Source organism: Cricetulus griseus, chromosome 4, assembly GCF_003668045.3.
Source record: "Cricetulus griseus strain 17A/GY chromosome 4, alternate assembly CriGri-PICRH-1.0, whole genome shotgun sequence".
In the NCBI taxonomy this organism is placed as follows: domain Eukaryota; kingdom Metazoa; phylum Chordata; class Mammalia; order Rodentia; family Cricetidae; genus Cricetulus; species Cricetulus griseus.
In genome coordinates this window covers 230,444,288-230,552,998 of record NC_048597.1, presented here as the reverse complement: position 1 = coordinate 230,552,998, position 108,711 = coordinate 230,444,288, and the positions used below count along the sequence as shown (strand labels likewise).

Sequence of the window (108,711 nt, the reverse complement as noted above, 5' to 3'; positions counted from 1 at the left end):
CTTGATCATGGTGGATAATTTCTCTGATGTGTTTTTGGATTTGATTTGCCAGTATTTTGTTGAATATTTTTGCATCAATGTTCATGAGGGATATTGATCTGTAATTCTCTTTTTTGTTGTTGTTGTGTCTTTGTGTGGCTTGGGTACCAAGGTAATTGTAGCCTCATAGAAAGAGTTTGACAATGTCCCTTCTGCTGCTATTGTGGAACAATTTGAGGAGTACTGGTATTAGCTCTTGTTTGAATTTCTGGTAGAATTCTGCAGTGAAACCATCTGGCCCTGGGCTTTTTTTGATTGGTAGACTTTTGATGACTGCTTCTATTTCATTAGGGATTATAGGTCTGCTTAAATTGCTTATCTGTTCTTGATTTAACAGAACTTGATAAGTGATATCTATCCAGAAAATTGTTCATTTCCTTTAGATTTTCGAATTTTGTGCAATATAGGTTTTGTCATGGGTGTCAGGTCCCCTGAAACTGGAATTACAGACAGCTCTGAGCTAACATGTAGGTGCTGGGACTTGAACTCAAGTACTCTGGAAGAGCAGTCAGTGCTCTTACCCACTGAACCATCTCTCAGCCCCAGCAGTCAGAATTCTTACAGGTTCTTGGATCTGACACTCTTCCACCCACATTGTGATTACATCCTGCTGAACCGACTGTAAACTGAAGAGCACCCTAAATTGAAAATGCATTTGTTACACCTACCTTCCTGACCATCACACTCAGAGCAGTAGTTCACTGTCAAATGACCATCCCAGAGGCCATGTGATCAATGGGGTTCCCCACAGCTCCAAAGAATGTCCTCCTTCAGATTGCTTTCACACCGTTGTAGTCAGAAGACCCTAAGCTGAGCAGGTCAGCCAGGGAGCTCTCCACATACAGTCAAATGCCACTTTCTTCATGGTGGCATAGCTTAACTTGATTTCTTTGGATCTCATGTGGAACCAGATGTTTCTCAATGATTCTCTTGAGCTGGTTCTTAGTCATATCTCAGACAAACCTTTCTGCTATTTCTAGGCACAACAATGGTTGGTGATTATGGAATTTGTCCACTTTCACACCAGTAGGCTGGAGAGAAAAGGGACATTCCATCTTTGTACATTTGATGTAAAATATAGCCACCTTTGACTCAGATGAAGAAACATGTGGTTTTTACCAGTTGTCACTGTGGATAAACTCAAAGCACTGTCTATGGTTGTGCTTTTCCCTCATTTCCTGGTTGCAGTTGCAGGCCTCTCTCTACATAAGACTTCTCCTCATATGTGAACAGACTAATTTAGAAAATGAAAAGATAATATCAAACAGACTTCACATCAAAAACAGAAGAACCACCTGTGGTGACAGTGTGTGCTCGAATTCCCGCTATTGGGGAGGATAAGGCAATAGACGATAGCTCTATAATTCCAGGACTAGGCTACATAGTAGGAACCTGTTTCAAAAAATAAACAACAAAACCCTGTAAAATGAGAAAGGAAGATAATGATAGAAGATCAATTATAATTTTCAAAAGATTATTCATACAAAAGCTGTAGAATATACATTCTCATCAGCACACTGAACTTACCCCAAATAAACCATATCTTAGGACACAAAACAAATCTCAAATAATATAATAATTGTAATCGGAATTCAATAAGAATCAGGTGAGTGAGATGCACCTGTAACCCACCTACTTGAGAGGCTGAAGCAGGAAGATTGAAGACCCAACCTAAACAAGCAACTTGGCTATACCCCATCTCAAAAGGGGAGGTTAGAGCAATGACTCAACAGCTAAAAGCTCTGGCTGTTCTTGCAGAGAACCTGGGCCCAGTTTCCATCACCTAGATGCTGGTTCACAGTCATCCATAGCCCTGGTTCCAGATAGATAGATAGATAGATAGATAGATATGATAAAGATGATATGGATACACACCTGTATGAAGGCAAAATACACAGATAAAATAAAAAATAATAAATCTTTCTTTTTTTAAAAGGGAAGAACTGCAACACCAAAAAAAAAAAAAAAAAAAAAAAAAAAAAAAAAAAAAAAAAAACCCTCAAGGTCTTAGCAAACAGAGCTAAGGAGTTTGGACTTTCTCATACAGGGAAACTAGGAACTCTGATGATTAATTAACAGTGGACTGGCCAGGATGAGCAAATGATTGAAAATTGTATAACCTTCTTAGTTTGTAGGGTAAAACTATAGAACTCTGGCTAGAGCTGTGCCCCCTTTCTCTCCTTCCTCCAGAATTCTGGTGACACAGCTTGATAGTCTTTTGTATCCTGTTTCTGATAGGCACAGTGATGTTCCCACCCATAGGCATTAGCCAGAGTGGCTTCCTGGGCACACTCAGGTGGGGTCAAGCCAGACCGAATCACCTGTGCTGGTAATCTGGACATCCCAGAGAACTGAGATTCATCCCCTTTGTTGAGATGATTTTTAAATAGAGTTATGACTGAGGTCTGAGTGATGTGTAAATTATAAATCAGACACAATACTCAAAACTCACCATTCCTGGTCACTTGCTATCCCTTGCTATCAGTTATGCTCTTGAAGCTACATGTGTCATTGTTTGTGCAGGGGGGGACCCAAATGACAGTGCCCCGTTGCACTTACTGAGCTGTATTGGTAGCTCAGGATGTGCCATGGTGGGAGTGTTTATATTACAGAAATTGACAAGCACATAGATCAGAATTTTTCTGCAGTTGGTAGCTAAACACTGTCCAGTTCACCATCAGCCTCCAGCAGATGCAATCATATCTTTGTGAAATATTTTGCAGTAACCCTTAATAGTAGTCTGAGGATCCCAGAAATCCTGGAGTTTGAGAGACATGACACAGAGAAAAGAATGTGGCCAAAGGTCAGTGGGAGGGTGTGAACCGGCCACCTGTGAGGTTGAGGTAGAGAGGGAGGCACCAGCCAAGCAGGGAAGACCCACACCAGGGCCTGACAGGGCAGAAAGCTGATCCCAGAGTCCTAGAGACAGAACAGCAGAAAACAGGGGCCTGGAATCCAGAAGAGACGGCAGGAGTCGCCCATTCTACCCTGGGAGTTGCCTCAGAAGATGGAATCAAGTTCAGCACATGTGGTCTCCCTGCCAGAGGATGAGGAGCTGCAGTCCCGAGGAAGGCCTGAATGCCCTGGTCAGCACCCAGGAAGACTGGGACAAACAGAATATGCCCAGCCTGGGGTTGTGGAGAAGGCGCGGCCTCAGTGGGGCAACCCCCTGCAGTTCTTGCTGGCTTGCGTCTCCTATGCCGTGGGCCTGGGCAACGTGTGGCGCTTCCCCTACCTGTGCCAGATGTACGGCGGAGGTGAGTGCGGGAGCAGCGTGTCTGAGCAACTGGATGCTTCATGTCCCAAACTTCCACCTGCCTGGAATCTGGGTGAATTATAGGACTGCTGGATGTCACCTCCAAAGAGCTGGCCCACAATCCAGCAAAGAAGGGGGGTTGGGCTTTGCTTCCACGGATAGTGCTTTTGTGCTATCCAAAAATCTTTCCTAACATGAAGTCATAAAGGTTTTCTCTGTTCTTTCTCTAAGTTCTAACCTCTGGGTTGTGCATATGGAGCTATAATCTATTTCCTTTTTGTGTATAGAATGTGATATCAACTAAGGTTTGTTATATTCAGTTGTTGTATTGTTGTTTTCTTGACAAAAAGATTGCAGAGCTCTTTTGCTTGGATTACATTGTTGGGGTATGAGGATGTGATAAAAATGGTTGCTAGGCAGAGCTAAAAGGTGCCCACACTCCTACCTTGATACAAGCTTTGAGTTTTCTTCTGGTCCTAGGCCAGAAGACAAGCAAGCAAGCTGTCACGGAGACAAGTTGACATGGGCCATACCAGATCTGTAGTTGCTGCTTGATACTTTGGGTTAAAATTAGACTACCTTATGACCTTTGAGTGTTAGAGTGTAATTCCAAACAGCTGCGGGAATATGGCTTCTGCTGCCAGGTGTCTCTAAGAATAAATCGTACAGACCCCAGCCTCCTTCAACATCAAGCTAAAGATAAAAACCCAGCGTTTTCAGAGCAGGGTGCCCCTCTGCAAAGCTGGCTCTGAGATGTCTGTTTCCTGTTCCTGGAAGACATTGAAAGGAAAAATGGCAGGAAGGTAGGGAGAGGGGAACACGGGTGGACATCTAAACAGTAACAGTAAGGGAAAAGGGAAGATCCCAGGAACCCTATCAAATACCCAAGGGAGCAAAGGCTGACAGCCTTAGTCCCACTCCCATCCCAAAAGGATAAAGCTGTTGTTTTCCCTTTCCCTGCAGCTTGGTTTTCTGTCCCTGGGAACCGAGTTCCATGATCCCCTAGATGACTGCCAGCACCTATTACATTTCTTGGTGTCTCTCATCCTTAATTTGAGAAAACCTCTACATAGGGTCATATACCTGACATTGTGGAGAAGGACTTGGAAGTATCTATTGACTGTCCCAGCACTCTGAGGGCTCCTCAAGTGAAGGAACCCTCTCCAACCACAACTAGCACGGTGAGAAGCCCAGATAGCTCCCACCTCTACCAGGAGTAAGGAAAGTAGGGTTTCTGACAGTGTGAGATGATTGATCTCATTTGGCTATCCATATGATAATTAGGGTAGAGGATTAAGCCACAGCTCCTAAACCAAGAGACATTGGATTCCAAGGAACCAAATACCTTCCAGAGAAGGAAGGGTGGGAGGGGGTAGATTTCCCCACTCCTAGATTGCTTCATTAGTCTATGCTGGGCTCTTGAGCTATGAATAGCTAGGTGTAAACACCTGGAGGTAGGCTGACTTGGGTAGGGAAATTTTGCTCAGCTTTTTCTCTTTCTTGAGCTGTTCTAGCGCATAGGCAAAACCTGAACTAGTCCTGAAGCTTTCCAATGTAGAGGAAAGAAAGTGATACCAAGCTTGCTTTTGAGTTCAAAATGGGAAGTACCTGAAATTCCAATGGAGCCAGTGAGTGAGCTAGCAGGGCAAGTTCTGTTTCTGTGCAGGAAATCTTTGTTGGGTGCTGGCACCCCCAAGGGTCTTTAGCCTTTTGCCCAGAACTCACATAGCTACTGCTGGGGTGGTGGAACAAATGGCCCCTCCATACACACGCCCCTTCCTTAGGCTCACCCTCCCATGCATGTCCCTGGTATATGAGTAAAGCTCTCTGCTGGCCCTACAAGAGACACTGGGCTGTGGACACCTCCAAGCTGTTGGGTGGGTGAGTGGGGAAGAAAGTGGGAAGAACACTTAGCTGGGGGCTGTGGATAGGGCTGCTGAAATCTTAAACATTCACGAGGCCCAGGCTTCCATTCCCAGCACAGTAACTATCAATCCTTGGAGCTAAAGGAGACTTCAAGTTGTTCCAGTTCTGACCCTCTAGCACTAAGGTTACCAGACCTGGGAAGCTCGTGTGAATTTTCAGCAGGGCAGGGCCAGGTGCTAAGCAAGCTGCTACCATTGGCAGATACAGGCAAAGAAGGATCAGCCTATCTGAGTTGGGAGGCTGGAGATGAGGGCTTCTCTGGGATAATGATGCTCTTTCTGTCTGGCATTTCCAATCCTGGTTTTCCTCAATTTGATATAGAATATCTTTTCCCTCCTTGTTGCCAGCTCTTGTTGCTGTCCCATTGTGCTATGGGCACCCATACTTTTCTTTTTCACTCTCTAGTTGTGTGACAAACAAGGGAAAGTAGTTCATAGTCTCTTATGGGTACATGCGGTAAATTATTTGCTCTGAGTACTTAGGGTATTTACTTATAGATTATTAATGTGAAGGAGGAAAATAGGCCAAAGGGAATGTTTACTTCAGGTTGTTTTGAGGGGAGGCCCTTATGAGATTAGGAATTCATTAAGATCACAAGATATTAAAGAGCCAATTATAAGAGCAAATAATATGCCAGGCACGGTAGTGCACACCTTTAGTCCCAGCACTCAGGATGATCCCAATATTTGGGAAGCAGAGGCAGATAGATCTCTGAGCTTGAGGCCAGCCTGGCCCACAGAAAGAGTTCCAGAACAGCCAGGACTACACAAAGAAAACTGTCTCAACCAAAAGTGAGGGGGGAGGGAAGAGAGGGGGGTGAAGGAGAGAGAGAGAGACCAGAGAGAGAGAGAGACAGTGGAGTGAGAGAGAGAGAGACAGGGGAGTGTGAGAGAGAGATGGGGGAGTGAGAGATGGAGGGTAGAGAGAGACGGGGGGAGAGAGAGACGGGGGAGAGAGAGAGAGAGAGAGAGAGAGAGAGAGAGGGAGAGACGGGGGAGAGAGAGAGACGGGGAGAGAGAGAGACGGGGAGAGAGAGAGAGAGAACGGGGGAGAGAGAGAGAGAGAGAGACGGGGGAGAGAGAGACGGGGGAGAGAGAGAGACAGGGGAGAGAGAGAGAGATGGGGGAGAGAGAGAGATGGGGGAGAGAGAGAGATGGGGGAGAGAGAGAGACGGGGGAGAGAGAGATGCCCATCAAGGTGGAATGTGGATAGAAACCGGGCAATCCTGATCCAAGACTTCGCTTTTTCCATCTCATTGTAAATGAGACAAACGATTTCCTAGATTCTTCTAAAGTCACTATTCAGCTGCCTCTTCAAACAGTGAGCTGAATCAGTCATTAAAACAAACAAAAACTATTTTGTTGGTTTTGGTCAGGAGGTATATTAACAAGATGGGATGTTTCCCTTGCAGGAGGTTGTGGGAGAACTCTGTTGACCACCTATGTTCACAGAGCCTTCCCCTTGGCAGAGGCTAAAGAAAAACAGAAGCTCTTGGGTTTTCCAGGTCGTCTGCCTCCATTTGCAGGCACCTGCAAAGTGACTGTGGGTGGAGTCTTTCAAGTAGTTGATCACCCCAATTCTAGATAGGGAGGGTCTCAGGTAGGTCATTAGAAAGGCAGATAACTTCCTCCTTTATTATGGGGGCTCACTGCCACTCACCCACAACTTTATAAAATTTTAAAACTCTATAAGGATAACCTCTTCAATTTCTGTTCCCAGTGCATGTCCCAGTAAGTGAGACTCACCTGGATAGTTCTCTACTGGTTATAAGGAAGACAGGTACTGTGGGTTCAGCCAGTTGTCACTGGATCCAACAGCAACTTTCGTGTCCAGTGTAAGACACTGGGTTCAGTTTTACAGATGAGCAAATGCCTTTTGTGTAAGTTGTCATGTGCTATTTGAACACAGTAAGAAACTGGTTCTGGAGGGTGGAATTCAGCCCTTCTACTTCAAACCCAACCATGTTTGCCTCAAAATATCCTCCAAAGCTCCATTTCCCTAGTCAGGATAACCATATGACACTGTGACAAGGAGAAAGAACAATAATCAAAGATTAAATGCATTATTTCATGATATTTGAGCTACTTATGCTCATTCAAAAACAAAAGTGTGGTCATGGTAAATCACTATGTACTGTATGAAGCCTGTCTTGTGCTTTTTGTAAGATTTACCTGGGAACTTACCAACCCCCATTATTTAAAAGAATTATATACAGGTAATAGTATAGATGCAGGTTGGATTCAATATTCTTTATCAAGGTGGTGTTATACCATAACTATCTTCCAAGTCAAAACCCTGCCCCCTTCATGACATCAGCTGGGCCTGCTTGTAAGATTGTCACACCGAGGCTTGGTGACTGTTGATCTGATGATATCTATGTCTCCTAAGATGGCTGTATACTCTAGAATGGAAAAGAATTCAAGAAGGCTTAATCATGTTACAAAGGTCTGACAAATTATATAAGGTATACAAAAGGCCACAGTTCAATACACCGATGTCGAAGCTATGCTTAAAGAAATGGAGTTACTGGTCTACTCTCCATGGCAGTTACAAGGACTGGCATAAGAAAATGTATATATAATCAGAGCTTTTGGGTTTTGCCTGTTATTCTGTTGTGCATCTGCAGGGATACTCCCTCGGGGATCTGATTCCCACCTCAACTTCCTAGCTATAAGGCTTTATTAGTCAGTTCCCCAGAGAGTCAGAAATGATAGTATTATTATAGTAGCTTGTAGGTTGTGATCAGATAGCCTAGCAATAGCTATCTCCCAGCCAAAAAAAAAAAAAAAATCCTGTAGTTGTTCTGTCCACAAGTCTAGGTGTTTCAGTCTGTTAAAACCCAAAGAAGTAGGTTCTAATGCCAGCCAAGGAATGCCTCATCATCAGAATATCCTTCCTTAAACTTTTATGTAAACCTCCAAAACCACAAGGTATGGCCTTGACTTAGGGTGAATCTTCCCACCTCAAATGAGCCAATCAGGAAAATTCCCCACAGCTGTGTCCAGTTCTTTGGGCTTTAGTTGATTCCATATGTAATCAATTCCTCAATAAAGTTTAGCCATGCCAAAGGGAATAATATGAGGTCTCTTGAAAGGTGCAACTGGAGCTCCGAATGGACCCAGTGGAGGACCTTGGGCTATGCTTGGGCAGCAGCCCACTGGAGAGGTCCCAAGAGCCTGTCTTGTAAAAGTTTCCCTCTCTCAGACTAGCACCAGCCCAGACTCTGCCCATCTCAACAAGAAGCAGCCAGAGCTGTCATAGCCCTTCCCCTGACAGCAGGTGGGATGAGTGGAGTACTGAAGGAGAGTAAGAGGAACATAGGTACACAAAGGGGAGTGAAAGCTGGCTTCCTAAATTGGCAGCCTCTTGTTCCCAGAAAACATTCAGGGAGGAATCCCAGGAAGGTATGAGGGCAGGTATCAAAATAGAAAAAAGGCAAGGATCCAGGGGCCCTATAAAATACACAAGTCAAGAAGACTACTGGTCATAGGGCCCCACCCAATCTGAAGCTATTACTTTCCCTTTCTTTGCAATTGGGTCTTCCTCACGGAAGTTCAGTTCTTGGTCTATGGTTCCATAGATGACCATCAATACCCCTGCTACACAGGCAGCTCCTGTGTACCATGGAGGTATTTTATGACTATTAGGGTTTGTGTATGCCTATGCTTCTGTTTTCCTTAATGCCAAGGAGCCAGTTTCCTCTACAAGCCACCCTCAATCCCTGCTACTGTTTGTCAGGCTTTTTGCTTTTGTATGCCCTTTTCTGTTGAAGTTTCCCAGGTCCCAGACAAGGAGCCATGAAATGGAATGGATAAGAGAAAATTCCAAAGTAGTCTTGGGTCATGCCTCCATGCAGCAGACTTGGTGGGCAGCCTTGTATGCCTGCCTGACTCTCTACATTTGTCTAGCAGTGGCAAGGTGTTTACAGTTCCATTCACAGACTGATTCTTAGGCATTTATGGATTTGAAGGTTTTTCTTTTTAAAGTCACTGTTACCAAAATGAAATTTTAGACTGAAGATGCTCGTTCAAAACAGACATGCACAGAGAGATCCCTTTAAAAGGACAATGTGGTATGAAGCTTTGTGTACTGGGAAACCCAACTAGTTTACCCACCCCTGTATTAGCTAAGCTACTAGGAACTCTGAAAACATCAGGCCTGAAGGAACATTCTATAATCCAGGCAATTGTAAAGCATCCAAAATCCCTCTAGCTAGGTGAACTCTTTAGGGCAGGAAGCAGGTTAGCTGATTTTTCCACTCACAGACCAGGTGTGGCCAGAGCTTAGAAAAGGTCTGTTTCAGACACCACATCACATAGACTCCACCAGAGTTGTAAGAAGACAGACAGAAGCACTCAGGAGTGAAGTTTAAATTACTTAGCAACTTGGTGGACTAGCCTTTCACCAGCCCTTAAGTTCTGCAAGAGAAGACAGAGGTTAGTGAGATGACCCAGTGGATAAAGGTACTTACCACAAGCCTGGTGACCTGAGTTCGATCTCCAGAACCCACATAAAGGTAGAAGGAGAAAACCAACTTCCCAAAGTTGTCCCTCTGACCTCCTCAACACAATTTTTTTTAAAAAGAGGGTAGAAGCTTCACTGGCAGAAGCTGGGCCAGCAGAGTCATGGAGAATGATACTCAAGGAGCTGAGGCCAGTGGCAGTTTGCCTCTCAGGACAGAAGTATTCAAAGATTTAAACAACAGAGATGGCTGCATGCCATCTATGGATAGGTGAACAGATGAATGGATGGATGGATGGAGAGACATGGATGGGTGAATTGATGAAAGTTTGGACTGGTAGCATGAATTGAAGATAGATAGTGAGAGGTGTGATGTCCCAACCCGCAGGTCATCAACCTGGGGCAAGAGAGTCAGGGATAGGGAATGGAGACAAGAGACGCAGAAAGAACAACCATAAGACAGGATTCTGATCAAGTGGCAAACTTTACTTTCCTCAGGCTAGCTTATATAGTCAGTGGAGCAGGATATGGGGAGGGGTAGAATGGGTTGTTTGTGCACCCGGTGTTAGTGTAGGCAGGATATTAGGAAGCCACAAAGAGGATGTTTGGCAGGGTAAAGAGTTCATGAGTAAGAGGTCCAGGAAGGGTTGCCTAGGTGACTGGGCCTGTGGGTGGAGAACTGTGTCAAGTTGTTTCTTTTCTTGAGCTGAGGTTCTAAGGAGCTGCTATGTGAAGGTTAACTATGTGGCCGGCCAAGCATGGCCTAGGATCTCATGCCAAGCCCTGAGATCTTTGGCTCCAAACAGGGTGACAGAGGGATGGACATGAAAGGTAGAAGAAACTAAGGCAAAAAATAGATTTTTGAAAGGTCTGAGGGTAGAAGGATGGAGTGGAAGGAGGGACTGGTTGGGGAAAGGCAGGGGAAAGAAGCACAGTCGCATAGAGGCAAGGCAGGGTAAACCCATCTCTCCACACTGACCTGATGCTCAGCTCTGGCCTCCCACAGGGAGCTTCCTGGTCCCCTATGTCATCATGCTCATTGTAGAGGGGATGCCACTCTTGTACCTGGAGCTGGCCGTGGGGCAACGCATGCGTCAGGGCAGCATCGGTGCCTGGAGGACCATCAGCCCCTACCTCAGTGGTGTCGGTATGTGAGATCCTTTTCAGTGCCTCTGACAGAGACTTGTGTGTTCCTGGGCATTACAGGTGTGCAGGTGGCTGTCCATGAGCAGGACCTGGGTGAACTGGGTGAACTGACAGTCCAGGGAGGGCTACCATGGAACTTGGGCAGAGAGGGCCCTGGATTCGTCACCTCATGTGTAGCCCCACCCCCCAGGGAAACTCCCACCTCAGGGCATCACCACTCTGGACCTCAGCTTGACATTCTGTGAATGGCTGGTCATAGCCTCCTGGCACAGAAGCATTCATTCAGTCCCAGCCACCTACCCTCTGGGGATGTACACAACTGCCCCCTGCTTAACGTGTGCCTGATGCTGACCATGGCATGCAAGTGTGTGAGGTCGTCTCATCTTCACCACACCACTTAGGGGCTTTCGCACATCATAAATGTTGCCAGAGTTTGAAAGCCAAGATATCTATGCATACTAGGTGGCTTTGTTTCCCACCATAGCTTTTCAAAGTGACCTCCACTTGCTACCCTCTGATATCTCCAAGACATGGTTCACCTCCTCTGTAAACGCCCAGCATCCAGGGCCATGAATGACCACAGTAATTCTGGGTAACTTCCCAACCCACAAGGGGAGCGATTGTTCAGGAGCAAGGAAGGGTCAGCTCTGATAATGAGAAAGGAAGCCGCAGAGTCCCTAAGGAGGACTGACACTGCTCTTAACTCCCAGATCTCCCTGTGGTGGTGGAGACTCCACTATAATCCCACCAAGACCCAGGTCAGCAGCTTAAAAACAGACCTGAGCACTGCTGTGGGGACTAGTTTTCAGCAGCACAGGGACTGAAGAGGAGCTACACAGTTGGCGGACTAATCACTCAATTTGACTTTTCCATCTCAGGGAGTAAAACTTAATTCTCTAGAGTTGATAAGCAGGGCAAAACTTAACTCTTTGGAGCCAGCAGAAAAGGGAAACAGACACACACACATACAGAGAGAGAGAGAGAGAGACAGAGAGAGACAGAGAGAGACAGAGAGAGACAGAGAGAGACAGAGAGAGACAGAGAGAGACAGAGAGAGACAGAGAGAGACAGAGAGAGACAGAGAGAGAGACACAGAGAGAGAGACACAGAGAGAGAGACACAGAGAGAGAGACACAGAGAGAGAGACACAGAGAGAGAGACACACACACAGAGAGACACACACACAGAGAGAGACACACACAGAGAGAGACACACAGAGAGAGACACACAGAGAGAGAGACACAAGAGAGAGACACACACAGAGAGACATAGAGAGAGACTCTCTGTCTCTCTCTCTGCCTCTCTCTGTCTCTCTCTCTCACACACACACAGAGAGACACATACACACAGAGAGAGACAGAGACAGAGAGAGACAGAGAGAGACAGAGAGAGACAGAGAGAGACAGAGAGAGAGACAGAGAGAGAGACAGAGAGAGAGACAGAGAGAGAGACAGAGAGAGAGAGACAGAGAGAGAGACAGAGAGAGAGACAGAGAGAGAGACAGAGAGAGAGAGACAGAGAGAGAGACAGAGAGAGAGACAGAGAGAGAGACAGAGAGAGAGACAGAGAGAGAGACAGAGAGAGAGACAGAGAGAGAGACAGAGAGAGAGACAGAGAGAGAGACAGAGAGAGAGACAGAGAGAGAGACAGAGAGAGACAGAGAGAGACACAGAGAAAGAGAGACACAGAGAAAGAGAGAGACAGAGAAAGAGAGAGACAGAGAAAGAGAGAGACAGAGAAAGAGAGAGACAGAGAAAGAGAGAGACAGAGAAAGAGAGAGACAGAGAAAGAGAGAGACAGAGAGAGAGAGAGACAGAGAGAGAGAGAGACAGAGAGAGAGAGAGACAGAGAGAGAGAGAGACAGAGAGAGAGAGACAGAGAGAGAGACAGAGAGAGAGAGAGACAGAGAGAGAGAGACAGAGAGAGAGGGGGGTCTCATTTCTTTTCTTACCTCTATCCAGAAGCATTTCTTCTGTGGCTTTATTTTTTTTCTCTTACAGTTTATATACACCAGCAGAATCTCTCAAGCAATATAAAAATTACAATGTGGTTACATTCTATTCTTTAAGTGAATGATGACAATGAATACAAGTAAAAATTATATGTTTTCCATAACCCTTACATGATTAATATTTTACATATTACAGGTGAAAAACAATTATTCCTAAGAATCTACACACACTCATGTCCAAGCAACTTGTTAACAGAGTCTAAGCAAGCAACATATTTTTCTCAGTTGTTTTACTGGCAGGCTGTATTTTGCAGTTACAAAGAAAGGATCAATCACTCTATTATTTATCTCAAAAGATAATCTTATTAAAAAATTTAAAAGAATCACAAATCTAAACTTTTGTATTTGAAAAAGAATCAGTCAGCTCTACTTTAAGTCTGTAGGGTGCATACCCACTCATCACAGTTTTTTATATCAGGAAGCTGAGGGCAGAAATGGGTACAAGGAATTAATTATCACCTTTGATCACCAACCCATCCTAACAAGAAAGGTATGAAAAACCAGTATTAGCCAGGCTGCCATTGCTTTTCTTCCCTAACCTCAGTGAGTCCCTCAACTTAACTATCAAAAGTGTGTCTTTCTAAACTTTAACAAAAGCACCTTAACCTAACCTTAAGTCATTATTTAAAGCTTTGTTTTAGCTATGATGCACACTGAAACCCATGAATACATCTCCCAACAGCAAGATTGAAAGAACTTGAGTTAGCCTAGCTTCTGGGACTCAATTGTTTTCTTTAATCATTAACCTAAGTCACAGTCTATGTGGCTCCTCAAGAGAAACTCCTAAGTTCTAGCTGTGTGACCCTTCCTTGTTCTTATTTTTCTATCCTCTACAACCTCTGCTGTATCAGGGGCGGGACAACACATATCCTACCTTTACCTATATTAATTTTCCCACTAAACCAATCTCTATCATAATCCCTTACTATGTTTGTTTAAAAAATCCTTAATCATCAAAATTCTATTTAAACTAACACTGTATAAAATCATTACTCCAGTTAAACAGTACACCATAGGAAGAAATCCTCTTCATAATAACCCACAGGTAAAAATGCCCAGTAGAATGGAATATTTCCATGAGATAATTACACTACATTAAAGACAGTATGGATCCCCCCACACCCAACCACACCATGCCACATACCAGAAAAAAATGGCAGCCCCAAACATATAAAGACACAGCAGTAGCAAGAGACATTCTGGAACCAAAGCCCTCGAGGCCTTGCATTCTGGTGGGCGGACCTCCTGAATTCAAGTGCCACCTGCTGCTCCTCTGACATGGCCACCAGCACCTGAGTACATGTGGGATGGCAAGAGCTAGGGACAGTGTTCCTAAAGGCCACTGTCAGACCACTCCAGGGCAACTTGGTGTCACCCCCCATCCACAGTTCTGTCTTAGGCCCTTCACAAGTCGAAGGTAGTGGGACTGGTCCCCACACTTCATACCTCTGCCGTTCTCCAGCCCTCCTGATAACAGAGTGATGAGTTTGGCCCCAGTGGCCTGGTCTAAAGGGAATAATTATCATATCAGGCACATGGGTGACACTTTTCTGATGAGATTTATATCCTGGTTCTTCTGGGTGGTCTTCACCTTAGTTTTCTGTTCTGTGAAATGGGAGTATCAAAGACATGTGGTGGTTTGAATGAAAAAGGCCCCCCTAGGTTCATAGGGGACACTATTGGAAAGAATCAGGAGGTATGGCCTTGTGGGAGGAAGTGTGTCACTGGGGGTAGGCTTTAGAGTTTTGAAAGCCTAAGCCAGTCACAGCGTCTCTCTCTTCCTGTTGCCTCCGGATCCAGAGTAAAATTCTCAGCTACCATGTCTGCCTGTGTGCCACCCTGCTTCCATGACAATAATGGACTAAAACTCTGAAACTGTATGCAGGCCACAGTTAAATGCTTTCTTTTATAAGAGTTGCCATGGTCAGGATCTCTTTTTTACAGCAATAGAACACTGGCTAACACACACATCAAGCATGGAGCCCAGGACCTAGCTTAGATATTAAAAAAAATGTATGAGAAGGTGGGGGAAGAAGAAACAGGTCACAAATGTGAAGCCATCGTTAGAAAAACCATGGAGGGGAAGTGTTCCTGTCCTGGGTGGTCCCATCATGTCTGTCCTAGGGTTGCTTATAGGTTGGGCTACCACACCTGATTTTCAGCATGACCTTCTTATTCCTCTCAGGCATTGCTAGCTTGGTGGTCTCCTTCTTGGTCTCTGTGTATTATAATGTCATCAACACCTGGTCTCTCTGGTACCTCTTCCACTCCTTCCAGGTAAGCAGAGGCCTAGTCATACCAGCAACAATAAGGGGAGAGGATGCAGGCCTCCCCTCCAGGAGGAATGGGGAAGTTTGTGGGTTATAACCTAAAGAGAGCCTGAAGGAGAGTCATACTTTAATTCATTGGACTTCTGATTCTGATGTTCCACACTCAGGGGAGAGAAACTGCTCTGAAACAAAGGAGGTGGGGCATTTGGTAGCTGTCTGTGGGAACATCCAGGTCAGAGCTGCAAAACAGCTCTCACATCCACTAGCAAGGCCTGCTTGGAGCCAGTGTCTTGTGGGATGAGTTCCCTGGTTCCTGATGTTATGTAGAGTAGCCTTGGCCCACTAGATAATGCCACTGGGTCCTGAGCTGTGTCCTGTGAAATGTGGCCATGAAGACAAGAGGTTGCTCAGACTGTTTCTATCAGTGAAATATTTTTGTCCTATAAATCTGACTTCCTAGAACCCAGACCTGGGCAACAAGGCACTTATCTTAGAGCAGGCTTACTCCCACAACACCCACAGCTCTGACCAGATTTATGTCTTTCCCTCAGTCACCTTTAGTACCTCTGGGAGCAGTTGGCCTTGGGTTATGATCATTGACAGACATCATTTAAGTTAATTTGTTTCTAAGTGTCAAAGAACCCAGCTAAAACCACCAAAAGCAGAAGAGGGTTTCACCTCTCCCCTTTACAGGGTCAAGGAGTCTTAACTGCCAAGCTCGAGTACTGCTGATTACTGCTTAAAGGAAGTCACTAGTGCCAAGGTCTCTGGCTTGAGGGCCTCAGAAGCTTCAAGGCACTAGACTCACCTCCTCCTTGTTCCATATCCATGGGATGAAAGACTGTCTTAAGTGTGTCCTAATGATGAGTTGGCTTGGTGCAGTTGGAAGTGAGCTGATCAACTGTTGCTTTCTTTGACTTGTTCTAAGTTGAAGGGAGGGAGGAGAATCCATGAGTCACTGACAAGTCTTTTTTTTTTTTTTTTTAGTTAAATTTTTTTTTGGTCTGGCTGAGCAGTGGTGCTACATACCTTTAATTCCAACACTCAGGAGGCAGAGGCATTTGGATTTCTGAGGCTACCCTGATCTACAGAGCAAGTTCCAGGAAAGGCTCTAAAGCTATACAGAGAAACCCTGTCTTGAAAAACCGAAAACAATTTTTTTGCCTATGGGTGTTTTTCTTCTGCATGTATATATGTGTACTACCATAGTAAAGTGCCTGTGGAGGTCAGAAAATGGCATCAGGTCTCCTGGAACTGGAGTTACAAATCATTATTAGTGCCATGTGAGTGCTGGGAATTGAACCTAGGTCCTCTAGAAGACAGCCAGTGTTCTTAACAGTAGTGCAAAAGCTTGGAGTTTAAGCTCCTGGTTTGGCTGCTGTAGTGAGGCTAGGTCAGTATTCTCTTGTTGTAGCTGGTCTGGTCATTGTCCAGACACTAGTAACAGAGTCTTCTAGACCCATAAAAGAATGCAGTAGTCCTCAAAAACCACATTCAGGATTATAATAAGAAGCAAATATTATTAGTCAGCTTTACTGGATCAAAATATCCTAGACACTAAAGAGGAAAAAATTATTAATTCACAGCTTGGCCTCTAGTAAAGATGAAGTTTATCAGAACAACATGTCCTAAATAAATATAGGAGGAAACAGCCACAATGACACCAGAATAGAAAGTAAATGACAGGGTTCCCCTTAGCTTCTTAGAAAGCACACCCCAATGACTTTTTACTTGGCCCACCTCCTAAAGAGCTACAGCACCTTCTCATCCAAGGGAACACAACCTCTAGGTGTGGATCTTTGGGGAGTCCTCAACATCCAAACCAATCCAGTCATCCTCCATGCCCTGAAGACCCAAGTCCTTGTCAGCCTCAAGGCTGCAGCCGTTTGCCCTAGGGTGACCAGCTCTCTTCTCTTCCAAGATCTCTCTGCCAAGGCTTTATCCCATCATCCCACCAAGCCATTGACCTTCCCCTTATCTCTCTGTTGATTCTTACTTCATTCCAAAGGATCCCCTGCCATGGTCTGTCTGCCCACTGAATGGTAATCACACAGGCTACAATGAAGAGTGTGAAAAGGCTTCATCAACACAGTACTTCTGGTACAGGAAAACACTCAACATTTCACCATCCATCCAGGGGGATGGAGGAGTGCAGTGGGAGCCAGCCCTGTGCCTCACCCTGGCCTGGCTTATTGTCTACCTGTGCATACTCCGGGGCACTGAATCGACTGGCAAGGTAGGCTGGGGAACATGATACCACTGTGTCTGGGTGGATTTGGACATGGTCAGATGGGTGTCTGATGGGGGAGGTCTTTCTGTGTATATGTTTGTCTTATTGGTTGATATATAAAGTACTGTTGGCCAATAGGAAAGCAAGATAGGTGGGACTAGCATCAAGGAGGATTCTGGGAAATGTAGTAGAGATCTAGGCAGGAAGTGACATAGCAGGCTGACTCAGAATATAAGCAGGAAATCACGCTCTTGCTCTTCCTCTTCCTCCTGTTCTCTGCTCTGGAGCCACCATGAGATCCCCAGAAGAGGACGCCAGTGGAAGGTGTCCTCGATAAGTCTTATAAAATATATAGATTTATGATAATTAAGACTGAGCTGGCATATAAGAAATCCTAGTCAATTGGCCAGCAGCATTGTAAACTACTATAAGATTCTGTGTATTATTTTGGCTGCCCATGTGCAGGCGGTTGGCAGAAAGATTTATCGTTACAGGTGTCCTAGTGAGCTTTGCAAGTTTTCACAGAGAGCCATGGAGAGAGAAGTGCTTGCTATAGTTAACTTTAACTGTCAACTTGACATGGCCCAGAGACACCTAAGAAGGGAGTCATAGTTGAGAGGTGGACAAGATCAGATTGGCCTATGGGCATGTCTGTAGGGGATTTCCTTGATTATTATTATGTTTGTTTTGAATCAAGTTTATTCACTTGAATATTTTATCATTACTTTATAAACATGCTAGTGTCCAAACTCTCTAATTTATATAACATAATGTAAATAAGCTGATGATTGACTTATTAATTGATGAAAGGGGGCCCAGCCCTCTGCAGGTGGTCCTACACTATATAAGAAAGATAGCTAAGTATGATCCTGTGAACAAACCAGCAAAAGTATTTCTTATTGACTTCTGCTTCAAATTCCTTCTTGTGTTTCTGTCCTGACTGCAGAGGACCATGGGAATGTACAGCAGTGATTACTAATTTTCAACAAGTCAACCCATTTGTGGAGCCCCACTTGGCAAAGCTATGGTTTTTTGTTTGTTTGTTTTTTGTTTTTCAAGACAGGGTTTCTCTGTGTAGCTTGGGAGCCTATCCTGGCACCACCAACACCCAGCTAAAGCTATGGGGTTATTGACTGGGCAACTGGTTGTTCCTGTCTGTAGTGTTCTCAAGTACCACTGCTTTCGTCCCTAATAAGAACAGCTATGGGGTTCTTTCCTTAGCCCTTTGGTGGTGTGTTTTACACTTATGGGGCATGCATATAACTGTGGATAATCAGGAAGATGATGCTTAAGCTGTATAATTCTGATGCCTAAAAATAAAACTAGGATGTTTTACATTACTCAGACTGACATAGGACTCTCATTCACAAAGACAGCCTTTTACACAAGACAGTTGACTTTAGACTTCAGAGCAGATTCAAAGCAGGCTAGTTGCCCCTGGAGACAAATATATGAGGTCATTTTCCTAGGTGTTGTCTTACTTATTCAAGGACAGAGCTTGAAGCAACTTTAGTCTACATGTACTCCCCAATCTCAAGGTCCAGCCAATTGTTTACTGTCTGGGAACCCTCACCAACTTAGTGTGCAAGGTCATGGTTGCTCCCTGGCTGGCCATTGTGACAGCCTTAGTCTAAGAGAAACTGCTTGACTTATGTTTTGAGAATGGGTAGAACCCTGAAAATGTAACATAATTGTCCAGAGTTTGGCTGTGAAAAGAGCAGCATCAGTGATGCAAAGAGAGAAAGATAGGGACAGTGGCAGTGTAGAGGAGGAAGCAGTGTGAGGATATTTGGGAGAAGGCTGCTGTGGGGGAGAGAGGTGTGAGGGAATGAATGAGAGTGGGTGAGTAAAGAATGAATGAATGGGCCCGGGCGGTGGTGGCGCACACCTTTAATCCCAGCACTCGGGAGGCAGAGGCAGGCCGATCTCTGTGAGTTCAAAGCCAGCCTGGTCTCCAGAGCGAGTGCCAGGATAGGCTCCAAAGCTACACAGAGAAACCCTATCTTGAAAAACCAAAAAAAAAAAAGAATGAATGAATGATGTAGAAGTATGTGTGAGAGTGTTTGAGAGAGAGCTGTGTAAAGAGCAGCTGCATAGCTATGACTGCGTGGAGATTTGTAACTGTGTGGAGGTAGCAAAAAAAAGCTGCACAGAAGAGAGATGTAGAAGAGAAATGTGTGTGAAAGAAAGCTGTGTAGCCATGTGAAGAGATGTAACTGTGTAGCCATGTGAAGAGATGTAACTGTGTAGCCATGTGAAAAGAGATGTAACTGAATATAGAAACATGTAACTGAGCAGGGGAGAGATGTATATACGCAAAGAGAGATTGTCAAGAGAAAGAGATTATTTAAGTTGAAGTAAAGAGAAGGTTACCAGCAGGAAAGTGTGTGCTTGTTCCTTTTTCCTTAGGTTACCAGCAGAAAGCATGTCTTCCCCCAAGATAGAAAAATCTGGCAACCCTCAGATAAGAATCTATCCTAAGTCCCTCCCCACCCTGCCACTCTGAGGCTTTCTCTTGGTTGCCCTGGAGCAGATCTGGGAGCTGTCCTCCCGCGGGTCTGCACCACCTGACTTTCTTCAGTGATGCGCCATGACCAAGAAGTGTCAGCAATATAACTGCCTCCTCCACTGACCCCCTCTTAATTGCTTTTGTTTAAAATGATTTATTACAGCACAGAAAGGAAAGTAGCCCAGTGCCATAATAAACCTTGGTATTTACAGAGAGCCATGGAGGAATGGGTGCCATAGGAGACTGAGGATGTATTCACAGAGGCCAAGGGGAAATTTTTAAAGGCAAATACGGGGAGGATTGTGCAAGACGTTTTGAGATGTCTTTGAGTACAGGACTGACAGCAAGGGGCGCCTCAATCCCAGATGGAACACAGTTCTAGGCAGACCTTCTTGGCAGGTTTCAGGGGCCTTTTATGTTTCTGTATCTTTTGTGACAGTGGCAATCAAGCAGTCATATCTAAGAACCCCTCTTCATAGCCTCCTGGCTTTATTTACTTTTATATTAGAGTTGATAAAAGTGACCACATTTTTATCCTGAAAACCTTCAGACCCTGTAAAAGAAGTGCTTTTTTCCAGATGTTATCAGCTGTGGGCAAACTCCTAAGACATTTGACTCAAAGACTATGCCATCTTCCTGGTGACAGAGCAAATTCTGTGTTCTATCTCCAAGTTAGCTGTGCTCTTCTCTGGTAGGGCAGTGTTAGACTCCATAAAAAAAAAAAATCTTCCCTTGAATGAGGTTTTCTTTTATCTCTCATTTTTTAAGATTTCACAGCATTTGTATTATTGAGTTAATTTCACGTATTTTAAATTAAACATTTTGTACAAACATTATCTTCAATGAAGATATATACTGGTAATTTTGAGTGAACTTTTTGCATACTGTTGCATAGCTATTTCCTACAAACTGAGGCTGACACTGCTCCTGGGTTCCCACAGGTGGTCTATTTCACTGCATCAATGCCCTACTTTGTGCTCATCATCTACCTGATTCGGGGCCTTACACTCCACGGAGCCACCAATGGCCTGGTATACATGTTCACGCCCAAGGTATAGGAAGACGTCCTGAGGGTGCTGCTACCTATTTTGGTTCCTTTTGGTATGGCTAGGGGAAAAAAATCATAGTACAAGGAAGAAAACACTGTAAGTAACCAACGAGGATTGTGTGAGCCCAAGGCTGGACCAAGGCCTGTGGATGCCTTATGGACATGGACCCATCGACAGGTCATTCTCAACTCTGTGCACTTGAGAACATTAAATCCCCTGTCCATTCCCTCCTACACGCTCACTACCCCTAATGACTGACGCCGGTTCCTCCCTTCTGTCCTTGCTGCTCCAGGTCTCACCCAAAGTCCTGTCTAGATGCTCCACTGAGCTGATGACCACAGATGCCACTCCAGTCATTTCCCTTATCTGTCCCCATGCTTCCTTAGACCCTTACCCTCCAGGTTGCAATGGTCCCTTCCTTGACCTTCTCTCTCCAGGCCAATGCTCTTCAATGGAAAATAGAACACATTATTCACTTAGCAAATTGTGTGCCTGGAGACAGATGTCTATAGAGCCCTTCCATGGACACCCTTAGTGTGACAGCTGTCAGACCTGAGGCATCTTAAACCCTTTGCCCCTAGCTTTGTGGGTTTTTTGTTTGTTTGTTGGAATTTACCCAGCAACAGAGGCAGTTTGTAGCCTTCAACTCTTCACAGCCTCAGCTGTCTTTAAGACCTCTGCTCCTACTCCTACTCTCTTTGGAACTCTTCAGCTGTCCTGTCACTGTGGCTGCTTTAATGATAGTGATGGTCGTGGTGGTGGTGGTGGTGGTGGTGGTGGTGGTGGTGGATGATGTCACCTTTCCTTCTGATTCTCCTGTCGCTTCCACAATCTCTGCTTCCTGTTTCCCCTCCGACCCACTCTAATAATGATGAAGCAGATGTTGCCTCTGCTTTTCAGGAAAGACTGAACCAACAACACACCAAAGAAACAAGTCTGTCCAAGCCTAGCTTAGTGAACCAATGAGTTTATTAGGGTTAATAACAGGGGCATGGATGCTTCCAAGGCAGCTGTATCACAGAAAAGCCCACCCCAGCATAGGCAATGATGCATAAAAGCTACATTCCCAGAGCATTCTGCACTGCTTGTCTCTTTCTGCCACAGTTGTTCTCACTTAAACAATCTTAGGGAGTGGCCTTAGGAATCTGATAAATTTCAGGAGCCTCATGAGAACTATCAGTTTCTTTAACTTCTTGAATCTTTTTGCTTATTTTGAGACAGAGTTTCTCTGTTTAGCCATGGATGTCCTAGAACTCACTCTGTAGACCAGGCTGGCCTTGAACTCATAGAGATCCACCTGCCTCTGCCTCCCGAGTGCTGAGATTAAAGGAGTGCTCCACGGCACTGTCCAGCTAACTGAATCTTTAACAAGCCACCCTTCACGAGGAAATGTTTCATTGGGAGGAAATAGCTACACAACAATAGGCAAGAAAACTTCATACAAGAGGCTTTTATGAGGTCAAATGCTGCATAACCAAAGAGCAACACAGATAACTCAAAAGCTGAGCCACGCACCAGTTTATACAGGCAGAGAAAGAACATATGTTTGCATCAATCATGACAGTTACTGTGCAATAGAAGTACTGTGTTTGCACCAATAACAGGCTGCCTCCCCGAAACAAAGGAGTAGAAAATGTTAAATCTTTATTTTGTGTGCACCGGTGTTTTGCCTGCCTGTGTGTCTGTGTGAGGGTGTTGGGTCCTCTGGAAGGGAATTACAACTGTGAACTTCCATGTGGGTGTTAAGAATTGAACCCAGATCCTCTGGAAAAGCAGCCAATGCTCTTAACTGCTGAGCCATCTCTCCAGTCCCAACGGGCCTTCTTGGCCAACAGGGAAAATATTTTCCCTCTGACATAGATGAAAATAGATTAGTGATATGCTTTGGATGCAAGTAGTTTTGAAACAGTGTATCTTCCTCAAGGCTTCCCTAGAGTGTACACAGCATGAGGGCATTCTGGATGGTTTGTTGAAGAGAGTGGGGAATCTGGGAATGGCCTAGTATTTTTTAAATCAGGGATTAGATCACTCCTAGTCTTAACATATTAGTTTATTTAAGCAAATAGTGAACATTAAGGGGCGCCTATGATAAAAGCGTCTCAAAAACATTAACAGTGACTTAAACATACATTAATAGTGCTTTGACAATGTTTAACAGTGCTTTCTTTAACTCTTAAATTCCCTTGGGAGAGGTGGGTAACTTTAATGAGGTTTAGTGATGTGGTCCACCTGCCAAGAAATACACTGTACATAGCCCAGAGCTGGAGAACTTGGGAGTAACTTTCCCCCTCTTTGGGCCTACTTCTCCTGGGAGAGGGATTCTTAAATTAGAACCCAAGATTCTTCAGTCCTATCCTTATTGGCCTTCTAGATTGAGCAACTAGCCAACCCCAAGGCCTGGATCAATGCAGCCACGCAGATCTTCTTCTCACTGGGCTTAGGGTGTGGTGGCCTGATTGCCTTTGCCAGCTACAATGAACCCTCCAACAACTGCCAGAAGCATGCCATCATTGTGTCTATCATCAATAGTACCACTGCCATATTTTCCAGCATTGTGACCTTCTCCATCTATGGCTTCAAGGCCACCTTCAACTATGAAAACTGCTTAAACAAGTGAGTCTGAGTTGTCCCTCAGAATCTTGGGCCTTGAGAAGGAAGGCAAAGCTCCAAATTGCTGAGCTGGAAGGGTGACTGGGAAGGACTTGGGATCTCAGGAGTCAAGGGTATACACAAGTATTGAGATCTACAATGTGTGGTTCAGTTCTCTTTTCTCAACTACCTAATTGTTGCTTTCTACCAGCATTAGACTCTGAGGGCCCAAAAAGTAGGGAATAGGCAGTTTAGTAGTCATTGCACTTAGCAGAAAGGGGCATTCAGAAAAAAAAGCCAGTGTTTTTGGTCCCATTCCTAATCTCAAGTGTAAGCAAGACCTCTCTAGTCAAGTCTCAGAGACTACAGTTTACTGTCTTTGGCGTCCCTCAAAACAGAAGACAATCTCTCAGATGCTAAGATGTCCAGTAGGGAGGTCACTTACATAAGTAGCCATCTCTAAACCAGAACTGAAATTAATGGAAGTCAGTATACATGCAAATCATTTAGTTTGCACTGTGATATAAAATTAAGTTTAATAATTCTAAGCCAAATGTAGTGGTGCATGCCTTTAATCTCACCATTCTGGAGGCAGAGGGAAGTGAATCTCTAAGTTTGAGGCTAGCCTGGTCTACATAACAAATTCCAAGACAGCCAAGGTTGCATAGTTGAGACCTTGTGTCAAAATAAGTAAGTATATTTAAGTGATTCTAACTTTCTTTCTAAGCAGTTCCTCAATAGCATTAGCTACATTCAAGTGCTGTCACCAACAATGGGTACTAATCTGGTTATAAAATATTGAATACTTCCAGCATCCCACCCAGTCTCATCAGAGGCCACTTATCCAGATGTCAAGTAGCCTGTTGGGAGGGAGTTTTTGTCCTCATCTCTTCTGCACAGACATCCAGAGTTGCCCTTCCTGTCAACTTCCCTCCCTGGGCAGAGGGCGGAGGGAAGAGGCTGCCCACATTTCCTCCCAGGTTTTAGAGCCAATGGCCTTTTAGTCATGAATGTCAAGATGATGGTCTGCTCTGCAGGGTGATTCTGCTGCTGACCAATTCTTTCGACCTTGAAGATGGCTTTCTGACAGCCAACAACCTGGAGGAAGTGAAGGACTACCTGGCATCTACCTACCCAAGCAAGTACAGTGACGTGTTCCCGCACATTAGAAACTGCAGCTTGGAGTCAGAGCTGAACACGGTAAGAGGCCTGGAAAGGGTGGGGACTGCCTCTCTCCTCCAGTCCATGAAGACAGGAAACTGGATTGTTTCCCCTGCAACAGTGATCAGAGAGACTGGACTCCTGCTCTCCCAGCTGCTACTGGGAATCCTTTTCATCTGAAAGTTCTCCTAAAGTCTGAGTTTTCCCTCCTTTTCCTCATCTCTTTTTGAAATTTCAAAAACTTGGGAAAGGAAAAGGATAAGGTCACAGACACACACACACACACACACACACACACACACACACACAATCGTATCACAAATAAATACTACAAACTTGTCATTGGGAGGTTCTTGTGTGTGTGTGTGTGTGTGTGTGTGTGTGTGTGTGTGTGTGTGTGTGTGTGTGTGTGCACGTGTGTGTGTCTGTCCATGGCCCTCATTGAATTGTATTCCTATGATTACTGTAGTTGGTTGAGGCAGGAGTTTATTATGAGGTTACCCTGGGAGATATGGCAAGATTTTAAAGAAAAAGTTCAAGATGAAAGTCTAAGTCTCCTAAGTTAGCTTCCCAACATTTCCCTACTCAAACATAGGCAAGAACCTTGATTGTTATTACCTACCATACATATGCTTAGTGGCATCTATTTTATGTAGCAGTGGTTCTAGAAGATAGTTTTCTCAGTCAACAGCTTAATTTTGAGAAAATTCCTAAATACTCTCACTCATTCTGTATAATATCTTGTATTTTCACATAACTATACTCATCCCTCTTGCTAAAGACTTTTAAAAAGATTTGTCATTCAAATCTCTCTTATTTTCATAGAATTATTTCTGTTACATTAGGGGATTTTATTTATTTTTACTTTATTTTCATAGAATTATTTCTGTTACATTAGGGGATTTTATTTATTTTTACTTTAAATTTAGCATCACTTTCACAAGTTTTATTGGGGGTGAAATTCCTTAAGAGATTTTCAAGAGATTTTTATTAGAACTATGTTAATTCTTTAATTTAACTGGGGGCCTTAATATCACTTGATTTGCGGCTTTTGATTGAAATTTGCTCTCCTTAGGTGTCAGGAGCAAGAAAGTAGGTTCATGTAGTTGGTCTAACAAATGGTATATTTTATTATGCTGAAGATCATCACATGAGGTTCACATTCTGTGTTCCTAACTATACTCCTAAGCTTATCTTCCCAAGGCTGCTCACCTATGCAACACATCTTAGCCAAGATATGGGTCTAGTCTCATAGTAGTCTCTGGTTCGAGGGTCAGGATCCTGGGGGAGACTCTCCAGACCAATGTAGCATCTCTCCAGTGTTTCCAGCAGTCCTGAAAATGCACAGAGCACTGCATTGCTCTAGGTCTCTGCTTATATGCTGTCAGGTGGGCGTTGTGGAGTTGTAGTTGTGTGTCTGGTTATCTTAAGTGATGTCACTAGGTTCTGGTTATCAGGTGCAACCTTGGGTGTAGTGGAGTTCTTGACTAAGCTATTTTTACAGGTCTAAAAAGCTTTTTTACTATGCTCATCACATTAGGCATTTCATATCATCCAACTAAATTCTTTCCATGGATATGTCAGACTATTTTTATTAGTCTTAGATTGCCTAATTATGTCCTACCTTTTTAAAATAGTGTCTCAATGAATTCTTATGAATTTCCATATTTGTTATGTGTCTTAGTTGATTTTGCAGTGAAGAGACACCATGACCAAGGCAATTTATAAATGAATTCATTGAGATTCAGCACCAGAAAGTTAAGAGTCTGTGATTATAACAGAAGGGAGCATAGTAGCAGGCAGGCATGGCACAGGAGCAATAGCCAAAAGCTTCCATCTTGATCCACAGGCACAAGGCAGAGAGAGAGACAGAGACAGCACTATCTGGAAATGGCATGGGATTTTGAACCTCAAAGTCTAGCCCAGTGACACACCTCCTCTCATGAGGCCACATCTCCCAATTCTTCACAAACAATTCCATCAACTGGATGCCACACATTCAAATATATGAGACTCTGGGGGCCATTCTCATTCATTCTGTATTCCTTTTCCTCTTATTTTATGTCAAGAAACAGAGGAAATATTCCAAAGGCACGTTCTACCCAAGAGCATGGGGCCCAAGCAACCATGGACTGTGAACCCTTCCAATCTGTGAGGCAAAGTATATCTTCCTTCCCTTCAGTTGTTTTGGTGGTGATTTTTTTCACACTGATAAGAAAAGTAACATAGTAGTTTTCATAAATAATAAAGCAAACAAAACATTCATAATATGGTATTTAGAATGAGACTGGCCCCATAGGCTCACATATTTGAATGCTTGGCTCCAGCTGGTAAAACTGCTTGAGAAAGAGGTGTGTCACTGGAAGCAGGCTTTGAGGTTTCAAAACTGTATGCCATTCACCATTTGCTGTCTGCGAAATGCTTCTGGATCAAGATGTTAACTACTGCCCCAGCACTATGCCTGCCTCCCTACTGCCATGATACTCATAGACTCTTCATTTATTTATACATATATATGGTGCTTAAAACTGCTAATCTTTTTTTATATATTTGAATTACAAACAAGATTGAATTACATGACAATCCCAGTTCCCTTCTCCCTCCCTTCCTCCCCTACCACGCCCCCCAAACTAAAATCCTATATGTCCTTTCTTCTAATCTACACCTGACTCAACCTTTCTGCTTCCTCATGATGTCTGCCACCTTCCTTTACTTCCCTTCTCACTCTCGTAGCTTCCTCCCCCTCTTCCCATGCTCTCAATTTGCTCAGGGGATGGTGACCCTTTCCCCTTCTCCAGGGGACAAAGTTTGTCTCTTTTAGGGTCCTCCTTGTTTACTAGTTTCTCTGGCAGTGTGGATTGTAGGATGGTAATCCCTTACTCTATGTCTAAAATATGTCTAAAATCTATATGAGTGAGTACATATCATGTTTGTCTTTGTGTGATTGGGTTACCTCATTCAGAATGGTTTCTTCGAGTTCCATCCATTTTCCTGCAAATTTCAAGATTCCATTGTTTTTTTTTTCTGCTGAGTAGTACTCCGTTGTGTAAATGTACCACATTTTCTCCATCCATTCTTTGGTTGAGGAGCATCTAGGCTGCTTCCAGTTTCTGGCTAATACAAATAGTGCTGTTACGAACATCGTTGAACAGATGTCCTTGTTGTGTGAATGTGCTTCTTTTGGGTATATGCCTAGGAGTGGAATTGCTGGATCTTGTGGTAGACTCATTCCTATTTTCTTGAGGAGTCGCCATACTGATTTCCAAAGTGGCTGTACAAGTTGGCACTCCCACCAGCAGTGGAGGAGTGTTCCCCTTTCTCCACATCCTCTCCAGCATAAACTGTCATTGGTGTTTTTGATTTTAGCCATTCTGACAGGAGTAAGATGGTATCTCAGCGTTGTTTTGATTTGCATTTCCCCGATGGCTAAGGATGTTGAACACTTTGTGTCTTTCAGCCATTTTAGATTCCTTTATTGAGAATTGTCTATTTAGTTCTGTACCCCATTTTTTAATTGGATTGTTTGGTGTTTTGAAGAATAGCTTCTTGAGTTCTTTGTATATTTTGGAGATCAGCCCTCTGTCAGATGTGGAGTTGGTGAATATCTTTTCACATTCTGTGGGCTGTTGTTTTGTCTTACTGACTGTGTCCTTTGCCTCACAGAAGCTTCTCAGTTTCACTCTCTGAAACTATAAGCTCAAAATTAAACACTTTCTTTTATAGGTTGCCTTCATCATGGTGTTTTGTCACAATACAAAAGTAACTAAGACTTGGTACTATGGAGTAGGCTATTGTGACAGGCTGGCCATGATGGTTGTGTGTGTGTGTGTGTGCGCGCCTGCGCAAGTATGTGTGCGCACATGTGTGCGTGGTGTTTTGAGGAACTTGGAAGACTGTGGGACTTTATACTAAGCAAATAATTGAACTTTGTTAGATGGGGCTCAATGGACCATCCCAGTAGGTGCTTGGAGGACAAATAGTGCTGAGATCAATGTGGACCATGGAGTCTCAGCTCAAGAGGTTTCAGAGGGGAACAATATTAACAACCAGGCTAGAGACCATTCTAATGATATTTGGCCAAGAACGTGGCTGCTTTTTACCCTAGTCCTAAGAACCTGTCTGAGGCTAAACTGAAGAGTGTTCCACTCATTTTGTTGGTGATCTCAAGACAGTCTTATATTGACTCTGTTGCATGGTTAGTGATCAGTCTTATGCAGGTCTTGAAAAAAAAAAAGAGCAAGTGAGGCAAAAAAGAAATGCAAAATTTATAGTTTACACAGAAGGTGTGGCTTTGTTAAAGGTGTGTCACTGGGGGAAGGCTTTGAGGTTTCAAAAGCCCAGGCCATTCCCAGTGAGCTATCTGTGTCTTATGCTGTGGATCAATGTGTAAACTCTTAGCTACTGCTCCAGAGCCATGACTGCCTGCCTCCATGTTTCCCTCATGATGGTCATGGACTCTAACCCATTGCAGTTGTGACATCCAAACTAAACACTTTCTTTTATAGGTTGCCTTGGTCATGATGTCTTTTCATGACAATAGAAAAGTAATTAAGATTATGTTTTCAAAATTTCCGAGTTTTGTCATTAAGTCATTTATTTGTGCTATAATTTTGGCACTTAGAGCTCTAACTTTTCCCCATGATTTAATTTTTTAATTTTTTGATTTGTCTTGGACCTATTCATTATTCAGTCATGAGTTGTTAAATCTCCATGAGTTTGTGCACTTACTAGTGATTTGTCTGCTGTCAATTTTGTTTTATTACATAATGATCAGATGGGATATGCAGTTAGTTCAATCTTCCTGAATTTGGTTAAGTTTTGTTTTGTGTTCCAGGTTGTGTTCTATTTTAGAGTAGCTTATATGTGCCGCTGAGTAGAATGTATATTCTTTGGAGTTTGGATGGAATATTCTGTAGGAATCTTAAGACCATTTGATGTATGATAGTATTTAATTATGATGTTTCTTTGCTTACTCTTTGTCCAGATGACTTTATTGTAGAAAGTGCGTATTGAGATCATGATGGGGGGAGTATATGTTTATCTTACTGGTTGATAAATAAAGCACTGTTGGCCAATAGGGAAGCAAGTTAGGTGGGACTAGGAGAGGAGGAGGATTCTGGGAAATATAGTAAAGAGGAGAGTCACCATGTGATCCCAGGAAGAGAGGATGAATAAGGCTGGCGTCCTTGGTAAGTTAAGTCCTTATAAAAATATATAAATTAGTAGATATGGTTGATAATTAAGACTGAAGTAGCGGGCTGGAGAGATGGCTCAGAGGTTAAGAGCACTGACTGCTCTTCAAGAGGTCCTGAGTTCAATTCCCAGCAACCACATGGTGGCTCACAACCATCCGTTATGAGATCTGGTGCCCTCTTCTGGTGTGCAGATATACATGGAAGCAGAATGTTGTATACATAATAAATAAAATCTTAAAAAAAAAGATTGAGCTAGCAAATAAGAAATCCTAGCCATTGGCCAGCAGCATTATAACTAATATAAGACTCTGTGTGTTATTTAGGGGCCCTAAAGCGGCAACGGAACCCAGGCAGCTGGCGGAAAGTTATAGTTATCAGATCACCTACTATTTATGGTTTGATGTTAATCTGTGTCTTTAATTGTAGTACAGTTTATGAAATTGGACTCACCAGAGTTTGGCACATATATATTTGGGATAATGTCTTCTTGGTTAATTGTTCCCTTAATTGGAATGGAGTGTCATTCTTTCTCTTCTGACTAGCGCTAATTAGAAGTCTATTTTCTCAGATATTAGGATAGCAATGTCTGCTTGTTTCCTTATCCCATTTGATTGGAATACCACTCTCTCTTCCTGTTCCTTTTTGGAAAGGATCTCATAGTTCAGGCTGGTCTTGAACTCATCATACTCCTGCCTCCATCTTTCAAGTGTTGAGAATACAGACATTCACTATCCTAGCCAGCTATATTTTTCTTTTAAATGTTTATACCTTATTTCCTTTTCTTTACTACACTAAGACTCCAACAACAATGGAAATGGAATTGAGAGTGGGCCTATTTGTGTCATTTCTGTATTTAAATACATTCTTAAGAGATTACTTTTAGAGAATACTCTTTAAGAATATGGACTATAGACAACCTTTAGCTCTGGTTGCCACAAACAACAATTTGAAAATTGGTTAAATTTTTTGTTTGATTAGACAGGATTTTAGAGACTTTGTTAAATCTGTGGAGACATTCCAGGTTACCTCATAGGGAAGGAAACACTTTCCTGTGGTTGTTCAGGTCCAGGTTCCACTGCATCAGCCCAGGGCATGGTACACATCACATCACAGGCCTTAATGCCTCAATCTTCTATGCTTGCTCACTGTTCTCGCCAACATTCCATTTTTGCTTTTAAACCCGGGAGACTTCCCTTCCTTCTCTTTACACTCTCCTCGTTTCTCATTTTGAAACACTTACGGGGGAGGGGTGTGCACATGTTCCCAAAGTCAAAGGACAAGTTGAAGACTTGAACTTCTCCCTCCCAGGACCCCAGGAATCAAACTCAGGTTGTCAGGCTTTGGTAGCAGAAGCCTTTACCCACTTAGCCTGCCCTGATATCTTTTTGAGAAATTTCCATGTAAACTCAAACTCAAAAGTTAGACAACATTTGACTTACCAATGAGGATGAGGATAATCCATATCCAATTTATAGGCCTTAGGTTGGACTTTTTTTAACCTTATGAAATTTATATTTACCTACATGTTTGCCATTTTACTTACCATTCCTTTTTGCATTGCAGCCTTTAGGGTTTGTGGATCCTCCTTTAAAATATCTTCCTTCAGAGACATTTTCTCAACAGTAAATATGTCCATGTTTAGTTATATGTAAATATCTGTATATGGCCCCCAAGTAAAAAATTCAGGTTAACAATGATTTTCAATGCTGTATTTGCCTTCTGCCTTCCATTGTTGTTGAAATTCTTTGTTAGCAAGCAGTTCTGTCTGAATCCTGTCATGATCTCCCCTTTGTCTTTGGCTGTCCCAATGATATGCATGTAGCTTTACTTATCCAATCTAGACCTAAGTGATGTTAGGTTTTCTGATCTATGGACCATGTTTCTTAAAAATTTGGAAAACTCAAAAATCTTTTCTCAAACACTGCCTTTCCCTTGCACTGCCCCAATTGGAACTTTCTATCTTAAAATTTGTATACTATAAATCTCTTTGATTCACCTTTTCAGGTTAGTTGATTTCTATTTGTGCTGTTATATATTTCCCTGTCTCTTAGATACAACTGGGTATGTATCTCCCAGTTCACTTATTTCTCTCTTCAGTAGCATCAAATCTAGTATTTAACTCTCAATTGACTGTTTCATCGATTTCTCATTGTCATTTATTACACTTTTTCTCCTTCAATGATGTCCATTCCTATTTCTATTTATTACTAATTTTTTTAACACTTTAGACATAGCTATTATAATAGTGACCATAGGCAGGAGAATAAGGGACTACTCTAGAAAACTCTTACCCCTGACCCTGTTAGAAAGACTGGCTCACATGACAAAGGAGCTAGCTCTCTGAAGGCAGCAAGTTTGCCACATATGTTTAGTGAGAACAGAGGCTAGTGTTAAAATGAAGATTAAGGGTTAATACAGAAAAGCCTGGACACTAAGATGAAGAGAACTTTATGGGTGGATATGAGATAACCAAGCTAAATAGATAAAAGAAGGGACAGGGATCTAAGTCAGTGACAGTCAGTGACAGCAGGTAGGCTGCCACTTCCAAAGTCCTTGAGGAATACTATTGTTCTTTCACGTATTCTTGCTTCTAATGAAGCTAAATTACAAGTGTAGATAGATGGCTTCTCCTAACAAAATTCCACCTAGGTGGTTGTGATACTTATCTGCCGTGGTACAGCTACAAGTTGTTCATGTCAGCAGTACTTGAGACACCTGCAAAGTCTTAAGGTAGCAAGACCAGCTAATGACTAATAGAATCAAGGTCAGTAACAAAACTGGAGCCATGGAGTGACATACAGGGTTTTTTTTTACCACCCTTAGCTGAGTGGGTAGCCCTGTCCTGAAATTTGCCCTGTAGACCAGGCTGACCTTGATTTGCCTGCCTCTGCTTCCTCTGAGTGCTGGGATTAAAGGCATGTATTACCATGCCCAGCCCTCTGAAATAATTAATAAAGGCTGTGCCTTTAATTTTCATTTGCAAGAGACAATGAACTCAGAGTCACTGCCTCAAGGCCAATCTTTAATGATTCTGAGTGTCTAGCCTTTTAGGATGCTGGGTAAATCCCAACTGGGTGAAAAGGTTCCCCTCACTGTGGTGATATATTAAGGCTTGTCTGAGGGTTCAGAATGCAAAGCTAGCCACAAGCCATAGAGGTTAGGCAGTGGTGATACACACCTTTAATCCCAGCAGCCAGGCAGTGGTGGCACATTCCTTTAATCCCAGGACTCAGGAGACAGGCAGATGGATCTCTGTTAGTTTAAGGTCACACTGAGCTACATGAAATTGATCCAGTCTAAAAGAGAAACAGCTCACACAAAGGTGATCTCAGCACTTGGGATCACACATCTTTAATCCCAGAACTTTCGGTATATAAGATAATCAATCTGAGACATTTTGGTCTCCAGCCACTTTGAGGGCAGGATGACCTCAGCCTGGGTACAGGTAAGAGCTACTGATTTGGGTGCTTTGCTTCTCTGATCTTTTGTCTCTGGGTTTTTATTTTTTGTATTAAACCTCACTTTCAAAAAACTCTGCAATAGTAGTAAGAATGACACACACATCAGCTTTTAATATACTTTATTATTTAAAACTTTATGTATCCTTATAATTGGTACCACTGGTTAAGCTGATCTGTATATTAGTCAATCAGGTTACTATAATAAAATGTCAGAGATCGGGTGGCTAAACCAACAGATACTTATTCTAATACTTCTGAAGATTGGTTTCTGATTAAGGTTTGCTTCCAGGATCAGTGATACCACTGTCTGTTGTCTTATTAGACTAGGATGCCACCCTTTAAGCCTTACTTTACTTTAGTGACCCCCCATAAAGACTTTATTTGCATGCAGTCACTTTGAGGGTAGAACTTTCTAGCAGTGGCACACAATTTTAATCCAGGCACTTGAGAGGGAGAGGCAGGTGGATCTCTGAGTTGGAGGCCAGCCTGGGCTGTTACACAGACACACCCTGTTTCAAAATACCAAAACCAAAAAGAAAACCATCATAGCACTTCTGAATCTGACACACATGCCATCCTTGAAGAGGGATGTTCTAGATGTTTGTTATTCTTGCTCATGGTGACTTACCTTCCTGTGGCTTTGTAAACCCTTGTATGTTTGGCTTAATTTCTATCAGTCCTGTGGTTAGCTAAACTCACCCACTCAAGACCCCTTACTGGTGTCAAAAAGGATTTGACTTTAAGCAAAACTAGAAGGCTTGGGGCTGGAGAGATGGCTCAGAGGTTAAGAGCACTAGCTGCTCTTCCAGAGGACCTGAGTTCAATTCCCAGCAGCCACAACCACCATAATATAATCGGATGCCCTCTTCTGGCATGCAGGCAGAGCACTCATACATAAAATATAAATTAAACCAGTAGGCTCAGCTTCCATAGCAGGTCATCAATACAGGCAAGTTGATGACCGACCACCAAGCAACCCTGCTAAGTTATCCCCACCACATTTCTGGCAATAGAAACAAAGATCCAAATATAATGTTGCAATATTTTTTATCTAAAATGTAAGCTGGGCAGGAAGAAGAATGCAGGGTTCTGAACTGGCCGAAAAGTTCATCACATTTTATGTTCTAGTCATTCCAAGTAAACCTTGGGACCTGGGCTGAGTTAAAGGAAACATTGGCCAGCTCTACGGTCCCACATTGAACAGATTTAAGACTGGTAACTGGTATCATTTTGTCATTCACAGGCTGTCCAGGGCACAGGCCTGGCCTTCATCGTCTACACTGAGGCCATTAAAAACATGGACGTGTCCCAGCTGTGGTCAGTGCTCTACTTCTTCATGCTACTGACACTGGGTATGGGAAGCATGGTAGGAACAGGAACGGCCATCCTCACCCCTCTGACTGACAGCAAGGTCATCTCCAGCTACCTTCCCAAGGAGGCCATTTCAGGTCAGAACACCCGGCAGTGGAGGAAGGGCACGGGTGGGTGGGGAAACGCAAGGCAAGCAGTGGAAGGTTTAATTAGGAGCCCCGTGCTTCTAAGGCAACTCCAGAAGGACTATAGGAGTGAAGATGATACTCAGCCCTGGGAACTGAACTAAGAACTCACTCTACATCCCAGGGAAATGAGGCAGTCAACCAACCCTTGGGAAAGTGACAGCTGCCCAGCCTGCACTCAAAGGGTAACTGTTCATTTCCCACGGAGACACATGACCTGGTCCCATACCAGGAGGAGCTCCCTCTGCATCCTCCCCAAGCAACAAGCACCCAGCCAGAACACCGTGCTCTCATCTCTAATGCTACTAGTTTGTCTCTGAAAGTCATTGGAAAGGATAATCTGGGCTTGCTGTTGGCACTCAAACCCTGTCAGTGAGCTGCACTATGCTGCTGCTAGCAGCAGTTGTCAGTCCCTGATCCTGTCTGATATGTCACTGTAAGAGCACCTACATACTTCTTCATGCATTTCAACTGTGAGGCTGTTAGCAAGGGAACTAGCTTTGCCCATGATGGCTACTCATTCACTTCACTATATCATCCTACCCAACCAGGGGTCAGGAGGACTCTGTAGCCAGCCACCTCTACCTCTGATAATTCCATAACTCCATACCCAGGAAGGGTAAAACAAGGCTCCAACTAGTTTTCATGTTCTGACCACCCACTGGAAGGGATACCCTTTACTCAACACTTGGCCTCTGTAGACCTGAACTGACATTCCCTGAAGACCAGCTTCTACAGCTCATGTGGGCGAACCTACCCTCCAAAGCACATCTAGGGACCTGTGGCTCCTGCATGGGATGAGAGGTAGAGAGATCAATAGTAGTCTTGTGTTCTAGGTCTGGTGTGTCTCATCAGCTGTGCCATTGGCATGGTGTTCACCATGGAGACTGGGAACTACTGGTTTGACATCTTCAATGACTATGCAGCCACACTGTCCCTGCTTCTCATTGTGCTGGTGGAGATCATAGCTGTGTGCTATGTATATGGGCTAAAGAGGTAAGGAGACCCCCCTGATCCTGCCTTCTACGTGGGGCAGATAAGCTGCAGTGTAAGAAAATCACCCTTCCTCAATAGGTACATTCCTTCTAGATGCTTTGCCCTCAGATTTCAGTTACCGTTTGCTTCCTCAGTTTGCCTGGATCCAACTGCTTCTTTCCATTTCCCATTTTCCACATTTTATCAGGTTAAGGACTCAGTGTCTGAACATCCCTCAAGCATTAGGGTTTCCAAGAACCATGTCAAATCCAGCTAGAAATTTTGGCTTAATAGATGTCAGATTTTTGCTCTGGTTCCCTGTCCAACTATGAGATGTTTTCAGTCTTCCAGATGTGGTGTGGAAAAACTTTCATACTGGGGCCAACGAAATGAGGATTACAGGGCCTCCTTCATTAGGTATTTGCAAAGGTCTGAGACAAAGTATAAATTTATATTTTTAGCACTTTCCTTGGTGTTCTGAGGACTACCTGCTGAGAACCAGTAGTCTAAGAAAAGACCTTGCTTTTCTTAATACTGCAAGGAGGGAGAAGAGTCCTTCCGAGTCCCCAGGCCCCCATTTTTTTATTCATCACTTTTTAAATTTTATAGATCAACCAGTTTACCCTCCCTTTTAGACTACCCATCCACTCCTCCATTCAGAAAAGATAAAGCCTCTCCATGGGAACCAACAAAACATGGCAAGTTGAGGCAGCACCAAGGTCCATACCCCCTCATCAAGGTATCCCACCACAGGGAATAGGTCCCAAAGATCCAGCTCATGCATCAGGGACAGGGTCTGGTCCCACTGTTAGTTGTGTAAGTTGGTCTTTTGTGGGATCCCTGTCATTCAGTTGCAGAGGGCCTAGGTTGGTTCCATGCCGGCTCCCTAGCTGTCCATCCACAAGCTCAAATCAGCTGTCTGTGATTGTGTTTCCCCATTATGACCTTGACCTCCCCTTGCTCATATAATCCACCCTTCTCTTCAACTGGACTCCTAGCAGTCTAGGCCCAATTCTTGCTCCACTCTACCTGCTCTTCCATACCAAGGCCAGGCCCTTCCAAGCACAGAGTGACTGTTCTGAGACCATCTCTAAGAAGCAGTAAAGAATACTTGGAACCATCACTAGTGTACAGAGTGGGGTGGGCAGAGAGGGAATGCCACCCTAGCCCTGTGGACTGAGGGGACTGGCATTCCCCTCCCCCATGTACCCTGTTCCCACCTTCTCTGGGAAATAGCCTCTGGTCCACACCTGGGGACCTCTGAAGGCCAACACCAGGAAGATGATGTCCCATGACCCAATCTGTATTGGTCACCTTCCCTCAGGCAGCCTCGGCCCTTGTCCCTTCACCTCAACAAACCCCCACACACACACCAGGAAAGGATCAGATGGGTTGTGAGCATGTGCAAACATCATTAACGACCAGAAGAGCATCTTCCTAAGGGCAGAGGGTATGCAAACTGGAGCCCCTCCCTCCAGAACATGAATAAACCTAGGCTCTCTCCTTTGGCCCCAACAGATTTGAAAGTGACCTTCAGGCCATGACTGGCCGGAGCCTCAACTGGTACTGGAAGGCCATGTGGGCGTTTGTGAGCCCAGTGCTCATCATTAGCCTCTTTGTCTTCTACCTGAGCGACTACATCCTCACAGGAACGCTACAGTACCAAGCCTGGGACGCCACTCAGGTACCCGATGCTCCTGCAGGGCAGAGCCCACAAGGTCACTTCAGAACACAGGGAACCGTTGCTGTGGTGTGAGGTCACAGGTGATAGCATGGGAACTTCATCGAGATGTTTCCCAGATGCTCAGTCTAGTGCAGCAGAGCTGGGCTGTGAGTTTTGTTTTGGTTTTTCGAGACAGGGTTTCTCTGTGGCTTTGGAGGCTGTCTCGAACTCACAGAGATCCGCCTGCCTCTGCCTCCCAAGTGCTGGGATTAAAGGTGTGCACCACCACCGCCCTACTGGGCTGAGAGTTTTTTAACCATGATGCATAGAGAAAGCAAGCATCACCCCACAGCATCCCAGTGGGCCTTTCCCTAAATGGTGAGGACACCCCTGTAGAGGTGCTGGTTCTTCCTTCAAAGGAGCTTTACATGTTGAAAGGGTTCCCTCTAAGGTAAAAGACAAAAGGTGGAGTGGTTTCAGTGCAGGTATACAGGCCCATTCCCATTCATGCTACTTTTATTATAAAATACTGACCAATATTCTGGCAATAATTCAGGGAGGAAGAGACTTGGGAGGCATAGTTTCAGAGGGACCACTTGGGCAGAATATCACAGCAACAAGAGTGTGAGGTAGAGGTTTTTCTTCACTCCCTGATGGCCAGAAAGCAGAGTGGAAGCCAACAGCCCCCAATTACCTACTTCCCAACGTTGCTAGAACCTTTCAAAGTAGAACTACACAGCTAGAGAAGGTAGGCATCTGGGTCTGTGTGGGGAAAGTATTTCATATTCAACCTAAACACCAACTCACACCATTTTTCTTCTTTTTGGAATGGAGTCTGGAGTAAGTAGTCAAGACTACTGAAGGTTTCTCCTGTCTCTCTTGCAGGGCCATGTGGTGACCAAGGATTACCCCACATATGCACTAGCTGTCATTGGGATTCTGGTAGCATCCTCTACTATGTGCATCCCTCTGGTAGCAGTGGGGACTTTTGTCACACGCCACTTCAAGAGCAGAGCAAAGTTTCCTATGGCCTGAGAAGTGGATACTTCCTAAAATCGAAGTTCCTCAGTTGCTTTTCAAAACCAGAAATACTTTCTGCTTCCTGAATCTACAAAGAAAATTTAATTCTGTTATTTTAAGCTAGCAGAAACATAACTTTGGCCATAAATACTTGGTATTATATACTCAACTCAGTAGATAGAATTTTTCATCATTCTGACCTTTAGCTTTCATTCTAGAGATACCAAATATTTATTTTATATACCACCATTACAAACTGGGATTCTGGACTACAAATTTACCTCTTTCGTTGGGATGGAGTCTTGGTATGTATGTACCCCAGGTTGGGTCTGCACCTAAGTATCTTAGGCTAGAATCTATGACCTTCCAGACACAGCCTCCCCATGCTGTCACAAAAGGCCATGGACCATCAGGCCAAGCATAACTAATTATCCTCTGGTTTCTGTTTGAACCATTCCTTATCAACTCGTGGGTAGGGAGGGAGTAGGTACGAGTCTCAAGGAGCAGTCAATGCTAGACTGTGCTCAAACATACAATCCTCTTACTGCACCCCCTCCAGTGCCTGGATTATAGGCATGACTACCATATATGACCTTTCAGTATTTCCTCTGCTTTTTTCTTGTTGAGGGAAGTGCTTTGTTTCATCACCAAAGTGCAACTTTGTTGGATATAGTATTCTTGACTGGCAGGTTTCTTTTAGCAGTTTGAATGTACTAATAAATCCATTTATTTACAGTCTAATGGATATCCCCTTATATGTAACTTGACTCTTGCTCCCTGGTGGTAGAGAAGGGGGAAGATAATGAAATGAATTGTAGATCAAACAATACAAAACAGAAATGTAGCATGAAAATCTAGAGTACAGTAGGTAAAGCAGTAAAATCACACTGAGATTTTTTAAATTTTACTCTGAACAAAAACAGTGTGAGATGATGTAGTAATCTGTTCTAATGTACTGTACATTTGCTACATATCCCCAATACTATGTTGTAAACCTCAAATATGATAAAATTTTACTTTAAAAAAATAGGTGTGAGGAAGATGAAACACCTGGAAACATATATATCCCTCACAAGGACCATCCTCCCTGTGCCAGCCCTGAAGGTCATGTGCAGCCTTCTTTCCATCAATGGACACCAGCTTTTATGGTCAGTCTTAGAAGACTGGCACTTTGTAACCTTCAATTTACCTGTCTTTCTTAGACAAATCTGTACAATCTCCTCCTTATTGACATGACACCCACATGATACAAGGAGACTGCTTTTACCCAATCAGGTACATGTGATAAATGACAATGTTGGAAGGAATGATACCTGCATCTAGCTGGGATTCTTCGACCATACACACTCTCATTTGTGTGCACAAGTTCAGCTCTCAATTGAGAACTAAATAGATTAGAGTTTGTGATTTTCAACTCCAAGGCCAGAGTACTCACACTACCCTAGCCTTGTCCAAACTGAATTCCACAGGAAAATCATGTGATGTTCAATGAATAAGACTGCACTGGCTAAAAAACTTGATGCCGATGTACGGTATATACCCTCTCTAGGAGTCATTTTTCAAACCTCTGAAAGGCCTTCAGTTTTGACAACATTTTAACTTTATTTAAACCAATGTTTCTAACAGTTCTTGTCACAGATCCCTGGATTAAAAAACAGTGAGGTAACCCAGACACAGAAAGACAAATATAGTAAGTACATACCCTACTCCTAAGTAGATAGTAGACATATAGCCAAGGATTACCAGCCTATAATCCACAAACAAACACAGAAGAACCCAAAGGAGACACACACATGGTCCCCTAGAGAAGGGGAAAGGGACAAGATCTCCCGAGCAAATTGGGAGCACAGGGGGAGGGAGGTGGGAGCAGAGCATGAGAGATCAGGAAGGCTGAGTCAAGGAAGAATAGAGGAGGAGAGCAAGAAAGAGAGACCTTAATAGAGGCAGCCATTATAGGTTTAAAGAGAAATCCAGCACTAGAGAAATGTCCAGAGATCCACAAAGATGACCCCAACTAAGAATCTAAGCAATAGTGGAGGGGCTACCTTAAATGTCCTTCCCCTATGAGATTGATGACCACCTTAAATGCCATCCTAGAGCCTTCACCCAGTAGCTGATGGAAGCAGCAGCAGACACCCACAGCTAAACACTGAACTCTTAGAATCCAGTTGTAGAGAGTGAGGAATGATGAGCAAAGGGGTCAAGACCATGCTGGAGAAACCCCCAGAAACCGCTGACCTGAGCAAGTGGGAGCTTACGGACCCCAGTCTGACAGCTGGGGAACCAAATAGGGTAGAACCAGGCCCCCTGAACGTCAGTCAGTTGGGAGGCCTGGGCAGTCTATGGGGCCTCTGGCAGTGGAACCAGTATTTATCTCTAGTGTACAAATGGACTTAGGGAGCCCATTCCTATGGAGGGATACTCTCTCAGCCTAGATACAGACTCCCATGATCCCTGGGAGTGGAAGGGAGGAGGGAATGGGAGGACGGGAGGGAGAGGGAACTGGGATTGGTATGTAATATCTTATTTTTAAAATAAAAATGTGTAAGAAAGCATTCTGATAAGGGTTTTGATGAACAGACTGAAGAAGCTGGAAGACTCAGAACACATGAGGCCCACATGTGACTACAACAAGAAGAGTTCTCAGCAAAGACAATGTAAAGAAGCAAAGGAGAAAGCCACAAACAGGAAAACCTGGCATTCAGACCAGCAAGGGAGGGCTCCAACATTCTCAGTAGGCAGCTAAGTTTAATGTCATCCTGTACTGTCCCTCAAGGGCAGGAGAGCATCCCCTGGCCTCAGCAACTTACGATTTGATTATGTTACCACCTTTAATCAATGAAATGTGAGCAAGAGGGGCTGTCATTTCTGAGCAAAGGCTTCTCTTCCTTCTGTCAGGACAGCTGAGTATGTCTGAAGAAAAGCCAGATTTATCATTGTGACAGCCAAAGGACAGCTAACCAACTCTGCAGAGTGCACAGAAGGAGGGAAAACACACCTTTTAAATTTAAAATAAGAAAGAAAGAAATCAGGCTGGCCTCAATTGTCAGTCTATAACCCCAAATCAACGACTGTGGATAGAAAGATCTAAAAGTGACAACTGTCAAAAGTTGTCCTTGGAGGTGAACACAAAAGATGCTAGGAAAGCAATATGGTCATTCACTATATCAGAGAGGAGGACAAGCTACAACTAACAAATCATTCCCTTCAAGAACACAATTTCAATAAACCATGGGAAACAAAAAACTATAGTGGGATCCAAACAGACAATTAAAATCAAAATTATGAAAAAATGTTCAATGCCCAGAGAAATGCCAAAATGAGATGCTATTTCATACTGCCCCTACAAAAAGTGTATTTTGACAGTATCCTAGGAATACATGTACTGTAAAACAAGTAATAGTTAGGAAACATGGGTTCTAGATATGACCAATGATAATAAGACAAAGTTCAAAAGATCCATAAACATACATAAATAAAAATTTCATAAAATTCAAACAAAAAAACCACCAACGAAAAAGTGAAAGAAAACAGTCAAGCATGCTGGAACAGGTTTATAATCCCAGCACATAGGAGGCAAGATGATCATAGGTTTGGAGACAATCTGGGCTACATAGAGAGACACTATCTTAAACTGGGGGTAGAGGTGGGGGGGAGCGATGGGTCAATGAATGACAACACTTACTGAGCAAGCGTGAGGACCAGAGAGTATCACTCCAGTGAGAGACCCTGTCTCAGAGGAACAAAGTGGAAGGTGATAGCAGGCCACCTCACATCCGTCTCTGGCTCCTGTCTGCACGCACGCACGCACGCATGCACACACGCACGCGCGCGCGCGCGCACACACACACACACACACACACACACACACACACACACACACACACACACACGTCCTGGTTAAGTTCCACCTTTTCCAAGAAGCCCCCAATTACTTCCAGTTTACTAGCCCTCTACTTCCCTGGTGTTCCTTCTCTCCTGACCATCCCCAAAGATCCCCACCCCCTGGTACTGATGTTTTTGTGTAATCTCTTGCCCTTAAATGAGCTAGAGCCACTGACAGTCTAGTGCAAAGGATACAGTAAAAGTGATGGGGAACACTTCCTTCTTGATTGCAGACTCACTGCTGGCTATGATGTAAAAATTATTGTCTGAAGAGAACGGATGGCTTTCAGTCCAGAGTCAGCATGGATGGTCAACCCCACAAGCATGGGAGAAACTGAATCTTGCCAACAGTGACAGTCATCTTAAAAGTAGACTTGCTTTCAGCAGAACCTTAAATATGGCCTTGTGGAATGCCCTGAACTTGTTACAATGATAGGTTAATTAACATGGTAAGGCCATTAAGAGCCGGTCTATCTTCTCACAGTGAACAAAAAATACATTCAAATTACCTACCACATTTTATTAGTTACTTCACTAAGAACCTGGGGAAATTAAGGAAATATGGAAACAAATCTTTAAAGCATACACACATATACATATAGATATGAAAACATTGTGTGTGTGTATATACACATACATATATACATTTACACACACACACACACACACACACACACACACACACAAAGCATACCTACATATGTAGATGTATAAACATGTACATTGTACATATCTTGGATGCCATTTTCAAGGAATTTCACCTCACTTCCCACATAAGCAAGGAATTCCTGCATTAACGTGTTTACTCAGTAATTTTCTTAGGCTCAGTGACACCTTTCTATGACCTGAAAACTTTTTTTCTTAGACAGAATCTCATGGATCACATGCAAGCTTCAAACTCACTATGTAGCTGAGGATAACCTTGTGCCGATTTCCTTGCCTCCACCTTCCAAGTACTGAGATTACAGGTGTGGCCACCATTACAGGTTTATAGAGTGCTGGAAATCCGTGCCCAGGGTTTCATGCTCTATCAACAGAGCTACATCTCCAGCCCTAAAAATACTTTCCAATATGTACTATTTTCCCATGTATCAGTTGCAACCTGTATCACTTATCTATCCATACTTCTGTATCATCCTGCAATCTATACTACTTTGAAACCAATTATAATTTGTAAGTAGAGATACCCTTATGGACATTAAACCTCACTTAATGTTACATATTCTTAAACGTTGCCCTAGCTTTATCTATAGAAAATAATGATAACTGTCTTAGGTGATCATCACTGGAGAACAGTTTAGAAGGTACTGTTTTTGTTGTTTACTTATAATGATCAAACATTGCTTTAAGATAAAAAAATACCACCTCTGATAAAAATATAGAAATAACACCAACAGTAGTTAGAAAAGAATATGGCATTTTATTTTTGCATATGGATGTACAGTACGTGAATTAAACAAAATCACTGCAGGGCTCTGAAACATTGATCACTTGCAGCCTAACCCACTGACAATTAGTTCTTGCAAAGTAGCCACATCAGCAGTTCAGATTTGGTGTTAGCTGTAGCTGTTGACATGAAAAGCCCAGTAGCATTTGAATAACACATTATAGTAGACATGGGCTGGGCTTCAATATTCCATCTTTGGAACAAATTATGCTTATTTACATGTCAGAATAGGTGGCTCTATTTACTTACCCTACTGTGAGTTTTAATGACTGATTTTAAGCTACATTTTCCCAGAGTTTCTAAAAGCAGTAACTTTTATTGTTTATAAAAGATAATGTTGAAGAAAAGGTAATGTTAAAATAAAGGCGCTTTTAGAAATATTTAAGGACAACATAAGGTACTACTATTAGAAAAAACTCTACATATTTTCAAGCAAAACACTGATGTACCATAGCAGTGTTTAACTGAACTGTTGTAAGATAGTGCAATGATACTACCTTATATACTGTTCTAATATCTAAACTTCATAATTACAATTTTAATATATAACCTGTCTTACAATTACAACTATGCACAGCTTCTGAAGCGTAGTTTTCAGTCTGTTTTATGCACAAATTAAAGTTGGTCCTTGATTTGGAGAATTATGGCTACCTGGAAGCACTAAATTTCAGACACTTATTGACAGCCAACAAAAACCTTTACAAAGTGAGAAAGCCAGAGTACCATGCATGGAAAAGCAGTTGCTACTCCAAGTGTGAACCAAATCTAGCACAAGACCCTCTATGAGGCCTGCCTGCATGTCTCAATGAGTAACACACACACACACACACACACACACACACACACACACACACAAATTAAAAAAAAAAAAAAAGGTCCCACAAGATGCGGGAGGAAGCAGCCGGCCAGTAGACTGTACTTTCCACAATGGAGCAGGTCTTAAAAAGAGGCAACTTTGGACCTTTAGCATAAGAGACAGACTTTACATTCTTTGATTTCATTTACACCTTTTAAAAAAGATAAAATATATCTGAACTTTTCATGACATTTAAGCTGCTAGGGCACTAAGCAGCTCAAGCTGGCTGAAGCCAAGAGGCAGCTACTAGAAACTTGGAACAACGCTAGATTCCATTCTCCTCTTCCTTCTTGTGAAATTACAACTTAGCAAACTACTTGATACCTGTAAGAGACATTCTATAAAGATAGGATTAGCGTACTATTAAACTTTTAAGAAAAGCCCAAAGATATATGGAAAATATGCTTGCTAACAGTGGCTGCTTTATAATGACAATAATGAAACAGAGCTAGAAAAATAATTTTACTGTCTTAAATAATGAAAGAAGTTAAAATTTTAAAATATATTACTTATCTGTGAACTTCTGATTAACTTGACAGTGAATAGATTTTTTCTGATCTGTGTGAGCTGAATTTAAGCTACATTTCAATTACAGTATAGCTTCAAATTATAAATATAACCATCCCAACAGTGAAGAGATCAAGTCAGTAATATCGACAACCCTAAGACATCACCCAGCCCAGACCACAAGAGGTGCTTCTGGGTAAAGGCTTTAAGAAGACCTTGGGACTCATGTGGAAAGCAGGTCAGTAAAGACTCCAGTTCTGCATCATGGAGTCTTCCAAGCCAAGCCGCTTTCCACAAACACAAATTCAGTCTATCTTTTCTTTCTGGACCAATCTAGGAGCATCAACAAAATCTTTGCCATTGTAAAGAATAATAAAAAATGTTCCAATGCTTGCAACTCCCCAGAAGAGGACATACGCCAGGGTTTCTGTCCAAGTGTCACCTGTTGATATGAAAGAGATAATGCATCATTTGTTGATGCCACATCTTGCCAGTTGTATAAGCACAACTTCATACTAAATTTTACTAGCATGTCCATAGGAAAAAAATACAAGACCCTCCTAAGGTTTAAACCAAGGGTCTCAACTCTTCATGCCTCAATAAACCATCAGCTGTGAAACCCTAAGAACTTGTTGCCTCTGTGACAAGTTCCCAGCAATACTGAAGCTACTGACCAGAGGCCACACTGTTAGAACTGGACTACTATCTTTCAAACTACCACAAAAATCATAATTATTACTGAGATTAAGTGCTTTATTAGCATAATGAACTACTAATAGCTTAATTAATCATAGTTCTATGATCAATACGGTATTTCAAATTACCTATAAAAACACATATTACAGGATGTGTATATTTATAAAGTTACATTAAATCAACTATAAATCATAACAAATTTTAACAACATTTAACATAACTCTGCTGGCAGAATTTATGAAAGTTAGCAGCACCTATGGAAAAAAGACCTATTTTGTTTTCCTCTTTAAAGAGCTGAGCTTTGGCTCACTTCTCTCCTAGATCTGCTGGCCTCAACTGTAGAGAAACACATGCAGAGTCAAACGGCTAGAAAGGTCATTCAAGGGAAGGAAGTCACTTCTGGACTTCCTACCACATCAGAGGTTGTAATGCATTTATGTTCCCTCGAAAACCACAGCAAGGGCCAGAAATCAGCTACCCAATCCACATGCATCACCTGACAGGTTACATTCACATCATTCAATATCTTTTTACTCAAAAATATTCCTAAATTTGCAACACTATCAATTTTCTTAGCTGAGTCTTAAAAGTTTTGTGCAGTAGACAAGTTAGTTTGTTTGGGGATTTGTCCTGGTTTGATTTCTAGTGCTGTGATAAATGTAATAACCAAAAGAACCTGGGAGAGGAAAGGCTTCATTTAGCCTACACTTTACAATCCATCACTGAAGAAAGCCAGGACAGAAAGTCAAGGCAGAAACCTAGAGGCAGGAGCTGAAAGAGACCATGGAGGACTGCTCCTTAATAGATTGCTCTCCATGGCTTGCTTAGTTTGCATTCATCATTATATAACCCAGGACCACCTGTCCAGGGGTGGCACTTTCCACAGTGGGCTGGACCATCCCATATCAATCATTAATCCAGAAAATGCCCCGTAGTCCTGCCTACAGGCCAGTCTGGTGAAGGAATTTTCTCAAGTGAAGTTCTCTCTTCCCAGATGACTCTAGCTTACATCAAATTGGAAAAAAATAAACCTAGCCAGGACAGGACTGAACCAGGACCTCAAGCATGCTAGGCAAACACTGTGCTTCTTCCCAGGCCAAGAACAGTTTCCTATAAGCTACCAGACACTTCCCAGAGGAACTCTCCACTTCACTAAGGCCAAGATCTTGGGATTAACTTTTCTTATCCCTCCAGAAGTTCTTTAACCAGCAGTGGGCATGGAAAACAAAACAAAACTCATCTATAGTGGGAGAGACTCCCAGTGGCACCCACTGGGCAGTGTTTTTTAAGACACAAATCGGAGGATCCAGGGAGTGACTAAAATCAGTTGTTGGCCTCTGAGCAACCAACACAGCTGACTGGGTTTGCCTTTTTTCCTTCCTGCCATAAAACCTGACATAGACTCAAAGCATCATTACTGCAAGCAATTCCTATATCCTTATCCTGGTTTTTACTGTAGGTAAGGATGTTTTTTCTATTTTTAGAAGGTCAAAAAATATACTACATCAACAACATGAAATAGATAAAAGACAAAAGTATTTACTGTCTGGTTCTTTACAGAAGTATGTTAACTAGGATGACAAGTTACTATAATTTCTCCCCTTTACTCAACAAATTATAATACTTTATCAAATTATGTGGTAACTGTTTACAGTGCTAAACTCTGCTGAGGACAGAGATGCATGGCACTCCTCTTATGAAGTGCAGACCATGGTAGTAAAGACTAAGGCAGTGGTTGTGGGATGCCAATCCCTAATTCACCTGAGGGTTTACTACAGCTCAGACACAGCAGACAAAACAATGAACAAAGTAGTCTCTCCCTCAAAGATCTGATGACTGGGTAGTAAAGACAAGTGAGAAAATCATTGTGTGCAGAAAAATACATGGTGGTTCTACCGGGTATACCAGGAGGGCATTCCACCTCTAAACAATACATTTCTCTATATTCACGAGCTTAGTGAGGAGCATGCCAGAAGACAAAGCCAGGAACAAAAGGACATGAGAGGTTGGGGAGGAGCATCTGCAGGATGCCATCAAGACAGTTGTCTACATACAAGTTTCAGAACAGCCAGCGCTAAATATAGAGACCCTGCCTCAAGAAACAAAATGAACACCAAAATATGAATGGGGGCTAGCAAAATTGCTCAGAGGGTAAAGGCTCTGAGCTAACATGGTAATCTGAGTTTGATCTCTACAGCCCACAGTACAAGGAGAGAACCAACACCTCAAAGTTGTTCTCTGACCTCTACATATGCACCATGCACATACACTCTGCCTTACACAACACACTCTCATAATAATAATTTAAAAACTCATGAAGGGTTAGCTTATCTCTAGAAGGCAGAATAGTAACTTCTCCCCCATTTTTGCCTTTATGTTCTCTATAATTATTATGAATTAGTTTGATAACAAGAAAAATTATAAAAACCTTAAGTTAAAAAACAGGGCCAATCAAATAGCTTAGTAGGTAAAGGTACTTGTTTTGCAAGCCTGGAAACCTAAGTTTGATCCCTGGATGTAAAGGAGAACTAATTCCACAAAGTTGTCCTCTAACTTTTACATGTGCACCCCTCGTGTGATAATAAGAGTAATAAAGCAGAAGGGGTAGGAGAGATAAGGAAGGACAGTCATAAAACACTTTGTGTGAAAATGCCATAATGATATCAAATAGCTTGTATATTAATTTAAATAAAAAAGAAAAAGATTTTTAAACAAAGAATCACCACTACCAGGAACAACAACAACAGAAAACTACTAGGAATTAGAGATGTGTCCTAGTGGTAGATGCTGTCTAGCTCAAAACACATAGGCAGAGGTACACAGATCTTTTTAGTTTAAGGTCAGGTTGATCTACATAGTGAACTCCAGGCAGACAGAGCTAAACAGTAAGACCTTGTCTCAAAAGGGGGGAAGACTATGAAACAAGAGTGCACTTACCAGCCATAAGCAAGCAGATGATACACATGGAAAAGGCAACAACCATGATGATGGGCAGCTGGAAAATACAATTGAAAGACACAGCTGTTTAGAAACAATCAGTGGCTAGGAAGTCATCCGTGTCCACCTGGTTTGGAAAACAGCAAAACTTCTGCAAGCTTATACACACAGGTTTTTTCTTTTGTTTTTTTTTTTTTTTTTTTTTTTTAAATCAAGCACCACTATTCATGGGTTCAATCACAGTGACCTAAGTCTCCACACTGTTAAAGCTATGAGATCTAAGGAAGCATGCTTCTGCTTCAAACTTGGGAAACGACCATCCATCAGGCACTCTGCCAAAGTCTTGTGAACAGAGGACGAAAAGGAAGCAAAGTATCCCAGACACACTTTGCCTTTCATTCACAATTTATCTCTAGCAATTCCCTGATCACAAGAAGACTGAAGTTCTCACGAAAAAAGGGTTCCCCCACAGTTCCTTATGTGTTCTTATACCAAAAGGACAAATGGTAGAGTCACCAAAGAAAGCAAACACTCAAAGTTATTTTCTCTGTACTCTGGTTTCTCTTTTCGGGGAAACAGCAAGCAATGTTTTCAGAGGTGTTTTCTACAACCTTCAGACACAATACTTCCAATCTTAAAAAATCATAAGTTTCTTACTGCAAGAAATTTCCAGTCCCTTGGAACACTTAAAGGACTATGAGATTCTAATTCATCCACTGAATAGTTTCCAAGAAATAAGTCTATGGAATCCTAGAAAAGAAAGAAGGAAATTGTGAACTTTCCAAATTTGACTACACTGAGCAATGATGCAAAGATATAACCATTCAATGCAAAAAAAAAAGTACAAACTTACTTGTCTAAATCCATCAGAAAAGTTGTTTTTGTAATACCGTAATAATGAGTTGCAGCCATCCATTATAAGTCCCAATCGAGTTCTTTTCCCAGTTCTGGTTTAAAAAAGGTCCAATTTTAAATTATATACATGAATAGTGAATTTGAAGTTTTTAAACAGTGACTGTTGGTTGGTTACAGAAATACATGAGCAGCAAAGATGTTAAAAATTATCCCTGGGGGCTGTAGAGATGGCTCAGTGGTTAAGAACACTGACTGTTCTTCCAGAGGTCCTGAGTTCAATTCCCAGCAACCACATGGTGGCTCACAACCATCATGAATAAGATCTGGTGCCCTCTGCTGGCATGCAGGCAGAAGACTGTACACGTAATAAATAAATAAAATCTTTTTTAAAAAAAGTCTCACAAAGAGTTCTACTAGACACTTGTCTACAGATGTTCAAGTCTCATAAAAAAGGTGTAGTGTTTCCTTGTATCCTATTCATACCTAGTATTGACTGTATTTTCAGGAAATAATGATATGAAAAAAATCTGTGCATGCTCAGTATAGACACAAATGCATTTTCCTCAACCCTTTGATTAGTGGCTGGCTGAATCCACAGATAACAACTCATGGATAAGAGGGTCAATTGTATTTGTTCCCTAAAACATTACCAAGCAGACACAAGAAAGTGAAACAGTTTTAGTACAAAAACAAAACTATGAAAAGAAGTATAGCCCATGTTAAGAGGTATAAAACAACACAGTAACTAGGAACAACAATTGCTCCCAGGAAATCTTTAGTGTTACAGAAAAGATCCAAAGGCACCTAGAACAAATGAAAAAAGCAAGAGCATTGTCTGGAAGCTTTGCAGAGGTGCAGCTCACAGGCTGTGCCCCAAACCTGTGTGATCGGACTGGTGACTTAGACAGGATGCACAGTGATGCTGGAGAAGCAGCATCGAGCCCTCAACCCTCTCTGTGCATCAGACTGCCCCAAGGAGGTAAGAACCCACCCGTGCCCAAGCTCTAGTGAGGCCCAGGAGCTTGGTTTTCGAGCTATCCCCGAAAGCTGACCACAGGAACTCCAGAAGCATTAGGACTACAAGTCACTGATGTGAAACACAAGTTTAAAGTGTGGCTTACCTTGTAAAGTCAGTCTTCAAGGCACCAGTTCCTGCATACTGTTTGGCACAAGCATTAGCATTATCAGCCCAGGCTTTGGGAAAAATAAAATAACAGCTGATAGTGATTAAGATGCCAACTAAAGTTCTAATGCAAAATATTAATTTCAAAATTTGAACAACTTTGTTCCTATTAAGAAATTACCCACCATTTTTGTAAGTCTTCTCAAATTCATCTTGTTCTTCAAGCTTTTGTCCCACATGCAAAACTCCTAGTCTCTAAAAAAGAATCACACCCATATTTATGAGTGGCAAGACTTTAGCAGACCTGACTTGGGAAGAAAAGGCAACAGTTCCCAAATTCTATCATGGGGTTTCTTTTCCTGCTGATGCAAAGCACAGGTGTGCCTCAGCTCTTGGCCACCCACCACAGACTGTAGGAAGCTGCAGGACAACAGGGATAATAGCTAGATGGCACCCAGGAGGGAAAAGGGAAAGTGAAACACACTGAGAGACTTAAGTTGTTACTCCTCCTTCCCTCTGCCCTTCTGCCTTCCTCACCACTCACCATCCCAGGCTTCGCATACAAGTCACTCAAGTCTTACTTTCTACCCCAAGGACCTCTAACGATCTGATAAATGCTACATATTCATCTCCCCCAAACTGCACCACACACGAGCTTACACACATGTGCACACACACAGCCCTTTTTATAAAATTTCCAGGTAGCCGAGCCCCTGAATTCTCCTCTATGGATTACTCTCGGGGGGGGGGGGGGTCCTGTGTTGAATTTTGTTTCAGATCGTCAACTCTCTGAACCCCTCAGATAACACCTCACTACTTCTTACCAAGGAGTCAGAATGCCCTCGGTGGCTTTTAGCTTCACAAAAACTGCCCCTCCTGGAGGGATAAGGACCATGGGAGAGTTCCTACACCATCTAACAAGGCCACCTCAGACTCTCCTGCCCAAAGATGCTCTCGAGTTCACTATATTTCATCAGACTGTATTCAGCATGTGAAAGATTATAAACCCTAATTCTGCGGGCTCTGTTTAATCAGTCAAGTGACCACTGAAAAGAACAGCTGAAGTATCTTCAGTAGATGGATGGCACAGCAGACTAGAGGCTTCCTACCACTCCTTTGACACAGTTACTTTATGGCTCATGAATAATTCTTTCTAAAGCAGACACCAAAATTTCCTGAGTGTCAAAAACTGTTAAAAACAAAGAGGAATACTTACAAATTATCTAGACATTTGGAACATACTTTGTCCTTCACAACAAATGCCAATGTCATTTAGAAATCTAGGCTCTTCGTTCATATTTAAAATTGAATATACGTAAAGAAGCTATTTGCATCTATTTTTTTTATCCTTAGCACAATCTTAATAAGGCAATTATGCCAGAAATGTTTAATCAAGAAGCTAATGTCCCTTGCCAGAACAAGAGATTCAAAGAAAAAAAAAAAAACTTGTTTTTGAGACAGGGTCTCTCATAGCCTAGAGTGGCCCGGATCTCCTGCCTACATCTCGAAATGCTGTGACTAAAGCTACATGCCACCATACCCAGTTTATGTGGCATCAAATCTTGTACTTCCTCATACTAAGCAAGCACTCTACCAACTGAACCCTTCAACACAATCTTGATATACTACTAAGTTAGAAAAGAAAACTTGCATGTGATAACACAGATCTGTAATCCCAGAATTCAGGAGGCTGAGGCGGGAGAATCAGGAGTTAGAAGTCTACATGTGCGACAGTGACCCTGACTCAGAAACAAAGAGCAGAGCAGAACAAACGACAAGACAAGCCTTAAACAAAAATAGCCAACGCAACTAGAATTCAACGGGATGGATTCACTTACTCATTGCTGACATCAACGTAAACTGATATGGGCCCTCTTAGAAAGTAGTATGTTTTGTTTCAGTTTGGTTTTTCGAGACAGGGTTTCTCTATGGCTCTGGAGGCTGTCCTGGAACTAGCTCTTGTAGACCAGGCTGGTCTCGAACTCACAGAGATCCACCTGCCTCTGCCTCCCGAGTGCTGGGATTAAAGGTGTGGGCAACCAATGCCCGGCTGAAAGTAATATGTTTATTCACTTTAATTTTGTAATTCGACTTCTAGGAATTAGCCCAACTATGGTTACTTTAATTATCAACTTGACACAGTCTAGAGTCACTTGGGAAGAGCCTCAATTAAGGGTTGTCTGGATTAAGATGACCTGTGGGCTAATCTATAGGGAATTGTTTTGATTTCACTACTGATGTGGGTAACCCTGCTTGAAGGTGAGCAACATCACCCCTTTGCATTCTGTGGTAATTTGAATGTAACTGGCCCCCAAAAGCTGGGAGAATGGCATTATTGGGAGGTGTGGCTTTGTTGGAATAGGTGTGGCCTTGCTAGAGAAAGTGTGTCACTGTGAAGGTGGGCTTAGAGGTCTCATATATGCTCAAGCCATGCCCATTATCTCAGTTCACTTCCTGTTGCCCTTGGATCAAGATGTAGAATCCTCAGCCCCTCCTGTCAGTACCATGTGTGCCTTCATGCTGCCATTCTCCACACCACCATATTCTCTGCCATGATGACAATGGACCAAACCTCCAAAACTGTAAGTAAGCTTCCACCTCAATTAAATGTTTTCCTTTATAGGAGTTGCCATGGTCATGGTCTCTCTTCACAGCAACAGAAACCCTAACTAAGACACATCACGAACTGTGAAAAGAGGAGAAAGTGAGCTGGGCACCAGCAAAAATGCAACATTCACTTTCTCTGCATTTGACTGTGGATGGGACTAATTGCTTCAGGATCCTGATTCTTTTGACATCTCCATGTTGTATAACAATTTCCTCCAAGACAAAACATTTCATCTTGCAGTAAAGCTTTTTATCACTAAGGAAATAAACAACTCAGAAGCTCAGCAAGTCCCTGAAACTGACCAGATAACATTAGGTCCCTCCTTCCCCAACTTAGGAAAATACCAAAGACTGCCGAGATGCCCTCAAAACCCCCAAGCTGCCTGCAAGTCATGCAGTACCTCCAGGTTTCCAGTTTCATGTGTGCCTTCATGCTGCTATAGGCTTTAGGTAGCAGGACAGACTCCAACATGAGAGAATAAACAGTGACACCATCAGGAAAATGTGTGCTTGTTCCTTCTCCCTAAAACCTTTAGATAGAAAGGCTGACTCTGTGGACTTCTTTTAATATCCTGGATGCAGTCTAGGAGTTGACACTCCTTTAGTCCACAGTACGAAAGGAAAATGGCAAACTAGGAACCACATAAGTGCTCTGATGGTAGTTATGGAAATCGTGTATGTATCAATGATGGCAAGGTACAAAGTTAAAAAGTCAGATTAGGGTGTAGGCAATGTGAGTACTTTTGTTGCTGGCTTTCAAAGGTTCTTTATTATTTTTAACACATATATTCTTTTTCAATAAAAGATTCAAGAAAGCAATATTCACCTGCAGCTGGGCTTGAAGAGAACGGCGAGCCAATAAACTCTGGATCACATTTGTTCTATCTAGACAATCCATACAGTTGCTGCGGAAAACTCCTTCCTGGTTTGTTACCACCTTGCCAGCAGAGTCTACTAAAAAATAACTGAAACACATTTGTGTGAGCACTCCTATGCCAAAGTACACTAAACACACCAGCTACACAGCTCTTGGAACACAGGTTTCATGGAGTGACCTCAGTAAAACCATAAATTACAAGGTCAGATGGAATACACAGCAGACATATTTCATTTTTTTCTAGCCCAAATGGTAATAATAAATGGCTGAGGCAGTATAGCTCCTTTTCATTTTTTCATTTCTTTTGTTTTTGTTTTGTTTTTTTGAGACAGGGTTTCTTCTGTGTAGCCTGTCCTGGAACTCACTCTGTAGACCAGGCTGGCCTTGAACTCACAGAGATCCACCTGCCTCTGTCTCCCAAGTGCTGGGTTTAAAGGCATGCGCCACCACTGCCTGGCAACAGCTCCTTTTTCAAAACACAGCTTTCAACAGAAGTCATCACAGGCAGAGAAAAGCATCGCACACAGGGAGAACCATGAAGGAGCTTAATGCAATGGAAACAAACCATGTTTCCTAAGGCCACTTTAACATGATTACTTTAGGAGTTAATGGTTTCTCCAAAATCCCTATCAGAATCTCCTGAGTTACAAATACAAATCCTTAGCCTTGAGAATCAGTAGAATCATAATCTCTGAAGCAAAGGTTGGAAAATGCTCTTAAAATGTTTTTTTTTCTATTTTAAAATGGATGACCATGCAAATAGAACAAGATATAAAAAGTACATTTTTCCGAATCCAATTTTCCTCTCTCTTTGATCACTCAAGTATGCGTATAGTAGCCAGGCATGATGAAAAGTTTCTGCGTGTTTTTATTTTTAACAAGCTCCTCAAGATGCTATGAATGAAAAAACTGACAACATTCAATGTGGTTAAGAACATGGACTCTGACAACAATCAATCTATTGCCTGCCTGAGCTCGCTGTCAACTTCCCAGATGCATAACTTTAAATAGGGTTTGTTTGGATTTTTTTTCTTTTTTTTTAAAATACACAAAACAGAGGTACTAGTACAATTCTTAAGCTGCTCTAAGGACTGAATGAAATAGAATGTTAACACACAAACCAAAAGCAAAGTCTGCATGGCTTAGTTTGAAAACTAGAAGTGAAATTATTCCCCCAATTTCTGGCAGCGGGGAGGTTGGAAGGAATGCAATAGTTACATCAGAACTAAACTGAAATCATCATCTGAGGGAGAAGGGCCTTGAAGAAAGTTTTTAAATGAATACCACTTTATATAGTATCATTGCAGTGCAAGCGAGGCTGGCTCCAGCTAAGGAGCATACACGTGTGTGCATGGATGCGCCTGCACAAAATGGTATGTCACCAGTGCCCATACAGGCAATCTGTAAATACCACTACACAGGAAAGTCTACTGGGTAAGTATTATTCTCTACTTCACAATGGAGAACGTTTAAGAAGAACCATCAGGCCCTTAGATCATATGGCTAATTGGGGATGATCTGAGACGTGTCAGAACTGACAAGAGCCGATTATTCCCACTACCTAAAAAGTCACTGGGAAAAACACTATCTTGAGAGATCACCTAACTTTCTAGTAAACGCTCAACGTCTCTGAGGAGTACAGAGAACAATGACAAAGATTCTAGATTCAATCTTCCCCATACATTCTTTTTGTTTTGTTTTCTTTTTGAGACAAGGTCTCTCTGTGTAGCCCTGGCTGTCCTAGAATTCCTGATATAGAACAGGATGGCCTCAAACTCACAAAGATCTGCCCACCTCTGCCTCCAAGTGCTGGAATAAAGGTGTGCGCCACCACCCCTGTCCCACCCTGCAAACATTCTTGTATATGGCCGTATCCACCAACAAGCCCAGCCCAGCCAGTGTCTTCTCATAACAGCCAGCCACAGAACAACCCTATCATCCTTCACTAGCTATGCTCATGACAGAATCACAGGAAATGAAGTTAAATATAGTCAATAGCTTTGTATACTAATATATTTTTAAAAACCAAATAAATGTGTATCAGAGATACAATTGACATTTAAATGTACATTTGGTATACTGTATACAAGTAAAAAAAACTGTCAAAAATTTAAAAATTAAACAAAAAAATACATGTGGAGTGCCAGGTTAGAACTATCACAGAGGTAAAAGAACAGAAAGGTGTATAGATTATTTTGGCTTTAATATAAGTAAGACTGACAAAAGTACAAAGAACAGTAAACCTGTGAACCAGCACTCTAAAACATGTAGCAAACACAGTCAAAAATCACCATAAAGATGTTCAAATTTTTTGCTTCACTAATCCTACACTGAAGAATCTTTTTATAGGCAAAATTTTAACACACATAAAAAGATAGACACTACTCATGTAAAGAGAACCACTTGCAGCACACTCTTCCAGAGGCAAGGAAAGGACCCAGATCTTCATGTGATAGGAAGCATCTTAACACTATGTTGTGACCTAACAGGCTGCAAAGACAACACTGAAAATTGTCATTAAGAAGGCTCCTAATGGAATGCTGTAATAAAATGACAGACCACTAAAACCAAAATAGTAATAAACCAACTGCAATTATGTAAAAATTGAAAACTATTATGAATATTCCTGACATTGTCCCATTTGTAGGGATTTAGTTATTCTTCCAATACAAAAAAATTACAATAAAACAGCACATATAAGCACCCAGTGACATAACTTCACAAAATTGCTAAGTAATTATATAATTAGTAAGACTGGCATACAGAGCTACCTCTCCTCCTTACCTCTCTAAGGAAGTAATATGGCTTACCTTAATTCATCCTGCATTTCTGCTACTTGATCCAATAAAATACTCAGTCGATCCCATCTCATATTTTTACATTCCTTATGGAAGTCAAAGGCAATGTACCTACCAAAAAAACCCCACATACTCAGAAACTGATGAGACCATTCAGTTTCCTTCTATTAATAATGACTGTTAAGATTATTTTTCTCAATATGTGAACATGAGTAATAGGAATGTAGAGCCTCCTTCATTTTGGGCTTATTAAAACAACAACTACTACCATTCCTCACACACACACACACCTACTACTACTACACACAGACACACACACAGACACAGACACACACACAGACACACACAGACAGACAGACAGACACACACACACACACACACAGACACACACACACACACCTACACAAACTACTACTGCACACACCTACTACTACTACTACATACACACAGACAGACAGACAGACACACACAGACACACACACACACACACACAGACAGACACACACACACACAGACAGACAGACACACACACACACACAGACAGACACACACACACTACTACATACACATAACTACTATTCCTCACACACACTTCCCCTAATTCTTCAACTACTACTACACACAAACCTACTTAGTACTGCCACACACATAACTACTACTACTCACATACACAGACACACACACACTTACTTCCCAAGCTCATATCTATGGGGGAGGACAAATTAATTAAAATCATTGTAAGATAAATTTTATTTTCACGTTATTCTAGGGTCCTGCAGATAAAAGTTGAGAAGCACAGCAAATGCTAATAAAGCAGATCAGATTTACACTATTGACGTATACACTCCAAGAGGTGGAAGCCAACCAAATACCTAGCATATATTTATTTTCTATCCCTGTGTGCACAGAATGCAGTTTCTTCTTACCACTTTCCACATCAATATGATCAAAGTATTGAAACTCAGCTCAGTCTATGGTGGATTAGGCTGGGTATCTGTTGTGTACTAGGGGTTGTAAGAAGTGCAGGGAGGCAAGACAGTCTCTATAGTGTTAGTTAGCTACTGCCCAGCCTAACCTACAAATCACTTTCCTTTACCAGCATCTATAAATTATACGTGTGTGTGTGTGTGTGTGTGTGTGTGTGTGTGTGTGTGTGTATGCATATATATATATATGCAGAGACAACTCTGTCAATCTATAATGAACCCTTTGCAATTACCTAATATTTAAGCACAACTCTAAAATCAGATGATATCCAAATGTGAAGGTGACCTACCATTTGTCACCTTCCCCTTAAGAAGGTAGAAAAATCATTACTAAAGCTCTGACAGTCAATGGAGAAGACTGGCTACATGAAGTATGGCATAAACCCCAACTTCCTGCTGGGGAATCGCCAGTAGGACAGACTGGAAGGACAGTGTGCCCCTGTCTGCAGAGTGGAAATGCAGGTAAAGCGTCCACTGCTGCGTGACTCCCTCACTCTATAATCCAGGATGGGCACTAGCAGCTATAAGAGACTCTACCACTTCAATGGTTACCTCAAGAGAGAATGGTAAGATATTAGTACAGAAATTAGTACTAAGATACATGTGGGCCAATGACAGGAAGCAAGAAAGACATTTTAAAAGGCAACTTCAAAAAAGTAGCACTGGGTTGGAGAACTGGCTCAGAGGTTAAGAGCACTGGCTGCTCTTCCAAAGGTCCTGAGTTCAACTCTCAGCAACCACAGGGAAGCTCACAACCATCCATAATGATCTGGTGCCCTCTTCTGGCCTGCAGGCATATATGCAGGCAGAACACTATGCATAATAAATAAATATTAAAAAAAAAAGCAGCACTGTAAATTATTTTGAGTGCTCTGACCAAAATTACCAGCTGTAGCCTTGCATTAAGCAGGCCATCACACAGAGTACCTAAAACCACCATCTGCGACTAATGGGGCAGGCAATGATACTGCTCCAGACAAGGTCACTACACAAGTGTTAAACTGGTTCAGCTCGTGTAGTAACAACTCATAGCCACTAACCTGTATCCATATTGGGTTGCTTACATCTAGCATCCATGGGCACTCGACATACACACACATACACACTTTCTTAAAATACAAGTTAAAATATAATAGCATACTCTTGGTATTCTTATGCATAAGTGTACATGTGACTTGAAAGATCTACAACAGACACTTAGTGAGATACCTGATCATCCCACTCCCCAAGGATGACACCATCTTTGCAAATGCTTGCTCAAGTGGTTTCTCTGAACCCTTGTGGTTCACCTGTAAAAAAAAAAAAAAATTAAAACAGCATGACTTTCTATTTTGACAGAGAGTGATACCAGGAAATTAACAAGGAAATGCTAAGCTTTCATTCTGGCACAGAAACTCTGAAAAGGAAGTCACCTGAACCAACTTTGAAAACAATCAAAGTTTACAGCCACCAACAAAATATCCATCAAGAAAAAGCCACTCAGCTTTAATCCCAGCACTGGATCTCTGTGAGTTTGAGGCCAGCCTGGTCTACAGAGTGAGTTCCAGGACATCCAGGGCTGTTACACAGAGAAACCCTGTCTTGAGAAATGAGAAGGGGGGGGGGGATAGGGAAGGGAAGGGAAGGGAAGGGAAGGGAAGGGAAGGGAAGGGAAGGGAAGGGAAGGGAAGGGAAGGGAAGGGAAGGGAAAAAAGGGAAGGGAAAAAAGGGAAGGGAAGGGAAGGGAAGGGAAGGGAAGGGAAGGGAAGGGAAGGGAAGGGAAGGGAAGGGAAGGGAAGGGAAGGGAAGGGAAGGGAAGGGAAGGGAAGGCTGCCTTCTAAGCTGTAGGAAATCTCTGCAGCATTTTGTCCTTCCTTCCTCCTCCACTATACAAGGTGATGAATTTTGTGGTAAACAACAGGAATCTTGTTTTTAGTTCCCTTCACCAAACCAACAGAAGCAGACCAGACCTGATGGATGTACACACAACTATACACACCAGCACTAAATCATCTGTGTTGTGTAACTGAACGAAGGTCAAAAAACACTGGACTCATTGTAAAAACTACAACTGAACTATTATCAATGGGAACCTGGGGCAAGAGCTTTTTTCTGGATAGAGACATAAACCATCTAAAGCCTGAACAAACCAAGTGATGCTCTCTGGAAAATAGGGACATTCAAAAACAGCAGTATATATGAAAGATTCAGAAAGTTACTTCCACACTCAGGCAAGAAACATGTCCAGAAAAATCCTAATACTACAAACATGGGCCTGTTGCTCTTTGGCCTTCAAACATGCCTGGCTGGTTAACTGGTAAACTGTGCTGTCTCAGTACAGAGTCAGTTTCCAAAGAATAGAAGGTGGGTTGTTCTTTGTTTTATTTTGTTATTTTGTCTTTTTTCAATATTCAGAATTCAGCAAAGTTGCCAAAACATTAGCTGAACATATTAAAAGAGTATTCGGTGAGCATACAAGGTGAGGAAAACCTTTGCAAAAAGAGTCTCTGGGAAAGTATCAAAACAAATGCATCACTATAATTTTTAATGTCCAAAAAACCAAAACAACAAAACAAAGCACAACTAGCTCTGGGAAGAAAACTGACTCCAGTGTTACAACATTATAATTATCAAAGACATAATTTTTAAAGAAAATCAGTCATACAAACAAACAAGAAAAATGGCTTATCCAACATACCAGAATTTAAGAGAGAAAACATAGTGGTAAGAGGGAATTTTATTACTTCAAGTGCATATATTAAAACAAAAACTAGCTAGTTGTGGTAGCAACATGCTTTTAATTCTAGCATTGAGGATGCAGAGGAAAGAAGCTCACTAGGAGTTCAAGGAAGACCTGGGTTCAATGCCCAGCGCCCACATAGTGGCTCACAACCATCTACAACTACAGTCCCAGGGGATCTGATGATAGCTTCTGGCTCCTGTAGGTACCATGCACACACACTGTACACATAAATAAATACAGGTGACACACTTATAGACATGAGAATAAAAATAAATATTTAAAAATAAAGGAAGGAAAGAAGAAAAAGTTTCAAATAAAAAACCTAACACATTAAAGAGCTGGAAAACAAAGGAAACCCAAAGGTGGCAGAAGGAAGGGAATGACACAGACTAAAGCAGAAATGAGACAAACGGAGGAGAAAACCAAACAAAACTGCTTCCTGAAAAACACTGGCAAGTTTGGTGATAATGAACAAGAAAAAAAGAGAAGATTCAAATTACTATAAGCAATAATGACAATGAGAACACTGATAATAATTTTTAGAAAAACAATGAGTTATAAGCAAATATGATGGATACTCATACCAAAAAAAAAAAAAAAAAATCCAACTTAACAGTTCAACAAATTTCTGCCAGGCGGTGATGGCACACGTCTTTAATCCCAGCACTTAGGAGGCAAAGGCAGATGGATCTCTGTGAGTTTCAGGACAGCCTGGTTTGCAGAGTGAGTTCTAGGACAGCCAGGGTTACACAGATAAACCCTGTTCTCCAAAAAACAACAACAAAACAAAAAAAATTTGATTCGAACAAATTTCTAAAAATATATAATCTACTAAACTTGAACTGTAAGAAATAGAAAACTGGAATAGAAAGTTGGATGTGGTGACTCATACATGTAATACTAGCACTTGGGAAGTTGGGACAAGAAGAAAGCTAAGTTCAAGGGTAGCCTGAGCTAACAGTAAAACCTTGCCTCAACCTCACCACCTTCTCCCTCCACAAAATGAAAATATAAACAAATCAGTAAGTAGGAAAGAGACAAAGCCCCAGACCAGATGGTGATGGCGGATGTTCTTTTGTATGCTGTGAATATATGTTTCTCATATTGGCTGATGAATAAAGCTGTTTTGGTCAATGGACAGACAGGATTTAGCCAGATAGGAAATCCAAACAGGGATAGAGAAAGGTAGCAGGCGGAGTCAGAGAGACACTATCTAACTTTGGAGGAAGCAGGAGACCTGAGCATCACCAGTAAGCCAAGACCATGTGGAGCTACACAAATGAATAGAAATGGGTTAATAAGTCAGAGAGAGCTAGCCAATAAAAAGCCCGAGTCATCAGCCGAACAGTTTATAATTAATTTAAGCCTCTGTGTGTTTATTTGGGACAAGTAAACAGCTGTAGGACCAGCAGAACAGAAACTTTGGTCTACAAGATGGCTTCATAATCAATTTAACTAAAAGTTTAAGGATTTAATAAGAATTAATACAACTCTTCTTTAAACACCTTCAAAAACTAAGAGTGTCGGTATGCTCTTTAATTCATTCATAATAACCAAAAGATAGAAATAACCCAAATGCCTATCAATTCATAAATAAACAAATGTCTTATATTCCTACAATAAGATGTTATTCAGTCTTTAAATGCAATGCAATTCTGGCAGGTATAGATGGATCTTTAAAGCATTATACTAAGTGAAACCAGTAAAAACACAGAGGACAAATATTGTATGAGTCTACAGATATAAGGAACATAAAAACAGAGAAATTCAGAAGCATCAGATAGAAAAACAGAATCACTAGGAATGAGGGGAAGGTGGAAAAAGTTTCTGTTTGGTCTGATGAAAAGTTGTGGAAACATTAATTTTCCTGTTAATTAAAATGCTTTTGGTCAGGTATTGGTGGCACATGCCTTTAATCCCAGCACTTGTGAGGCAGAGGCAGGTGGATCTCTGTGAGTTCGAGACCAGCCTGGTCTCCAGAATAACTGCCAGGTTAGGCTCCTAAGCTACACAGAGAAACCCTGACTCGAAAAACCAAAAGAAAAAAAAAAAAGTGCTTTTGTTTTGTTGTCTCCCTGCCAAAGAAACATTCAAACCTACCAGATTAATTATGACTTGTTTTCCATAAATAATTACTTGTGAATCAAAATGCCTTTGGAAACCATCCATCTAGAAGAGAGAGAAAGGTATACAGTTTATTAAACTACATTATATATTATTTACCATATTTCTTAAAGTACCTCAACTATCCCATTTTTTTCAAGATTTATTATATGTTTGAATGTTCTATCTGCATACAAATGCATGCCAGAAGAGGGTATCAGATCCCACTAGGGATGGTTGTGAATGACCATGTGGTTGAAGGGAATTGAACTCAGGACCTCTGGAAGAGCAGCCAGTGCTCTTAACTACTGAGCCATCTCCCCAGTCCCCAACTATCCCATTTTTACACTTAACAAGATGGCAGGATGAGGGCCATGCTTTCTGCCTATTGGAAACACCATGAGGTATGTGGTTGTTACAGCCATTCTACGCTGCACTGCAGTATCACTAAGTGAATTCTACGCTGCACTGCAGTATCACTAAGTGAATTCTACGCTGCACTGCAGTATCACTAAGTGAATTCTACGCTGCACTGCAGTATCACTAAGTGAATTCTATGCTGCACTGCAGTATCACTAAGTGAATTCTATGCTGCACTGCAGTATCACTAAGTGAATTCTACGCTGCACTGCAGTATCACTAAGTGAATTCTACGCTGCACTGCAGTATCACTAAGTGAATTCTACGCTGCACTACAGTATCACTAAGTGAATTCTACGCTGCACTGCAGTATCACTAAGTGAATTCTGAACACAACTTTTGACGGGTACACTACTTTCTATAAACCTCACTGAGATTTCCCAAGTGCTCATTTCTGCCATTCCACTCAGGAAGTCTCCATTTCAGTACTTATAACATGTTATTTGAGGCAGTTTGTTCTATAGCCCAGGAGAAGGGCCTTGAAGACACTGAATTGTGACTTGTGGGAAGCAAATATATATTCTATATGCAAATCAAAAAGGAACAAAGGTTCTTTCTGTGTGAGCAGGGTCCTCCCCAGGCAAGCTGGGCTCTCATATCACCTCTACCCTTCATACAACTTAGATTTTATTTTAACCAGTGAAAATTTCAGGAAAATACATACATGATTTGCTACTTTGTTGATCTGCGGTTGTGGTTTGTACTTCAGATTTGGTCTCTGTGACCAGAAAATAGGTATTGATCCTCGAGTCTAAAACAAAAGAGAGAAATATGAAAAGAAAGATACACTAACTAGTTTTCTCAACCTAATTATTGTGGGCCATACAGATACTAACAATTTTGCAAAGAAAAACAAAACAAAACCAATCCACCAGCTACAAAATTATATGCACCCTCTTAAATTACCTGTTTTGCCAGGTGTGGTGGCACACACCTTTAATCCCAGCATGGGAAGTCAGTAGTAGGAAGATCTGAGTTCAAGGCCAGTGTGGTCTACATAATGAACCCCAGGACAGCTAGGACTACATAGAGACACTGCCTCAATAAATAAATACAGTTCTTGTTTTATGAAAATTATGCTTACAAACCACTTCCTCTTTCCAGTATTACACACATGGTACCTGTGTAATAGAAAGTTCTGTGATCTTCCTAAGTTCTAAATATATATATTTATTTTATATTTTGGCAAAATGAAAAAAATTGCTTTACTCATTTTCAAAGGAATGTATTTATGAGCATCTGAATTTATTTAGCCACTGACACTCTGGAATAGGACATACTGCACAACTCCACCAGAGACAATAGGTGAGCAGGACTGAGTAAGGCGGTTAAAACCAAGTACTCTCTATCAGCTTGTGCTATCATCAGGATCTAAAGGCTTACACTGGTGAACTGTTAAACTTCCACACACCTCACACTTCCTTCTCTCTTCTGTTTTGGGGGATTTAAATTAAAGGCAGGGCGTATTCATAAGACAGTGCCAGAATAATAATCAACCCTTTTATTAGGTGAACTTTTCCCACACTGTACACTGTAACATGATAAATAAAAGACCCAGAGGCTGATATTGGGTTCAAACTTCACGCTGAAGAACAAAAAAGCAAAGCAGATTGCCACTAGCTATTACCACTACCTCAGGCTGAATGGGCTGATCCTATTTGCCTCTCCTCAGTGGAAGGAGAATCCTCAATGTGGCTGGAGAATGAATGCTCCTATCTTCAGTGTGGCTTGGAGAATGAATGCCTGATGCAGACTCCTGAAGACCCTGCTCCTATCTTTTATACCCCTCTAGTTCTAGAATTAAGGGCATATGATTCCAGGTGCTGAGATCATCTTTGTGTGAACTGTTTCTCTTTAGAACTGGATCAATCTTGCGTAGATCTGGGTGGCCTTGAACTCACGGAGATCTATCTTTTAATCCTAAATCCTAAGATTAAAGTGTGTATCTCCACCTTCTAGCTTCTGGCTACTGGGATTGAAGGCCTGTGTGTCACCATTGTCTGGTCTCTATAGGTTGAGGCTGACTTTGCTTTTTGAATCCTCAGATAAGCTTTAATAAATCACAAATGATATATCACCACAGTTTACTAAGATAGTATTTAAAAAAACAAGGAAAGACTGCAGATGTGAAGGCAGGAGGGTCAGGAGTTCAAAGTCATATAACCAATTATATAGTAAGTTTAGGGTCAGCCAGTGCTACATGAGACCCTGTTTCAAAAATCCTGAAGAGAAGAAGGAGAAGGAAAAAATGAAGAAAAAGAAAAAGAAAGAGAAAGAGAAAAAAGGAAGGGGAAGAGGAAAACGTCAACATGATAGAAAAGGCCAACTGGATGACCACCAGACACACGCACTTGCCTGTACAAACGAAGCCCTGTTCCCATTGTAGTGCACGATCTGTTCTGTTTCTACAAAGTTAGCTGCGTGGCCTTCAGAATCAATCCCTAACATTTGGTACAAAAGACACGTATCAAAAAATCATTAACTCAAGATAACTTAAGAATTATCAACTCAGTCCACATGAATGGATAAGTACTCATAGTATTAAAGTTCAAATAAATGGACAGTACATTATTAGAAAAAGAAACTTGCTTAACTAAATAGGCTTAAAAAGTAGTTAAGATTTATTTATATAAACATAGAGCTAGTTGATATTTTTCATACTATAAACATCCTCAAAACAGTCCCCTTTGAAGAAAAGAAAGTCAAGCATGCCTACAAATCCTATTTTGAAATTAAAACTATCATTTTTTGTTTTGTTTTGTTTTGTTTGTTTTTCGAGACAGCTTTTCTCTGTGTAGCTTTGGAGCCTATCCTGGCTCTCACTCTGGAGACCAGGCTGGCCTCTGCCTCCCGAGTGCTGGGATTAAAGGTGTGTGCCACCAACGCCCGGCGAAAACTATCATTTTTTGTGATTATACTTGGTAATAACATTAAATGAAAATGTGGCTCACTGCATCAATAGTACTTAGTTGTAATGCAAAGAGTCTCTAGAAGATATTTAATTATCAAATAAAAAACTGTGCATGACCATGAACGTATCCATGAAACCTAGTCTAAACGCACAGTGGAAAGTACTTAGAGGGGCTGGAGATCTGGCTCAGAGGTTAAGAGCACCGACTGCTCTTCCAGAGGTCCTGAGTCCAATTCCCAGCATCCACATGGTGGCTTACAACCATCCCTTATGAGATCTGGTGCCTTCTTCTGGTGTGCAGATATACATGGAAGCATAATGTTTTGTACATAATAAATAAATAAAAATCTTTAAAAAAAGAAAGAAAGTACTTAGAGAAACTCTATACTGGTCAAGCCTCTCTGGGATCGGAAGCACTTCCTCAACTTGCTTGTTTACATGATCTATTGTTACTAAGAAGTCTGCCAAGCAAAAGCAATTTCCAAGGTATCCTTGAACCAAATTGCCAGAAAGATTAGCAGAAAGAAATCAAAGAATTTTTAACTCCCCAATATTTAAGATATTCTTTTCCTCTGACATATATCTCAAAGCAGTTTTGAATTATTGTTATCAGTGTATATGTAACTATACATTAGGAGATAACCAGAAGAAAGCAAATTTACTGAGCTACACTAGCAATGATATCACTTCTCAATGCTAAATTAGTTTCAGAAGCACAGGCTACATTTGTTTCCTTCTGTGGTAGTTTGAATGTGAATGCCCCCCATAGGCTCATATTAGGGAGTGACAGTATTTGAGAGGATTAGGTGTGACCTTGTTGAAGTAGGTGTGGCCTTGTTGGAGAAAGTGTGCCACTGGGAGGACGGGCTTTGGGATTTTAAAACCCCAAGTCAGTCCCAGTGTCTCTTTCCTTCCTGCTGCCTAGCAGAGGAATAAAAACCAACCAGATTAAATGGGAAATCTCGATCATTTTAAAAATAAAATTCATATTTAAAATATGTATTCAATGCTTAACAGTCAAGAAAATGTAGTTAAGGAGATACTAACTATAATTTGGTTGAGGCCATTCTTAGTGGATGCTATGGCAACTGTATTAAGATTAATCAGATACTCTCTACATAATACTCTGGGCTCAAAATTACAATTATTTGCTTAATAGGATTTATTCTGATATATTATGGTTGAAAGCAAAACAAATATTGAGAAATCTTCACATTCACAGTAACTATAATACACATCTTAATAGTTTGGTTAAAAATTAGCATTATTTTTAATGCAAAAGACTTTGCAAAAGACTTTGAGAATGCTCAAAATGTAAATAAACATTCTACAAACTGAAGTCATAAAGTAAAATGGTTACCTTCATACATGCAAAGAGACCAAGAGTGATAAGAGAACTGCTGTCTGATATGAGTGTAAATTACTGAATACCACACTGAATTTAGCATACTTTCAGACACCCACAAACATGCAGCTGCTCAGGGTACCATGTTCACATTTGCAAAGTAATTACAGTATCTGGAGAAAAGCACAAAAGACCTACTACTCATAATAATGAAGACAAAAATCAATAGAAGGGGTATCAAATAACTCAATATATACAAAGTCACAGGTAAGTCACTAAGACAAACATTAAACAATGGAGATAGGGCCTAGTAATGCCACATGAAATGACTCTTACCTCTTACATAGTATCGCACACCAGCTCTGAAACAACTCCTTCTGGAGATGAGAATCCAATCAAAGTACTTCCCATTAATAGAACATGAGTGCATGGCAACAACTTAACTATATTAAGAAAAATGTAATGTAGGAATAGTTCTAGATTCTTTACTGTAATAGGAATGAATTGTCTTTAGGGGGAAAAAAAAAGAATATGCAAGTCTTTCTGGTTCTTTGTGACTATTCCCCAATCTTTAGTATCATTTCCTTTTTGGTTTTTTGAGACAGGGTTTCTCGTGTAGCTCTGTAGACGAGGCTGGTCTTGAACTCACAGAGATCCACCTGTCTCTGCCTCCCAAGTGCTGGGATTAAAGGCGTGCGCCACCACAGCCCAGCAGTCTCTTCATTTCTAACTGTGAAGTTTATCAAGTCAGTACAGAACATTTAAGAACTCTGCTAGTGTTTCTATTTAGTTTCTCCCTTTCCCTGGTGTCTTCAACTACTTTCTAAAAGTATAGAACTAGGTGTCAATGATATCACCAAAAACTCTGTTCTAATGAAAACCAGGAATCTGAAAATTAATCTTCAAATTAAGAAACAGAAAACAGAGTGGGAGCTCAATCCTGGGTTCAATCCCTTGCACTGCAAAAAGTAACTACTTAAAAATTAAATGAAGAAAAAAAAAGGCTATTATGGTTAAAGAAAAATATGAAACATAGCCGGGTGCTAGCTAGTAGTGCACACCTTGAATCCCTGAACTCGGGAGGCACAGGCAGGCAGATCTCCATAAGGTCGAGGGCAGCCTGGTCTGCAGGGTGAGTTCCAGGACAGTCAGGGCTACACAGAGAACACCTATCGCAAAAAACCAAAAGAAAAGAAAAATATGAAACGTATCATATGTATATCTATACATGTGAATTAGTCATAATAGTATAGGATGACTTACAAATTGAAACAAACTTCAACTGCTTTTTCTCTGGAATGTAAAAAATAAACCTAAAAATGAAAAAGATTAATATAAAGAATATGTGAAATGGTAGAGTGCTTTCTAGCCCACATGAAGCCCTGGGTCTGAACTCCAGCATGACATAAGCCAGATATAATAATGCATGGGTGTGATTTCAGCACTCAGAGGCTGCAGTTCAAGATCATATTCTGAAGTACAGAATTCAAGGTCAGCCTGGGAGTTCTCCAAACCTTTCCTTCAATACTAGTCCGATTTAAAACGGATTAAAATGGTGGCTTTAATTCAAATCTGTTTGATCAAAATAAAACCTTTGTACACAAGTGTATCTCTGAAGCATGCTGAGCTCTTTCCACCTGGCTGCATTACTGCCATTGAGGAAGGGACCTGCTGTGAACAATCTTTGTACACTGTAAATATGGATTACTCTCATTGGTTAGTAAACAGCTGGGCAGTAAGAGACTTCGTGGGAAAGCCAGACTAGGAGAATTCTGGAAAGAAGAAGGGAGGAGTTAGAAAAGTCGCCAGGAGATGCAGAGGGAGTAAGACATGCTGGAGAACAGGTAAAGCCATGAGTCACATGGCAGCACACAGATGAAAAGAAATGGGTTAAGTTCTAAGACCCAGTTAGTAATAAGTTTGAGCCATCAGTTGAACCTTTCTAATTAATATTAAGCCTCCGTGTTGGTTATTCTGGGAACTGGCAGGCAAGAAAAGTCTGCCAACAGGGACCACTCACACCATTCCTTTGCTTGGTTTCTAGTTTTGCCACTAAACAATGTATTTATTCTAAACAGTTTTTACTCTTTTGCAAGAAAGGCGCTGCAATTTAAGTATTCCTGTGGCCTTGCATGCTCTGTATGTTTGAGGTGCATTCACTTATTTATCATCTGCATAAACACGCTACCAGTTGGTTTGTTTTGTTTTGTTGGGGTAGGGGGTCTCAAACTGTTAAACTTGCTGCCTCAGCTTACACAGGGCTGAGATAACAGCCATGCACCACAACAAAAGGGTACACTAACGTATTTGTATTTGTCCGTTCTACTGTTGACAGACATGCAAGTTGTTTCTATATTCTGCTGTCATAACCAGTTTCAAAAAACATTTCTGTGAGCCTGAAGACATGGATCAAATCATTATATCCACCATCTGACACTATCAGGAAATGTCAATGGACTTGAGAATTATTTTAGCTTATCTTCTTTACCAACTCTTGATACTGTTAAGTTTATCCAACTCATGGAGGAATTAAGAGGATAACAAGTTTTATTGTTTCACTGGCCATATCATTATTTTTGCTCATTTGTTTAGGTTTGTCCTGTTTGCTATATATAACTTTTTTTTTCAATTTGACTCACTTATCATAAAGCATAACCAAATAATCCATGAGCCTGCATCCAACTTCAGAATACAACCAAGTCTCAATTTACCCATTTCTTCTTTCTAGCCAGCTGAATTTATGCCTGAGTTAACAACTTTTAACAAGTTTGTGGCAACCATTCTCCCATCTTTTCTAGTTTCTATAATCATTACTTGAACTTTATGAAAATGACACTACACCGTAACTTTCTAAACCTGTCAATCCTTCCTGTAAGTTCCCAGAGTCACCCCAGAGCAAATCATCCTTCAGAGTCATGTGAAATCTGAAAAGGACCAGATCACAAAGACCTACTTCCTCTCTTCTACAGGGCTCACTATTTTGTTATGAAATGCTACTACTATGAATATTCGTTTAAATAATTCCTGGTATGAATGCATCAGAATTCATATACATAGTACTGGCAAATGGTCACGAGATTAATGGGAACTGCTAATGACCCATCCACCCTGCTGTTGTCACCACCAAACTCACTGACACGTCCTCAAGCTCCCAAGTCACTCCCTTCAAAAGCCACAGCACCAGACATGACTCCAAGGCAGCGTTATTTCACTTGTTTGCCCAAATTAGCTATTTTGAGACAGGTCACAAAGATAAAGTAATACATTAGCCTTCTGCTATAGAGTTAAATCTGACAGAAAATATGACTGATTTATGAATAATTTCCCTCTGTGCATGCAAAAACACACCAACCATCAAAATGAGATAACTTTTGAAAAATAAATGAATTCACTACTCCCCAGAAGGCCAACTCCACACACTCCTCAATTTCCAGCACTCCGAGGCTATTCACTGACAAGGCCGATAGCCCCTATGACGTTACTACCCACTGAACCCTCAGCAAGGCCACAATCCCCTCTGCTCACACATTCAAAGCCTCCCTGCAGTATGCACCCTTGCCACCCCCAACTTCTCTAAAACCTTTCTGGGGGGGATGGTAGGGGAGGAGGGGAGGGAGTGGGAACTGGGATTGACATGTAAAACAATCTTGTTTCTAATTCAAATAAAAAATACAAAAAAAAAAAAAAAAACCTTTCTCAGCAGAATTTGTTAATTTCCTCATTTGGAGAGGGAGGACAGGAGCAGGAACATAACCTCCTTCCTGAATAGTCCTATTTAACCACTAGCATGTCTTGGCTGCTGACACCCTTTTCTTGGAAACCCGGTCTTCACTTGTTTCTAGGACACTACGTTCACTTTCCTGTCCTTTCCCTCACTGGTCTGTTCAGATCTGCATGAAACTTGGAGATTCTATCATCTTCCCTTTCAGGTCACTCACTGTGGTTCGTTTTTTACAAGTCCTTTATCCTAATGCCTACCGTACATGGCTCTAGCATTGTCTCATTACATAAAAAGTCTTTCCGAAGGTACATCTCTCTCTCTTTAGACTGTATATTTACATTTCTCCCTTTAATAATCTCATGCACTCCATGGACTGAAATGATATACTAGCACTGATGAGATGGCTCAGTAGATAAAGGCACCTGTCGCCAAGCCTGAAGATCTGAGTTCAATCAATACCAGAACCTACAAGGTGGAAGGAAAGAACAGACTCCTGAAAACTTGTCCTCTGACCTCCTCCACAAGTGTGCACATGCACACACAAACTAAATAATGTTGTAAGAAAAAAAAAAAAGAAATGCCATCTACCTTGACCACACACAAATTTACATCTGTAAGACCAGAAAGATGACTCAAATGAGTTAAGGTACTTGCTACCAAGCCTACAAGGAGCTCAATCCCAGGATCTACATGGTGAAAGAAGGAATCTGGCCCCTGAAGATGGCACAGGGAGTATGCCATCTCAATACACACATTCAAAACAAAACAAAAAGAAATTATGTATCTAGTGTCAATTCTTCCCTCAAGTCCAGTTCTGTTAACCCCCGTCCCCCTTACGTCTTCATTTGCTATCTACAGAAATGCTGAGCTTCACAAACAAAGGATACTTTCTTCCTTCCCTCCTACATTCAGACTTCCCCATCTCAATGGACGGTTTCGTTCCACTTAGCATGACAAGAACCTTATAGTTACACCAATCACTTTCATATTCCATACACAATTAGAAAACCTAGTTAGCTCAATTTTCCAAAATTACCTACCTGACAACATTGATACCTTCCTGATTCTTGGACAAATCACCTCTCACTGGCATGACCTTGTCTCCACCTTATTCACACCTGGCCTACTGCTACAGCAGAGTGGTGCTGTCTGAATACACCAATCTTCTGCGCAATCTCTACTCTCCCAGTGAAGTTTTCCATCATATGTGAAGTAAAAGTTACAACCCTCCCATGACCTATGAGTAAGAAAAGAACCTCATGAACACAGCTCTCCCAATTACAGTGTACTCCACTCAGATGTACTTGTTGGTCTCTGTAAATATGAAACCTAGAAATACATTCCTAGTTAATAAACTACATTAAACAAAATTCCATTTTAAGTTTTAAATTCAACACTAAAAAGGTAAGCTAATTACAAAGCTGCCTAGAAAGCAAGTCTATGATCTTATGTGATTATTGCTGCAGAATATGTTATCACACTGTGTAAAGTTGTGTCACTGTTTGACCTTGCCTGCCTAAGGCACCAGATTGGTTTAATAAAGAGCCAAGGGGCCAATAGCTAGGCAGGAGAGGTTAGGCTGGTTAGGCGGGATTTCTGGGCAGAGAGAGGAAGAGAGGATGAATCTAGGCACTCGGGAGATGCAGGCAAAGTTGTGGAAGGGATTAAGACATACAGAATGGAGAACAGGTAAAAAGCCACATGGCAGTAATTAGATTAATAGAAGCAGGTTAATTAACTTATAACAGCTGGTTGAGAACAAGCCTAAACTAAAGGACTAGCTTTCGCAATTAAATCTCCATGTCATTATTTGGAAGCTGGTGGTCCCCAAAAGAAAGTCTAACAAAATCCTACTATAGATTACCATTTGTCCATTCATAGTCTCATTCTGAAAACAAAACAAAATAGAAACAATTGGCTAAAACCCTTGATAATTACTTTAAACACATCTTTTCTTATTTTATTCTTAGGAGAACTTTAAAAAATCAGTGGAGGGTAGGGGTAGAAGTAGAGCTGAAGATGTAAAGTACACATAACCAGCATGTAGACAGCTCTAGCACTTGGGAGGTAGAGGCACAAAGACCACAAGTTCAAGGTTATACTTGTCTACACAGTGAGTTTGGGGCCAGTCTAGGGTGAGACCTATATAAGACCAAGGAAGGGAAGGTACTGTGGAGATATCTGATTACACCGTGTAAAGATATATCACTGTGATTGGTTTAATAAAAAGCTAACTTGCCAATAGCTAGGCAGGAGGTATAGGTGGGACTTCTGGACAGAGAGCTCTGGGAAGAAGACAGGGGGAGCAGTCAGCCAGATGCAGAAGAAGAGGGACATGCAGGAGGAGAGGTAAAAGCCACAAGCCACATGGCAGCACATAGATTAATAGAAACACATTAATAAGCACATAGAAACGTGTTAAGTTATAAGAGCTAATTAGAAACAAGCCTAAGCTAAGGCTGAGCTTCCATAATTAATAATAAGTCTCCTTGCCATTTTTTGTGAGCTGACAGCCCAAAGGAAAATCTGTCTACAAGAAGGGGAGATGGGAGAGGGAAGAGGAGCAGGGGAGGAGAGAGGAGAGCTAGGCAGGGGATAAAGACGACAGTTTAAACAAGAGCTTTACCCAGAGATTTTTCTTTTATTTCCCCATAGCTATGAAAAGTATTTCCTCCATTACTTTTCTTAATAATATAAAAATTTTACAGTAGAATAATGAACAAACAAACCCGACTGCTAGGTCAATAAACAAAGATGTCAATTCGTATACAGGGTCCTGACTGCACCACTCATTAGAACACACTGACCTTCCTTCAGGGACCCATGCATAGTGAGTGCCTGCTTTATTATGGGGTCTCTGATAAGAATGTGCTCTTCAAATGAATCTACAATTAGAACTAACACTTGTTTTGTATTATACTTTGACTTTCCACAATCATTATTCTTTGTATTCTGTTTTCATATTTCTATCATTCTTGAAATGATAATTAAAATTTATAATAATTTAAATAAGTAATTTAAAATAATTTACTTGATCACTGACATTCTTAACACTAAGGGAAAAATCATTTAAATAGGGTCACCCTACTCTTCTCTAATTCACTGCTACAAGATAACTCAAAAAGGGAAAGATGCAGTAATACATCTTTCTTTAAAAGTCACCAGACCCCAAACTCTTGAGCAAAATGGTAATTTACTCTGCAGAAGGCATAATCTAAAAGGGGGAGGGAGTTTGTTTACAGTCTGTGCTAAGATTTTACATTTATATGATAACAATTTCTAATACTAAAATACTTATCTCACATCGCATTTGAGACTGCATCTGTCTTAAAATTTAAATGGTTTTTAACATTTAAACATGTAAAATAAAGTTTAAACAAAGACTGTAGAACTAAGGTGTAAAAATTTCAGATAAGGATACAGCCATGTAACACTGGAAGAGCAAACCGATGGACCTAAAAAGAAGATTTACAATGTATTTAGAACTGACACACCTTAAATAATAAACCATGGAAGTTATATTTATGCAAAGGCAATAATACAGATATATAATCATGCAATGAGAGTACATGTAACTTCTAATGTTAGGAAAACGTCTGTAATATTGCAGGTAAGAAGGCTGTGTAATCACTAGGGTTTAAGCAGTCACAGATAAACACCAGTAAAACTACATGAAGCTGCAGACTCCTTCTTAGTCTTAGCCTTTAACTCTTCTAGAAGACACCAACCAGGCTAATGAGGTGCAATCCCAACTACCAAAGAGTAAATAAAATATTCTGCAAATGGCAGAAAACAAATCACTTTTACAAATCTAAGTACCTTGGCTCATTTGTACAACACAGGGTGAAGGCTGGCGTTGAGTTAGGGGTTGTTTCCAACTGGCCTGGAGACTGTGAATAAGAGCTACTGGACAGAGGCCATGTTTGCAGAGGTGACTAATTGGAACTGCTGTCCTGGGGAGAGACTGGAAATGCTACAGGTCTAGAAGCTAGTTATCTTGTCTTGGGCTAGTCCTGCTCTCTAGAACAGCCATTCCTTGCCCATCTCTGTGCCAGAACTAACATTCTGTGGATAATAGATTTAAAAAAACAAAAACACAACTTTTGGGATCTATTAACTTAGCAGATCATTAGTTTCCACTAACTTAAAGGTTAAGAATGTCATCAGATAGCATCCTAAGCCTATAGAAAGGCTTCCTTCCCATCTTGTTATCACTGCCTCTGTGATGTACACACCAATGTATTTTAAACTTGCCTTGATTTATGACTTTCATTGTTCTGCAAAACTATGAAAACTTCAAACTTCTTCCATATTGAAACATAAAATTTGGAGTAACCTAAATCTGTGTTCCCAGGTCATGGTCATTAAAATGTCTCCAGAATAACCCTTTTCCTCCCTTTACAATGAGAGCTGTGGTTTTTACTGAGAGGACTGGTATCCCTTACTTCTACATTATTCATCCAGTACAATTCATTCTAGCTGTCATAGAGAAAGCAATGTTTTTCATTTAAAGTTTCCATTCATGGGGACTGGAGAGATGGCTCAGTGATTAAGAACTAGCTGGTCTTACAGAGGTCCTGAGTTCAATTCCCAGCAACCACACGATGGCTCACAACCACCTGAATTGAGATCTCACACCCTCTTCTGGCCTGCAGGGATATATGCAGACAGAACACTGTATACATAATAAATCTTAAAAAATAAAATAAATAAATAAAAGCTTCCATTCAAAAGTATTACGGTTTGTACCTTAAAGTCCCTAAAGGCTTATGTTTTTAAAAGCTTGGCAACTGGCCAGAGAAGCTCTTGGAATTTAGAAGATACAGCCTAGAGGAAGAAATGGTGATCATTAAAAGCTAACCTTTATGAAGGCACTGTACTCAAGCCTATTCCCCTTTGTTGACTGGCATGTTCTCCTGACTAAAGGCCAAACGCAAAGGAGTCAATAAACAACGGACTGAAAATTCTGAAACCCCTGAGCCTAAACACTTCCTCCTAAGTTCTCTCAGACATCCTAACACAACAGGTTAGACTTCTACACAGAGCAGTAGGAGAAGGCAAGAATGGTCCAGTGTTAATGTGTTACAGTTAGATTACATTAATTACCCACTCCCTAGTGATGGTTAGTCATTTTAACACATTCAAACATATATTACAACAAGGAAAAGATTAATTGGAGTACATTACCTCTGGCTGAGCAGACAGCTCTCTGAGCAGATGCCCGTTCCATACAAACCGCTGATCTGCCTGAGAAAAGTTTTGAAATTTATCTCCAGCCACAGTTAAGTGTCCCCAGATGGAAAACTATACCCATCAATGCCTCCACCTGGTGGCTAATGAGCTTCTCTGACATGTTCCAACAGAACACACTCACTTCAAATCTGTTCCTCCTCTCCCCATTCCTGTCTGCCTCATCATACACACACACACACACACAACACACACACACAACACACACACACTCTCTCTCTCTCTCTCTCTCTCTCTCTCTCTCTCTCTCTCTCTCTCTAAGTACCCTCTCCCACTTTTCTAGGTAACCACTGGCCAAGAACTGAATCTTTCAGAGTCAACACTCATTTTTTTATCTCCGCTACCACCACCCAAGGACAACACCTGACCAAGCATAGCTTTATTGCACAGCTACTTGGCCTCCATCTTGACCCCACTCCAGCCTGGCCTCCTTGGGGATGAAGGAACTCTACTTTCTGCTGTCCACTCTGTCAGTTCTTCAGTGACTGCCACCTCAGAGCCAAGTCTTTGCTTGGTCTCCCCGGAGATCTGGCAGCTACAATCCATCACAAATACAAAGGAACTTGAGTTTACTCATCTCAGCACATGGACCAAGTAGATAGCACCTTGCTGAACCATATTCCCTCCCTCCTCACACCTAAGGTCATAGGAAATGACTTATAGTGTCATGACCAGTGGAGTATCATGTCTTTTAGTTTGTGTTTCCAATTTGTTTGTGCAACTCATAATTAGTAGTTATCATTGCATAATGGGTGTGATTCATAACTAAATATTTTACAAGTCACTGAAATTAAATAATAACTTGCTGATTCTAAAAAGTATGCCTGGCACACAACAGACACAGGAGAGAAGTCTGATAAACATGTAAGGAGTATAGCAATTGGTTTTAAAAGCATCAGTCTCTTTTGTTTAAAAGCTAAATTTCTTGATTACTTAGTTTATATGTAAATTAACATACAATTTTACTTGATTAAAATGTAAAATCTTAACTCCAAACAGTTAAAGTACTAAATTAGTGAAATTTATAATCATTTTCACTAGTCAAAATGGTCAATTACTGGCAATGTCATACAGATTGCAACCTTTAAAATTCTGTATGCCCTTAAACATGTCCATGGTTTGTTAATTAAAGAAAAAAAATAATAAAGGAAGGAATAGCGGCATGTCTCAGTGGTAGAATGCTTCCTAGTATGCATGAAGTCCTTGTTTTAAGCTCTAGCAACACACACACACACACATACACACACACACACACACACACACACACACACACACACACACACACACCACACACACACACCAAACACAGTAAAATAAAAACAGATAAATAAGATCAAGGCAGCAAAAGCCATGTCCCTGAGCAGCAGAAACTCAGTTGAGAACACTGAAAGCTTAGTATTAAAAGTACACTCATGTTAGCCAAACCTGTGGCACAGGCCTTGTAATCTCATCAGAAGGCTGAGGCAAAGGATTCAAAGGTCAAGGCCTTCTTGGGCTACATAGTGAATTCAAGGCCAGCCTGGGAAGCTCAGTAAATTCTGGCATGACAGCATGGGAGCAGAGCAAGAATGAGAGGGAGAGCACACCTCTACCTTCATAACTGGCTCAGATTCCTTAAATCAATAAACTGCTGTCTCTTCTAAAAACAACATCACAATTGACTGGCCATTACCTATTACAACACTGATGCAAAGAAATCACAAATGAACACAATACATAGCTAGCTTGCAGACTTGTCCCCCACGTTTACATTTAATAGCCTGGTAATATTTATGTAAAATTACAAACTCTGGGGTTGGAATGTAGTTCAGTGACAGAGTGCTTGGCTAGAACATGCAAAGCCCTGGACTCAAACTTTATCACTGTATCATGTGTACACGTACACATACATTCTGAAAGGTTTTCACCTAATCATCCGGGTGCATTTCTACTAGATTCTTAAGTATCTATACCAATTTATCACAATCATGGCTGTGTATATACCCAAGGTAGGGCTCTTAGTAAGACCTACGATAGACATTTGAAACACAGTGTGTTTTCAAACCTCACATATGATTCTAATGCATTCACGAGTAAGAAAAGTCAAAACAGGACTGGAGTATGGTCCAATGAGAGGGTACCTGCCTAGCACATGAGGCTCTGAGTTTATCTCCAGGACTGGGGATTGGGGAGTAGGAAAAGAAAAAAAGAAAAAAATGTAAATTTTTATAGATGAAGGAGTCATCCCTCTTATTAAGCAACCTGAAGAAGCAGCTTACCCTTTCCAAGAGACTCATTTCTTGGAATTCTGGACTTGTGTTAGATAGCCGTTGCAAAGTATGCGTCAAGTCATATGTTGTTGAAAAGTAAAATCCATCCATACTCAAGACGTGGTTTAGCATTGCTAGGAAAGTTTTATTATCTTGTAACTGCAAAGAAGAAAAGGGAGAGTTCAATACTGGCAACAGTTGAAAAAAAAATCTGTCAACATGAGAAGACAGGAAAATTAAAAACATCTATGTCCAGCCCCATTAGGTATCAATGACATAAGCACCTGGCCAGAGATGGGGAATACTCTATAAATGCCGTCAATATTGAAACTCATTTAGTATAGGTACAGCCTCCTCCCTTTGGTATCATCCACTCTAAAGCAGGAGAGTTAGGTTTTTGTTTTTTAAGACAGGGTTTCTCTGTATAACCACCCTGGCTGTCCTGGAACTCCCTCTATAGACCAGGCTGGCCTCAAACTCAGAGATCCACCTGTCTCTGCCTCCCAAGTGATGGGATTAAAGGTATGTCCTGCCAACTCTTGGCCAGAGAAGTAGTTTAAGAAAACGCCACCACTTTAGATTACAGCACAGCCTGCAGTGTGCCAATACTTCCCAGATTCTCTCTGTCCTTTACCACCCAGCTTGGGTTTACCATCATTATCCTCATTAGCAAATCAAACACACAGATCAGGAGATTAGCATTATTCTCACTTTCAGAAAATTTCACTGGTTTGAGCTGGATAGCAAATAAAAAAATCATTTTTCATTAAAACCAAGTTTTAAAAGCCTAGTAAATAAATATTTCCTTTATTTTACAATAATTTTAGCTGGCTTTCCCAGTTAAAAACAATATTGACATTTTTTTTAAAAAAGAACTTTTGTCCCAACAAAAACTGTCAAGGTTGTAGTTATTAAATGATTAACATGTAACTTATACATTACAAATGTATATACTATACATTTTTAAATGTAAGCACAGACTAGCAAAAGCAAAAAAAAAAAAGTATTAAACAGCACAAAATTACTTTTATGGCTAGACGACAAATCCAAGAAAATATTCCTGAGTAATTATAATGAGTACAGCTACTTTTATTTCACGTGTGTGTACATATGTGTTGGTGTGCATAACATCGCATGTGTGTGTGAGGGTTGAGTATGGAAGCCAGAGAATGGCCTTAGGTGTTATTACTCAGGACATCATCTATCTTTTTTTATAACTTTTGTTGACTTTATGTGTGTGAGTGGTTTGCCTATATATGTATGTGCACCACATGTGAGTCCAGAGCCAGAGAAAGGCACCAGATCCCCAGGAGATGAAGTTACGGGTGGTTGTAAGCAAGCCACCCTCTGCAAAAGCAACAAGTGCTCTTAACCACTACGACATCTCTCCAGAGCCCATCATCTATCTTTGTGGAATCAAGATTTCTTAGAGCCCTAAACTCATAGACCATTAGAGACTAGCTAGTCTACAAGGCCTAGGAAGTCAACTGTGTCTGTGTCCCTATCATCACCGGGATTATAAGTGTAAGCATCTTGGGTTTTTATGAAGTTCTAAGGATCAAACTCAAGCCCTCATGCTGGCAAGGCAAGTGCTTTTAAAGACTGAGCTCTAAGCTTCATTTTATTTGTTTAAAATATTATTTCTCATGGAGAATGAATATACTATTAGGAAAAGGAAATTCTAAAGTATAAAAAGCCATATATTATAGTTTTACTTGGTAAAACAGTGTTATGACTTGGCATTTTTAAGGTAAGGAATATATTTTTGGAAAAACAAATCTTATAGAAACACACAAGGCATGCTTCTCCCTGAGGAAAATATGGTTGTTGGGGATGGGAGAAACACTTTCTGGCAAGCTGCCCATGTTCCTATGTAAGTAACCCTAATTAAACACATTGGTGTACACACACACACACACACACACACACACACACACACACACACACAAATCTTCGGAGCCAAGAACAGTAGTGCATGCCTTTAATCCTATTACCCATGGAGCAGAGTAAGGTGGATCTCTCTGAGTTCCAGGCCTGCCAGGGCTACATCGTAAGGCCCTATCTCACCAGCAAAGCAAAACAAAAACAAAAACCCCAACAAAACAAGCAAGTAAACAAAAAAAACTCAGTGTAAAACATTTTTAAAGGCATATGCCGTTACTCCCAGCACTTGGGAGGCAGAGGCAGGTGATACAGAAATGAATACTTTGCATTAATATGGATTTTGGTTTACTGATGCAAATTTAAGGTCAATTTTGTTATATGTATACCTCTATTCTTGTTTAGGTATTGTGTTTATACAACTCTTTTAAAAATGTAATGTATAATTAAATACAGATTGCAGATAGTAACCTATAATAGTCAAAACTTAGGCTTTCTAGATATACAGAGATATATTTCAAATGGATAGGTATTCTTCAAAACCTTTCAAAGACCTACAGAATATGTCATTTAAAATGGTTTGTTAACTTAGGGCTTTTCATGACAATGAGACACACTGCTCTTGAAATACAAATTAAGTCAGAGAGGAAGATGGGCATCGAAGAATGGAGTTTGCCTTCAACATGACAGAAACAGCCATTTGGACAAGAAACTACTTTTGCCTGAACTGCTTGACAGCATGCTGTCCAAACTGGACAAGAAGGTTACAAAGAAAAATGACTTACAAACTGCCAATACGTGGGACAGTTTCAAATTCCCTGCTTTGCTAAGAAGTCTGACAGACATTCTAGGTCTATAGGCTAAAGATGGATGTCCTAATGTTACAGAGGAACTTTGGGTGACTGTCCAGAAACTGTCAATTCTAGAGTTTATATATTATCCTTCTGGGGTCTTTGATGGAGTTGAGGACAGATAGTTAAGGTTTTCCTTAGCTATGATAAAAGATAAGTTACATATTAAACTTTAGACTCACAAAGACAGGATAGATGATAGAATATTTTCTTTCAATTTTGCCAGATGTTAATGGACTAAATATTGTTAACTATAATTCTTGCTTGATAACTGTTTTGTTATATATAAATTTTACTATGTTAAAGTTAAAATCTTTTTATTTTCAGAAAAGAGGAGATGATGGGGATGTCATTCTGTATGCTGTGAATGTTTCTCTTGCTTCAGTCTCTAAGTGCTAGAACTGCAATCGTGTGTCATTATACCCAGTATTTGGTGCATTATAATTACAACTATCAGAAACATGAAAATTGAAACCTGAGCAGCATCTGTAACATGATGTACATTATGTAAAAAATGTAAATTATGATTGGAAATATCTGACACTGGTAAATGTAACAAACATTTCTGAGTCTAAATGAATTTTTATCCTTTTATTTTATCCTTTGCACTTTGAATGTGTGGCAGTTTCTTTAATAAAAAGTGTGTTGCAATTATCCCTCGGCTCTTCCTTTCTGTCAGAGCTACTTCACTGTGACGGCAACTTCACTACCACCTCTGGCTTTGTACCCAGTGCCTAGACTGGTGACCACTTATGTTCCCATAGTCAAACTACTCTATGGCTCCATTATTATGTCCAATCTCAAATTACTTTCAGAGTTGCCATTTGTTTGCACTTTAACCTTTGCTAAGTTACTTCTTTGGTTAATATACCATGGTCACTAACACTTACTATATGTTGTTAGGGGTCTAGTGTTAACTAAACCAGGTAATTGTTCTGTACATACACACACACACATATATTCTCTCTCTCTCTCTCTTTCTCCCTCTCTCTCTCTCTCCCTCTCTCTCTCTCTCCAATGTGACTAACAGTGAAGAAACTTTCTTCTAGAAGAAAAAAGGAATGAAAAACAATTTCAAAAGTATCTAATATTTTATTTTTCTATAGAAAATATGAAGCTAAGGTTGGGTATTGAGTTCTTGGTCATTCTATTTGTCCTTTTTTCTCTATAAGAACTCCATAATTTAAATTTTTCATTATTTAAAATTAAAACCAACAAAATATTAAATATTTTTAACTGATTTTTTTTTTTTAATGTGCATTGGTATTTTGAGTGCATGTGTGTCTATGAGAAAGTGTCAGATCCCCTGGACCTGGTGTTACAGTTGTGAGCTGCCATGGGGTTGCTGAGAATTGAACTTGAGTCCTCTAGAAAAGCAGGCAATGCTCTTAACCACTGAGACATTTCTCCGGCCCCTTAAAAATCATTTTTTTACAGATAGGTAGAAAGCTAGTAGAATAATATCATTTACAAGTTATTTAATAACTGGGTTTATAAGAAATCCATCTACATTTACGACCCCATTCCATGAGACTTTCTAAATTCTTACCTGAATATCAGTCAAGTGCAACATTGTCTTCTTATAAGAAAGAACATCAAAATCTGTGGCTCTCCAGATTGCATGATTAAAAAATTCACCTACTTTCACCTTTTTGGTAATGACAACAAGATAATTACCTGCAAAAAAGAAAAAAGAAACCAAACAAATGCAATTTTTTTTTTTTAAAAGGGAAGTGGGGCTAGGGTTTGTAAGATCAGGGGTGGGGTCTATGCTCAGCATGTATGAGGTGGCCCTGGGTTGGAGTCCTAGCATATCACAAAAACCAACAAACAGAAATCACAAAGTAATAGCCTTTATCTGTAAACTTAAAAGCCTGGCAAAATGAGACTGCATTGAGCTACTCAGATAAGAGGTCCATATTTTTAAAGCATTAAAATTTATGAATATAAAGAATAATATCAATTTTTTTCTCAAGAAGATAAAAGTAAACCTTTTGATAACCAAAGAATTGAGCTTAGCTGGCAGAAAGTTGAGACAGAAAATATTTTTTTCCAAGCTTGTGCCTTGAAACACCAGAAGTCTCAAATGTAACCAGGGCAGGGAGGGCAGTCCTCTCTACACTACTCCTTTGTCCTGATCACTCTAAATGGTGGGCAAATGTGCTGGGGCAGTATACCTAACTAGATACTTTGAATTCACAATTGACTACTAGTTAGAAATCAACACCATGACAGCCTATGCACAATACACCAATCTTTACTCTGCCCAACCTCCAACCCCCTTCCCTGATCACTAAACACAGTCGCCTCCCTCCCTCACTCTTTCTTTTGTGAAACTGAGGACAGAAGCTGGGATCTTACACGAGAGGTACACACTACCACCAACCTATATTCCCAGATCTCCTTATATTAATTCTTAAGATCTGGTCAATGCTCTACCTCCAACTGCCCTGCCTAGCTTTTCCTGTATATAAAACTTTCTTAGAAGCTGTAACACTGTTACAATATCTTATTACTTGTATACCTCTTGTCAGTAGACTGTGAACTGTAAGAAAATGGAACATCTGAAATCTTTTGTAACTTGCACCTTGCATAGTGACTTAAGTAAAAACAAAACAAAACAAGAACTTTTTAAAAGTTCAATAAAATGAAACTCAAATAAAAATCAACCTTTTTGCACATGTCTATAATCCCAGTACTCAGGAGGCCAGGCTTGAATATAGCATGAGTTCAGGGACAGCTATTAATATAGATTAAAACCACGGAAATGTTAAATAAACAAATAAATACCTTAATAACTCAAACCAAGTATCATACTGTTACATATACTGTCATATTGGCACAAGGTTGAAGTTATACAATGATAAATCAATGCATTTATTTTTTTTAAATGGTTCATGTTTTTAATCCCAGCACATGGAAGGCAGAGGCAGGAGAATCTGTGTGAGTTCCAGGACAGTCTGATCTATGTAGCAACTTCTAGGACAGTCAGTACTACACTGAAAAACCCAGTCTCAAACAAAAATTAAAGGTTCTTAGAATTTAGGAGATTTCAAATCTAGTTAGAATAAAATCAAACATGAATTTTTTCTTTTAAAAAGAATACTTCAGGCTGGGCAGTGGCACAATGCCTTTAATCCCAGTACTTGGGAGACAGAAGCAGGTGGTTCTCTGTGAGTTCAAGGCCATCGTGGTCTACAGAGGTAGTTCTAGGATACCCAGGGCTACAAGAGGAACCCTGTCCCTAAAAACCAGAACAAAACGAAAGAATACTTTAGGGTGATAAATTTAACTGTTTAGAGAACATTATTTTTAGAAACTAAGGACAAATTCCTAACCTAGAGATTTACCTAAAGAATGACAGGAAGAACACTTTTTCTCGTATCTAATGTTATCAATTTAATGACCTTCTTGGTGCTCTTACCTGCCACCAGATGGATTGTGCCCAGTATCCCAAATATTGGTCTTGTAACAGCTGAAGGAGGGACATCTTTTTTGACTGAAAAAGGAAGAAGATAATATAGAAAAGCTCACCATCAAAATAGAAATTTAGTTTGAGTAACTTCAAGTATATCAATTTGTACAATTTATTCTATAAAAAACTAGCATTTTTCACTAACATTAGACTTCCATTCCTGCAGAGCATAAAATATAGATGTATGATATTAAAAGAAGATGGTTTCAAAAACAACATACTTCAGCTTCCTCATCAGTAAATTGTGAGTAATTACTAACATTGTCAGAAGACTAAGTACTATCTATCCCTTTAAGAATAAGTAGAAGTAAGGGTTTGAGACAAGAATATCATCTCACATAATACTAACGGAATATGAAACTAGAACTGCCCATCCATGTCCGAAATTCAAGAAAAGAAAGGAAGAAAAAGCATTCTTCTCCTGTGTCAAGCAACAATGTACATAGGTGGGTAAGAACCCAGGTTTATATAAATGATGTCCATTATCAATAAAATTGTATCTTAGAGAATGCATTTCACAATTGTTAAACTTTCAACCAGTATGTTTCACAGAACACACTTTGTAGTATTCTTGTTTAGAAAATAATGCCCCAAAAGCAGCTGGGAGAATTCCTGCCGGACCAATGGCCAGGCAGAATATAGCTAGGCGGGACACAGTTACGGAGAAAAAGGTGGAGTCAGGGAGACGCCATGTAGCTGCTGAAGGGGTAAATGCCGAGCATTAATGGTAAGCCACAGCCTCCTGGCAATACAAAGATTAGTAGAAATGGATTAATTTATAAGAGACAGCTAGTCAGTAATATGTCTGAGCCACTGACCAAACAATTATAACTTAATAATAGACTTGGAGTGATTATTTCATAAGTGGCTGTGGGGACCCAGTAGGCAGGAGAGAAACTGTGGCAGTGGAGTCGGTTGAGACAGAATAACATTCAACTACAGTTTTGTTTGATTCTAATTCAAATACCACTATTTCATCTCCTACACAGTCACATGAGAACAGAACTCTGAGGGACTGACAATAAAAGAAAGCAGTCACTCTCTAACACAAGGTTCTCCAAATTTATGTGGCTAGAAAACTTTATTTTACTAAGGTCTTTTTTTTCCAGCTTTCTTTTGACTTATTATCAACCTGAATCTCACTACTGTAAATTCAAGTCCTGATCCTTCAGCTCTAGAAATGAGTTTAGACACCAAAATGAAACCTATCAGAATACAGATAAGGACACACAGAAATTCTGGCCTATATAGTCCTGGTAACACACACCTATACTCTCGGCACTTGGGAGGAAAAGGCAGGAGGATCCCGAGTCTGGGTCCACCTAGGCTACATAATGAGTTCTAATACAGCCTGAACTATACTGAGCAAAACCCTTTCTCAAAAGACACCTACCCCCAAATTAACTGAGGTAGCAAGAATTAGGTTTTCTAGTAAGAAGGCACTCAAAGAGCCTCATAATGATGTACCACCGACAGTCTTAATTACTGTAATCTCCGACCTGAATATTTCTGAGAATCTCGAAAACTAGCTATACAGACCTGCAAGGGTGACCTCTGTAGACACTCGGTCAATGGTGAGTACATCATCTGCTCCATCATCACAAGCTTCCACATAAAACTTTTCAGGTGTAATATGCCTAAGAAGAAATTGACAGGCATAAATAAGTCAAATAAAACCAGGCCTTAAAATTTTATTACAACAGAGTTTAATAAAATTTTCTAAACAGATGGCACTGCTAAGTTCACTATCCTTTTGAATTTGCTGCAATTCTTTCCACTTGTGTATTTAATGCTGTTAAGATTTTAATTTGCGGCTGGGTGTTGGTGGCGCACGCCTTTAATCCCAGCACTCGGGAGGCAGAGGCAGGCAGATCTCTGTGAGTTCGAGGCCAGCCTTGTCTCCAGAGCGAGTGCCAGGATAGGCTCCAAAGCTACACAGAGAAACCCTGTCTCAAAAAACCAAAAAAAAACAAACAAACAAAAATTTAATTTGCTATAAAGCCATCAATTCAAATCACTTAAGAAAATAATAATCTTCTCTAATGTATTACCTTCTGCATCATAAAGAAGGCAATACGGCATGATAATGGCAGAATGTACAGGGGCAGACTATGAGCTGTGAACCATAGGCAAATAATTCATCTTTTCACATTTCCCTTACAATAAGGGAATCACCACATGTACAGCATGAATTAAATAAGTCAGTTTTTTGGTACATAGTGCTTATTAAACACACAGATATATGATGTTGTATTAAGAGCTGGAGATATTGTTGAGTGGACGAGTACTTGCCTTGTACAAGGCCCCAAAAGTTGGATCCCCAGGATTAAATTTTTTAAATATATAACTAAAACATATTAGTGTTAGCTAAAAATACTAAATTGTCTAAAATAAATTACTTAAACATTTGCTTTATGTATACCTTCCTGAAAAAAAAAAAACCTTTCATTTCATAAAAAAGACAATAATAAAAGGAACAAAAAATAGGAACCCACTTTGGTACACAACTTTGTACCCAAAGTCTAACAAACAAACAAAACAAAACAAAACAAAAACAGTTGGTTCCTCAAGAGGTCAACTAGATACATCTGCCAAGCAACTCAGTGTGGTTAAGGACTAACTCAGGAAATGAGAAGAACTGACAAACAAGGAGGTAAACATGAAGCAGACCTTAACTCACAAAGTGAGGCTGCTGCCACTGCAGGCAGGGTCCCCCACCCCACCCAATCTTCATTGTTGATTCACCAGACTTCAGAGTTTTGTGTGTGATAGCAACCTTGGGCTTTTCTACCCCATGATTCTGCCTCACTTTGTCTATCAAAGACTTTACACAAATCCACACAGCCATCTCTGACATTAATCTCCTATTTACCTCAGTTATCTAGTGTTACAGAGATGTAGTATACTGTAAACTCACTGTTTCTGACTGAGTTTTCTGAGAAATAGCCAATCCTTGATTATTCAAATATAACTAACATCTATTTACAGGTTATTAATAACTAAATTATTAATATGAGACTAAGTTCTTTCATTTTAAGGAGTATTCTGAGAGAATGAATGTCAAGCAAAACAAAAAGAAAGCAAATCTGTTTCAAACGTCAATATTTAGTAATTTATTCCCTTTTACCACCAGATCTATTTCACTGAATGCTCACATCACCATTTCTTCATTCCCTTTTGATAGGTATTTGGGCTGGTTTTTGGCTTTAGGGTTTTTAGTAATGAAGGTACCATGAATGAACTTAAACATTCAGCCAGTGTGCTCCATTCTACTGAGTAACTGCCCAGAGTGCGATGTTCAGGCCCAACCATGTGTGTTTAACTTGTACTGAGGAAGGAGAAAAATGGAAGACTGCACAAGAAAACTTTCTGGGGTGGTGGATGTGTTCTGTATCTTAACCCCAGCAGTGATGGCATAAAAATCTCAACATTTACCAAACTATATATTTTAAATATGTGTCATTGGCTACATGAACTAAATGCCAATATTTAATGAATATTTATAATAAAAAGAAATATTTATAATAAAAAAAGCAAAGAAGTCCTAAAGCAAACAAAGGACTTTGTGGTAGTTTGAATGTAACTGCCCCATAAGCTCATAGGGGGTGGCACTATTTATTAGGACATGTAGATTTGTTGAAAGGAGGTGTAGCCTTGTTGGAGGACATATGTCACTGTGGGGATAGGATTTGAGGTCTGTTTTGCTCAAACTTCGATCAGTGTGACAGACCACTTCCTGTTGCCTACAAGATGTAGGGCTCTCAGCCACTTCTCCAGCTCCATGTCTGCCTGTAGGTTGTCATGTCCTATCATGATGATAATGGACTGAACCTCTGAAAGCTAAGCAAGTCACCCCAATTAAATGTCTTCCTTATAAGAGTTGCAACAGTCAGCCAGGCGTTGGTGGCGCACACCCTTAATCCCAGCACTCAGGAGGCAGAAGCAGGTGGATCTCTTCGAGTTCTAGGCCAGCCTGGTCTACAGAGTTCCAGGACAGCCAAGGCTATTACACAGAGAAACACTGTTTTTTTTTTTTTTGGGGGGGGGAAGAGTGGCCATAGTCATGATGTCTGTTAACAGCAAGAGAAACCCTAAGACAGACTTCCAGTTTATTTTATCATAAGGTATGGTATACCAATCTTGTTTAAGGATTAAGTGAAACAGCATGTATAAGCTCTTGGGCACAAGGAAAAGACATCTGTGTTCTTAATTAAGCCTGGGATGGCAATGCTCACAGAACAGTTGGAGTCACACAAACATTTTTCGAAGCTTTCCTCAGTGTGACACTGAATTCACTTCCTGTTGCTTTGTGGGTAGTAAAGCTGACTCATAGAGACAGCAACTTTCTTTCTGAGACACTATGCTGCTCAGGCCAAGCTGAACATGAATCTGTGGTCCTCCTGCAGCTAGAGTAGCTTTTTATAACTACTACATCTTTTAAAAATCTTATGTGTGCGTACACCTGTGCCACAGCATTCAAGTGTAGGTAAGAGGATAATTTCAAATGCCAGCCCTAACCTTCCATCTTGTTTAGGACAGGGTTTCTGTTGTTATTCCACATACCAGTTAGCTGGTCTGTAAGCTTCTGGATGTTCTCCTGCCTCTGCCTTCCAATTCACTAACGGAGCATTGGAATTACAGACAAACACTACTGTGTTGGTTTTTCACGGGTTCTGAGGATCTGAACCTAAGTCCTCACTCATACGGTGTGGTGGTTTGAAAGTAAATGATCCCCAAAGGGAGTGGCACTATTAGGAGGTGTGGCTTTGTTGGAGTAGGTGTGGTCTTGTTGGAGCAAGTATGTCACTGTGGGGCGGGCTTTGAGGTGTCTCTTTGCTCAAGCTTCCCTCAGTGTGACACTGAATCCACTTCCCGTTGCTTCTGATCAAGATGCAGCCAGCACCATGTCTGCCTACATGCCAAATAATGAACTTAACCTCTGAAACTGTAAGCGAGCCACCCCAATTAAATGTTTTCCTTTATAAGAGTTACTGTGGTCATGGTGTCTCTGCACAGCAACAGAAACACTGAGACATACAGCAAGCAGGTTACCCACTCAGCCACTCAGGCCACAAGGTAACATCCTTTAACACAAGAGAAAACCTGCACATTCATAATAGAACTCCTAACATAACACCAAAAAGTTATTCAATTAATCCTTTAAAGAAATACTAAATAGATGATATTGGTATTTTTGCCACACAGAAACATCTAAATAATTTAATTTTGAAAGAATAACACTGGCTGGAAGGGGATGGGGGTTTTAGTATCCAGGATTCTGTACTGGCCTGTCCTTGGGTTCTGACAGGATAAGTCCTCAGCTGCAGCCACTAAGAGCACCAGCTGTGCACATTCACCAAGCTCACTTTTAATAGGGCCCTGTCTCCCTCTCTCTGTCTCTGACCCTCGTCCTCCCTCCAGCTGCTGCTGTCTCTAGAGGCTGGTCTCCCTCCTCCCCTTTTCCCTTTTTATGATCCCTTTGCCCCAAAACAAACAAACAAACCCTCTGCTTGAACCCGTCAGCCGCATGGTGTCTTTCTCTGAGCACTGCTTTTCTTAAATTACAACAGGGGTGGGGGGTGAGGGGATGGTACATGCTTTTAATCCCAACACTCAAGAGGCAGGGGAAGTCGGATTTCTGTGAATTCAAGGCCAGCCTAATCTACAAATTGAGTTCCAGGACAGCCAGGTCTATACAGAGAAACCCTGTCTGGAAACCACCCCTGCCAAAAGAATAACACGGGAATCAAGTTACATCCAACTCACACATACCATCTGAACATATAACTAAGACACAAGAACAGTAACATACTGGCTACATAGCTAAGCATTAATTTATATCTATCCTCAGTTGTGTTTAAATGATTTTTATTATATGTATAATTACTCCAATAATGATCATTCTAAAAGAAAAAAAAAAAAACCCTACACCTCACATTTTAACCCTGCAGGAAAAAAAATCAATCTGTCCTACTCGCTTAATACTGAAAGGCCCCAAATACTGATTTCCAACTTATCTGGATCAAACTTATACCAATAGAAACCTACACGTTTCCAAGAAACATTCTTCAAATCAGAATATATATGTATGTATGTATGTATGTATGTATGTATGTATGTATTTCAAAGAAACCAGAGCCATTTCTTAGGAGTAAACCCAACTTAAAATATCAAGGTCACATAAAACAATGCTCTGATTTATTAACCACCGATGTTCTAGACCAGTGGTTCTCAACCTTCCTAATGTCGGGACCCTTTAATACAGTTCCTCATGTTGTGGTGAACCCCAACCATAAAATTCTTCCATTGCTACTTCATAACAGTAATTTTGCTACTCTTATGAATCAATGTAAATATCTGATATATAATATATCTGATATGCAATCCCAAGGGGGTCTTGACCCACAAGTTAAGAACTGCTAGAGTATTAAAAACTTGTTTGGCTAGTGAGATAGCTCAGCTGTTAAAGTGCCTGTCACCAAGCACGATGACAGAAATTTGATCTGTGTGATAGTTTGAATGTAACTGGCCCCCATGATCCTGAAGGGAGTCACACTACTAGGAGGTATGGCCTAGCTGAAGTAGGTGTGGCCTTGTTGGAGGGCATGTGTGACTATGGGGGTAGGCTTTGAGGGCTCCTTTGCTCAAGTTTCACTCAGTGTGACACTCAGGTCATCTTCCTGTGGCCGGCACCACATCTGCCGGCTCACCGCCATGTCCCCTCCCATGAACCTCTGAAACTGTAATCAGGCATCTCAATTAAACGTTTTCCTTCCTAAGAGTTGTGGTCATGGTGTCTCTTCACAGCAACAGAAACCCTAACTAAGACACTCACTGGGACTGGCATGGTGGAAGGAGAGAATCACCTCTCAGAAGTTGTCCTCTGGCCTTCATATGCTCACCATGGCACGCATATACACTAAATGAATCAATAAGTGTTTTAAAAAAATAGCTGCTTAAAAAATTCTGAATGTCTTTTTTATTTATAAAGCTATGAGTATATGAAAAATAAAAGGCCCTGATTCTAATAATATAGCACAGAGTCTGTTTTAAAAAGCCAAAGGATGTGGACAATACTCTGCTACTTTTTTGGCAGCCATCTACACAACTAATAGTTTGAGCAATTAATCCACAGACAAAATGTGATTAGCAAATAATAGTTTTATGGAAAAATTATTTATAGAAGTAACTGTGATAGGAAGAATCTTAAAAGGTTCCAATAACATTCTCATTTCCTAATTATGTTGGCACTATCATAAAAGATGGAATTAAGTTTACTTATTGACTGTTCCTAAAAGGGGACTAAGCAGTGGTGGCGCACGCTGTTAGTCCCAGCACTTGGGAGGCAGAGACAGGTGGATCTCTTACAGAGAAACCCTGTCTCAGAAAAAAAAAAAAAAAAGAAATTAAAGACGGAGTAAGTCTCAAATGGTAAGGATAGACCCATTATAATCATGTCAGCTCTAAAAATAAAAGACAGGAAAAGTCAGTCAGAAAAGTGGCAGAGGCGAAGTTTTGTCCTGAGAATGATTTAACCAGCCACTACTGATGGCTCCTAAGGTAGAAGGGCTAGGCTGCAAGGACAGGAGAGCAGCCTTTAGAAGCTAAGACTAACCTCAGGCTGACAGCCTGAAGAAAATGATGACACTGGCTCCTCTACCACAAGTAGCAGAGACTCAGTCAACAATGTGAATGAGCTTGGAATGAATTCTTCCTTCAGGCTTCAATCCGGAACACAGCTTTGTTAATACCTTAGCTGTGAGATAATGCATGTTATGTTTGCTTTCTACTACCTTCAATAAAACAAAATGACAAAAGGCAACCTCTCCCTGGACACTACAGATATCCTATGCATTGTTAAAGCACAGTCTCTTACACTCACTGTTGATGGTTAAGTTCTTTAAATTCTTGTTCTAAACACACCTTCTGGTAAATAAGCAAAGACAATGGGGGAATGGCTGGCTGGAGAACTCTCACTTCCTGCTCTGTCTTGAGGGGGGGAAAAGGAAGGAAGGGAGGAAGAAGGAAGGAAGGAAGGAAGGAAGGAGGGAGGGAGGGAGGGAGGAAGGAAGGAAGGAAGGAAGGAAGGAAGGAAGGAAGGAAGGAAAAAACCTACCATGCCAGTTAAGCAGCCATCCAGAAAACAATGACCATTTTTACACTCCATGGATATTTTAGCAATGCTACAGAAGGCTTGCTTGCTCTAGCTACCAAGAGTGCAGCAACAGCCAAGTTGGTGTCAAACAGCTTGCATGCAATTTTTCCTGTACCACTTTCATGCAGAGTAGAGGGCAGCACTTCTTTAGTAACTAGCAGAGGGCTGCTGTTGTGATCCACGAAAAGTGGACAGTGGCAGAACCGATGTGAACAGAGACCATTTATATAAAGGTCTGTGGTTGGCGCAAATGCCCCTTCTCTGGCTCTTCAAGTCGATTGTTAGGTTCACTTGGTGAGATAAGAAACACCCCACCCTGCTCTGCTGCCTCTTACTGTTGCCAACATTAGGCCCTCCAAACTGTCTCCACGTGGCATTTTCTTGCCATTAGTAATATAGCAATGATTATTCAATACATAATCTCAGAGATCAGATGATGGATTCTAGCCCAAGAACCCTTGGGCCCTTTCTTGTTCTTAACTCTCAGAGAGACACTGCTAGAACCTAAATTGCAGATACTGCCCTACCACTACTCTGATAATGCAACTAAAAATGTTTTCTCTTACTTCTTCCCTATTTATAAACAAAACACATTTTTAGGGTTTTGAACACAAAATCTACCTGGTTTAAATTAAATAAGGTTGGGCCCAGTGTGCTGGCACATGCCTTTAATCCCAGCACTCAGAAGGCAGAGGCAGGAGGATCTTCTGAATCTGAGGCCAGTTTGATCTACATAGTGAGCACCAGACCAGCCAAGCTACACAGTGAGATCCTGCCTCAAAAAAAAGAGAATTCTAGTATTGAAAACTTACACAAATTTGTATGGAAAAAAATGAAAAGAATTCTTGATATGAACTGTAGCAATGGCATACAGCAATGTTAAAGAACTTAATGCCATGAAATTGAATACATAAGAGGGTATATTTTTAAAATACATTACCACAATTAAAAACTACTATCTGCATTAAAAACATGACTGCTGTCATAAAACTATGGCAACACACCTCCTCTGAAACCTTAAAAGAATTAAAGATCTTAAAATGTTTAACATACCTCTCTCTGGTTGGAAAAACAGACATATTTTTACTAGGTTTGATTAGGAAAAAGAACTTAAGACATAAAGCGGGGTCCCCTGGGCCCAGTGTACCACATACTGAAGGTGCTTACTCAACCTCCCTCTGAGTTCCAGCAGCACCAATTCAGTCTCTCTCTCACCAGAGGCCCAGGACAACTCCCAAACCAGCTGGTGTCCCTAGGAAGCCAATTCATTTCTATTTCATCTTCTTCAAAACTCCGTGATCCTGTCTATTCCCTATATACCTTAAAACCCACCAACAATCACACTCCTACAAACCATATTAACGCCTCAAGTCCACTGTGGTAGTCAGTGTAGTGGTGCACCCTACTACAGTGTGGTAGTAACCCTAACACCTTTGAGACAGAAGCAGAAAGGTGAGGAGGGATTTGAAGTCATCCTTGAGTTCAAGACCAACCTGGGCTCCAGAGACCCTTTCTTAAGCAGGACTCTCTATTATGAACTTCTGTCCAATCAATGCCTCTTCTGGGCACAAACCTTTATCGTCTATGTATGCCTAATTTCATGAAGAAAACTTGAGCTAAGCCACATCCTTCCCTTCATGAAAAGCTGTGTGGATAAGCTGAGTGTTCAGTGTACTAGACACACTGTACATATGTATGTTCACTGTGGCGAGTTTACATGGCATTTGCTCTCTGGGTTCCATCATTTCTCCTAACTGCATAGCTATGAGAATGAAAGTGTTTAAGAAAGGCAAATTCCTGAGGAAATAGTATTTCTTTTTTCCCTAAAGGTATAGGTATTTTAAAAAAGATTTTTGCTTTATTAATTTTGCACACATGCATGTGTGCATATGTGCATGACTATATGTGTGTGATAAAGGCGGGGGGTGGGGATGTAAATGAATGAAGGTGCCTGTGGGAGTCCAGAAGGCAGCTTTGGACCTCTTGGAACCGGAGACAAAGGCAGTTGTGAGCCATCATGTGGTTGCTGGAAATGAACTCAGGACCTCTGGAAAAGCAGCCAGTGCTCCTAACCTCTGAGCTGTCTCTCCAGCTTAGAAAAGGTCTTTTTGTTTTGTTTTGTTTTGTTTTCAGAAGCAAACAACCACCTGATTCAGTAGCTAATAAACATGTTTAGTATGTGGTCTACATGTGACTGAGAATAGCTGTAAGTACAACCTGATACACAATCAGAAACTTACCTAGCACATTTTTGCTTAAAACAAATTTGGGGGGGGGGTTGCTTTTTTCCCTGCAACTTGACAACATGGCTCTCAAGTGTGTGTTGTAGATGATAAAACTATTTTATAATATCAAAAAGCTAGATACACTTAAAAGTATTCTGTCTTATGTTTTATTTTGAATGACATTTAAAGAGAAAAACGGTAATACAGGGTGGCTTTAATATCATCCAACAATGCATTTTTCTATTGTTGTGATTTCAAATTTACTATTTGACATTATTCATGCTTATGTAAGTAGCCTAAAAAGCTAGGCATGTTGACCAATATCTGTAATCCTAGCACTGGGAATGGAGAAGCGGAAGAATCAGGAATTCAAGGCTAGCCTGGGCTATACAGTAGGAGCAAAGCTAGCCTGGGCTATACAGTAGGACTCTGTCTTTTAAAACAACAAAGGATATAGATTATTTTTATGAAAAACCCATATGCACCTGTCAACTATTTTCTCCTTCAAGTAACTCAGTTTTATGCCTGGCTGTCCAGACTATGAAGAGAGAGCAATCTGATAAGAAAGGATCATTTGAATAATGCAGTGTAATGGAAAGATCACTGGACTCTTGGCCAACTGTGTTTCAAGGTTGACTTTGTCATGGCTTAGGGTGTGACCTATGTGACCAGGACACCATGTGACATTCTTCAACAAGGGCAAACTGTATATCAACCTATGACGTCACAGAGGCACTGACAATAATATACATGAAAGGACTTAATCCTCTGCTGCTTCAAAAGAACACATGCCAAATCATCCTAGGCTCTGTTCTTCTTGAAGCAGTCTATATGGAGATTTAAGGAGTAGATGTTCTTCAAAGGCTCATGCTTGATATTAAAAAAAAATCAGAGAGGAAACCATCATTAAAGTATCCATCACATTTTAGATACACTCAGCCTTGCTGGGGGAAACAAAGTATACATTAACTTGCCTTTCAGTCCTCTTGTCTATGAGTAAGTAAACAGGATGTGTAAATTGTATGGATATCTAGTGCCCAAATCCTGTGAAAATAAATCCTCACTTTTGGTTTCAAAAATAATACAAAAGCTCAGTGAAGGAAACCAAATCTCGGAGAAGGCATCTATGAAGTTCCTTGAGTACTTTATCTACAAGCTTCTCAACATTATGAAGTATAAACACTCATATTTTCAAAAAAATTTACAGGGGCTAAATAACCTGCCCAAGATGCAAAGCTAGTAGAAAGTTTAAGAAGTTAAGCCATTGCCTTGTTCTGACTAAACCACCTGAGATTTCTCTTCTTCACTACAAATGTGCCTGACCAGCATGTAGACAAGAGGGTGAAGAAATAACTCTGGCAGAAAGATCAAAATAAACCTAACATGAAGCTAGAAGAGGGCTAGCAAACCTTAGCATGACTTACAGGAAATAAAGTTAGAAGATTATAAAGACATTAGGATCCAGGTGGCTAAGAAATTTAGGCTTGGGGCTGGAGAGATGGCTCACAACCAAAAATATAAGAAATGTAGGCTTGGTCTAGCCGGTCAATAAAATGGAGTGGAAATTGTAAGCTGGGAATTAGAGGATGAACAAAACATACCTGGAAGGCAGATATGTTTAACTTTAACAAGGCAGAGATGGACTGAAGAGAAAGTATGACATAATGTACAAAAGGTTATTATTTAACATCCAAGTACTAGGTTAGTTATATACCAGTAAATCTATAATAAGCTTTGCATATGGCTCTTTTTAGGCATTTTTAAAAAGTGGCTACCATGTCCTATCAATTCTTAGATAGGTCAGCAACTAATTCAACCTACAAATATCTCTATTTTTTGCCCAAGGGACATATTTAAAACTTTTTAAAAGATATTTATTATGTATATAGTGTATGGCTGCTGGGAATTGAACTCAGGACCTCTGGGACAGCAGCCGTGCTCTTAACCTCTGAGCCATCGCTCTAGAACTCCCCCCCACCCAAACCCTTATTTAAAAGTTTAAATGTGAGGGTTAAAAAGAAAGGGTCAAAACAGATTCTAACTCACAAACCCTTGCCCAACAAAAACCTGCAATGAAGTTCTATCTTCACATTTGTAGAAACATCTAAAACCTAAAGACTGATAATGACTTCATAACCCCACACGAAGTTTCCAGTTCAACCCAATGCATAACCCAGATTCACAGTTTCTGCTTCAGTACAAAACCATTGTTCCCTCCACTAAAGAATAACTTTCCCTTCTCTTTTACGTATATATGTATATATGTCTGCCTGTATTGAGCTCTAAACTGGTGAGACTTAGTGCTTGGGCAGCTCAAAAATAATCCTAACTCTCAAGCTATTCACCTCAGTCATTCTTGGCTGCAGGAAAACTCAACATCCTGTAACCTAAAGCAGAGCTACTTGAAGCCAAGGCTCCAAATAGCTTAAACACACCTGAGACCTAGTATAGGATCTTATTCAGCCCTTCAACAACTATCAGGTGGACAATAACCTAATTTGCCAGTCAAGTGCATGAGGCTCTGGCCCAACATAGACCAATACACTTTACTTCAACAGTAACCAGTGAGTGCTTATTTTGCAAAGGAGAATTCGAAGGAAGGGAGGAAGGAAGGGAGGGAGGGAGGGAGGGAGGGAGGGAGGGAGGGAGGGAGGTGTAGGGGGTCTGCAGCTGGGGTTTTCAAAGAGAACAGTAGCTAGTGGAACAGGAACAAAGGGGGAACTGAAGAAAAACCAATTACCACCTTTTTTTCAAAAACACAAGGTGTTGAGCTTCACTCCTAATTCTGTACTCTGAAGTTTACACTTAACTTTTTCAGTTACTCATAAGAAGCACCCAAACTACATTTGTCACTCTGCAAACGAATCAGAATGCCCATGTCTAAGTAACAGGATATTTTAACTTAGCTTTTCCAAAGTTGTATTTGCTTCTGCTACTAAAGGCATTCCCAGATTACTGTCCGTGACTTTTAAACAATCTCGAGGTAAATAAAGCGGATTAGGGCGAAGTTACTCGCCCAAGAAAGAGTGCGGGTGCGGAGAGTAACAGCATGAGAAATACCTTTTTTTTAAATCCAGGGCGAGCCAAAGATCTTATAAATGTCTATTTTTTGCATCTCTAAACAAGCAGAGGCGAGGTCTAAAAACCTCAAGCACCTGGCTTTGCTAAAAAGTCAATTTTACTGTGCCAAAACTAGAGGCAAGCCTCTAGCTGTCAACGCAGACTGTGGAAATAAGCACAGCAAATGCGTCGGACCCTTCAGACCACTGGCTGGATCTCTGCTGCACCCTAAGGAGGACTAGCGGCTCGCAGGCCCGGAAAGCCAGAAGCCAAGAGTAAGGTTTGCTCCGCGGGCGGACGCCCAAGCGCTCCGGGAGGTGCAGTCGATAAGGCGTCTCCGGGAAGCCGCACGGGAAGCTGGCCGCAGCCCCTCCTAGAGCTGCGCGCTCCGGCTCGGCTCACCGCGCCAGGCCCCGCGGCGGGCAGGCTGCGGCAGACCCCGGGCCTGCGCTGCGCTGCGCTGCGCTGCGCTGCGCTGCGCTGCGGCCAGGCCGGACGGAGAAAGGCGAGCCGCTAGCCTGGCCGGTGCGGGCCGCACACACCCCGGGCCTCGGCGCCCGCTCGCCCCTCGGCCCCTCCCGTCAGCGTCCGCAGCCCACGGGACTCACAGCTTCAGCTGCTCGTAGGCCGCCGCCATCGTGCACCGGCCCCTCGTTCCTCTGCTCTCCCCGCGCAGCGGACCCCGACGCCACCTCGGCTCCGGCTCGCCCCGCTGCTCTCTAGGTGCGGTGGCCAAGGAGCCTCGGCCTGCTCCCACCCCCTCCCGGGACCGCCTCTCGGGAGAGCACGGGAGCCGGCGGCGGACAAACCAGTGCAACAGCCGGGACCTGCGAGACACGCCTCCGCGTACGGATTGGAGCCGGCCAAAGCACGCCGTGACGTCGCCGCCGGGGATTGGTGCAACGCGCTGCGGTGAGAGGCGGAGTCCGCGTAGCGTTGCTCTGAGTCGGGACGCTCAACGAACTGACAAGAATGGAGAGCCGCAGGCAGGAAGCCTGTTGAAACTGCGTAATCGGAGATCAGCCATCACGGGAAGGGCTCTCCCAGCACCGGGCCAGTGGCGCAATGGATAACGCGTCTGACTACGGATCAGAAGATTCTAGGTTCGACTCCTGGCTGGCTCGATATGTGCAGACTCTTTTGTCTCCTCGCTACATGTTTGATCAGAGCTAGAATAATACCAAGGTCAAGTGTCTTGGATTTTAATGCTGCTTTGCGCAGAATAGTACCTTTTTAGCCGTATTTGAAACCCAGAATTGTCTAAAACGGCTTGCCAATTTCATAGCGCCCTCGTTCTGAAAGCAGCGCGGGAGTCTGCAAGCCAGACTTAAGAAAAACACCCGTGAGTGTAGGTTCGCCATCAGGGACGTGCGTGGCCAGCGTCTTTCCACCGGGTGACGGAAGCGCTCACCGAAGGCTCCTTGCAGGTGGAGCACGGGCGACACTGGCGCGAGAAGGGCGCAGCTTCTGCCCTGCAGCGCAGGGGCCTGGGCCGCGGACCCGGGAATGCCACTGGTGGCTTTAGCCAGTTCTGCTTGCAAAGCCAACCTGGCCTCCATTCCACAAGGAAACCTTAATACTTCAGGGATCTCACAGTAAGAGGACCAAAAAAGCGAGCTCACAACCATTCTTTTTACGTGAGACCAGAGACGTGTGACAGAAACGGGACTCAGATTATTCATTTAATTAGTCATTAGATGATTATGGCCTAGATAACAAACCTCATTCCCCAAGGTTTATTGAAAATGTGTCAAATACAGAAAATTGTTGGGGGCGGAATTAGAGCCGGGGCAAGGGGCGTGACTCATCCTTGCAGCCCTGACTGACCTGGATGTAGACTGGTGGTCTGGAACTCAGAGGCCTGCCCGCTTCTGCTTCCATGGCGAGATAGCATACCCGGCTTCTACATGGGGGGGGGGGGGTAAATGAATTTGTTTTTGTTTGTCCTTTAATTTTTTGTCTGAAATTTAAGGCCTGTAAATAATCCTTGAAGAGATTACATAAGGAAACTAGGTATTTTAAGCATAAATTTTATCTTGGAAATATGAGTTAACACTTAAAAAATGACACTGGCCAGGTGGTGGTAGCCCACGCCTTTAATCCCTGCACTGGGAAGGCAGAGGCAGGCGGTTCGCTGTGAGTTTGAAGCCGGCATGGTCTACAGAGCAAGTTCCGTGATAGCCAGGGCTGTTACACAGAGAAACCCTATGAAGAAAGAAAGAGAGAGGGGGGGAGGGACGGAGGGAGGGAGGGAGGGAGGGAGGGAGACAGAGACAGGGAGACAGAGACAGGGAGACAGACAGGGAGACAGGGAGACAAACAGAGAGACTTATATAAGTCAGCGGACGTTACTGCTATGGAAGATGGACTTGGAACTTTAGGTTCTCGAAGCTCCCAAGTGTTGAGATTACAAGCATGCACCACACACCTGGCTCAAATATTCCTCTTTTAAGATGTTCTATTTGGGTTGACAGGTATACATTTTAAAGGTCCATTTCATGGACATTTAGAAGATTTTGGGCACATATTTTCAAATTGCTTTGTGGAAGAATTAAAGCAATATACCTTCTGTCACCAACATGTTTCCATACATGCCAATCAACATCAGACATTTTTTATATACATATAAATTAGATATCCAGGTCCGATGTGGTAGCATATACCTATAATCCTAGTTGGAGACAGGTATTAATATTGGGGTCCTGCCTATAAATAAACAGGGTACCCACATACAAGTAGATATAAATTGTAGTTTCTCTGCAGTTATCATACATGAAAAACATTTTTACTTTTATTTCTTGACCTGTTGATTATTTTCTCTTGCTGTACTCAATTTTTTCTCACAAACTTGACCTTTAAAAATACTTTTTTGCTTTGTGTGTGTTTACATATGTGTGTATGCATGCATATGCAGCTGAATGCAAGTGCTTTAGGAAGCTAGAGATATGAGATCCCCCCTGGAGCTCAGTTACACCCACCCAAGGCAAGTACTTGGAACAGTACCCAGGTCCTCTGCAAGAGGATATTACAGTCTTTCTGCCAGTTCATTCTTAAATTAATTTTCACTCATATAATATTCACTATATAATATTATATAGGTGCTTTTAAAATTTTTGTACTGTTTTTCCCCTAATCTGCTTACATTTTATCTTGCTGCTTATCCTGATGTAACTAAGTCTTTAAGTCTTAAAACTTGGCAAACTGGTCAGTTACTTAGTGTTTCCCTAAGCACTTTATTCAGACAAATAAAATCACCAGGAAGTGGTGGTAGATGTCTTTAGTCACTCAGGAGACAGAGGCACGTGGATCTCTGTGAGTTTGAGGACAGCCTTGTCTACAGAGCAAGTTCTAGGACAGCCAGAACTATACAAAAAGCAAGACAAACAAAACCAACCTGTACAGTGTTATCCTGTTTTTCCAGAAAAAGAAACTAAACTTGCTTAAGGTCATGAGTTCTTGATTCCAAAGCCAGCCAGCCAGGAGCTGAGTGAACTCCAGAGGACTGACGTCACTTGCTTTTTAGTATGCCACCTTATTTCTATTCTTGATTATCCTTCAACTCACCAGCTCATTCACTGGACATTGCCTCTCTTTGAATAAAATGGGGATCAGATTTGTGCCCTGCTTCATAAGGCTTTAGTAAAAGAATACTTCCAGTTCCAGTTGATTAGTCACTGCACTGGCCTGCAGAGAGCTCTTGCTCAGGCTCTCTAGACAGGTAAAGACTCAAAGTTTGGCCTTTCTTCACCAGTTAGGAATATAAATTAAGGCCTTTGTGAATAGTGATTCTGAAAGATGGGAGAGTAAATCATACAGAATTAGGCATTCTTGTGTGTGCGTGTGCACATATGTACATACACACGTGAAGGTCAGAGATCGGCCTCAGGTGATTTTTCCCAGTTGCTGTCCACTTTATTTCTTTTGCAGTGAGATTTTCATAATACACTCTGGAGAGATAGACCATTCTTCTGTTAAATTTACTTCAGAGGCTACCTGAAAACAAAATTGGGACTGATTCTTGGCAAAGAAAAATAAAAAAAATAAAAAAAATTCCTGGCGGTTTTCTTAATGTGTATATGTGTGCACATGAATGCAGAGATGTATATGCATGTAAAACCCAAAGGACAACCTCAGGTATCTACTTCCTTTCAAACAAGGTCTTTTAACTGGGCTAGATTTGTTGGCCATCAAGCCCCAGAGATCTTCCTGTTGTCGTCTCCCCAGAACTGGGACTATAAGAGCATAGCACTGCATCTGGCACTCATACTAATTAGGAAATTTGAACTCTCAAGTCTTCACGCAAGCACTTTACTGAGTTATCTCTCCTAAGAGGGTTTGTTGTTGCCAAACATTATTGGTTTGGTTTGGTTTTTGTTTTGTTTTTCCCGAGACAGGTTTTCTCTGTGTAGCCCTGGCTACAAACCAGTCTCCCAAATGTTAGGACAGGTGTTCACATATGCAGCTCAGAAGTGATCATTTCCTTTCTCACTCTAAACTAGGCTGGCCTCAAACACACAGAAATCCACCTTCCTCTGTAGGGGAAGCTGTAGCCACGCCTTCTTAGGGGCTGGCTACAGATGTGCCTGACCAGGCTTGTGAGGGCGTGGTCAGAGTGACGTAGTGGGACTTCGTTTTCGGTTTCGGTTTCAGTTTCTCTTTGGTACCATGGTAGAAAAGCCAGCTTCTAAGAAACACCCTCATGGACGGATGGCTTATGAATGGCAACCTATACAGCTGAAGGATCTTAAGAATATTAAAGAATCAGTTGTCTCATATGGTCTCCATAGCCCATACATAAAACAGCTATTACATTCATGGGCAACCTTTAACAGGGTGACACCCACAGATTGGGAACGATTGGTAGCAGCTGTACTTGAGAATTCATGCCAAATCCAGTGGAGGGCATTGGTAAGGGAAGAGGCAAAGCTCCTTGAGTATCAGGGCGTAAAGGAAGGTTTTGAAGCCCCTCTAGATGAGCTTCTTGGTCAGGGTATTTATGCTGACCCACAGGTTCAGGCTGAATATGATGACGATATACTGTCTCTATGCAGGAAAGCAGCATTAAATGCCTGGGATAAGGTTCATGAGCCAGGAGAACGCCTAAAAGCTTATACCAGAATAGAACAGGGACCTACAGAACAGTTCCAGGACTTCTTACAAAGGTTAACGAGGGCAGTAGAATTACAGGTAACAGATCCAAAAACAAGACAATCAATTATATATACAATAGCTTATGAAAATACAAACCCTATATGCAAAAGAATACTTTTGCCTTTAAAGATCAGATCAGTTCCGCTAGAAGAATGGGTTTTGTATGCAGCCAACATTGACTATAATGTGCAAGATACTAGAGCTTGGGTAGGAGAAGCCATCTCCAAAGGTTTAAAATGGCAACAGGAAATTAAAAGGTCTAAAGGTGAGGATGTAAGGGCTTGGCAAGGAAAAGCACCTTACAGAGGTCAACATAGATACCAAGAGGCTAGAGGTTACTACCACTATAAACCAGAACCTTGGGTAGGAAAAGCCTTCCCCTGGAGACCACAAAGGCTCCAGGAACCTAGATGTTTCAACTATGGTAAAATGGGACATACTAAGAGAAATTGTAGACAAATGAATTCTAACAATGCCTCATATGGAAGGCCACTGCCTTCTGGATTGTGTAGAAGATGTGGTAAGGGCAGACACTGGACCAATGAATGTAGATCGACCAGGGACATACAAGGAAACCCCTTAAGGTCGGAAAACCCCGAGGGGGGACCTCAAGAAGGCCCCCACATCGAGAAAGGTCAGGTCATTCCCAATAGCAGTGGAAGACAATCTCTCACAGGAACAATAGATAGTTCTTTGCCTATTGTGAAAAATGATACTACTCTAGATGGTAGTTTAAATAGTGATAAAGAATCAAGTGTGAATGGACAAAATGAGAAACACATAGTTTGGCAAGCTTCTATTAATGATAAAAGGCCTCAGTTAAAAGTAAAAATTAATAATAAAGTTATTTCTGGCTTAGTGGACACTAGGGCGGATGTAACTATTATTACTCAAAAGTCTTGGCCTCAGAAATGGCCTCTTAGAGAGACAAATGTACAATTTTTAGGAATTGGAACTCTATCTAGAGTTCGACAGAGTGTTAACTCAATGGTCTACATTGGACCGGAAGGACAGAAAGGGATACTAAAACCATACATGGCAGATATAGCTATAAACCTCTGGGGTCGTGATCTCCTACAGCAATGGAATACCCAGATTAATATTCCTCCAGTGTCAGATACAAATTATGTACAATCTTTAGATAGTAGAAAAGATCTGGTAAGACGCTATGGAAAACGGTTACCAACCATCCATGCTGTACAGAAACTAGGTACAAATGATGGACCTTCAGAGGAGCCAAAGGCCCTGCCATTGAAGTGGCTTACAGATGAACCAGTTTGGGTAGGACAATGGCCTATGACCTCTGAGAAGCTAGAGGCTTTAGAAAAGTTAGTACAGGAACAGCTAGATGCTGGACACATAGAGGAATCTACCAGTCCTTGGAATTCTCCTGTATTTGTTATCAAAAAGAAGTCAGGTAAGTGGAGAATGCTGACAGACCTGAGAGCTATAAATAAGGTAATTCAATCAATGGGCTCTCTGCAACCTGGAATGCCATTACCTTCCTTAATACCTAAAGGATGGCCTATCATAGTCATTGATCTAAAAAACTGTTTCTTCACAATACCATTACAGGAAAATGATAGAGAAAAATTTGCATTTACTGTACCAACTCTTAATAATTTACAGCCAGTTAGGAGATATCAGTGGAGGGTTTTGCCACAAGAAATGCTAAATAGCCCTGCTTTGTGTCAACACTTTGTACACCAACCTTTGGAAATAATTCGTAAGAAATTTTCACAATCTCTTGTTTATCATTACATGGATGACATTCTTTTATCAGATTCTAATAAGGAAACTTTGGAACATATGTTTGAAATGGTGAAGGAAGTTCTGCCTCGTTGGGGATTACAGATTGCCCCAGAAAAGATACAAAGAGGAGATTCTATTAACTATTTAGGTTACAAGATAGACTTACAGAGAATCAGACCTCAAAAGGTACAAATTAGGAGAGATCGTTATCAAACTCTTAATTCTCTTCAGAAATTATTAGGGGAAATTTCTCAATTACAGACGATGATTGGTGTAGAAGGACATGACTTAAAGCATTTAAAAATGGCCCTTAAGGGTGATAAGGACCTAAACAGTCCTAGAATATTATCTGCTGAGGCAGAAAAAGAGTTACAATGGGTAGAAAACAGAATATTGAATGCACATGTAGATCGGATAAACCTTAATTTAGACTTTTTTCTGGTTATCTTGCCATCCAGAGAATACCCTTCTGGAATTCTGATGCAGAGGGAAGACACTATATTGGAATGGATATTTCTGCCACATAAACAGAATAAAAAGTTAAAGACATATATAGAAAAGATTTCTGATTTGATTTTAAAGGGTAAATTAAGACTTCGTCAGCTGACTGGAAAAGATACAGCAGAAATTATAGTACCTTTAACTAATGAAGAAATTTCTTCCTTATGGAAAGATAATAAATATTGGCAAATAGCTCTTACTGACTTTTTGGGAACAATTAGCAACAATTATCCCAAAACTGACAGAATTAAATTCATAAAAATGACAGTCTGGATTCTTCCACGTATTGTAAGACAAACTCCCATTTCTGGAGTTCTTACCTTCTACACTGATGCCAACAAATCAGGTAAGGCAGGTTATAAAGCAGGTGAGGTAAGTAAAGTAGTTCAAAGTCCATATACATCTGTACAGAAGGCAGAATTATATGCAATTCTCATGGTACTTATGGATTTTACAGAACCTCTTAATATAGTTACTGATTCCCAATATGCAGAGAGAGTCGTGTTACACATTGAGACTGCAGAATTTGTTCCTGATAATACAGAATTAACTTTTCTGTTTTTACAATTACAGGAAACTATCAGAAACAGAAGTAATCCTATATATATTACACATATCAGATCCCATACGGGTCTGCCTGGCCCACTAGCACAAGGCAATGATGAGATTGATCGTTTATTAATTGGAAGTGTGCTAGAAGCCTCAGAATTTCATAAGAAACATCATGTAAATAGCAAAGGTTTGAAAAAGGACTTCTCCATCACTTGGCAACAAGCCAAGGAGATAGTAAAAAACTGTCCTACTTGTTCCTTTTATAATCAAACTCCATTGCCAGCAGGTTGTAATCCTAAGGGCATTTGGAGAAATGAGGTTTGGCAGATGGATGTCTTTCACTTTACAGAGTTTGGAAATTTAAAATATATGCATCATACTATAGACACATTCTCAGGGTTCCAATGGGCTACTGCTCTTAACTCTGAAAAAGCTGATTCTGTTATTACACACCTTCTAGAGGTGATGGCAGTTATGGGTATACCTGCACAAATAAAAACTGACAATGCTCCAGCATATGTCTCTACAAAATTGGAACAATTTTTCAAATATTATAACATAAAGCATGTTACTGGTATACCACACAATCCTACAGGACAAGCAGTGGTTGAGAGATCTAATAGAACACTTAAGGAGATGCTCAACAAACAAGCTTGGAAGACTAAACCCCCCAAACATAGGTTACATAATGCTTTATTAACACTAAACTTTCTTAATGCCAATGAAAAAGGACAAACAGCTACAGAAAGACACTGGACTACAGAAAATACTGTTGAACTCAATCAGCCGGTATACTTCAAAGATGTACTAACTTCTGAATGGAAACCAGGACATGTGTTACGTTGGGGTCGGGGTTTTGCATTGGTTTCTACAGGAGAAGAAAAACTTTGGATACCATTAAAGTTGATCAAGATTCGAGTGGAAAAGGAAAAACCTCTCGACGAGGACAAATGACAGGTATTCTACTAAGGTATATCTTATAAACTAAATAGAAACCTCCCAAAGGAAAGGGAAGTGTTTTGCTTTTATCTTCACAGGAAAACTCATCTTCAAAAGGCAAAGGACACAACATAGGTAGATACTTAAGAAGAAAAGGTAGCTATAACCATCAAATAGAAGAAATGTGCCATACAGTAAACTTTACAGCTGTCTCTCAAAAAACTCTATTTCTCTTTATTTCCTAGTCCCTATTCAATTAAACCAATGCTGTATTTAGAGGTGGATTTGGCTTTCCTCCTCTAAAATCCAAGCATGTTATTTAACTAAACTATAGTGTTTCTGTGTTGTATCAAGAAGCCAATTGATGTAATACAGAATAAAAGAAGAATTTAGGGACTGTCTTTGTCTTTTCTTGGATCTTTCTCTCAAGGTGTACACCCTCTCATAATTGTTATGCTCTCATGGTTGCATTCCCCAGCATGTGTACATACACAAGCAAACATTTCTCTGCTAACTGTTTATGTTTGAGTCCCACACAGCAAATGAAGACCTGCCTGACAGCAATCCCTGGACACCCTGGAAAGAAAATGGGCCACAGCTCCTTGACTGCACTGGATCCAACTTGCTCCATTTCAACTGACACTCCGGCCAGAGGTTCGGGTACTGACTTCAATCAAGTTGAGGATTTCAAGCGAGATCTTCAATCAAGTGAATCCATCTAACATGGACTGGATACAATTCATTCAAGAATTTCACTATACTAACATTTTCTTCCTACAGGACCCCACAAGGCTATCATTGTCCCATTTCAACAGGAAGTAACTCGGAGGATGCTATGCCCCCTTTCCCATTGTTGTCACTTAGGATAGTGTATATACCTAGTTAGGGATAGCTTCCTATTGTTTTTGGTTGGGATTGGAAGGAGGTGTTCAGGCTTGGACACCTCTCTCAGATGACTTTAGGGTTTAGTTAACATAGATAGTTAGAATGTGACATAAGCAGACTGTTGTATCTTCTTATATTTTACCTTTATGATTGTTAATTTTGTATACTTTATACTGTTAAGTTTTAATCCTCTTTTAGACTAAAAGGGGAATTGTAGGGGAAGCTGTAGCCACGCCTTCTTAGGGGCTGGCTACAGGTGTGCCTGACCAGGCTTGTGAGGGCGTGGTCAGAGTGAGCAGTGGGACTGCGTTTTCGGTTTCGGTTTCTCTTTGGTACTTTCGGTACAGGCTGCTGACCCACCGGCTGGCTGGGCCGCTCTATACGTGAGGCTTTTCCCTATTAAATTCCCTCTTATTCCTACCTGACTCCACTATATTCCTCGCCTCCCAAGTGCTGGGATTAAAGGTGAGCACCACTACCGCCCAACCCTGAGAGTTTTCACAAGTGTATTGTGCAACCATAGTTTGCAGTC

The 108,711-nt window shown here is 41.3% G+C and overlaps 2 protein-coding genes and 1 non-coding gene across 4 annotated transcripts; 2 read left to right on the top strand and 1 right to left on the bottom strand.

The window, feature by feature from the left end:
- Positions 1 to 10,396: 10,396 nt before the first annotated feature.
- On the top strand, positions 10,397 to 39,441 carry LOC100759829 (sodium- and chloride-dependent transporter XTRP3B). The gene is made up of 11 exons (XM_035444094.1): positions 10,397 to 10,513; positions 10,689 to 10,829; positions 15,025 to 15,116; positions 17,118 to 17,345; positions 20,790 to 20,900; positions 23,269 to 23,510; positions 24,524 to 24,686; positions 34,547 to 34,751; positions 35,636 to 35,795; positions 37,293 to 37,458; positions 38,323 to 39,441. Exons 1-11 carry the CDS (start codon positions 10,456 to 10,458, stop codon positions 38,470 to 38,472), a joined length of 1,716 nt encoding a protein of 571 aa, XP_035299985.1. The 5' UTR covers positions 10,397 to 10,455; the 3' UTR covers positions 38,473 to 39,441.
- A 4,297-nt stretch (positions 39,442 to 43,738) lies between these two features.
- Sacm1l (SAC1 like phosphatidylinositide phosphatase) lies at positions 43,739 to 99,176 on the bottom strand. Of its 2 annotated transcripts, XM_027415519.2 has the most exons (20): positions 99,008 to 99,176; positions 86,499 to 86,596; positions 84,909 to 84,983; positions 83,034 to 83,161; positions 78,762 to 78,911; positions 76,441 to 76,500; positions 74,675 to 74,708; positions 67,869 to 67,970; positions 65,632 to 65,717; positions 63,941 to 64,027; positions 62,854 to 62,922; positions 59,241 to 59,320; positions 57,058 to 57,156; positions 54,197 to 54,335; positions 50,949 to 51,018; positions 50,762 to 50,834; positions 49,639 to 49,732; positions 49,443 to 49,535; positions 48,786 to 48,843; positions 43,739 to 45,594 (listed from the first exon to the last, which is right to left on the bottom strand). In XM_027415519.2, the coding sequence occupies exons 1-20, from the start codon at positions 99,034 to 99,036 to the stop codon at positions 45,458 to 45,460; spliced, it is 1,761 nt and encodes a 586-aa protein (XP_027271320.1). In that variant the 5' UTR covers positions 99,037 to 99,176; the 3' UTR covers positions 43,739 to 45,457. The 2 variants fall into 2 exon arrangements, with proteins under 2 accessions (XP_027271320.1, XP_027271321.1); XM_027415520.2 differs by lacking the exons at positions 83,034 to 83,161; positions 99,008 to 99,176 and having other exon boundaries at positions 86,499 to 86,573.
- A 274-nt stretch (positions 99,177 to 99,450) lies between these two features.
- Trnar-acg lies at positions 99,451 to 99,523 on the top strand. Its single transcript has one exon. It is a non-coding gene; the product is annotated as a tRNA-Arg (tRNA).
- The last annotated feature ends 9,188 nt before the right edge of the window (positions 99,524 to 108,711 follow it).

What these genes read in the sequence shown, in the direction of transcription:
- LOC100759829 (XM_035444094.1), top strand. Translation starts at nt 10,456, where the DNA reads ATGCCAAGCCCTGAGATCTTTGGCTCCAAACAGGGTGACAGAGGGATG. An exon ending in GCACTGAATCGACTGGCAAG is followed by an intron (nt 17,346 to 20,789) that starts GTAGGCTGGGGA and finishes GGGTTCCCACAG; the next exon opens with GTGGTCTATTTCACTGCATC. An exon ending in TGGAGTCAGAGCTGAACACG is followed by an intron (nt 24,687 to 34,546) that starts GTAAGAGGCCTG and finishes TGTCATTCACAG; the next exon opens with GCTGTCCAGGGCACAGGCCT.
- Sacm1l (XM_027415519.2), bottom strand. Translation starts at nt 99,036, where the DNA reads ATGGCGGCGGCCTACGAGCAGCTGAAGCT. An exon ending in TGTGCGATACTATGTAAGAG is followed by an intron (nt 65,718 to 67,868) that starts GTAAGAGTCATT and finishes ACCAAATGTTAG; the next exon opens with GGATTGATTCTGAAGGCCAC. An exon ending in CTCTTCAAGCCCAGCTGCAG is followed by an intron (nt 51,019 to 54,196) that starts GTGAATATTGCT and finishes ATTCTTTTTTAG; the next exon opens with AGACTAGGAGTTTTGCATGT.